Here is a 144179-nt window from a genome sequence, read left to right on the forward strand (position 1 = left end):
CACAAAAGTCAACAGATGGAAGAGTTGAGGAAATGTGGGTGTTCAAACATGGGCAAAATGGTGAATGTTACACAGTGTTTAAAGTGGCGACTTAAACCAGCCAATGACAGATCATAAGCCCTGTAAATGCCTAGACTTCCATATTCTGTTCTTAATAATGTTTTCTCTCTCTGTTGCAATAGGTTAAAATATGAAACTTCATTTTTTCATATTTACTTTATTTTTGAAAATTGACATATTATAAACAAACAAAAAACTCTGTTAAAAAAGGGTTCAAACATTTTTCTGCCTGTCAAATGACAGAAATGTAGAAGTTTAAACAAAGGCAGAATAGTAAATGTTACAATGTGTATAATGTGGTTACTTAAACTAACCGATAGCAGGTCATAAGCCGTGATGTAGACTTACATAATATCACCTTCGTAAAAATAATTTACCTCTGTTACACTGAATAAAATGAGGTGTAACAAAGATCGGCAACGTCTATCTTACAACGAAAAGACGCTTGCTTCACACACAAGGGTTCCAGGTTCGAATCCCGGTTAGGTCGCAATATTCTGCAACATTCACCGTAGTAATTGAGCCTCATGCCCTGTTGTGGTACAGACAATATAAATTACACTAAAAAAATTGAACAAAATTACAATTACAAATTAACACATTTTTGTATTTTTAAGTATTTTTTTATGCAATTTAATTAACAAAATTCAAAATAATATAAAATCAATGCATAGTAAAGATATGTTTTCTAGACCCCAAAATGAAAAAAGGTATTTTCGTAATTTGGGAATAATTGATTGGATAATAATTAAAAAATAAATATGCTAAATATTTAGAGCGGATTTTTACAATTCTGATGATAAAATATGAATGTATAAAAAAAATTTCATTACTAATTTTCGGGTTTGAAAACGAGCAAAAAAAAATTTGATGTCATATCACTTTGACGTCACATGTCACGCCAACATTGTACAAAAGTATGATGAGATGACGTAATACATGCCGTTTGTCACATAGAGCGCGAAAGGTCATGCTTGCAGGTAATTCCAAATACGCATGTTTTAAACCTTCAGAGATTTTTTTTTTTTTTTTATGGTCTTACAAGACGAAGCTGCCTCCAGAAATTGATTGGATTTTTTTGGGTTACTATGCAGTGTTTCTAATTACTTTTTTTACTAAGTTTCGTATGACATTGTAGTGCAAATCATCAGGGTAGTATTAATTTTTATCTCAGTAAAAAAACTGCACTATAAACCCGATGTGGATTTGAGTATAATGTTAAATTATTTATTTTTTTAAATTTATTTCAACAGAGAGGGAATAAGTTTTCGAGAAGAAATTTGGAAGTCTAGGCATTTACAGGGCTTATTGATTTGGTTCAGCCGGATGAATCTCACCCACGTGATAAAGGTTTCAGCTCTTTCACTTCACAAAAGTCAACAGATGGAAGAGTTGAGGAAATGTGGATGTTCAAACATGGGCAGAATGGTGAATGTTACACAGTGTGTAAAGTGGCCACTTAAACCAGCCAATGACAGGTCATAAGCCCTGTAAATGCCTAGACTTCCAAATTTCTTCTCGAAAACTTATTCCCTCTCTGTTAAAATAAATTTAAATATGAACAACTCCCTAGGGAGGAAATCCAGCCAGTCTGCAAGCATTTGGACATAATCAAACATTGTTATTTATTTTTTATTTAGAATACAACTCATAAAAACTTAACCAGTTTCTGAAAGACCATAAAATTTACTCATTAAATCTATTTTCAGAAAAAATAAAGGTTTTAATTAAATAAGAATGTCTTATAATAGTGGATCTTGTTGATCCAAACATTTATAACCTCGATATAAATTTTATTTGTCGTTAACTTTATATATAATATGAAAAGAATTTATTTACAATTATGATAGTGCTCTCTAAGAAAAAAATCGTGTAGTATGAATTCACATCGATTAAAAAATATTTGAGTTTATATTTATTTATTTAAATTCTTAACTATTTATGATATTGTATTGAGATTTAATATGTACAAAATCTTCTTAGGGCTAAAAGTGAGGTTAGAACATTCACGCCGAGAAGGTGAACTGAAGAAGAAGATGTTTTTGCAGAACCTGTGGACAAAGAAAAAAAATACATTAATAATTTATATTAATGCAACAGATCATTAAACATATTAACTCTCTATTCCCGGTGATATGTACATAACACACATTGCATCTAATAAATTTAATATTTCTGTAAATATAATAACAACTGGTTTAACAATTTTCTTAAAAAATAATTAATACTTATTAGGAACAGAAAAAGCAATTTAATAGAAACCACCGATAAATCACTAAAACAATATAAAGTTTATCCTTATAATTAGAAATCAAACACTGATTTGAGTCTACTGAATACTTTATTTTATTTTTACAAATATAAACATATAAAAATAAAACTTCGTGACAATTGTTTCGCCTTATTAGGGCATTTTCAAACGAATGTGAAGATTATTTGGATTGAATGTCCTTATATAGTTATATAATTCAAGGTACTTAAGTAGAAAATAAAAATAATCTTACGAACTATAGCATGTACATTAATCATAATTGAGGGAAAAACCGATGGTTAAGGGTGAGGATAAGTGTTTAATAGGTAATGGGGAATTTAGGTATTTATATTTGAATTTCGGGGAAAATATAAAAAAGTAAGTATTTATTGACATACAAGTATGTATTGTGAGATAATTAATGAAGCCTTATAGTTTTGTATTAATTATCTCACAATACATACTTGTATGTCAATAAATACTTACTTTGTTGTATTTTCCCCGAAATTCAAATATAAATACCTAAATTCCCCATTACCTATTAAACACTTATCCTCACCCTTAACCATCGGTTTTTCCCTCAATTATGATTAATGTACATGCTAAAGTTCGTAAGATTATTTTTATTTTCTACTTAAGTACCTTGAATTATATAACTAAATAAGGACATTCAATCAATTTTTTTTTTTTCTGTAGATATGAATTGAAATTCTAGATTTACTTTACCTTGTTTAATTTATTTTTTTATCTTGTTTTGATTACATTTATGAGCACACACTATTTATATATGTGTCTATTATTTTATTTTTTTTCTTATATTTAAAATATATTTAAGTGAATTACTATTCTTTAATTTTAATTGTATTATTTTACTCTATTTTCTTACTTAAAAAAAAAAAAAAAAAATCTTTAAACTATTTTTATGTTTATTATTTTATACGTATACAGTATTATGTCTGTACTCTTCTTATTTGATTATTAATTAAAACTAATGTCTGAGCACCCGATGACAAACTATTATTGAATAGTTTATCGGGACAAAATATATCTTAATACTTTGTTTTCTTTATAATGTATTATAATGTAATAATATGTATATTTTATTGAATAAAGACTCTAAAAAAAAAAAAAAAAAAAAAAAAAAAAATTAAAAAAAAAAAAAAAAATTAAAAATTTAAATCCAAATAATCTTCACATTAGTTTGAAAATGCCCTAATAAGGCAAAACAATTGTCACGAAGTTTTATTTTTATATGTTTATATTTGTAAAAATAAAATAAAGTATTCAGTAGACTCAAATCAGTGTTTGATTTCTAATTATAAGTTTAAATATGGAGTTCTACACAATAAACACCAAATCAATCAATAAAGTTTATCTATGTGTCGCATGTCGCGGCGTATGACGTATAAGATATATATATACAATATATATGGTCACCTTATATGGTCACATTATATGGTCACCATATTTTTAAGTACATATAAATAATATTGAAAGAGTTCAACATAAATTTTTACGTTTCGTTAATTTTAAATTAGGTATTTCAGTTGAAGATATTAATTACTCATACTTAAATAAATATTTAAATGTACAAACATTAGAAAATAGAAGAAAACTGAATGATTTGTTGTTTTTATTTAAAATAATAAATTCAATATTTGATTGTTCCGAACTGTTACAACTGATTAACTTGCGAGTTCCGGGCCGGGTTACCCGATTTAATAAACTATTCTATGTAAATGTATCTACAACAAACTACAGTGCACACTCGTAAGGAGGAAGTTTGGATACATTTGCAAATGAATACGCAAATGACGTAGATATATTTAATAAAACACTTTTGAATTTTAAAAGGCGGTGTATCAATTTACTATCTTCAAATTGTAATACCTAAATAATACTATTTATATATGTATTCTAAATAAGTATTTTTCTAACTTCTTCTAATTTTAAGATTATTTTAATACAACTTATATGCAAAAATGTACTCCTGTTCTCCACTGCAACATATGTATTTATTATTATGTATCCTCATATATTTTCAACTAATATGTAATGATTTTTTTTTTTTTTTTTTATTAATTTTTATTTTTCTTTCTCTTCTTAATTCATTTTTATTTTTGCTCCTTTCTTTGTGTAAAATGCATTTCTGTCTTTATATTTAAAAATGCACTTCTGTTCTTTCCACTTTTATACTAATATGTAAAGATGATATTTTTGATATTTTTCTTTTTCTTCTAAAAATCATTTATATATTTTTTGCTACTTCTTTGTAAAATACATGTCTGTCTTTATTTGTATATATGTATGCAAAACATGTAAAAGCCTAAAAGGCGTTTAAATAAATAAAAAAATAAAAATAAAAATAAAATAAAATTATCTTCCACACTATTTACGTCTCACTCTTGATACTATATATATATATTTGGGAGCGAAAGGGACAGTTTCACGCGTCTCACACGCGAACAGCAAAGCTGCCAGTACTTATGCTAGACGCTAATCAGTAGTTCTCCGAATTTCACCAGGGTGGTTCTTTCATCCACGTTGCGAGCATGAGTTTAATGTTTTTTTTCTTATTTTAACCATTTGGTTAAAAATATTATTACTTTTGACTTTGACTTTAAATAATTTAAGCAATCGCCTATGAATATAACAGTTTCTGCATATTTATTTTTTGCATGTGTAATGAATGACTACACATGAATGTAACGCGTAGATGTTTCTGGGCAAATTAAAGGAAAACGCTAGATTAACAACAGGTTGCTTTGGTATTGAAATGTTTGCAAGTTTAAAGAGCCTTTCTGTACAACCGTTTAAAAATCAAGGTGATTTTGACTGTTTTCTTCGATTATCATGATGTTGTGCACTAAAAATTCCTCCCAACAAGCCTGGTGGTCAAAAAAAAATACTACTTAGGCATATCAAAGCATTTAAAGAAGAATATTTGTTAAAAACGTCCAGATTTATGGAAAGATAACTCTTGGATTTTGCATCACTATAATGCGCCGTCTCACACATATATCCTTGTTCGCAATTGTTTAGTCAAAAACAACGTAAAAGTCGTTCTTCATAGATCTTATTTTTCTGATCGGGCTCCGTGTGACTTTTACCTATTTCTTAAACTCAAAAGATCACTCGGCGGAAAATATTTTGACGCGATTGAGATGAGGAAAGAAAATTCGCAGGGGGATCTGAAAAAGCTGTTTCGAAATCGGCCTACGAAAAATGCTATGGAGATTGAAAAAAATGTTGGCAAATATGTATTGCCTCTATTGGAGATTTCTTTGAAGGGGATGAAATAAATACTGATGAATAATTCAGCTGAAGTTGTATTTTTTAAACAAATTCCAGGTCATATTTTAACATGAGGTATATATGCGTATTCAACATTTAAATGTTATTTGTGTGTGTTTCACATATTGTAACCAACTTTATAAAAAAATGGGAAAAGTGAAGCTAGGTAGAAGTACAATAGATTGTCTCATTTGCCCAAACCAATATTAAATAAACTGCTCCACAAATGTATAGTTTATGTTATGTTTTTGCGAATAATAATAATATATATAAACTTAAATACATAGTGTGTATTTTTTTAAGTTTTAAGTTAATTATCTCTATATATTATTGTTTATTCTCACATCTAAAAATATTTAAAAAAAAGTATATTGTTAAAAGTCCTCGGAACGGGTAACTCCAGTGAGGTCACATTATTTGTATTATTAATCTTCATTTATAATGGAAAAAATAAATAATAAAATAGACATTCATAATATTAACTTCTTAAAAACTTTTATCTTTTTAAAAAATATTCGTCAACATTCCGATTTTTTTCACCAAGAGGCTTACCAATATCTTGACAAATATCGTGAATATTTTTTTTTAAATATCGATCTTTCAGTTCATTAATAAGACATTTCTAAATAGAAACATTTAAATAATATGGCAATTACGAGAACCTATGGAATTAATAATTATACTCTGAATTGAGGGATTTTATTCAAAAAGTTATGGATTTGGACAGATTTGGCGTTCTGTTTGCGTTCATAATCTGGTGGTTTCTTTAAAAAAATCAGCAAAGATAATATTAAAACTTAAATTATAATTTTTCATTTGATTGTTATTTTTAAATCATTATTAGTTCGACTGCCCAGGGTGGGGCTTAGCTGGATCTAGACGTCTGCTCTATTCTCGTCTGCATTCTGCCTTTGTCCTCCAGTCTGTTATGTGGGTGTATCAGCGCTGACAGAATACGGCATGCATTGCATTTTAGGCCTTCCTGATCTTCAACGTTCCTGTGGCGTATTTAACGTAAGACGTTTTATTGGATTGTCGTCCATTCTGATTACGTAACCAGCCCATCATTTAAATATTAAATTACGTTTCAATGTGTTTTTCAGAGTAGTTGGTCATAAAACAGCATACGTATTTAACCTAAACCTTATTTTTAGACATGTTTTACTAATTAACAGCATCTCATTTGCGTAGCTAACAGAAGCGGTTTTGAGTTTTGAACCAAGCGCGTAGTAGGGTTTTAAACCACCCCTGATAAATTCTGACGTAATGTTATAAGACAGTTTCCTGTATGCCGGAGAAAGGCCACCACGTGTTCCTATTAGCTGTAATCCAATATCATCATAATTGGGAGGGATGTAATGAATTCTTAGTTCTACGTACAATACATAATATCGTCGCTGTTCTAGAAAAAGTCTCTGACACTAAAAATGAAAATTTTGTATAAAATGTACCATTCGAAACGTAAAATTATGTTTTTTAAAAGGCAAACGTCACCAAGGTAATAAAGTTAGGAAAAAGTTGCGAAAATCCAAATGATCGATTTTTTACTATGTGAATACTATCTCTACCCACAGAATTAAGAATAGTCCAGAAACCGCATACGCACATCAAACAGAAGGCGACTCAACTACTCATAAATGAGTAGATTTACGTTTTGACCCATTAGTTTCTTGTAGACGTCGCTCAGTACGCAACTCCTGATTCGAATTTAACCATGCCGTGTTGTGTCTTTTTTAAGTGTAGATATACTGCTAGGATCTTAAAGAAACAGGATGCAATCACATATCATGTGTAATCAAGTGAACATGGAATTGTATTTTGATAAAGAGTGTGAATAAATAAATAAATAAATAAATTAATAAAATAAAAATTATGTTGTACACGTAGTCACCAAGACATGAAATTCAGATTTTTCTTTCGTCTCTAATCTTTCAAATTGCGATTTCTCAAAATGATGTTTTTTGGGTTACTGACTTTTGATTGAACAGCGACGATGTGGTGTAATTAGCCAACAGGTAATTAGGATTCTATTAATTACCGACCTCCTAATCTTGTTTCCTTTATTTTACAGGAGTAAGGTAGTTTGATTTTAGGAATAATCGACATAACCCTGGACGAGACTCGCTAGCTACTTTCATGAAAAAATCATATTTATTTAATGTAAAATATAATATATTATCACTCAGTTCAGATACCACTGATTTTCTCAAATTGAACGATTTAGGTTGGTAGGAAAAAGTCTTAAAACAATGTGTCCACCCTTATGCATACATATTATGTACTCGTGTGTAAACGGTTGAGGTATATTCAGTGTTTAAATAATTAAATAAAAATAAACTGTCTATTTTAGGTGCTTAGTGCTGCATTTATAACCATGCATTTTTATAAATTCGATATCGCACGAGTCTGGATAAATCTGATTTTGGGAAATAATTAAAAGATTTGAAGTTTGAATGAGTTTATTATAATTTTAAGCATGCTTCTATGACGCGCATTATGCTACTTTTTTACGGTTGGAAAAATAATTTTATATTCTCTATTATGACTAGTATCACACCTTTATTTACCGAATTTGTGAACCACTCAAACAATATATTGCTTAACTTTATAGTGCCACGCAACCGTGTGAATATTCTTGACAACTTTTGTTAGGTGTGTGGAGAAGAACTTTAAAAAAAATCTATTTAATAAAATACTCATGTTTTTACAATATTAATACATTATAAATAGAAAGAGTATTAAAACATTTTTTTCCCTATAAACTGTTCAATAATAGTTTGTAATCGGATGCTCAGATATTAGTTTTAATTGAGATTCAAATAAGAACACAGACATAATTATTGTACATATATAAAATAATAGAAATATATTTATTTTGTTTTTGATCAACAATATTTTGAGTTTGTCCAAATTTTTGTGGGTTAGTCCAAATGCAATCCAGCCCTTGTCTACAAAAATTTGGACAAACTCAAAATATTGTTGATAAATTACCTGGTCCATGAAGAAGTATAGAAATCGAAAAAATAATATTTTCAGGCGTTGCCTAGTATGTAGGTGAAATAATTCAAATAGATGAATCTCACCCGCAAAAATAAAGGTTTCAGCTCTTTAACTTCACAAACATCAACAGATGAAAGAATTTAAGGAATATAGATGTTCAAATATGGGCAGAATGGTGAATGTTACACAGTGTGTTAAGTGGCCACTTAAACCAGCCATTGACAGGTCATAAGCCCTGTAGATGCCTAGACTTCTATATTACCTTCTCTTAAATGTTCTTCATCTCTGTTGTAATTTGTTTTTGATGTTTGAAAACATAAAAAAAAGAATTAAAACAAAAATTAAACAAAACCAGATAAAACGGTCAAAATATTTTTTTAGTAAAAAATGGAGAAAAACAATAATACTATGAAATGAAAGCATAATCATTTACATTAATATTTTTGAAACTTAAAATAAAATAAAAAATATGATAATAGTATATGCTCATAAATGCAACCGAAACAAAAAAAACAATTTTTAAAAACCAAATAAAACAAAAATTTTATTTTATACCCACAAAACAAAAATTTTCAAATTTAAATCTAAAATACGTAAATAAAATAAGAAAGAAAAAAAAGAAAATATGTAAAAAAACAATAAAAATGGATTTAATGAGAGATAAAAATACTGAGATACCTAAATGAAAACATTAGTCTAAAAAAAAAAAGTTACTAACTGTACTTCAGACGTAAATTAGGAGATAAGGGTAAGGTTTAGGCTCTATGTATATGCTGTTTATTATATTATGTTGTAAGATTTCGTCAAGATATTAGCCATATTAAAAAACCCCTTAAAGGGAAAATGTAAGGAAAACTTGCTTGCGAATTACTACTGGGACGTTAAAAGAGACAAACTTGCAATGAAATACGGGAAAAATCAAATGAAATTTTGTTTCGTCAATAATTCATGGTATGACGCGCCTATTTTATTTGTTACTTTAAAAAAATACTTTCTGGTATCTCAGGCGCTTTACTCTAAAACCCTACGTGCTAGAAGAAAACTCGGAATTAACAGGAAATATTCTACAATGATCACCTTCTTCGTTTAGGTAATATTCAAAAATAGAATTTTTTTAATAATGGTTATTTTCAACGTTATTTTAACTGAAGTTTATTGACTCTTAAACGGCTGTGCTAAATAATTCATATGGAAACGGCGCTGAAATGGCGTGTTACATTAAGCAGAAAGACGGAATATTCTGAAGTGCAGACATTTGAAAAAGAAAAACTCAGAGACATACTTTTTAACAATTCCTTTTACAAAATTCATAATAATAATTATAAAATTTACGTCTTGTTAAGATTTTTCTTTAATAGTTCCTAATTTAATTTTAATATTGATTTTTGTGAGTGCCACGCCAGATTATCGTTGTATTGAGGGGCACTCATTGCATAGTATATAAAGAAGCACAAGGGCTATAATCTTTGTCTATTTTATTTTTTCTCGAAATCTTCGGTCATCACGGAGCGCACTGTGCTTTAAAATAAATATTTTGTAGAGTCCACTATTATAACGATCTATTATTTAGTAGAGATCGACAGCTATATTAATTGAATTGGCTACAATATCAGCACACATTTTTCACGCCTGTTAAAGCAAAACAAATAAAAAATCATAATTACGTCCGGATATTTAACTAGTGTACGCTCCCGCACACTGCCAATAAACGACTGATTTGAACGAATGAGAAAAACACACACGACAGACGCTTTCCTTATCTTATTCATTGTACACGTATATATCTTACTAGCTGGATGCTATTGTCTCTTTCATCTTTCACAAAAATACCGGCCACAGAACAGCGTCTCTGTCTTCCTTGTTATAAATTCTATTCTCGTGCTCTTTCTTATACAGTTCAACAGATTTATTGTTGTATAGGCATCACTTTCATTCAACTAACTATTCTTCACATAATAAGAATATTTTTTTTTTAATGAAGTCCTGCACATTGATTCAAATTTTACTTTCCGAATCCGCGGATTGATACGAATTTTTTTTTCAAAAAAATGTCAATTTAAAGATTTCGAAAAATACAATTTTATCATTTACCAAAATAAGAGAGATATATCACGTTTTGTATCGTATGTAGACTTACGTTACATCATAGTCACGCAAGAATTAAAATAACGTTTAATTAAAAATGGACAGCTACTTTTATCGTGTTTTGTTTGATTCGAAATTATTATTTAAAGATATAATTATTAAAATATCTAACCAAGCTTAAAACTCATTAGGATTTGTACTTAGAACCAGAAAAGATTTTAATAATATAAATACATTACACATCTCTAGTTAGGAGCCAACTGGATTATAATTCTCCAATATGGTCACCTAATCAAATCACTTTCTCAGATTCTATTGAGAGAATTCAGAGTAAGTCTCTTAGATATATTAATTTTAAGATGGGTTTTTCTAGTAATCAATCAAATTATAACAATGTTCTAGACTCTCTAAAATTAACTAAATTGCAAGAACGAAGAACTTCGACCGATCTTACGACTTTATATAAAATAATAAAACCAATGTTTGATACCCCCGATCTACTGAAGTTGATTTCATTCTATGTGGCACTTAGGTTAAGCAGAACATCTACAATATTTTATTGTCAAAATTTTCGAACGGTAGCTCAACAAAATTCACCAATTTTTAGATCCCAGAATACCGGGAATGAATATGCATCATATTTTGATATATTTAGTTTATCTCTGCCTAACTTAAAAAATAAAGTGACCAACATATTATTATCAAAAAGAGCAAATCAACTTCAGGAGATCGGGTTAAAATAGTTATAATTTGATTGATTAATGTATTTTGTTATTGTGTAATTACTGATTTATTTTTTATCTCGTTTTGATTACATTTATGAGCACAAACGAATATATTCAAGAAAATTGCTTTTCTTTTATTTTAATTGTATTATTTTACTCTATTTTTTACTTTTAAAAATAAAATGTTTCTTTAAACTATTTTTTATGTTTATTATTTTATATGTATTCTAACATATTACAACAGAGATGAAGATTTTTTTTTTTCATTTAAGAGAAGGTAATATCTACAGGGCTTATGACCTGTCAATGGCTGGTTTAAGTGGCCACTTTACACTAACATTCACCATTCTGTTCATATTCGAACATATATATTCCTTCAATTCTTTCATCTGTTGATGTTTGTGAAGTTAAAGAGCTGAAACCTTTATTTATAAACAGTTCCTCACGGAGTTGAATCCAGTCCTTGTCTACAAAAATTTGGACAAACTCAAAATATTGTTGTTATATGTATTCAGTATTATGTCTGTACTCTTTTTATATGATTATTAATTAAAACTAATGTCTGAGCACTCGATGACAAATTGTTATTGAATAGTTTATTGGGGCAAAATATATTTTAATACTTTTTTTACTTTATAATGTATTTATATTGTAATAATGTGTATATTTTATTGAATAAAGACTGTGAAAAAAAAAAAAAAAAACTTTAAAATATGTATGCATTTCAAGTAATTTAAAATGTGTATAGTACGAGTATATTAATATTTCATATTCGTTTTTTTTATTTTTTTATTTTCAAGCACTCTTTAAACCACATATATGTAAATGACAGAAATGCCGTATATGAATAAATAAAAACATAAATAGTGAAATATTTCAACTCATATACAAAGTAAAAACTAAAAATATAGCCAAAAGTTACTACTTGCAAACTTATGATCCCTCGTTTGTTTTAATTGAGGCCCACATGTCTAAATTTTGGGAGTGGAATTTACATCATGTATATACTGAACATTATGGTAAATATGCGAGTTCCCGTCTAATGTTTTGAGTTGAGTAAACGTTCTCATCAAAAAGTAGAAAGTTTTTAGGAGGTTCGCTGAATTTAAATGTAAAAGTGCCTTACTTATTAGATTTTCTTATACCAGGTTCATATTTAGAAATAACTATACCCAATTTAACTATTTTTAACTGATAGATTTTATACCGAGAAAGGAAAAAGTTATAATGTACGAAGCCTATGTCAAATCATCCTTGAAACGATTAAATAGAGTTGATTTATATAAGCTATACTTTAAGTGAAAAATATCAGCAACGTCGGAATAGTTATTGCCGAGAACATGGAGTTGATTCAGAATAGCATTATTCGTGTATACGGTACGTGAATTGTTGCAAACGGAGGTACTTGACGAGTCATTCGTCCAGGTACCTTGAAGTTAATGAGTATATCAAGTCTCGTATATTATGTAGACTAGTGTGAAACCACAGCCACAGTAGAGTTAATAACTGAGAAATTTGAATACAAAACTTTTCATAACTCCAGAAATTACGAACACGCGCGGTTAAAATTTCAACTGACAAAAAATCATAGATAAAAGCTAGACTTTATTTTTCTTTTCTCTTAAATCCATAGATGAATTTTCTAAACTATTACCACAATTTATTTTTCTAAATGATTATACCTTAGTACGAGTATATGGAATAGGGGAAATTTCCATAACGATGCATTTAAGGGTTAATTATTCAAAACTATCAAGAAATTCACAACTCCTTTTTATTCTTCCATTCTTTCCTCTAGTAAGAATATAATATTTTCATCAATAAATTACAACAGAGATGAAGAACATTTCAGAAAAGATTATTTATTTTATTTTATTCAGGAAACATCCAGTACAGTTACAAAGTATTATTAGTTATTATATAAAACTGTGTAACATTCACCATTCTGCCCATATTTGAACATCTATATTCCTTCAATTCTTTTATCTGTTGATGTTTGTAAAGTTAAAGAACTGAAACCTTTATTTATGCGGGTGAGATTCGTGTAATTAAATTATTTCACTCACATACTAGGCAACGCCTAAAACTTTTATTTTTTCAATTTCTATACTTCTTCATGGACCAGGTGAATTTATCAACAATATTTCCACCAGATCTTTTTATATTTTATTTTTAAAAACGGTTGAGAACCCCTGAGTTCTTATTAGGTGACAGTTAGTATTATTCCGAGGGCATTCAATATACATTGCAACAATACCAACAAATCAATGATTTATGATTTTTGCTATTTCGAATATACCGCGTTATCTTTATTTTTATTATTTTTCCACCTAAGTATGTTAAGTATTAAAATTCCAAAGTTATTATATAGAACATTTATAAAACAACTGTATAATATGTATAGATATATTGATATTATATTATTTCATAATTTTGTAATAGAACACTGTATGTTAATTGTATTTATGATTATGTTTATAAAAGGCATTTGTGCCGTGTATACACTAATAAATAAAGTAAATAAAATAAGCTCTGTAGATGCCTAGACTTCTATATTACCTTTTCTGTTGTATATGTTAATGTTATCAGCTCCCCGAGGAGTTGAATCCAGTCCTTGTTAACAAAAATTTGGACAAACTCAATATTTTTTTAAACAATTTTACGTCTTGAATATATAAATTTAGTTGTAGCGAACTAAGATGTAGATGCGTTGTTTTAAAATCGATAAGAACTGTCTACGACTGAACAATTAGATTCGGATTGAGATAAAATTCTCTCAGACAAGAAACATGTTTAATTAAAATCGCAATACTCTCCAAACTTAAGGAAACGATAAATCACTCAACTTGTTTACAATGTGTGCACGAATCTCTTTCTTGCTTCAACCCTGTAATTGTATACATGGAATAACAATTGTCCAGAAACCGCGTACGCACGTCAAACTTAAGCTGACAAAACTAATCATAAATGCGTAGTTTTTACGTTTTGGCTATTAATTGAACGTAGTTATGCAGAAAGCAGCCAGTCCAGAATTTTGAAAAAATTAAATATTATTGTTATCGGGTGCAGTGAGGTCAATTCTATGTTCTGCTCAAAACAGCCAAACCATATTCATCCAAAAAAACTGTATTAATCACATTAAAATATTACAATAGAGATGAAGAACGTTTAAGAGAAAGTAATATAAAAGTCTAGGCACCTACAGGGCTTATGACCTCACCAGCATAAATAAAGGTTTCAGCTCTTGAACTTGAACATCAACAGATGAAAGAATTGAAGGAATTCAGATGTTCAAATATGAGCAGAATGGTGAATGTTACACAGTGTGTAAAGTGGCCACCTAAACCAGCCATTGACAGGTCATAAGCCCTGTAGATGCCTAGACCTATATTACCTTCTCTTAAATGTTCCTCATCTCTATTGTAATACATTAATATAAACAGCTCCCCAGGGAGTTGAATCCAGTCCTTGTCTACGAACATTTTGACATACTCAAAGTATTGTTAAATAATATTCCAACCAACCATGAAGAAAATTAAATAAAAAAAACATATTGCACACTTAAGTTCTTTTTAACACTTACTTCCAGGCCAAGCCAGCTTGTCCAGAAAAGCTGGGGGCTGTTGCTCCACGATCCTGATAGTTTGCCGCTTGTACGGGCCCCCGGGAAGGCCCGCCGCGGGGGGCGCAGAGGCCGTGCAGCGCAGGTGCAGCTCTCCGTCCCGGAAGGTCCCTTTCTCCACCGGGAGGCGGAGCCCTAGCGTAGTCCTGCTCAGCCCTCGACCGGCCGAGGAGTACCAGGGACCCTCGATGTTGAGGAATGACGCCTGGAAAAAATGAACAATTTGGGTCATTAATAACACATGGTTTTGTGAAAACTGTTCCGTTAAGGTTTAGTCACGGTTTCTTCACGCTTCTGTCATGGTTCAGTCTCGATTCTGTCACGGTTTCGTCACGCTTCTGTCATGGTTCTGTCTCGATTCTGTCCCGGTTTCGTTACGCTTCTGTCATGGTTTGGTTATGATTCTGTCATGGTTCTGTTACGGTTTCGTCTCGGTTTACATGGTCGTAAAGCACACATGGTCGCGGTGCAGCAAGAAAACTTTTATATGAATAAACATATTTATTAGATTAAGGAATATTTTTAAAATCAATCATTTAAAAATACCTTATTACTCAATTGTACAATCTTTGTTACAATATGGTATTGTGGGATGGGGTGGTGCATATGCCAATATATTAAACCCTCTTAAAATAGTACAAAGATTAATCATTGAAGTAATTTTAAAGAAACTCTCAACATTCAATACGGAAAGTCTGTATAAAATATTTAAGGTTCATACAGTAGACACTCTTTATAAAATAAATTCTATTTTACAAATGTATAAAAAAGAAAAAATAAAAGAATTTGAGATGATAAGTCACTCAGATACCAACATAATATTAAAATTCCTAAATTCCATACAAATCATGGTCAAAAAAGCGTCTTCAAAGGTGTAAAAAATTATAATAATCTTCCTAATGAACTAAAAACTATTTAAAATAACATATCAATAAATAAATTTAAAGTTAATCTAAATAAATTTTTTGAACTCGTGTAGAAACAACATTAAATTTTGATTAGTATGAATGTATAATTGTTTTTTCTTTATATATCCTATGTTTTTATTTTTCTTTTCATGTACTCGTATTAAAAGTTATATAAACTCGTATAAATAAACAACTAAAACAGTGTAAGTCACTCTCCAAGCACAAGAGTTAAGTCTCTTTTTTTGGAGAGTTACAGTTATAATATATACTAGATGTGTAAAAGTAGAAATGTTTAGAATTTTACAAAAACATATACTTTTTATGAAATTTATGAAAAAAAAAATTTAAAAAAATTTGCACTATCCCATACATTAGTAAGCCGTGACGGAATCAATATGTATCTTTTTTGGGTGATCCCGTGTTTCAGCTACCATTGCAGAAGCCATCTTCAGGGTAAACTGTATGTTCTACAGAAATATAAAGTGTTCATTTATTAGTAATTTGTACCGTGTCGCAGTCGGCAGCAGGCATATTTCGCGTCATTTTTGTAGTGTGTCCGTCGTCGTTGTTTATGTTATTTGGTTGTTTGAAAAAAAGATTTCCTGTATCTATAAAATATTCCGCTATTGCAAATTTTTTAGGGTGCCCAAGTTTACACGATCTTTTGTGTTCGTCAATTCTTCTGTTTGTCTAACATACACTTTATCACATCTTTGGCAGCTCAGTTTATAACTGCTTAAGTTTTCAGAATGTACCCGCTGCTGACTGCGACACGGGACAAACTACTAGTAAATAACCACATTTTTTTCTACAAAACACACAGTTTATCTTGAAAATGGTTCCTGCAACGGTAGTCGAAACGCCACCTTAAAAGATACATATTAATGACAGTGACTGTGAAAACCTTAGTAATGGAATAGTTTATTTGAAAACTGTATGTGTAAAAAACTTAAGTGTCGCGAAAAACTGATTCGTAGAACGAATTCTAAAAGAAATGTTTTACGACTTGTCATAAGCCGGTTTAATCTGGTTCTATCCTTTTCAAGCTAATTTTATCCTTTTAATACTGTGTTATTTTCACTTTTTTCGAATTTTTTCATCTTTACACATTTTAAAATTTTAAAAAAATTCTTAAATTTTTTCGTTGTTTAACAATATTTAGAATCATATTTTTCTGATTTCTAAGAAATTGGAACGACTCTTTATTAGGGTAAAAACTGGTATGGTCAATAATTGAACGTAGTTATTCAGAAAGCAGCCAGTCCACAATTTCGGAAAATGATATATTGATGTTATCGGGTGCAGTAAGGTCGATTTTATGTTCTGCTAAAAACAGCCAGACCGCTTTAATATAAAAAACTGTATTAATCACCTCCGGTAAAAGGTGTCGATCACAAAAACGGCATTTCTCAATTTGCAGAAAACACCCACAAAACTAGAAAAATCTTATGGTACTTTAAAAATATTTTAAACTGGTCAAATACAAAATAAGATTCTTGTTTGTAATATGTAAAAAAACTTATGTATTCATTGTTTATCGTTTGTTAAAGTCAAAAACATTCAAACTATTGTGTAGATTTTGTAATTCACTCTTTACACAAAATGGCTATTATCTGAGTTTCACTTTTCTATGGCTGGATGCTTTATGTATAACTACGTTCAATTAACATCAACACAACTAATAAATTATTGACTAACCTTCAATGTAAGTATTTTTTTTATTCAACAGTTAACCAATCGTGTAGCGCTCAACCACATAGCCCCCCTCCCCTTTATTACCCCTTTCTCAACACATTCTGCGGTATGCGAAATATTATTAACCTAATTTTAGTGCATGTTCGGACATGATGGTGTTTGCATCCCCTTTAACTCTGCATGTATTTTTTTGTAAAAAACGGTAAAGGTGAAAGTATATTTGAGTATTTGCATGTGGGTGTAGTGAGTGTCCTGACGAATTCTAAATAATATGCTTAATTCGCCGTACCTTTTACAAAATATTGGTATCCGTTATCATCTTTGCTGTACCAGATTAAATTCCCCGTTTAACATACCAACTTGTAAAAACAATTTTACCTCGATTTCATTTATTAGACGTGCCTGTAGAAATTATAATGGACTGGACTGGACAGAAAATTTCTTTATGGAGTTGATTATTTGGGATAGTTGCTGAATGTACATCTTGAGTGTTTTATGCTATGTATTTGTACCGCACGTAATGTATATGTTTGTGTTTGTTTTATATGTGCGTTCATGTGTGTGTGCATAGATAGCTCGGAGTGTGCATTCGGTATTTTTATTTATTGCTAACGATAAACTAAATATAACAAACTAAACAATAATGTACTAATGAGAAAGCACAAGATTAAAGATCTTGGAATTGTTTTAGACTCAAAACTACTTTTTGAATCGCATACCTCCAAAGCATTGAGCATGTTATTTTTATAATTTGAATGAGTAAACACTTTGATAATCCAAAGGCCCTAATTTCATTATATTATACGTTTGTCAGAAGCCATTTAGAATACGCATCTCAGATATGGAATCCCCAGTATGCCATATATATAACAAGTATAGAAAATATTCAAAACAAATTTAAAAAGTACCTCAAATACAAAACCGGTATTTCTTATGAATCAACTCTCACTGCCTCCACCTACCTTGGAATCACTTCTCTGCAATACCGCAGAGTGTGTGCGGACCAACTACTGCTTTACAAAATTATGACAGGAATAGTTGACTGTACAGAACTACTTAGTTTAATAACAATACAAGTGCCAGCCAGGATTTGTAGACGGTACCACCTGTTTCATGTACCAATAAGTAAAACATCGTATATTAAAAATGCTTTTTTTCGTAGAACTTTTTCAGTGTACAATACAAAATTTAAAGATATAGATTACACAAACATCACTGTTAGATTTAAAATTTACACTAAAAATGCATTATGTAACTAATTAGACATTATAATAATAAATATGTACGTCTCCCTTTCCCTCCTTATCCTCTCTTCAAGCATTCTTGTCCTAATCCCGCCCAATTTACAATAACTTACTGTTCTTAAAAAAGTATTTTGAAAAAATCTTTGAGTATTGAAAAATATTTACGTGTACATGAAAATAACATTTTATATGTATAATTTGTATTTATTTAATATGAAGTATATTTTCTTTACTAACTTTGTATACTTTGTGGTAATTTGTTATTATCTGTATATATCTGTTTGTTTACTATAAATATGTATGTAGAACTGTTGATTTTCCAAATAAAATAAAATAAAATAAAATAAAATAAAATAAAATAAAATAAAATAAAATAAAATAAAATAAAATAAAATAAAATAAAATAAAATAAAATAAAATAAAATAAAATAAAATAAAATAAAATAAAATAAAATAAAATAAAATAAAATAAAATAAAATAAAATAAAATAAAATAAAATTAAATAAAATTAAATAAAATTAAATAAAATAAAATAAAATAAAATAAAATAAAATAAAATAATATAAAATAAAATAAAATAAAATAAAATAAATTAAAGTAAAATAAAATAAAATAATGTAAAATAAAATATAATAAAATAAAATAAAATAAAATGAAATAAAATAACCTCTATGGAAAACGCAAATGTTAACAATTATTCATTTCTCACAGGAATTACTTATTTATTTTTTGTCACATTTAATCTTTTGCATAATTTTTGAAAACTAAATCTTCGTCTTTTTATGTTAATAAATTGTTGTTTTGAATACGTATTAAGAATGACTGTATGTTTTCTGAATAAAAAAAAACAAAATAAAAATATTAAAAAAATCTTTTCGTCAGTTAGAAATCAGAATTAATACAGACCTCCACATCATTCACGAACCACACCAAGTCCCAGGGTGGCAAGGCTGGATCGGAAGTGCAGTTGACCCGAACCTCTTCCCCGTAAGAGTATCGCATGTTGAGGCCTTCAACTTGAGGGTCTTTTCTTGATAATGCTGAAAAAGAAAACGAGTTACTACTAAGGTAATGCTTTATGCTCGTGTAACTTTTTAGGTTTTTACTAAGATTTTAACTAAGAAGCCCCCTATTCACATTCGTAATTGACTTAGTGCTTGACCATAGGTGCAGTGCGGGCGCGGTGGATTCAAACACATAGTAAACAAGTGTAGTGACCATAGTGAGTGCGCGGGCGCAGCAAGGCAATGCATACTGCGCCCGTGCCGCGCCGCAAACGCCCGCCACTATGGCCATTCACTTAAATGTAATTTTCTTCAAGACTGTAAATATTCACCTCTATGATTGGGTTTTCTGACCTGTTGTGGTTCTATTAAAAAGGAGAAAATCCCTAAATTGATATAACTGCCTCCAAAAATATGTAGTATGTACGCCAAAAAACTAATCACCGAAAAATATTTTAATTCTTGAACAACGTTTCTTAATGTTTTTTTCCTAAATAGAATTAGGTGGTTTTATTTACAGTCAGATTGTTAATAATATTAAATTTTAAGAAATCTTTAATAACACGGGTTTATAGTATTAAATCCTCTCTTATAGATTCAAAAACTACTCTTACTCAAATGAAAGACATAACCCCCACAATACATCACATACAAATAATATAATCACCAGATCCTCAACACATAGACGAAAAATAGAAAGTCAACAGATGGAAGAGTTGAGGAAATGTGGATGTTCAAACATGGGCAGAATGGTGAATGTCACACAGTGTGTAAAGTGGCCACTTGAACCAGCCAATGACAGGTCATAATCCCTGTAAATGCCCAGACTTCCATATTCTTCCCTCAAAAATGTTTTCCCTCTCTGTTGAAATAAATATTTTTTTTAATTCTCTAAAATGATTAAAAATCTTTTTAAAAGCCATAAAATTTATTTCGGAAGCCAATGACACATCATGAGCGTTGCAAATACCTATTCCGTTCTCATTTGAAAATGTCGTTCTCTGTTGTAATAGTTAAGATGTAACCTGCCAATTGGTACAAATTTATTTCTTGAATAACTTTGAACTACCATCCAGAAATTTGACTAATTTGCATGGTTGAGTAGTTTGCTCGGAAAATTACATTTCGCACTGCGGACTCGAAAAACACCCACTGGTGTGACCCGGTATCCTTTCCATTTGTTCTTTCATCCATTGCGTATAATTAAATCGAAAGTATGTTGGCTTAGTCCCGATCGAGTAACCCGACCATTTCCAGAATCTTCCGAGATTATGGATGGTTTACTACAGTTAAGGGATTGTTATTCCTTTCTGGGAGAAAGTTCCGCAGATGGCAATAAGTAAAAGAGTGAGAATAGAGCCTTCATTATCTCCCCACCCAAAGTTAAACCGAAACTATTACCCTGAATTGGTTTATCTCTAAGATCCACACATTTATTTACGCAAACTGTGATTTTGTATGGAAACGAATATTAAGGCAGGATTTTCAATCCGAGTTAATTATTACTTCTTATTATTTCATTTTTTTACTCATATTACTAAACAATACGTACAGAATAATAAAAAATAACACGGGTAACTTTGTTTTTTATGCTCCAATGTCCAGAATGTGTAGATTAGTCAATTCATCACACGACTTGGAATTTTTTGGGATAGATCTTCCGGCTTTTCGTAGATCTCTTCGCGACTAAACAGTGTGGAATGAAGTCGGATTGGCATGGTTTAGCTCAAAGTTTTTGGTCTTTCGTTTTTTTAATATATTGTATACTATTATTGTTTTGCCCTTGTTTGTCTTTGCTAAATAGTTTTATGTTCTTTTTGTTCAGTTTCTTGCATTTATGTTTCTTCGTGTAACTGTTGTAATTGGCTAAGGTCGTATATATATATAATAAATAAATAGAGAGAAAGGAAGCGAAATGGTAAAACAGGGAAGTAAGAGAAATAGGAAAAGTAAAAATTATAAGTAAATAATGTTTTGAGTATGTCTAAATTAAAGAAGAAATTCAGCGTGTCTGCAAACGTTCGAACATACTCAAAACATAGTTGAATCAACTAACTGGTAAAAGAAGAAGTTTAAACACTAATATGTCTTTAACAACGAGTGTATTTCCTGATATTTGGAAAATTTCTATAATAAGACCGATATTCAAATCTGGTGATAAATCTAACGTAACTAACTATAGACCCATTTCAATGATATCTCCTGTACCTAAACTATTCGAATCAATTATTACAAAAAAAATAACACCTATATTTAAAAATGTGCTGATTGAGGAGCAGCATGGATTTAGGACAGCCAAATCAACGACGACCAATTTGCTTTCTTTTACTGATACTATTTTTACAGCGTTCGAGAATAATCTTCAAGCTGATGTACTGTATACAGACTTCTCCAAGGCCTTTGACAAAGTTGATCACAACATTTTATGTGCTAAACTTCGTGCTGTAGGCATTAGAGATCCCTTTTTATCGTTTTTAAAATCCTACCTCTCACATAGAAAACAAAGTGTAAAAATCAATAACTTCATATCAAATAGCTTCCTAGTAACTTCTGGTGTACCACAGGGTGCCCACTTGGCCCCTCTTCTATTTAATCTGTTTGTTAATGATGCTGCTAATGTTTTTTCTTTTACAAAATTCTGGCTTTTTGCTGACGATAACAAGATACTTAAGCTAATTAAAAATATTGATGACTGTGTCAGACTCCAAGAAGACATAAATGCATTTCATACTTGGTGCAAAACTAATAACATGGAACTTAACATCGATAAATGCAAAATTATTTCATACCATAAATGTAAACATCCTTTTATTTTTGATTATAAACTTAATGGCCAAGTTCTTTCGATTGTCACCTCAATAAGAGATCTTGGAGTGATCCTAGATAATAAACTAACTTTTCTGGAACACTTTGATAATATAGTAAACAGATCCTTAAAAATTTTAGGCTTTATTAATAGAACTACGTCTGATTTCCAAAGTATGCTTACACTTAAAACACTTTATTGCTCTTTAGTTCGCCCTATTCTTGAATATGCATCTGTAATCTGGTCCCCTCATTATGCTGTTCATATCAAGCGCCTTGAATCAGTTCAACATCGTTTTATAAGAAAAATTGCATGGAAGATGGGATTGGAAAGAGGAGACTATTCATATTCTGATATGGAGAGGTTTTTAAGCATATCAAGTCTTGAAAAACGCAGATGCATTGCAGATATAATCTGCATGTATAAAATTATGAACTGTCTCATTGATGCCCCTGAAATTTTGCAAAAGATTCTTTTTAACGTTCCCACCCGTAGACTAAGAAATAATGAAATGCTTTTCCTCGGTCACTACAGGACCAATTATGGTGCACAGTCGCCTTTGCCCAGAATGATCAGGCGGGTGAACGATCATCAAGATCTTGATTATTATGGTGTAAGGATGTCTTTCTTTACAAATCAGCTAAAGAATCTGTATAGTTAGCCTATGCTTTTTACTTAATCTAAAAAATCTATCATCTGTCTTTGCTGCTTATTTCTGTTCCTTATATTTTTTTATTCCTTTGTAAAAATTTCTTTTAATTGTAATGTTTATAATGGACTTTGTCCGTAAATAAATAAATAAATAAATAAAAAAATGTTTTCAGGCGTTGCCTAGTAGGTGATTTGGTTCAGCCGGATGAATCACACCCACACGATAAAGATTTCAGCTATTTGACTTTACGAAAGTCGACTGATGAAAAAGTTGAGGAAATGGGGATGTTTAAACATGAGCATAATAGTGAATGTTATTCAATGTGTAAAGTGGTTTCTGAAACGAGCCAATGATAGGACATAAGCCATGTATATACCCTGACTTTCATATCCCCTTCTCAAAAATGTCTTTTCTCGCTGTTGCAACAAATTTAAATCATAATAAGTTAATATAAAACAATGCAAAAACACATAAAAACATAATATTAATTCACACTCCAGTCTGTTCTCAGCACGACAAATTGACTCATCAAATTTTAGCCCCGTAGCCTTCTCTAGTTGGTCAGTCCATTTATTTGGGATTCTTCTCCGGTTTCTCTTACCTCAAACATCATTGCCTTTTTTTAGATTGTCTGGCTCACGTCTAGCAATATGTACAAAGAAAAACAGGATCTTCCTCAAATATATCTTCTTCGTTTACACATCCACTCCTAAGTGGAGCATTTGGACATCACCAGTTGCCTCCAGGAAGCCCTATCGCCAGCCAAAACTTACCTTCCTCCCACGCCAATCTAGCGTCCCTTAGTACCACTGAATGAAGTCGAAAGATTGTCATCGACGGCCTTCTAGAACGGCATGAGCCCGCAGGTTTAAAGAAGAGGCAACTTGGGTTAAGGTTTTCTCGATGAATGTGTTGCACGTGTCGAAGACAGGTGCACCGCCGCATCCTCGAGACGTTCTTTATAGAAGGCTGATGCTTCCGTTCTAGGTTTTCAATGTGACTTATAAAATTTTGGGTGCGAATCTTGGCACCTTAGTAAAGCTCAGGACACCAAGCTTCCGAGTAACTGCTTCAGAAGAATATTAGGCATAAGGTGGTTGGATTTTATAACTAACATAACAATTTAAAAAACATAAACATATATACATACATGAGCTTACATATATATAATAAATAATAAAAGAAAGAAAACTAATAAATAAAATAAAAAATGTAAATTAAAAATTTTGCTCTCGTCCATCACAATTTTGACATGTTTTTTTAAATAATATTTTATTCGGTTAAAAATATCTATTTTGCTAATGTTTTTATTGTATGACAAGGACTAATATTTTAATTTCAAAAATTACATTTTAAAGTATTATAATCGAATATTTTGTTCATAAATCTACGTAAAATCACTGTGAATGGAGTTATACTAAAACATGTAGAGGAATTTGTGTATCTGGGAAGTGTGTTTACTAGGGGTGGAATGACTGAGAAAGACTTTGAAAGGAGGGTGAGTGCCGGAAACAGAGTGATCGGTGCACATCGACTCACGGATCAAAAGCACAAGGGTCGAACCTCACTCTACCCCAACTTGATTTTTATTTTCTAATAGAGAGTTATTTACAACCTTGTTTTTGACAAAAAAGTTGAAATTGGCAAAAAAAAAAATAAAACAACTTTGTTTTTAACCACAAATTTATTATTATTATTTTAAAAAAATCCACCTACTGGTTTCAAAGCAAACAAGCTTCTTCATCAAGGTTGAAAAAAAAAATTACATTTATTTTTTATTCTTAATGTTATTTTAACTAATATTCACAGTCATCATTATGGAATGAGTTTAATAACCCGTAAAGTAATGCTGGCTACAATGACTATTTTATTATTCTAATGCTGACTATAGGAGAAAGTCTACTAAAGACTACACAGCCCTACAGGAAATTGGATATAAAAAGGTTTTCTTACGCGCAGTAAAAATAGGTGCATTAAATTTTTCTGCAAAGTTAATAATCATATGCTACAACCAATGATAAGAGACGGAACTAAGGGGCGCTAGATTGACGTGGGAAGAGGCGAAAATGCTGGCTGGCTATAGGGTCTCCTGGAGGCAAATAGTGATGTCTACATGTTCTACAAGAGAGGATGTGGAAAAGAAGAAGAAGAAGATAAATACCCCACGGGCGCTTTGCAAAGTGGTTTTATAAATATATTTTATAATTTATTTGAAAATGAAAAATATTTTAATTTGTCATCGCAAACAACTATAAACCAAACAAATTAATACCTTTAATAGTTTTTGAAATAATAATAATAATATTTTTCTAATTTCTATAGCGCCATTTTTGTGAAAAATCACCTCAATGGCGCTTTACAATTGTATACTAGAACTTACATTCTAACTAAGCAAAATTGACAAATTGTATTTTTTTATTTAAAATTGAGGGTATGATAATCTAAAGAAGTGAGATTTTAGTTGGGATCTGAACTGACTGGGACTGTTGATGATTTGTTAGTTTGAAGGCAATCGGTTCCAGATAGAGGGGCCCGCAACGGCAAAAAGATGATCTCCAAACCCGTGTTAGGGAAGCGCCGGATTTCGACAAGATTTCCTCTGCCTGAATCGAATGCTGATCTAAGAGTAGATTTTCTTTGACATGTGTTTTCCCTAATTCAAAGGTCTGATAGGTATCTTGAAGCCATTTCATGAAAAGATTTGAATACGGTCCAGCAAAGCTTGTATTTTATTATCTCTGGGCTTTTTGACCAGTGCAAATCTCGAAGATGTTGTGAAATGTGAGGATATATTTTTTACTCTCGTAATAAGCCTTGCTGCTGCATTGAAAACAGATGGAAGTCTTTTTAGTCTAAATGGCACACGGAATGGAAGTCTTTTAAGTAGATAAAGGATAATAATTTTATCATTTATTAATTCGTATAAAAATAACTGGTCTAACATTATTCTTCGATTTTTAAAAGAATTATTTCAAGTACGGCATATTTTTAGCGTGGTTATAGAATTTAAGGTTGAACTGGTAGTCAACCTGTTTAAATATTTTTTGTTGGATCCTTTCTTGTCTATTAATACGAACATTATATGACCAAATAGGAGTACAGTATTTTGGGGATGAACAAATGTTTTATAATTTTTTTCATATGTCTCTGCATATTCAAATGGTTTCGATACCCGCACGATAAGTCCAACTATTTGATATGTTTTTTCAGGACTGATTCAATATGAATATTAAACATTAGTTTCGTATCAATAATAACACCTATGTCACGAATTTGACTATCTGTTATAGAGATAAGGGTGTTATTGAGAGAGTAAGAAGAGCTGATCGTCGTTTGTTTGCGCGAAAAAGTCTGTGTAGATCTTCTTGCATTTTTGCTCAGTCAGTGTGAGGTTTTATGCAGGCGTAAATTTCATGTCATCAGCAAAAAATATGAATTTCCAATATTTAAAACATTTTACTATGTCATAAATATATGCATTAGACAGTAAAGTATCGGTAAGAGTATTACTGCAATGATGAGCTATTTACGCTGCACTTGAACTACATGCTAGAACTGATTTTCTGTACGACTGGGTTGACTTGTTTGGGCTGACTTTTTGAGCTGACTAGGCGTTACTACGTCCGGTGGTCTCTCTATAGGCCACGTACCTTTGATCTTCATGTCTTCATGGTAAGACCAATGTGAATGAACCGAAAGACGTTACTCTTACCCGTCTAGACAGGGATTTTATGTGATATATTGTTTGTCTTGCAGAATATAACGCATTGTATACAATATCAAATGATGAATTTCTTCATCAGTCGTTGCTCTTTTCTTTGTGAAATTATTGCGCGTCTGTGTGTCATCGATAAATGAACTATGAACACCACAAAATAATGCGAAGCTTTGTTACGATCCAGTTTAAATACATGCTAATTTTGAAATTAAAACTTGGAAGATTTATATGATTTTATCAGTTGATAAATCTCGAAATGTGTCAATTAATTGCAATTTTAACTAGTTTTCTCAAAGGTTGCCATTTGGAAGGTTTTATCAGTAATTCAACGATATTATTAGATCACTGATATGAAGCAGAATGTAAATTTTTTGGTGCGTTTTGAAAAACGTTTCCTTCCGTAGTTAATTCGTAAGCTAATTCGGAGGAACACTTAGACTTTATCAGCAAACATTGGGGAATCTTAACTACTCTCCTTGTACTCCTTAAGTGATGCGATCCTGGGAAAGTAACGCTAAACGGGACTCAGCTGTGTAATATTCCGGATCTGTTCTCCACCGCAAATAATATAAGGACAAGTTAATTAATTAGAGGATTAATTAAGCTAAACATTAATCAGATTTAGATAACGATTTATCTTATCTTAATATGATAAATACGGCGCAATACACATGGTGATACAAAAGAATACTGGATCAACAATGTTTAGTGTATGTCCAAATGATTGCAGAAAAAGTGTCAAAATGCAGAAAAATCACTCGCAAACAAGTGGAGGCGTATAAAAAAGCCACCCTATGATTCGCCACACACTCGACGAGTGGCATTGGAAGTAGCGAGGAAAGGAGACAGAGACGTAGTGTGGCGACATTACTCATCATGCCACACGTCATGCTCTTCGTCGTGCCCACCGTTTTTGAGTCTAAGGGACGGTCTAAGGTCCGAGTCTAAGGACCGGCAATATGAGCACGAGTAGCTGGCCACATAATCACGCGGTCGCAGTTAGCATCGAGCGCTCACACAGGACGCACGCGTCATTTTTGAATGATGTATATTTCTTTGTATGACATTGATATAATTAGCTATACTAAAAATGCATAGCGCGCACGCTGTCCCAAATTAATTGCGCGATTAGAGCAGTGTGTGGGCGGAGAGGACAACAACGGGCGAGAGGGCGGCAGCGCGAGGAGCAAAGTGAGGAGCAGCGCAAGGAGCATAGTGTGGCGGGGCTGTTAGAGGATAACGGGTGGCTGAAAATGTTGATCAAGTATTTGAACATTGTATTCCTACTAATCTCTTGTATATGCCACTCCGATATAGGGAAAAAAATACGTCGGACGTATTACGTCTAAATAAAACCGACAAAACAGACGATTTGAAAACTGAACCAATTTGACATATTATAAAAGAGAAGAAGAATATTTTAGAGAAAAAAATACAGAAGTGTGGGTGAAATAATTCAATCAGTTGAATCTCATCCACATCAATAAAGGTTTCAGCTTTTTAACTTCACAAACATCATTAGATGGAAGACTCAAATATAGGCAGAATGCTGAATGTTACACAGTGTGTAAAATTGATACTTAAACCAGCAAATGACCGGTCATAAGCCCTGCAGATGCCTAGACTTCTGTATATCTTTGTCTTAAATGTTCTCCTTGTCTGTTGTAATATATTAATATTACCAGCTCCCTAGAGGATTGAATCCAGTTCTAGTCTAAAAAAATTTGGACAAACTCAAAACATTTGTTTGAAAATTATATGGGTATGCATTGTTCAAGTATTGTCACAACTTCTACATCTTTTGTACCCACAACCAATGTTCACTTCCCACCATAGTATTCTTTGATCATCCGCCACAATAAGACCTCGTGTCGTAAATTGCGCGTTGATTTTATTGAACGTGTACCAAATAATAGACTTTGTTTCCACTAACCACCAGGGTATAGCTCCAGATCGGGGGCCTATCCTTGTGCTGGTGCCATTCACAAGTAACCTATCGGACCACAGCAATTCTATCAAGGAGAAACCAGGTTTGTGGCTTCCATTGCTAATCCATCTTATTTGTTGGGGTCGTAACCAATTGACACTGCATACCGCATATCGAGGATATTCACTGATTTCGTTAAAAATAAAATACAGCCCACTTCGTTTAATAATATCGTAAAAGCCCTAAGGCTTCGCCCCTTGTATTTTCTCGCCCGCACTCGTTTTCCCACCAGTATTAATGCAAATAATAATTTAAAAAACTCAAAAAAATCAGATAAAATGGTTAAAACATTTTTTAAAACGTAAAAAATGTAGAAAAACAAAACTACAATGAAATTAATGAATAAACATACACATTAATATATTTGAAATTATAGAAAAAGAAAATTGAGGGTGCTCATAAATGCACTCAAAAAATTTTTTGACAAATTTACCTGGTCCCAGAAGAAGTATAAAATGTAAAATATGTTTTCAAGAGAAATAATTCAATCAGACGAATTTTACCCACATCAATAAAGGTTTCAGCTCTTTAACTTCAAAACATCAACATATGAAAGAATTGAGGAAATACAGATGTCCGAATATAGGTAGAATGATAAATGCTACACAGTGTGTAAAGTGGCCACTTAAACCAGCCAATGACACGTCATAAGCCCTGTAGATGCCTAGACTTCTACATTACCTTCCCTTAAATGTTCTCCAACTCTGTTATAATATTTTAATATTAGCCGCTCTTTAGGGGGTTGAATCCAGCTCTTGTCTACAAAAATTTGGACAAGCTCAAAACATTGTTCATGAACCAATTTGGTTGTTTTATTTAAAAAAGTGTATAAAAATTAAAGTCTTTTTAATAGTACTCATGAAAAAAAACAATACAAAAAAAACAATACAAAAAAAACAAAATAATAGTGACACGCCAACGGTCAATATCTGTAGTAAAAAAAGCATTTCTCTGGTGCTATAATCTAAAGAGAAAATACGAGAATATGTTTGTATAAAGAAAAGTGAGCCCGCGTCTCCTCTCGGCTCTCCAGAGACATACACAGCATGTTTTCAAGCAGAGCTATTTTTTTTTACTTAGATTATTAAAATATTTTTAATTTGTCTGAAGTTTTGTAGACAAAATATGGATGCAGGAAAACAGGGTTGGAAACAATTTTAAAGAAGGGAATATGGTAGTCTAGGCATTTACTGGGGTTTGACCTGTCATCGGCTGGTTTGAGTGGCCACTTAACACGCTGTGTTACATTCACCATTTTGCCCACGTTTAAACAATCATATATCTTGAATTCTTCCATCTACGTTCATAAACGTCAAATTGACATTTATAAAAAAAAAATTTTTTAGGAGCGTTGAGTCTGTACTGACTACTGATCCTTCATTGTTATTTACAAAACATATCAAAATTACGTCGTTTCTTCATACATTACAGAAGTGACATTATTATTAATCATAAATAAAGTAATCAAATTCGCAAGATGCCAGCTAAGGATTTCCGTATGTCCGCACTGAATTTGTTTTACAAAATGGAGTCGGCTGTTTTCAATTTGGATTTGACAACCCTCCTCTGCTCCGCTCCCACTCCGCTGTCACTCAAACCACAAAATTACGCCGAAAGCTACGCTTTCCATTAAATTTAATAACCTTAAGAAGTTCCACTTAACATTTCCACAAAGCCTATACAGCTTCGCATTGAGAAGTGTATTCGCTTTTGTCTAGAAAAATGTACATATTGGAATTTTCCGGAAACAATACACGGTCCGCCAGAACACAAATAAAACAGTTAATTGCAATGAGGAATTCCACTGTTTTCTAATTTATTTTTTTCAATTAGCGTTCTATTTAACTAAGCACAAATACATTTATATATATATTTTTTTGTGCGTTATTTACAAAGATATGATTTTTTAAAGTTACATTTATCAAATACCGTGCCAAATGACTGTAATCAGTGTGTCACTTTTCAGTTGTGACGTCATGAAACGGTTGGCGTTCTTACTTTCACTGACCGCGGTAAGTTGTATTTCTCCAGCCAATAACAAAACTGACAAGAATCCATAAAATATTGCTTTTATTACTTCATTTAGTTGATCTTAATTTGCTCATTTCTATGTTATGGTTGTTTTTACGAAAATTTCGATTTAGAAAAACCTAGAAAGTTGACATAATCTCTGGTTGAAGAAAGAGTATAATGAGAATTATACTATTTTTTTCTATGGTCAAAACGTTTCTTACAAGGTGCGGGGGCTTTAAGGCGGAAACCGGAAATACTACACGTAGATATAAGGAGTGACGTCATTATATACGATTTTAAAATGAATACTAATTTTAACATTTTTTATTTATTTTGCTCAGCCTTACATAATGTACGGATCTCAACATTTGTGCATTTATCATACATAGTTCTACCACACATTTACCGAGAGATCGCATTTTGACAGAATTCAGCCTACTTTCATCCTTGTTTTACCAAGTCCATACTTCGCTCCCATACATCAAGGTCGGGACCAGGACTCCATTGTGAAATATTAAATGAACTATAATAAATGATGTTAGTAAAACAACCACGTACCGACTTTTTATATACATCAGTTTCTCTTCGTCAGGACACTCACTACACCAAAATAGAAATAATAAAATACACTTTCACATTTATCACCTTATTTATGAAAATATGCACAATTTACTTAATTAGTTAAAGGGTATGTAAATACTACCGCGTCCGGACATACACAAGAAATCAGGTTCATAATATTTAGTGATATGTTGGGGTATTGGTAGGAGGTTGGGAAAGGGAAGGGGTAGGAGATTGAAATTTATCCCGCTTAACTGTAATGAAATTAGCATGATGTAAATAAAGAGATAAAAAAATACAAAACGGAAAAAAAAATCCATATTAGCTTAAATATAACGCTACGTATATATTTGGAGCAGGAATGAAAGGAAAAATTCACTTTAACGTGAACGTTTTTTTTAGTTTTTTTTTTAGTAAACAACATAAGCGTTACATTTTGTACCTTAGAGGATGAAACACGGGAGACCACTTTTTGCCATTTTTAAGTTAAAAATGTAGAAATTATCGCAATAAGCTATTTTATACGTGAATGTAATTTCAAAGTCCACTTTTAGTGGAAAAATGCCTTTTTAAGTTGAAATAAACAAATTAAGTTCACTTTATATTAATGCCAAAAAGATCAGTAGTCCCAGATACGCTATTTGAAAATGCTCTTTATTTATTTAAAAAAAAGATTACTTTATTTTGAAAGTTCTTAATAGGTTGAAATTATATCATTCGGTTCAAAAGCTATCAAGTTTTAGATAACGCACAATCATGATATTTTGTTTCTTGAACATGTTGTTTATTGCGACTCCGTGGTTTATCCTCTAAGGTACAGAAATTACCTTTGATTAAGAAACAATATTAAAAAAGTATTTGTTTTAGGAGTTTAGTGGTATCTAATACACTACGAAAATGTACAAAATGCTTTGAACAAAATCTGCTGAAAAATTCAAGCTTTTGTTCCTGAAAATTCAAGGACAAAAAAAAGAACAGTAAATTGTTTTCATTTAAAATTCGTAATACGATTATTCTAAGACATTCAACATAAGCACTTTGTCCCCTAAAAATAAACACATTTTTATCCCTCATTTGTCTGACTTTAAAAAAAATAAATACACTTGAATTTTTCATGTTTGTTGCTTTCTATTTATATTTTAAATTTTACAATATGCCCAAAGGGCATTTACAAAAATAATGAAGGTAAGCACAGACATAGTAATAATAAAAAAAAACTTTTTTAAAGATATTTGGAAGCTTCAAAAATTTGCTGCAATGAAAAATTAAAAGTAAAACTCAGTGAAATCAAAAAAAACAATGGAGAGACAGTATAACAATAATATTGAACAATTTTACAGTTATAAGGTTTAAAAAAAATCAATTTAAAATATGCAGTAGGTGTATAAAATATAATAAAAAATGTTGGAAATACGAGCAAACAGTGAACAATTAAAAAATATATAAACAGTTGGTTTTGATAATTTATTATTCAAAATAAATTACGGTATATTACATACATGGATAATTTTTCATTAGAAGTAAGACGAAGTCAAAAAACAGTAAAAATGTAATCATAAGTAGTAAAAAAATCAAAAAACTAATCTCGTAGTATTCATGTTCTCATTACATTAATCAATTTACATATTTTTTGTAAACTAATCATGTAGGTATCTCGTTCATGGATTTCCACTATAAAAATACCAATATTAATATTTTTTTGTTTCTATTTGGTACATTTTTATTAAATAATACAAAACTTAAATCAAGAAAACAAAAAATCCCACATTGGCATAGCCTGAGCGTGGGTATACTAATTCTAGAATACATTATGAAATTTATAGTGTAGACGCATATAAATAAATATACTAAATAAATAGACGTTGCCTCTTTTTTGATGTGGTATTTCGTTTTGTTTTTTGTTTCTGTATATTTGCTTTATTATGTATTTCTTTTTGTTAACATGTAACTTTATATTTTATTGAATAAAAAAAAAATTTTTTTCAGAGAACCGATGAAAATGCAATTCATTGCATTACCATGACTTCCTTATAATAAGGTTCCTTTATTGAATGCCTTCACTTCCGAGAAAAAGGAGGGATAAATTTTCATAAATTTACTGCATTTATGGTTTCGAACGGTTTGAACAAGGCGTGGGAATTAAATAAAATTCAAAAATGTTTTTTTTTTGTTTGTATTTTTTCATATGAGGGAACCATTTTGCATAGAGTGAATAACACTCGTCCAGGGTTCTTATGCTATTTCACTCATAGAGCTGTATTCCTCAACCGCCTGGACACAGATTAATTTTATAAATAATTTTACAATAATATATTTCTTCAATGCCACCGAATGGCCAGAATAAACATTTATTTTTGTCTAAAAACTTACTTTAAAAATTAAATAATTAAAATTGAAATATTATTCTAATCAACATTTTTTTTAATAACTCATTTGTTTTTCCCCCTTTCTTTAAGCATAAAATTAAAGAAAAATACCACTAGATTTGTGTGACTTAAAATGCGTGTATCTCTTTCCAAAAACAGAAATTTAAGAATTTGATTTAATCACATTTTTATTAAAACTTTTATACAGCATTAAATTAAATTAATGAATTCTGCACAATGCTGGTAAAAAAGCAAGTAATTAATAAAGCAAGGTAAGAGTGAAGAATAATTAAAAAAGTTTTATCCAATGTTCAACTGAACTTTTTCAAATGTTATTCGAACTGTTAAAAACGACAAAAAACGGCAAAAACATTTTTTACAGTTCTGCGAAGTTTGCACGACCCTGGAATTTGAAATGTCTGTTTTTAGATCGATACTAGATAGTGTAAGGTTAAGTGTGAAAGACGAGGTTAGGAAACGTTAGGTTTGACTCGAACTGTAAAGCATTTTTGTAAAAAAATTATAAAAAGCATATAAATAATGCTGCCTGTGTCCAGGCGGATGGAAAATACAGTTTTGTGAGTGAGAAAAATCCAGCATTCGAGACAAGTGTTTCATGTAAAAATCCTGAAAAAGAAAATTGAATGGGGATAAGTGGGCTTCGTATTATAGTGGTCAAAAGGTCCCGGGTTTAATTCCTGGCAGGTTTGAATTGAAATTTATGTTAAAAATTGTTGAACACTAACACTTATGTAATTAATACTGTAACTAATACTTATGCACTACACTGTTTCCTTTATCATTCTTATTCAAATAATATAATTTTTTTTCATCTATTGATATATTTAACATGTCTCTTAATTTATTTCAAAACAAATAACGACTTATTGATTGATTGATTGATTGAGATATATTTATTGATAGATATATTGCTATGGTTCATGTTATTATAATTTTTATTCTTTACAAGGTTAAGTACCTTGAATTATATAACTATATAAGGACATTCAATCCATTTAATCTTCCCATTCGATTGAAAATGCCCTAGCAAGGCGAAACAATTTTCACGAAATTTTTGTTTTTATATTTGTAAAAATAAAATAAATTGTTTAGTACTCTCAAATCAATGTTTGATTTCTTATATTATAAGTTTAAATACCGACTTAATCTGTCTGGCTGCGCTTCACACCCACTCGCTTTTTAATGATGCACACGCTTACACACATCTGAACACTCTCTTACATACATATATAAAAATATATTTATACAAATACACGCACGCTAACGTACGCTTACGCCAATGCACGCTAACGTTTAAAAATGAGCATTGACATCCATATTTCATTTTCTAATTATAAATGATATATTTTCTAATTTATATTTATGCATCTTTTTTTATTGGTATCGGTATTATTTGATATAATTGTTATAACTTTTTTTAAGCATCATTTAATGAAAAAAAAACACATTTAATAAATAATGTCCCGCCTAAACACAGGAATTTCCTTGCTAGTCGGAACCAGAAACAAAGAATCTATGTTCTTTCGAAAACTGTGAAATAAATAAATTCAGATATTCAAAACTTGATTCTAGCATCTTATTTGTCGAAAACAACACTACCGCAACGTAACCTGCAAATTTTAGTCACTTATTTACGAAATAAGTCGTATTGTGATTCGGTTCGGCCATGACAGACATTCGAACACCCCGCGCGGGCATCTAGAGCGGGCCACTCCGATCCCCTTGACTGATTGGCTCGACAGGTCCGCTCTGAATACAAATTGCTATAATGTGGATCATTTTTCAGAACAGTCTTCTACCCCAGTTTTGTGTGTCATTTTTCGCCGCCCAGGGTCGAATAAATAGTTTAGAGTATCTAAATGGATTAGCCCCTTTCCCAAAAGAATAAATCTATTTCATTTCCATTCTTGTATAATATAAATATGGAGAATAACCGAGTTATCTAGTTTTTTTTCACTCTGTAACTCTCAAATTATGAAGCTGTATAAATAGATTTTGATATTGATGTGTTTAGTGATGGTCTACGCAAATATAAAAATTACTTGACTAAAAAAATAAAATCATGCCTGTAACATTATTTTCGGTGCAAAGGCACAACAAAGGTTTTGAATTTTTCATGACCCATATTAATTTAAATAATTTATTTTTACTTCATTAACTGTTATTAATATAATTGTTTTACATAAAAAAAGCTTCTTATTATTCGAGACTTATGATTTTTGATTAATCTTAATTTCGTCAAATTTCATTAATTATATCTTTATATATTTAAATATAAACACACTTTTACAAGTTGTTTTATTCTATTACCGTGTACGCAAGCAGCCCATTTTGTGTGTGAAATTGTTTCCGAGTTAGTTTTTGTTTTGTTTTTAAGAAAAATAAAAAGGTATGATTATCCACAATATTTTGAGTAAGTCCAAATTTTTGTAGATAATGACTGGATTTAACTCCCTAGGGAGCTGTTTATATTAACAAATTACAACAGAGATGAAGAACATTTAAAAGAAGGTAATATAGAAGTCTAGGCATCTACAAGGCTTATGACCTACCAATGGCTGGTTTAAGTGGCCACTTTACATACTGTGTAACATTCACCATTCTGCCCATATTTATTTATTTTTAACTTCACATATATCAACAGATGAAATAATGGAAGGAATATAGGTATGATTATATTTTTTATTTTATGGTTTTTAAAATTAAAATAATATTAAAAAGATTTGTAGTTTATGCTATGATTCTGCAAAAAAGAAAACAAATACAAATGAAATTGGATGCTTTTTTCAAAAAAGTGTGAGAATTTGATTTAGTACCGACGAACTGGTGGGTTAGTATTTATTTGAAAAAATTCATTATTTATATCAAGAGATAATTATTTATTTTGTAATCGAATTTAAACTGTATTTATTGAATACATTTATAATTTATTTGGAATATATATAGGATATGTATTAAATAAACATGTTAGATTGTTCTTAGAATTTAGACACGGAACCTAACCTTATATCTTCCAATCAATTTGTGTTCATTTTACGCCGATTTTTTTTTACGCCGCTGTCTCTCGGGACAGAACCCTGGCGTAAAATGACGTTTACCTGTACATTGGATTTAGCCTGACTTTCTAATAATAAAGGTTCTATTATTGAATACCCCACTTCTGATAATGGGGGGAGATTTATTTTCATCAATTCCTTGCATTTATGAATTCAAAAGGTTTTTTTAAATTTTATTTTATGAGGGAAATCAACAGTTCTACATACATATTTTTAGTAAACAAACAGATATAGTGTATAAACTCAGAAATAATAACAGATTTCCGCATAGTAAACAAAGTTAAGGAAGAAAATATATTACATATCAAATAAATACATACAATTTTTCGTTAAAAACGTTATTTTCGTGTGCTCAATAATCAAAGATTTTTTAAATATTAATTTTAAGAACATAAGGTTACTGTAAATTGGGCGGGATAAAGACAAAAATGCTTGAAGAGAGGATAAGGAGGGGAGGGGAGATGTACATATTTACTATTATAATGTCTACTAAGTTACATAATACATTTTTAGTGTAAATTTTAAATCTGACAGAGTGATGTTTGTGTAATCTATATTTTAAAATTTTGTATTGTACATTGAAAAAGTTCTACGTGTCCTAATCAAAGTGTTATGAATTAAATAAAACGCTAAAAATTAAAGTGCCTTTTTGTATTTTTTTCATATAGGGGAACCACTGTGTATCAGGACAAAAACATTCGTTCAGAATTTAGGTTCAATTTTTCATGCAGAACTGAATCCTTAATCCGACCAAAAACGGTTGTTAAGACATTGATGTATAATACCCCTTAGTTTGCATTGCTTAAAAATGTATTTCCGAATAAAGAAAAGAGAAGACACCCCGAAGAAAAATGTAAATGAATTAATCACTAAACCCTATTTTCAAAATACAATTTAGTTAGACAATACTCGTACATTGAATTGGCTTTTATTCATATTTACCTTCTTACTTCCTCACAGTACAGTATAGAGATTTAAACTTTGTATCAGAAATAAGAATGGTCCAGAGACCGCATACGCACATCAAACAGAAGGCGACTCAACTACTCATAAATGAGTAGGTTTACGTTTTGATTACTCGGATTAAAGATTTCTGTGCAATTGCAACCAGTTCAAGGGTGGGTTTTGTGCAAGCTCCCCAACCAATTAGACCAAAAGTCTCCAAAGAATTTGCCAGTGCATGATATAGGTGTAATAATCTCCATCTAAGAACACGCTGTGCCATGTTAGATGGAGACTATCATAAACAGAGAACACTCTGTTTTCATTATACATTAATTGGTTTTATATAGATTCCCTGTTATTAAGAATGCATCTTATTTTTTTGCAATAAATTTATAAATAAAATAAATAAAGCCTACTTTCACAGCGGTCAGTTATTTTGTTGATCTGAGGTCGCCAAATATGACCACCTTACCAAAATACGTTACTCGAAAGCTTTTTAATAATTATTTTCTTCAGAGAACTTCCTCAAAATGAGCTTATTGATGGGTATACTCGCTTGCATAGCCTAATGCGTCGATCAATAAACAGAAATGAACATAGAATTAAGAATGGTCCAGAAACCGCATACGCACATCAAACAGAAGGCGACTCAAATACTCATAAATGAGTAGGTTTACGTTTTGAGTAATTCATTTGAAGATTTTTTATTTGTAAAGTTTATATTTGAAGCACTCACTTTGTGGTTATTAATTATATCAAAATAAATAAAACAACTTTGTTTTTAACCACTAGTTGTTTTCTTTTTTTTTCCACCGACCGGTTTCAAAGCAAACAAGCTTCTTCATCAAGGTTTATTATATAACTTAAAAAAGAAATTTTTCAAAAAAATTGTCACTAGAAAAATGCGACATGTTTGGTATTGATAATTGTGACGTCAAAATTCGTGACGATGTTTAATAAAAAATTGAACGGTTAGGAACAAAGTTATAAATTATTATGAATTGTGAAAATGACAGTTTTTGCGGGAATTAAAAATTACAAATTTTAAAATATTTTCATGCTACTAATAAGTAGCATAAAAACAGTATTTCCTAGGAGAGATTTAAAAATGTAAAAAAAAAAACCGTGACATTTTCCTATTGTTTCCATAAATCTTTCCGTCTTTGTGTAGACATCAATCTTTGAATAAAACAACACGACGATCAAATATACAACTTTTCTGCTAAGATTTATGCATACTCAAAATATAGCTGAATAAATTAAATTCATTCGTTGCTCGGTGCGAGGCGTCGGCGTCGTGACGCCTGGTGTGACAATAAAAAAATAAGACATATTCGAGCTTAATGGAAACCGCAGTCGCTATGAGTTGATATATAGCCAAACCGCGCATACAAAATGTACACCAGCATTTATCATGTCATTAAATCAGACACCAAAGCAGAGCTGGGTAAACACTTTTTGTAAGTTAACAAATTATAACAGAGATGGAGAAAATTTTGGAGAAGGTAATAATTAAGTCTAGGCATTTATATGGCTATGACTTGTCATCGGCTGGATAAAGTAGCCACTTTACTCACTGTGTAACATGCCTATTTTCGAATATCCATATTTCTTAAATTCATCTATCTGTTTTTTTCAAAATATATATTTTCACTCCGGATTTGAAAAATACAACTTGTATGACAAATATTTAATTTTGAGGGCCATTTTCAACGAGTTGTAAATAACTCGCTATTAGAAAATGGGAATCAAGTTGGGGTAGAGTGGGATTCAAACCACAGACCTTTGGTACGTGAGTCCGAGCCATTAGCCACAAGACCACAACCCGATCTCATCATCACAACAAATATTTTTTTTAACTTAGCTACGCGAAGAATGAATTTTCGCCAATACAGCAATAAACCTGTATAAGAGGAAGACTGAGACGCTGTTCTGTGGCCGGTGTTTACGTGGAACAGGTTCAGCTAGTTATTTATAATGATAGGGAACGCAAGCATGTAAAATAAGCGGCGTATTTATGATTTTAAAATTATTTTGCTATAACTGGGCTAACATATATGTTAATTTTTATAAATTATGGAAAAAGAATTACTTAACAGTATTTCTATCATACGCGGTTTGTTCATAGAATGCATGGAACCATTGATTCTCCTCCTAAATTAAGCCAAATTATATTTATAAAATAGCATGTTTAATAAATTATTAATAGTCAAAATAAATAACATTTAGATTACTTAAACAAATAATACAATAATAACTTGATTAATAATCGCGATGAATTGCGGAGAAATTTTACTATCTACTACTAGAAACCCCCAAACACATCCATTTATCAGAGCAGTCATGCGCGTACTGATCGGCGCGTACTTGCAACTGGCTGGTTCGAGCAAAGAACGATCGCGATTGCAAAGCGATCCAGCGCCGTGCTGAACGCGCGATCCGCGCGCAGGCGCATACTCAAATTTTTACTAGGCTATAGAAGCAATCGAAACATACCAATATATTATTTTTCATTTATGCAGTTTCGACGCAATGCGAACGCAACGCCGCGCAGCATAGTTGCGATTTTGGTATTTTGGCACTATACATAATATTGTAATTATTTTTTTGGAAGAATACGAAATAAAATGAAGAATTTAATTCAAACATTACATCAATATAATGTTGATTTGATAAAAGTAAAAAAAAATAAAAAATTCCACTACATATATTGATTTTTTGGGTTCAAGTAATGACCAATTCTTTTTCGTTAAAAAGTCATGTTCTTAAACAAGGCTATATCTTTTTTGGATTTACTGCATTTTAGTCAAATAAAATATAACGCCACAAAATCCTTCGCAGTTATTTATTATAGAATATAAAGTGAAGTGGATTTATTTGTTATTAGAATTTATAACTAGGTTTGTCAAATAATTGTTCTTATTTCTAATTATGGAACTTGTAAAAATATATTACGCAATAACTCATTCAGTTTTGATACATGGAATAATTGGATGGGGATGTGCAAATGACACACTGATCAAGCAAATAATAATTGCACAAAAAGCTTTAATAAAAATTATCCATAGAGTCCCAATCAGAACTAGCTCCCTCGGTATATTTGAAAATCTTAATGTCAAATTTATAAAACAACTTTATGTAATAGCTCTGTTACTATGCGCACGTAAACATTATTCTCTACCTTCCGTTACAAATACAAGAGTTACTACATACTCCACCCTGAAGCTGCAAAACAATAAATACAACATTCGGTCAAAGAGAATTGGCCTACTACTCGGTTAAAGTTCCATTATCCATAAGGACAATTAGTAAGTACTCACAATATAAAATTGCTCTTAAAAAATGGATAGTGGAGGTGGTTTGCACACGGATCGATGAGTGGATCAAGCTAAAATGTGTGTACTGTTTATGAAATTTGGTCTATTAATCTATATAAATTGGTTATGTTTTTTATGATTATTTTTAGTTTATATTGTTTATTTTGTTAATGATAATTAGGTTAATTGAATAAATTACGTTTTTTTTTTAAATAATTATTATGTTGACTTTGTTAAATAACTAATTTAAGGCATGTTTCACATTTTGTAAAATGTTTCCCTCGACACGGGACACCCCAGTGAGGGAACATTATTATGTATATAAAAAGGAGACAAACAATGTAAAAGTATAAATTAATATGTATAAAGTATTTAGTTTGCCTTTAATTTCTTAACGGCAGTGTATATTGTTATGAACCATTACTTATATATTAATTGTTTCCCTAATCAAAAATTCCACCGCACGCCCCTGGTCACTTGCTTTTTTGTGTCCGAACTTTAGAATATTCTGTCTTTTGCTTATGGTACCACAATGTTACATAACCGCGCGCAAAATAATTATTTACTGCAGTCTATTTAGAATTAAGAATAACAGTTCAAAATATTACGTTGAATACATAGTATAAAGAATTGTCAAGAAACCGCATACGTAAATCAAACAGAAGGCAACTAAACTACTCTTGAAGGAGTGGTTTTACGTTTTGACCTAACTTTTTTTATATGAATTCAACTATGCCGTGCTGTGTCGTTATAAAGTGTATAAATACTGCTAGAATCTTAAAAAGACAGGATGGAATCACATTTCATGTGTAAGTAGCAAATTGATGGGTAAATAGCAAATGCATTACTTTAAAATGTATTATTTTTCCACCTGTCAAATTGTCAAAGAAAACAAAATGGACATTTCACCTTAATTTTTTACGCTACTTTGCTCATCTAAAAAGAAAACTAATGAAAGTTGGACCACTCGGATTAAACATTATCTTTAAAACATCAAATATTATGTAACATAAGCATATCTGTTTGATGCAAAATTACAGTTGTTTAAAATTCATTAATTAAATTACTCTAATAAAATGACGCCTTACTTCTTATCTGTTGTGTTAATCAATGTTTCCGCATGTACAATAAAATTTTAGAGAATATGCAAATTGCTAATTTAAAAAAATATTTAAAAAAAAATAATCTGGAGATAATGATATGATTATGTTTTTTGCGATCTGGCAACATAACGCGGCGACTACACGCATGCGCACGGCGATAGTGGAGCAAAGTCAGGGTATTTTGGACACGGTCCAATGTGTGCAAATATGATACTTTAAATCACTGGTACAGTTTAAAGTGGGTTTTAGGTCTTGGATTAGCACGGAAGGAACAGATACACCTTAAAAAAAAAAATGCATACTGAAAATAAATCCTGTTTTCATAATATAAGCATGTGTTATTTTTGTTTTTGTTTTCTTTTTATTTTCTTTTCTTTTCATGGTCATGTCATACCATGTTTATATGCTATAATTAAAAAAGCAATAGCCCACGCTCAGACGCGGAATTCTTTGTGGGCATTTTTTCCAATTTATGTTTTAGCTTAATTTTAAGATGTCTTGTTTGAAAGTGTATTTTTGGAATTAAAATTCTATGTAAATATATGTATGGATTTTTTTTTAAATAAAATGATTCTACGCTCCTAATGCGGAAAATAGAATGCAAAGATAAAATCGATAAATAAGCGATACGAAACGTCTCTACAATTGGACTGGAAAAAGTATTGTGATAAATATGTATAGCGACTCATTATCGATATTTATTTTGGGTAAGTGTTGCTTCAACAGAGAATGTTTCTAGAATATTCCATTTCCTTAGATGCTTCGATGAATGAGTTTGTCCCAATTTAGTAATTTGATATTCGAAAGTCGATACTTGACACGAAACTAAAGCCAATAGCATTCAGGTAATGGCTTTGAGTAAATAATTTATGTATCGGAAATATTACGAAAAAGCAAAATCTTCAATAAAGGTAATTCAATAAGTTTTGTAGGGGCCTTTGTTGACGTTGTCTATAGTTTATTTTTCGTAATATGGCAATGGCGTAGAATTAACCTTCTATTATAAAAGAGATAGCTTATGGTTCTGTGGTAATTTTGTAAACTCTAAACGTTAAAACTCTATTTTATGACAATTTTTTCATAATTTTCTAAAACGGTTTCTATTTTTTTATATTTGAATCTTAAAGTAGGAAACACATAAATATATTCTTATGCGTGTCTTTATAATAACATTGCATGCAACGAAAAGCAAAGACAAACACAGGACAGTCAATAATACTTCATAATGGACTTAAACACTACAACGACCTACCTTACTACTTGAAAACTTTTACTGGAGACAAATTTAAAATCAATCTGAAAAAGCACATGATGACTGAACTAACTAGACTAGACGAGAAATAAAATGACTAGACAATATTAAATTTCTAATGTAACCCTAACGGGTTTCTTAAAATTGTAAATAAAAAAAAAACGTATTGTATTCACAAATTGTTTAACGTGATTTTAAACGAAAATATGAAATAAATTATTTATAGATGCGGTTTTATCACTTTTTATTAAAAAAATGTTAGGTTATTTTTTGTTTTTAATTTAATTTAATTTTTATTTTATTTAATTTTACAATACGCCCAAGGGGCATTTACAAAAAATATACAGGTAAGTACAAACATAGTAAGTAATAATTAAAAAAATAAACAACGCTTTTTTGTATACATGTAGAAACAATAAAAAGCATACTGCCATGCAAAATAAAAAGTGAAACTTTACATAGTAAAAAATAACAAAATATGGATTTAAGAAAAGTTGATGAATTAAAAAACAAATTGTAAATAACTTGTAAAGAATTTACAAAATAATAATATATTTACAGATATTTACATATTTTAAAAAAAATAGCATTAACAAATCGATGTTAAAAACAAATAATAAAAATGAGTTTACAGTAAGTTTATTTAAAATAATAATAGAATATCTAGTACACAATAATATTTGGTACACTCATTTCAGAAAAAGATAGGACAATAATAATACACATCAAAAACCGACAAAAAATTTTACGAAAAAGAAAGTTTCATTACGACATTAATAATTATGCAAAATAAAAAAAAATGTACACCATTTTGTGAAAAAGACCTAAATTATATTGTTGTGGTTATTTGTTATAATCAATATAGTGAAATGTTTTTGCAAACCAAGTTTTGTAAAATTTCCATTGAAAACAAACGTAAAAATTGCATTTATCAATAAAAAATTATAAAAGTGCCATCTATGAATAATTATTTTAAAATTAACGTTGAGAATCACCTTAATACGTTGCCTCTGTACAAGATTCTTTGCTAATTTATTCACACAAAAATACGTATATATTACAATAAAAAAATCAACGTCTTATTCCGAAAAACTCCATTTTACAGGAAACTACTTTTAAACATTATAAAATATATAAAACCCGAACGAATGTGTTTTTTTGTATCATAGATCTTAATTGAAGATAAGGGAATTGATTGAAGATCCATAGTAAAAATCATTCTTTAAGGTTTTGTACTTTTTTTAATGTTAAAAAGTAGCTTTCTATAAAATTGCATATATGATGCCGTAATGAACAGCGCGGTTCGTTACAAGCAACAGTTTAATTAATATTTGACAACACAGTTTTACAATGCGGTTCTATTTGTAAAACGGTAACTGTAATTAACCAAAACGAATGTAACCGAGTAAAATGCAATATGATATGTATTTTTTTCATTTGTTACCTGCTATCGTCATGTTGGCGCTTCTCTGGACTATCCTGAAGGTAGGAGCTTCCGTGGACACCTCGCAGCGGTACTGCCCGGCAGACTGGGAGATCAGATCCACCAGTTCCAAGTCGCACGCTACTGGGGAGCAGCGAGGCACCTTGTCCAGCTGGACCCCCGGGATGGGGAAATGCAAGCTTGCTGGCTGAAAGCAGTAAAAAAATATTAATAACAAATGGCAAGTACAGCAAGTTGGAAAATACACTTATGTTTAATAGCTATAAACTATTATCACAAATGAAATTTAGAATACTTAGATTCAATTTTGGATTAATTCATGTTTTTCACTATCTCTTCAACAATCGAATCTGTGTAAAAAAAAAAAAATCAATTAAGTGTGCTCGTCAAACAATAAAACCTTTACCACGACGGATCTTTACAACAAAGCAAATGTTAAGATATTACAACAGAGATGAAGAACATTTAAGAGAAGGTAATATAGAAGTCTAGGCATCTACAAGGCTTATGACCTGTCAATGGCTGGTTTAAGCGGCCACTTTACACACTGTGTAACATTCATCATTCTGCCTATATTTGAACATCTTTATTCCTTCAATTCTTTCACCTGTAGATGTTTGTGAAGTTAAAAAGCTGAAATTTTTATTTAAGCGGGTGAGATTCATCTAATTGAATTATTTCACCTACATACTTAGCAACGCCCAAAAATGTTATTTTTTCAACTTCTATACTTTTTCATGAACCAGGTGGATTGACCACCAAGTGAAATAAATCCACTTGGTCTGTAGAAACAAATTTTGTTTAAAAACATCTTAAAATTGTGATGGAGACGATAGACGATGGATCGTGGAGCTAGGTAGAAGTAAAATGGATTGTCTTATTTGCCCAAACCAATATTAAATCAACTGCTCCACATGTCATAGCTAATGTTGTGTTTTTGTTCTTTCATTGTGCGTTTCGTAATATAAATAATATAGAAGAACACACATTAATTATAAACATAAATACGTTGTGTTTAAAACTGTCTGAACATTTTGACAATTATCTCTGTTTATTAAGTCTTCTTTGTTTACTCTAAAATGCAAAAATATTTAAAAAAAAGTTTATTGTTAAGTATCCTCGGCACGGGTAACCCAGTGAGGTCACATTATTATTAATCATAGTTTATGAGCAAAATTTTAAATTCTATTTTTTATTTTAATTACTAATTTTCTATCTTTTTTTATTAATTATACATATATATTTATGCATGGGTTTGTATGTAGGTATGTGTATTTATGCATGCGTATGTATGTAGGTATGTGTATTTGTGTATGTATGTATGTTCATGTGTGCATATGTATGTATATAAATACATATATATAGCCACTTTTAAGAAATGCCTGAAACGTCATTATTTATGTTTAGAATCCTGACTTCTCTGCTTTTAACTGTTAAAAAAATAAATAAATGTTTATTTAAATCGCTTTTCTTTCGTTGGTTCCTCTTTCTCTCTGCTTCCAAACGCATTACCTGATTCCACGTTCCTCATCTGTGTATAACAAAATGTACTTTTATTTAAATTAATATGTGCAAGCCTTTTCTCCCAATCAAAAAACAGCTGCTATTTTTAATTAATTACGTTTTTTCAATGTCTTTTGATGTGGATTTTTCTTTTTTAGTAAACGTTTTTGAATAACTCTTATTTTGTCTCGTGGTTAGTGTAGCAGACCAACGGATCAGAGGTCCGAGGTTTTAATCTCATTTCTACCCTCACTTCATTTCTATTTTCTAATAATAAGTTCATAACGTTGAAAACGAAATAAAGTAAAAATATTCGGGCGAGTTATAAAAACGCATTTTTATAAAAAAAACAAAAATACAGAATTTATCTTTGAAGCATAAACTTTAGTTACTTTGTAGTTACTGAGATAAAAACAACAAAATTAAAACGCTTTAGTAAAATTTTAAAATTTTAAAATAACCTTGTTTTTAATCACTTATTTCTTATATTTTCTACCGACCGGTTTCATAGCTACATAAGTTTCTTTATCGAGGTATACTTAACTAATAAATTCTATCTTTTTTTTTACGGTGACTAAATATTACATTGATGCATATGGAGCTAATAAATAAAGTCTTTTTGTCTAATGACAAGAAGTGTGAAGTGAGATGGATACGATCTTTATAACTAAACAAGAGTAGACTATATTGGTTAAAAAAAGTGGTCAAAAACAAGTTCGTTTTATATTTATTTTAATGTAATGAATGAACACAAAGTTAGTGCTTTAAATATAAAAACACCTTTCTTCAAGCCACTGCGTACTCGCATGTATTTTTTATGTTCAAAGCACTTACTTTGTAGTCAAACATTAGTTTGTATTAATATATAACCACTTACAGCCTTTTTATGTCTTCCAGTTTCAAGACGTGCCCCTTCGTCAGGACACTTACAACACCAACATGCAAAACTAAAATGAACTTTCAGCTTCACCATAGTATACAAAGCATTAACGAAAAAATACATGAATTACATGCAAAGTTATAGGGGGATGAAATCACCACCGCGTCCAAACGTGGTCTAAAAATTAGGCAAAGATTATTCAATGGTGTGTTGGAGAATAGGGGGGGTTTGAAAGGGGATGAGCTAGGGATTAAAGTTATTATATGTTACCGTATAACTCTAAACTACTACTAAAAATAACATTGGGAAATTAGTAAGAAATTATAAAGATAAAAATGATATATTGAACAGCTGAGGGGTGTTCAAGGGATATTGGGAGAACGTCACATAGCTTTAATATTTGCATTACAAAACACAAGAGATGTTTAAATAATAATATTTTTTCAGAATCCGATAGTCATCTCATAAATTCAAATAACGATTTTAATAAGAACAGTTATTAATGTTTTACATTCGAATAATAAAAAAGGACTTAAATCAAACAAAATTTAGGGAGGTATTTCACATTAAAAAAACATCAAAAAAGAATATTCCTCTAGTAAACAATCAAACATATTTTCAATGAAGCCCACTTTTTTATTAAAAATTAACCAATCGTGTAACGTTCAACCCCTTAACTCTCCTCTTTCATAATCCCCCCCACCACACATTCTGCAACATATCGCTGAATATTATTCTGCATTCCATTTTTTGACATGTATAAATTTTTATTATTTACATTTTTCAATTATTATTTTGTCGGGACATAAAAAAATATAATTGTGCTCTATGATAAAAGTGTGTATTTTGTGCATAAAATAAATAAATAAATTATGAATCTAATTTAAGTGCATGTTCGGACATGGTGGTGTTTGCATCCTCTATAATGCAGCATGTAATTGATATATGTTGTCGGAAATACTTAAGTGAGTGTCCTGACGAAGAGACAGGTACGTCTCGAAACCAGTATAAAAGTCGGTAAGTGGTTGTATACTAATAGTTCCTAGCATGAGTTTAATACATATTTATTTACCGACCGGTTTCGTGGCTGCACATGCTTTCTTATTAAGTTTTAATTTAGTAGTGAAAATCTTATTTTGTAATGTGATGAATATCATCTTAATAATAAATATAGTCTATGTTAAAATTATAAAATAAGATAATACCCTGATAAAAAACTTTGTGTATCTTCGAAATGGGTCGGTAAATAAATATGCATTATGTGGTAAGAATCGATATCTATTTATTTTGAGTATAAAGATATTACTTAGTAAATTGGATTGGAATAAAAAACTCTTTGTGTTACTAATAAAGGGGTGAGGTTTGAAAATACTAATTTTGACCAGTGAAAGAGATACTTAGTCGGACAAATTGCAGTAGTTTTTTTAGGGGTTGAACAAATAAGCTGGGGAAGGTAAGATTTTCCCTGATTTTGTTGGAAAAGGAAATAAGGTCGGAAAAGCCCCGGGCGGCTTGTTTTTAAGGTCTCGGATCCGCAAAAAGCAACATGGCTCACTGGAGATTTAATTGAACTAAACAAGATGTTTCAATTAGTTAAGCCAGTAATAAATCAAGACATTATTATAATTGGATGATTCAAGAAATGAATTAGGGATTTTCATTTTATATTTCAATTTATTTTGATAAATGTTGTACTCATATACTACATCTATATTTATTTTATTTATTTATACGCCCTACGGGTTTTTACATTAATAAGCAATACATTTAAGTGCAGCTGTGTAATATAAGTATTTAAATGAAGTTTAAGGTTTGAATAACATAATACTATAAGAAAAAATAATAAGTTAAAATAAAATAATAATAAATGTACCCACAAAGGTGTATTGGTATACAGAAAGATATTTACATATACCGACAACACATGTATATGCATACATAGATATAAATATATATATACATATATATATATATATATATATATATATATATATATATATATATATATACATAGATATAAATATATATATACATATATATATATATATGTGTATATATATATATATATACACACACATACAAGTGAATATGTATATTTAATTACAACAGATAGAGATTACTTAAAAGAAGGCAATATACATATCTATGTATTTTTAGTGCTTATGACCGACAGGTGCCAACCGGCTGATTTAAGCGATTCTTCATCATTCTGTCTTTGTTTAAATATCCACATTTCTTCAACTCCTTCAATTGTTAATTTTAGAAAAGTAAAAGAGATGAAATTTTTATTGATGCAGGTGAGATTAACCTGGATGAATTATTTAACCTACTTACCAAAACACTTTTCAATTTTAATACTTTTTACCAGTAAGTTAAATCAAACCATGTTTGATAATAAATGATTATTGTTATTAACAGTGTTTTGATTAATTATACCTACACACAAAAGATAACTGAATAAATTTCACACATCTTCTCTAAGATTTATATTAAAATTTCTATAAATCTAGACAAAACAAAGAGCATGGTAGCTTCAAAACAGCCAGTACGATACAAACTTGAAATAGACAATAAAATAATAGAGCAAGTAATAATATTTCAGTATTTGGGTGTTGAGATAACCAGCAGCAACAATCTCTATGAAGAAGTAAAAGAACAAACAAATAATGCCGCTATTGTGACTGGATGCTTCAAAAATGCTGTATGGGAAAACAAACATAAATATGCTGAAGGAGAGCACAGTACGAGTTCATAAAACCGTCATTTTCACAGACCTATCATGACATACGGTATTTAAATAAGGGTTGACACTACAAGAACGAAAAACCTCCTAAGAACGGGTGAAATTAAACATTTCTGACCCATCGCGGGAACTACAACCAGAGATAGAGTAAGAAACCCCGAAATTAGAAAATAAGAAGGACGTCGAAGATGTTGTGCAATGGAAAAGATCAGGAAGATGATTCTGGCGAGAGCACACTGAGAGAGCAGATCCGGAAAGAGTGGTGAATATAGTGTCAGATGCGATTCCAGTTTACCGAAAAGATGGCAGGACAGTTATGAGCTCCGAGATATGATCCGAACAGGATGCAGTCCTAGAGAAAGAAAAAAAAGAAGAAAAAGAGCATTGTTCTTTGTTTACCCAAATGTTTGTTGACTTATCTGGATTCCACTCTCTATGGTCAAGATTGGAGTTTATTGTAGTCTGAGTAAAAAAAATCAGAAGGAAATAAGGAAGTCTAGGCACTTGCGCGGCTTATGATCTGTGATAAGCTGGTTTAAGTAGCCAATTTTAATAGTGTGTAAACATTCACTGGCCTCCATCGCCATAAAATTTTACTTTTGACGGTAAGTCGCAGCGACGTGACATTTGAAATCAACATTTATAATTTCATTTGTAAATCAACCATGCTGTTTTCAAGCTTTGGATTCAAATCAAAATCATTATGAGTAAGTCGCAACGCAGCGTCGTAAAATAAAGAATTAACATACAAAATTACTTTGCGAGACCAACCCTTGCTGATTTCAGGCGAACTTTTCCCCGGACTTCCTAGGAATAAAATACAACCTCTTAACTGTAAGTCAACGAAGAATTTAGAATCAACGTATAAATTGCATTTTTTATATTAACCATGCTCTTTTGAAGGAAAAAAATATGGCCTTCTTCAGTATTAAATCGGAATTTTCATTGGTAAGTCGTAGCAAAGTGAACTTTAGAATAAATATTTAAATGCCTTTGCTTGATCAACGTTGCTTTTTTCAAGCAAACATTTTGAACGGGCTTTAAAGGTATAATATTGACATGTTAAACACCTTTGACGACATACTAGCCGTAGCGACGTGAAATTTAGAATCAAAATTGCAAATGCAGGTTCAGGATCAACCTGTTTATTTTTAAGCCAATTTTTTTTCGAACTTTGAACTTTTAAACGGTAAGTTGTAACAAAGTGAAATTCTGACTAAATACATAAAATTATTATGCTAAATCAACCGTGATGATTACAGGCAAACTTTTTCTCTGACATCTTTGATATAAAATTGAACTTTTCTTCGGTAAGGCGCAGTGACATGAAACTTATCATTTAAATGTGAATTGAATTTTCTAGATCAACCATGCTGTTTCTTTAAGTTTAAAATTTTCACAGACTTCTTCTGCATCGAATTGACATATACAAAAGTAAGTTGTAGCAAAGTAGATTTAGAATTAACATTTAAAATACCTTAGCTACTTTAACCGTGCTGTTTTTAAGCAAAAAATATAACTTTTTCTGTATAAAATTGATACGTCGAAGGTTAGATAAAGGGGCGTTAGATTTAAAAATAGACCACTTTCTGAGGATAAAACTACTAAAAGAGAGATGCAATATGAAAATAACAGGAAAATGTTTATTTAAAACAAAAAAAGGATTTCAACGCCGCGGCCGGGAAAAAATTCTAATCTATCTATGAAGTGATGATGTTTGTACCTGTTGTCCCGGCATGTATCTGAAGACTTCCTGATCGTCTTTGAACCACTTGGCGGAGTAGAGAAGGTCGCTGCCCATCCGGTATCGGCAGCTCAAGGTCGCGTTCTCCCGAGGGTCTGCTAGGACTGGAACAACCAGGTCCACGATCTCGTGACCGCCACTGGCACCTACAAGATCAAAATAGCATTAATATTTTGATTAAATAGATCACAAAAAATCAAGTATATAGGTCATTAAATACACCAGGTATTTTTTTTTTTACAAAAGAATGCATTTTTGCGGTAATCCATAGATATTTTTTTTTTTTATTAAAAATCATTATTCTCAGCTTTGTTTTAAGTTAATTCATTTTTATATCATATGTGTTACATCAGAGATTGTTCGGACCAACTCTCGACGGCATTTTTTTAAAGTAAAAAAATAAATTATTATCATCATTCCCTAACCGCACCTAATGGTGCACAGGGCACTGGATTGGTACACCAATTGCAGAATATCTCGATCAATTTTGTAAAATGAAGGTAAGGTGATCGGTCGTACGCTTCAGGTACCAGTCCAGGGACTATGAAATATTCAAGTGTGAAAACACCCTTTTAAATAAATATTTCATATCAACCATGTCAGAAATCAAACCCGAGACCTCTTGCATAGTAGACAAGCGCGCTGACCACGAGGCCGACATAAAAAAAATATTAGCGTTATTATAATTTACCCAAATATTTCAATTTTGGTAGCCATTTACAATGAGTTGATGATTCACAATTAGAAAATGGAAAAAAAAATCGGGTTGAGTGGTGTTCGAACCTCGGACCTCGGATCCGCGAGTCCATAACCTTGACTAGTGTCGCGGACTCACGGACCAGACGTCTGAGGTTCGCATTCTGCTCTATCACAACTTGATTCTTGTATTAGGTACTTATTGAAAATGACAATAAATATTTATGATTTAAAGTGAAAAAAGCTAGCGTGACGTGTTTACTGTAAACAATAATTCCAATGATCCAGACATTTTAACTTTCAAACAAGTCGTTATACAATATTTGGCGAAAATCCAAATATTATTGGATTTTTTCGATTCGTATTTCTTGCCGAAATTTTGTCCAAAAACAGGCTTTTCCATGTCATAGGGGTGTTATTCACCCGAAAAAGGTGCTAAACTTTTCGTCGTTCAAACTTTTCCTTCCTCAAACTTTCACCACCCATTTCAGTATATCGCCTTAAGAGAGGAATCGAACTTCACATGTATTTAATATCCTTTGGAGTTTTTAGTTTCGTCGATAAAGATCGTTACGCGCAAATCCAGGTATCTATTTTTCCTTTAATAATGTTTAAGGGTTTGGAACACTTAAGAAAAACTTTTCAGGGAAGTTTTTTTAAGGCAGTATTACTTACTGGTGGGAAAAAAAGATAAAAAGTACCGAAGTAAGTTTAGTACACACTGTTTGAAGTTTAAAAAAAGTTTATTAAAAAGAGAGGCTGAATAGAAACAAACGGTTTAAATTCGTTCAATTTAGTCTATTTATTGATCATTCTTGGTGTAATTCTATTGTTATTAGAAAACAAATTGATTTTATTACACGAATAAAAGACAAGTGATCCCTTAAATACACAAATTTGAGATAACCAGTGATCGGTTTAATCGCTTTTGCGAACTGTGTCTTTATTATACAATTGAGAGTATTTATATTTAAACAGAAAAGAAAGAGAATTTAAAATCATTGAAATAGTAATTGAGTTTGTATATTTTTTATGAAATACCCTTTTACAAAGCGTTACGGGGTAAATTAAAGAGTTTGTGAAGTGATAATTCTATAATACCTTAAAAAAAAGAACTTCGACAAAGATATTTCATTTTAATTGTTGTTACGAGAATTTTTACTATAATAATAAAACAGGTAAATATTTATTTTGAAAATAAAAATTAAATAAACCTTAGCTTTCGGCTACCAAAGAGGCAAGAAATAAGATTAGACATTTCAAAAAGCAAAGAAGGAAACAAAAGAATTTTGTTTACGATCTAAACTACCTGTCAGAATATCAGAATTATGTTTAGAAACAGAAATAAACATTCTAAGGAATTTTACAGGCTTTATTACCATTACCAAAGCATACAATGTAAACCTTCTTTTATAATTCCATCGTTTCACTTTAATAAAAAAAGTAACAGGAAATTAAATGTTAAATTTAAGGAAAAATATTATTTTATAAATAGTGCTGCAATCGAACTGGTTTTAACATCGATTACTCAATCCTATTATCCATTATAATTTCCTTCTCACGTACCCTGTGAAGTATGCAAATCTGGTGGCTTATAAAAATGATTTTCTTTTTTGTCTTGGACATCACCGGACGCCTCTAGGGGACCCTCCCGCTAGTCAGTCCTCTTGCTTCCTCCCACGTCAATCTCGCGTCACCGAATAAAGCCAAAAGATTGCCATCGACGATTGCCTTAAAAGATGGCGTGAGCCCGTAGGTGTAAGGGAGAGACAACTCTGGTAAAGGCTCTCCTGAGGCATTTGCTGCACTCGTCCGAGCCAAGCCCACCGCCGCACCCTTTAAAGGTTTTGTTTGATAAACGGATTTTGTGGCTCTCAATAAGAATTTCGTGGCGTTTAAAAAGTTTTACAATCATTTCAGCGAAAAGAATAATATTACATACTACGAATACCAATAAAAATACATGAAATAAATTATAAATAATTAATTTTATTTTCAAAATCAATATGGATACTGTGGAAAAATGTTTTCATACATAAATGTAAAACATAAACTCGAAAAATATAAATACTTTCGTCAAAAAATGCGACGTGTTTGGCCTTGGTTGTTGTAACGTCAAGATTTGTGAAATTGTTTTAGACAAATTTCAATGTCAGGAACAAATAACTATGAATTGTGACGTAATAGGGGCGTAGCCAATGGAATCACCGTTTTTGCGGGAAATCGAAATTACAAATTGAAAAGTATTTTATATGGTACAAATAGTTATCAAACGAAAACTGTTAAAAAAAAGTGAAATTTCCCTATTAGTCAAGTCCAATCAATTTAATTCCAGTCAGCAAAGAATTCAATTTCCCACTTTCTTCAATCTGAAAAACATATTATGTGCTTCTGGATTACCTTCTTTCAGCACATACTAAGGAAACTAGACTACAGAGAACCTCATCAGGTAGCTTTTCTCGTTCGGCAACGGGCAATTTTCCTTGTATGCCACCGCCAAGGATACTTAAGTCCTCAGATGTGGTGTGCGACATATGGAGGGAAAGCTTTTGTTGAAATATGGTTGGGTTTTAGGCACATGTGAACAATCCCTGGCCTCTCCTCATTTATAAGCACAAAACCTCTTAAGTGTGTGATTTAAAAATTATGATTTAAATAATTTGAATCCATTGTCAGTATGCGTCCAAAGTTCGCAACCATGTGAAGCGCTAAATCCAAATTTTGAGGAAATTATGAAATGCGCTCGGAACATTAGAACAATTTCAATACGGGATGCGTCAGTATATGCAATGTTGAACAGTATTTTTCTAGACTGGGACTGCAGTAGTTATTTACCAAGAAAACAATTTCAATCCAGAGTGCATCATATGTAATTTAATTTTGATTATTATTAATATTTAAAGCATTAACTTTGTGGTCCAACATTTTAATATTATGTTAATAAAATTTGTATAAAACCACTCACCGACTTATCTGTCTACTGGTTTCGAGACGTTACCCGTCTCTTCGTCAGGACAACAACACTACACTAACATGCAAATACCACTACACACCTTCACCGTAGTAGATTTGCAAAAGGTTGTAATGAAATATCGTATCGTATATTTTACATAAAGAAGGCTTTGAAAAATAATGTCCCATTAATTAATAATCAAGTAACTTTCCAATATAGTCTATTATTCGATATTTCATTGTAATGGTCACCCTACCCTCCCCCTCCCTTTCTCTTCCTTTTCCGATTGTAAATCCTTTTGAATATTAGCTTCATAAGTCATTAACTTCGGTGGTGGCGTAGTGAAGCATGTGTCTAACCTGCATGTCGATTTTATATTTTTGCAAATCTACTATGGTGAAGGTGTGTAGTGGTATTTGCATGTTGGTGTAGTGTTGTTGTCCTGACGAAGAGACGGGTTACGTCTCAAAACCGGTAGACAGATAAGTCGGTGAGTGGTTTTATACAAATTTTATTAACATAATATTAATTTTGATTAAATTATTGTGTTTTAAAAGGTGTTCGTTGATTACAAGAACTTATGTATACATGTTTTGTATGCAAAGATGGATTCTGTGATATTGCTACCCGCAAATCGGGGCAAATTGGCAAACTGGCCCAGCCAAGAAAAAGGTTGTCTATGCTTGATTTAAGAGAACCTAGTTAAATGAGATTCGATTTAGTTTGGAATCGAATAATTCATCGAATACTTGAAAAGCTGAAACAGAATTTCCCATCACTATATGAAAACATAAAATGATGTTCTAAAAACATTGATTACGCTATCCATTATAAATCATCTTTTATAAGTGTATTTTGAAAGGAATCGAGTGATTATGCAGTATTTTTAAGGTGTTTTTTGGAGCCTTATTATTTAATAAAAATTTACCTACCCGACGCAAAGGATATGGCAAACGATTAACCGAATTATTGATTTATTAAATAATAAACTTTAGATATGAGTTTGTTATTGAAAACAGTACAAAAATACTTCAATTCAACCGTAGCGCATTGATACACCAATTGTAGCTAATCTTGTTTTTTTTAAGGTTAAGATGATCAGTCTTACGCTCCACGTCAAATCCAGGGACTAAAAAATATTCTTGGGTAAAAATAGCTTCTCGAATAAAAATTTCATGTCAACCAAATCGGGAATCAAATCCGAAACCTCACGCATTGTAGGCAAACGCACTGGCCACTACACTACGAGGCCGATTGTAATAAAATAAATAAATATAAATTCACATTGGTATTATTGAAATAAAAAAAAACCTTTAATGAAATGTTTTATTATTATGCTAAAAATAAACAATTAATTAAAGTGGTTGATAGATTAGTAGGAAGAAATGCAGTCTGATTTTTCTGCGTACAAACGTATTCCCGTATTTTCTCCCTGGATTAAAGCAGTGATTTTTTCACGCACTACAGATATTTTCCATTGACGTGTCCTTACCGTATCGTTTTTTTTTTTAAATTGTTTATTGGATGAAACTGGATTATCTAAAAATCCTCAAAAGTGCCCAGTTTGTCTATCGTCTTCGGACAAACGGTAAACAAATATGACAACTGTATATTTGACGTGAAATATTAATTTAAAAATGTGTTTTTACAATAAAAAATTTCATAGTCCCTGGACATTTTACAATCTTGTCAAGAGAAAAATCAAGATATGCTGCAATTGGTGTACCAGTGCAGTGCCCAAGCACCATTAGGTGTTAAAAAGGAATGACGATGATGTGTTTTTTTTTTTAATATACTATTTTATATTTATTTCTTAAAGAAAACAACAGCCATTGCAACAAAAAAAATACGATATTTATAAATAAACCAAAATTATAGGCCAATGAGGAACTTCAGCCCTAGGGGAAATTGGATACAAAAAATGATTTTTTACGCGCGGTAAAAATTAGAGCATTGTTTTGTATGTCAAAGTTTCTTAAAAATGTACGAAAAATGTAATAAAAAATGTTTCAATAAAAACGCACTACTTTGATCGACGTGACTGGTTCGTATGAACCAACCAATGATATGAGAGCTGTGAAATATATCCGGTTGGCTTACCGTTAACAAACCAATCGGAAGAACTTACAGAGAAAAACACGCGGAGTTATTTGAAAAATACAAAACTTTAAAAAATCATAGTGCTGATAATACGATTTTTTTTTTGGCATAGTTTAATTATTAGTCTATTAACAAATAATAATTTAAAAAAAGACACTGAAATTCCTCGTTAAAGTTTTCCATAAAATATAATAAAAAAGGTTCTATTTTATTCAACACATTTGTATTTTTATACATATCAAATGAAGTGTGACCTTTTCCTAAATGAAAAGGAAATTGAAAAGTCATGATTTTGACATGTGACTTTAGGATAAGAAAATAATGCCCTTTTGTTCATAATGGTTTTGGATTCACGTGGGTCAAGGGGACGTAATATTATTTAATAGAGTTTATTTGTAAAACACTAGAAATATTCTTATGAATTTATTTATGGTTAAATATTTACGTATTTATTACAGTAATTTACATTTTGTTATATATACAATAGCTTTGATGAGTAGTAAACGTATACATACATATTTTTTGGTATTTATTGGTGATACATCTGAGGCCTTATGCTGTAACTTATTCGTTTCGTAAATTTATTCGTATCGTATGAGAAGAAACGAGAGTGAAAGATGGTTTTGATTGCATTAAAATGAGGTGGATAGATGACAAACGAACGAACTAACGAAACAAAATCGCGACAATAAGACTGCTGAGCCTTACTAAGTATTTATTTCCTGTTTTAAGGCAGGGTACTTATGATAAAATTTCGATGACAGAATTTGGTTCGATTCGGTAGGATTTTTTGTATGCGGACCCAAACGAAACCGAAACTTCGCTCATTTGCAAAGTATGGATGTCGTCATGGACGTCGTTTTCGCCTTCAAAACGAATCGTCTTTACTCCATACATGTTCCTTAAAATGCATATTACGCACGACCATTTTCGTATCGCTTTCGTACCAAAAGAAGGTTATTTTACACGAATGCTATTTACCTGTCGTTTGGCAAAGTTGGCGGTTTTTGTTTACTAAGTTTTGATTAAAGAAACAGTGTTAAATAGTGAAATATTTATTAATATTCAAAGGAGAATATTAATATCAATATCGAGTGTAAAACCTAAAGACTGCCGTGTTTTAAATTAGGTAAGTACTGTCCTAAAACCAGAGGCGGTTCCTAAGTATGTGCATGAGTGCAGTGCGCTGCCAAGTAAAAATTTGTGTAAATAAATTATTAATTTTATTGATAGTAAAACTATGTTTTAGGTACAAAGAAATCGGGATTCGTTGCAATATTATACTCGTAAATATAATAATATTCAATACTAGCGCCAAAAGATCTAGAGAAATTGACTCTAGCGGACGAATTTCTCATCTTGTCTACGCATGCGCAATCATCCCAGTGCATTTTCTGTTTTGTACAATTCTTTACCCTGAATTTATATGAAATATACCATATCTCGCGAAATTGTCGTTTGAGCGAGACCGACAACGCTTCATACCGATGAATTGTGCGTTAGAGGGAGAAGATAATATACATATTCCGGGAATTGCCAACGCACGCGCAGTTTCGAATTTTGAATGTCACTTTGAACATGCGTAATGACATGATATTAGTACGAATTTAGTTACCTATAACGTGCGTATTATGTTGGGCACATTTAGCGTTTCTGGTTCCGATTCGCGGGCCATCATGCTATTGCTCGTTTATCGCGTCAGACTTTTCATATAATTATAATATTATAAAACTAAATATATATGTTTAAAAAATGTAAAGAAATGCACTGCCAATTTTTTCGGTTAGGAGCCGCTAGTGCCTAAAACATTGTTATATTTCACCGTAACATTTCACTGGTTGCTTTGCCAAAATGTCATTTTCAAAGTCGTTATGCCGTTATTATTTACATGTTGGTGAAGTGAGTGTCCTGGCGACGAGACGTATACGTCTCGAAACCAGGAGACATAAAAAGTCGGTAAGTGGTTGAATATTTATATTTACCAACATTAATTATAATTAATTTTAATGGATTATGATGTGTGCAATGCGAATTAATCACGTTCAATTAATTTAGTAGCCAGTGTGGAATTCACTTCTCTATTTTCTGTTATTTTTTAATAAAAAAAATAGTTGAAGATAAACTTTGGAGTTGCACGGACCTCGCGAATCTTGAGAGATACTGTTGATACATTGACCCACGAAAAACGTTTTATAAGGCAATATATAAAATACCTAACTCATGTGTTAGCCTGTCTATCTTTAATTTAAATATAAATAAATACTGAAGTTCTTATTATTCATAAATTATTCAAAATTACACAAATTATTCACAAATTACAACAGGGATGAAGAAAATTTCGGAGAAAGTGATATGGAAGTCCAAGCATTAGTAGGGCTTATGACCTATCATTGGCTGGTTTGAGTATCCACCTTAAACATTGTGTAACAATTATCATTTTGCCTATGTTTGAACATCCAAATTTCTTCAATTCTTCCATCAGTTGATTTTGTCAAGTTAAAGAGCTGAAACTTTTATAGTTGTGAAGAGATTCATCTTTCAGATTGTATTACAGCATTTTGAGTTTGCCCAAATGCTTATAGACAAAGTACTGGATTTCACCCTCTAGGGTGTTATTAAGATTAACAAATTACAACATGGGTGGAAAACATTTTAGAGAAGGGGATATGGAAGTTTAGGCACCTACAAGGCTTATGACCTGTCATTGGCTGATTTAAATGGCCACTTTACATACTGTGTAACCATCTTGCCTATGTTTAGACATTCACATTTTTTCGATTCTTCCATCTGTTGATTTTAGTTGAGTTAAAGAGCTGAAAGTTTTAAGTTTTTATGATGAACACAGATATTAAAATTTTCAGGTCAGTTTACATATTATATTATTATTTAGTAATTTAACTTTTTTATTTTTGTTTTATTGCTCAAAAAATTTTTTAAGTACTAATGTTGTATTCATTTTTTAATTATTATTATCTAGTTATTCTCAACTTTACTGTGTTATATTTATATTAAGTACGTAAGATTTTCTCATGGTTATTGCTATCTTTATTTAGAAATGTTATGTTTCTTTTTAACTTTTTGTATCATATGTTTACTTAATTGTTTGATTTGGATTATTCGATTAGTTCATACTATGTACTACATGATTATTGTGCACTGCTGTGATTATTTCTGTAAATTATTATTTTTTTGTAAAAGGTTTTTTGAACCGTTGATGTATAAATAAATAAATAAGTCTTAAATAAATAAACGTAATGCATATTCTGCATTCAGGCGGACAAAAATAACATTTATGTTTTGTGTGTGAAATAATACGAAAGTCCGGGACGAGTGTTTTCGACTCGATGGCTACTCCCAGGTGAAAACATTTTTTTCGGAGCACCGTTTATAATCCGGATCTTTAGAAAGTGGCCTGGAAAATTAAGAAACTGAGGTGATTCAAATCGAGCACGCAAATATAAACATAATGTGTAAGACGTTGTGTACCGGGTAAGACTCCTTTGTAAATAAGTATAACACTTTATGGGCCCGGCCATAAACCGCGAGTAACGGCCCTATAAACCGTAAAAAGTACAGGGAAAGAAGAATAAAGAAATTGTAACGAGCCCAGAGTCACTGCTGAGCCGCCTGATACGCGCCGTGTGACGTCAGAGTGATGACGTCACGGAGAGCCGTGACGAACGGATGAGAAATTATTTGAATTATTTATTATAGCGTGTTTTTTATCACGACTGGCGCGTTATACTTACCGGTACAGGGTGATCCAAAATAATAAGGCAGAATTTTTTTTTAGAATCTCGACAAAGACAAAGGAAATATGAGCTGTGTTCAGAAAATTACGAGAATTTTCGTTCTTAATGTTTTATTTTATTTATTTGTCTAAATTTATATTGTCGCCTTCAAAACACTCCCCATAAGATATTTTGCACTTGTGCCAGCATTTCTTCCAATCCTCGAAACACTTCTTAAACTCGGTCTTCGGGATAGCCTATGGCTCTTTCAATGAAGCGCTTTTATTTATTTATTTATACATCAACGGTTCAAAGAACCTTTTACAAAAATAATAATTACAGAAATAATCACAGCAGTGCACAATAAACATGTAGTAAATAATATGAAATAATAGAACAATTAAAACTTAAAATAATAGTGAAGATGTAGTACAAAAAACAAAAAGTAAAAAATATATATTAACATATACAAATAAAATATAACAAAAACCCTGAGAAAATCTTATGTTCTAAATATAAATATAACACAGTAAAATTAAGAATAACTAGATAATAATAATTAAAAAAATAATACAACATAAGTATATAAAAAAATATATATGTTTTTTGAACAATAAAATAAAAAAATATATTTTTTTTAAATTAAATTTACTAAATAATACCTTTATTTAGTGAAATCATCATCATCAGTTGGTTGAAAGAAGTTGCCATTTGGCAATAAATCCACCAATGTACAATTTAAATTATGTCTAACATGTTAAATAAAGAAATAAAAATCACGTATTCCAGGAAAAAAAGTTAAATTAATATTATATTTAAAAATGAATCCATTATTTTTCTAATAAATAATGAGTGAGAATTCGTTTCAATTCGTGAACAGAATTTGTATTAAAATTATCGAATATTTGTTCTAATTCATTTTCATACCCATGTATCCTGGGTACTGGGTATAGGTAAGTGCGTTTCCAAGTTGGTCCTTGAATTGTTCCAACAAAATAATTCCTTACTTCTGGTGCACCTACGAGGCATTCGAATTTGAATTAGTTCAAGCAGAGCAGGGCTGTCAGTTATCGATTTCATAATTTTAAATAAGAATAATAAATCAGCTATAACTCTACGATCAGATAATTTAGGTAATCTCATTTCATTACCAAGGAAATCATCATTTAAGAATTCTACGGGTATTTTCAATTTATAATTTATAAAACGCGAGATTTTATTTTGTACCCTTTCGTGTGTGAATGAATTTCATAGTAGGGAGACCAAACCGTAGAGTTGTATTCAAGTCTACTCCTTAATAATGAGCAGTACAATTGTTTTACAGTAAATACATTTTTGAAGTTTACTGTAAAACAATTTTAATGTCATCTATGCTTGTAAAACGACGCCCCTTTAAGTTTCTCTAAGAAAAAAGTCACACAAAGCCATGTCTGGCAAGTAAAGAGGTTGGAGCATCGTGAAAGTATTGTTTTTGGCCAAAAATTCACAAACTAGCAATAAAGTGTGAGCCGGTGCATTATCGTGGTGCAAAAGCAATGAATTATTTTGCCACATATCCGGGCGTTTGTTTTCCGATTCGAAACGGCGGTTTCGGATTCGAAGTTCCGAAAAGTTTATTCTAACAAGGTGCTTTTTCAATCTGCCGTGTCCTGGGCAGGCTCTAGTGAGTGATTTTGGCTGAGCTTTATTAGGTCAAAAGCAAAACTTTAAAAGTTCCCTTTTATCAGTTCCTTCGCATGATGCTGACCAGATACTTTTAACCAGAGCATTACGCTCTGTTTCCTGGCCCATGACCTAAGCTCATTACGAGGAGCACATTAAGGAGACTCACAGTAGGGTTCAGGGACTATTGAGGCTGTCTCAGCTCCCAGCCTTGCCTTATTTTCATATAACAGATGATTGAAATGCACTGCATTTAGTCTTCCAGGCTGTGCGCAAATAATGGTGAAACGAATATTTAGCTATCTTTTTGATATTTTTTTTACTAGTAATACTACTACTACTACCATCACGCTATTTCTCTGTAGGGGTTGTATTAGCAATTAGTGCGCCGTTCATTTTGTTGCCCGCATTCCTTTCAAAATATTTTTCTACTTTTTCATCTCTTGAAAATATTGTTCCCAGATACACAAATTCTTCTACTTGTTCGATTTTTTTTGTTTTTATTTACTATGCAGTCAGTAACCACACTTCCCCTTTCAAATACTATCACTTTTGACTTACTTTCGTTCATCACCAATTCGCTCTCCAGGCATAGTATCATACATTCTAGAGACTATTTGTTGCAAATCATCCTTGTTGCTTGCTAACAGAACTGCATCATCAGCATACAACAAAAAGCTTACTAAATATTTGAAAAAAGTAACAACGATTATTAAAAAAAAGTTATATAAATAAAATTCAAATGGAAAACGAAGAAAAGAAAATGTAATACAAAAAAAATACAGAAAAAGGAGATTTTCTCTGTGAAAATTGCGATACGAAGCAATGCCAAGTACTTTCGTAGTTATAATATTATTCCTGGAATTCGGTGGAAATATTCCTGGCCCTTTTTCATCTAAGAATTAAATGAGCTGAACTTGTCAATGTCTTCTAGGAGAAGTCGCTACGTAGAAATGAGAAACTCAGGGGTTGAAAACCCGGGGTGCACATTATTATTTTTTATTTGTTAAAAAAATTATCGACAAAAAAAGTGTAAAATTACAAATAATATGAACATACGTAATTAGTTATAACTTTTCTAACTCTCTAATAGAGTGAAAACATTTTTAAAAGTAAATGATTGAGCATTTCAATAAATAACATTTCAATAAATAATTAAATAACATTTTCGTAATGTTTTGAGTGTGTCCAAATGCTTGCATACTGGCTGGATTTTCTCCCTAGGGAGTTGTTCATATTTAAATTTGTTGCAACATAGAGGGAAAACATTTTTAAGAAAGGAATATGGGAGTCTAGGCATTTACTATAAAAAGTCAACAGATGGAAGAGTTGAGAAAATGTGGATGTTCAAACATAGGCAGAATACTTACTTTTATTATATCCATATAAAATTATTTTTTTCTTTTTACTATGTAAAGTTTCACTTTTTATTTTGCATGGCAGTATGCTTCTTATTGTTTCTAAATGTATTGTTTATCTTTTAAATTTTTACGCACTATGTTTGTACTTAACTGTATATTTTTTGTAAATGCCCCTTGGGCGTATTGTAAAATTAAATAAAATAAATAAATAAATAAAATAGTAAATGTTACACAGTGTGTAAAGTGGCCACTTTGACCAGCCAATGACAGGTCATAAGCCCTGTAAATGCCTAGACTCCCATATTCCCTTCTTGAAAATGTTTTCCCTCTCTGTTGCAACAAATAAAAAAAAATCGTAGATGAAGTTATTAACTACATCCATTTAATCCTCATTATCATCATTCCATTTCCGCTCCCTAGTTGGAACATATAGTATCCACAAAGAGCCTCTTTGCATCTCTATCGGCTGCCAACTCTTTTGCGTCCTCCCAAGTCAGGTTCTCGTCCCAAAAATCTGACATAAACTGCCGACGGACAGTCAGCAATGGATGTCCAGGACGTCGAAAACCTGAAGCCTTGTAAAGTAGGCAAGCGTGGTAAAGGCTCTCAGGAGGCATCCGCAGTAAATGGCCTAGCCTACCGAATCGCCCCCGTTTGACAAAATTTGTCACCAGAGTTTGCTGCGTCCGTTCTCTTATTACTTCATTCCGCACAACGTCAAACCACCGCTCACCCGAGATTCTTTTGTGAAACCTATTCTTAAAACTCAGAATTTTGCTGTTTTATGCCCTAGTGAGGTGCCACGATTTGCATCTGTAGAGGAGAATAGATATTATGCAGGCGTTATATAGGCGAAATTAAGTTTTTACTGAGTATTCAGTGAGTTAAGATTCCTGACATGGTTGATATGAAATATTATTTAAAAATAGTGTTTTTACGCTAGAATATTTCATAGTCCCTGGACTGGGACCTGATACGTAAGACTGATCACCTTACCTTCATGTAACAAAAAATGATCAAGATACGCTGCGATTGGAGTATTGATGCAGTGCCCTATGCACCATTAGGTGCGGAAAGGGAATGATGATGATTTAATTCACAGTTTTAAAACGTACAGAGGTTAATTATTTCAGGTCCCGACTAGCTTGGAAATTCCTGTGTTTAGGTGGGGCCTTCTTTTTTATGTATATTCTTTTTATTTATTTATTAACAGACATTATCCATTTCTATAATTCATAAGGTATTATTACAATACAAGAATAATTAAAAACTTTAAAATAAAGAAAGAATTGACAAACATAAGGTACACCAAGACAAGATCTGGTGCTAAAGTTGCTTTGTTTCTTTGTTGTTCTCAATATGTGTTATTTTTTCAATGTTAATATTATTAATATCCCGAATTAAGTTGTTGTAACTTCTGGGAATGTAATTCAACGTATTATACTTGTAAAATACTTTGTCTTATATGATTTATAGATAAAAAAATATATAAAATATATTTATTGATTTCATTAAATTATATTTTGAAAATTGAAATAGTAGTATCAAAAAATTAGAAAACATACTGATTATAATAAAAATTAAAGAAAAATATAAATTAGGTAATGTTTAAAAAAGCTTTTCAAAAAGTAAACTCCTTTATAATTGAAATGTAAAACATTAATGATATAACTAATAATAATAATAATTTATTAAGTAGTATCAATAAAAAAAGTATATGTTGTATAAAGTCCTTGAGGCATTCGGCTAAAACTAATATTAAAATGATCTAGGGTCTACAGTACTCTGTAGTATAGCGAATCGTACCAGCAGAGATTTACAGACCAAAACGTGATGATTTTCTCTTGTGCAAAACACTTTAAACTCTGTCTGTTTAAGAATTACTGCGGCTTTGCATCATTTTAGAACAATGTAATAGTAATACTTTCAAAATTCTTCTTAAACATAACCATAATAAACTTATAGTTTAAGAAATCAAAAACTGATTTGAGTCTACTGAACCCTTTATTTTATGTTTACAAATATAAAAAAATAATTTCGTGACAATTCTATAATATCAAATATAAAACAATTCCATTACATGTTGAAAGCAAAAGACGTAAACTTAATATAATTGGAATCGGAAATTAATAAATATCTAATCAACCCTATTAAAAAATAATAAATGAACAAACCAACCAAATATCTTCAGCACTATTAAACATATTAAAAAATACTGTTATTCTTCACTTTGACCCTTTATGTACACGCTTGCATGATGCGTAATTAATAGATAAACCTTTTTTCAATTGCGTAATTCTTAAAAATATAATTATAGTATGAAGATTTAAAATTTATACTAAAAATGTAATATGTAACTTAGTAGACATTATAATAATAAATATGTACATCTCTCCTCCCCTCCTAATCCTCTCTTCAAGCATTTTTGTCCTTATCCCGCCCAATTTACAGTAACTTAATGTTCTTAAAATTAATATTTAAAAAATCTTTGATTATTGAGTACATGAAAATAACATTTTTATATGTATAAATTGTATGTATTTATTTGATATGTAATATATTTTCTTTACTAACTTTGTATACTATGTGAAAATCTGTTATTAGTTCTGAGTTTATACACTATACCTGTTTGTTTACTAAAAATATGTATGTAGAACTGTTGATTTCCCTAAAAAAATAAAAAAAATAAAAAAATATTACATTTGTGTTTTTATACATTTTTCCATAATATTTCAATCATGTATAAAAATTTTAAAAAAACACCAACCTATACTAATATTATTGACATAATTTACATAACAATTATCTTAAGATATAAAATTACAAAACTTAATTAATTATCTCACAAAACATACATGTATGTCAATAAATACTTACTTTGTTATAATTTTTCCGAAATTCAAATATAAATAACTAAATTCCCTATTACCTTTTAATCACTGAGTCTTGCCCTTAACTATTGGTTTTTCCCTCAATTATGTTTAATGTACCTGCTATAAGTTCATGAGATTATTTTTATTTCTTACTTAAGTACCTTGAATTATATAACTATATAAGGACATTTAATCCATCTAATATTCACATTCGATTGAAAATGCAATAAAAAGGCGAAACAATTGTCACGAAATTTTTGTTTTTATATTTGTACGAATAAAATAAAGTGTTGAGTAGATCCAAATCAGTGTTTGATTTTTATATTATGAGTTCAAATATGAAGTTCTACAAAATAAACACCAGAGCAATCAATAACCATAATACCAAAAGTATGTAATAAGTATGGAAATTGAACTCTCAAATATTTAGTACCTAGCCTTTTTAATGTATTGCTGAAAGAACTTAAATTTAACACACAATGTAACAAGAGCAAAATAAAAGAGTGGCTACTCGATCAGAAGTTTATATTAGAATAGTAACTTATGTGTGAATATTTAAATTATTCATATATTTTCTTGTATTAAATTTTTTTTTTTATTTATTTATTATTTGTACATACATGTATTTGTATATTCTGGTCTTTCCGGCTTTTAATAATACCTGTTAATTAATTGTTTTCATAAATGTAGATAATATAACATAAGTTAATATAAATATAAACCTCCACAAACAAGCTACAGAAAAGCCAGTTTTAGGAAAAATAAGAAAATTGAAATGTTAAAACTGTAAAAATGATAAAGTACATCAATTTTAAATTACAAAACAAAAACTGAAAAAAATATTTTGTCATAGAAAAAATTTGCGTATGTTTAGAAATTTTTTTTCCAAACACAATTTCAGATAACACTCAATTTGCTTGTCTTGAACCCCTGGAACGGGCACAGAGCCAATTTCATCACATATTTTCAATACCCTTTATGGAAGTACTTTTATATTTGGTTAGTCCTAAGAGATCTCGCGGAGGAGGGGTGTTGGAAAATTCATTTTTTTTAATAAGACTTTTCAGAAAATGGCTTCTAGAAAAACTACCTACTTGAGCAATTCAGCACTTATTTGCCTTGAAATTCAAGGACAACTTGTTGTTGCCATTTGGAAAAACCTAATGTAGGTGTTTTAAACTTTGAATATTTTTTTTGCGTCCAGGCGGATGAAAGATACAATTTTGTGCTTGAAATAGAACCAACACCCCGAAGGAGTGTCTTTGACTCGATGGATTATCTAAGGTAAATATTCTAAATAAGAAAATTGAATGGAGATAAGTCAGCTTAGTTGTGTAAGCACGCTCATTTTTTATTCTTTAGGTCCTGGGTTTGATTCCTGAGTGAACGTAAAATACTGAGTTTTCAGCCTTTAGTGTCCTGTTGGTATTTTTAAGTACCACACGTTTGTGAATTTATTATAAGTAAATGAGGACATGTTTTGGTTGTTTATTTATAGGCATTCAAAGCTATTTAAATGCAATAATCGCGTATTTTTATACACAAATAGCCTTATCTTTTATTATGAAAATTCATTTTGTTTATGATACAGTTAACACAGATCGTCCGCTTCAAATAATCCCACGTAAGAACGTATTTTACTCGGTACAAACAATCAATTCTTGAAATTGTTTGATTATTATACGAGTATGTAAATTTTTTCTGTGTCTTTTTCTTTTTTTTTCATAAATGTTTATATTTTTAAATTTAAATTTAAATTTGTTAAGTTTTCTTATTATTATAACGGTAACTGTACGGCCTCGTGGTGTAATGGTCAGCGCGTTTGCCTTCCGTGCAAGAGGTCCCGGGTTCGATTTCCGACACAATTAATATGAAATATTTATTTAATAGGGTGTTTTTACACTGAAATATTTCATATTCCCTGGACTGGTACCTGAATCGTAAGACTGATCTACATTTCTACTTTGTTCATCTTACCCTTATTTTTTTTTTTTTATTTAGATGCGCTGCGATTGGTGTACCAATTCAGTGCCCTATACACCATTAGGTGTGGAAAGGGATTGATGATGATGATTATTATTAGTATTAACACTTATGTTTAATTCATTCAATATTCAAATTTATTTCAACAGAGAGGGAAAAAGTTTTCGAGAAGAAATTTGGAAGTCTAGGCATTTACAGGGCTTATGACCTGTCATTGGCTGGTTTAAGTGGCCACTTTACACACTGTGTAACATTCACCATTCTGCCCATGTTTGAACATCCACATTTCTTCAACTCTTCCATCTGTTGACTTTTGTGAAGTGAAAGAGCTGAAACCTTTATCACGTGGGTGAGATTCATCCGGCTGAACCAACGCTTTTGAAAATCAAATCCGTGACCTCGTGCACCTATAAATGGCGTAATTATACAATTTATATAAAACCTCGATATAAATTGGACTTAGAAAGTACAGTAGAAAATTTAAAGACATACAACAAAAGCATTACTCAGTCAGATTTAAAATTTATATTAAAAATGCACGATGTAACTTAAAAGACATTATAAAAATATACATGTACATCTCCCTTTCCCTCCTTATCCTCTTTTCATGCATATTTATTTTCATTATTTAAATATGCATATTTATTTTCATCCTTTTTTTCAAATAAGCCTAAAAAAAACTATAAATATTTTGCGGTCTTTGTAAAAATTCACATACGATATTATACTTTGGAAAAGACGACCAGTAAAATATTATATAAATGACATAAGTACGACATTTTACTGTTACATTATTTGAAAAAAAAAATGTATGTGTAACATAAGATAATAATTATTCGATACTTTTAAAAAACGTTTATAATTTTTTAGAACGACAATATACGTTGTTATTCTGTATATTACAACAATCATAAAAATATTAGCGTTGAAATAAAAGAAATGCAATAAATCTGGTTTGGTTAAGCAAGCATTTTGCGGCATTTTGTGCAAATACGGTCTTTGGTATGATATGATAAATCTGTTGTTGGAGTTTTCATTATGCGTAGTGTCGATTGTGTTTTTTAGTCTAAATCGCCAAATCATATTTTTGTGCTTTATTAATTTTCATCCTTTAATTTTCGCATAAGTGGGATTTATTTTGAAAAAAATAATATGAAAAATTACATTCAAAAATAAAAAAAAACACTACACGCAGCGGACGTCCGTCTAGTCCGGAGAAAAAAATCGTAACTGATTCTTTCGCCGCTTCCAGTAATTTCTTTCATTCCGCAAAATTATTGCAAGTATATTTTCAAAAAAATAGGAGATACAACAATACGAGGTGTGTTCAGATAACAACCTGAATTTTTAAATTTCACGGGTTCGGAGAGTACGCTTGTATTTTTTTTATTTATAATTATATTGGTATACATACCCCTGAAGTATGCTAAAATTTTCAGCTATATTCATTGTTCACTTTGTCTGTGGCCGCCGCTAAGGTTAAAAGTATTTTTTGGAGCTCGGCGATTTTCGTTTGTTAAAGAAAATGGATCAAAGAATAAGGATCAAATTATGTATAATAAATTAAAAAAAATGTTGCAAAGTGTGTGAAATGTTTATAAAGGCATATTGTGAGTCTGTTATGAGTAAAATAAGAGTTTATGAGTGGTATAAGCGTTTCCAAGATGGCCGTGAAGACGTTGAAGATGACGATCGGCCCGGACGCCCCAGCACATAAACAACCGATGAAATCATGGAAAAATTGAATGAAATAGTTATGAACGATCGCCGAATTACAATCAAAAAAACTCTTTATGATATTGGCATATCAATTTGCTCTCATGCCATGAAATTTTTTCCAATATTTTAGGTATGAAAGGCGTGGCAGATAATTTGCTCCAAAATGTTTGAATTTCGAACAAAAATAGCAGCGAATGGAAGTTGCTCAGGTATCACTAGATTAAGTCATCGGCGATGCAGAATTTTTAAAACGTGATGTCACAGGTGACAAAAAATGGGTTTCCGGATATGACTTCGAAACTAAGGCTCAATCGTCCCAGTGTAGGCATTCTGGATCGCCAAGACGAAAATCGCCGAGCACGCCGAACACGTCTAACCTTGGCGGCTGCCACAGACAAAGTAAATAACGAATACAGCTGCAAATGTAAGCATTCTTCAGAAGCATGTAAACCAACATAAAGAAAAAAAAATGACAGTCGGACTCTCTGAACTCGCGAAATTAGAAAATTCCTTTTATTTATTAAACACACCCAGTGTGCGTCCTAAAAAATCGTAACCAATCGCCAAAATACATTGAAAACTCATAATTGGTAAATTGTTGGTTACGATATTATACGCAGGAGAGGTCGATAAGTAAAAAATAGTGTCTTATATTTTCGTTGGATAATCGATAAATTATAACGTGAATCTGTCCCCTACTTTTTGGTGATGAGTTTGCACAAAAATGAAAAGGATCCAGGAAAATTATATTGGCAGTGGAGAAAATAATATTAAGTTGATATCAAAACGTGATATTTAGCACTTTTAGGCGTATTATGATCCTCGATTCTAGTTATTAAGCAATAATTCATATTCTATGGTCGATCAAATCAGATTTTTATAACCCCCGAATTTGAGTGCTCGATTGAAAAAGGATTTTCTGTAATGTAATCTTCGGGAATATTTTTATAAAAGGACATAAAATTTATAATATCAGTGAATTTATCTGTTTAATTTTAACTAAAGACCTATTATTATATATTTCTGAATATAAATATTGTCTCCTTCAAAGTAATCACCTTGCGATCGGATATAATACAATGAGGATATTCCGCGACGTTAAAAAATAAAATTAGTATATTAACAAAACTTCAACAGAGATGAAGAACATTTTAGAGAAGGTAATATAGAAACCTACGCATCGACAGGGCTTATGACCTGTCATTGGCTGGTTTAAGTGGCCACTTTACACACTATGTAACATTCACCATTCTGCCCATATTTAAACATCTATATTTCTTAAATTCATTCATCTTTTGAGTTAAATATGGGCAGAATTGTGAATGTTACACAGCGTGTAAAGTGGCCACTTAAACCAGCCAATGACAGAACATAAGCCCCGTAGATGCCTAGACTTCTATATTACCTTCTCTAAAATGTTCTTCATCTCTGTTGTAATATGTTAATATAAACAGCTCCCCAGAATCCAGTCCTTGTGTTCAAAAATTTGGACGGATTAAAAATATTGTTGAAATCATTATATTGCAACAGTGATGAAGAACATTTTATATACGGGAATATAGAGGCTAAGCATTTACAGGGTTCATGCCTGTGTAAAACTTGCCATTCTGCCAACGTTTAAACATCAAATAAAATATTTTCAAAAAAATTATTTGTTTTTAGATTATCGAACTATCGTAATGATGATTTCAGCTATGATTTTTTAACGTTTTGTAATTTTTAAATTACTCCGCCCGTGACATAACGAGTTCATGTTCGTGAATTTTCACGACATTTAAAATGAGAACCTCGTACCTGTCAAAATACGCTAAACGTTGAAAAACATGGCTAACTGGAAACCGGTTATCTATCACAAACAACACATAGCAGCGCTATTATTGATTGGTAATTGTTAACCTGAACCTGTGACGTTTCAAAGTAGATTTTTAATATGTCGTCACGAATCTTGAAATCACAATAAGGAAATATCACCTACGAGTACCGATAAACATACATGAAACGGATAAGGAATAATTTATTGTATTTTCAAAATCAATACAGATATTGTGGAGATATGTTTTCATACATAACTTTAAAAAAGAAATTTAAAAAAAATATGTCTCAAAGAAAACTCAACATGTTTGGAATTCATAATTGTGACGTCAAGATTCGTGAAGATGTTATATACAAATTAAACGGTTAGAAACAACGTCAAAAACTTACATGAATCGTGACGTATGAGGGGCGTGGCTAATACAATGAAAATTTTGCGGGAATTCAAAATTTCAATTAAAAAAATATTTTTTGCTACTAATAAGTAGAATTTTTTTTCAATGTTGTTGTTTAACTCATAACGACATATAAGAAATAAGATAATTAATAAAAAACAGATAAAACTGCTAAAGTGGCAAAATGTACAGAAAAACAGATCCATATTATCCGCAGAAGCCGTTTTCAGCAAGCAAATCGTCCTATTAATGGGTGAATTCTGATTTGCATTCTTACGACTTCTGGGCGCTGTAAAACAGTGCATGAGATCTCGCTCTAGTATAAATATTGGAAACATACAAACTGATCTCTTATGGAAATGTTTCCCAAGAAAAATTTGACGACAAGATTTGAATGTTGTAATCCAGCATCGTAGAGTTACCCTCATAAATAATACCAAATTTTAAAATTTAATACACATTTGCATAATAAGTGGACAAAATACATTCATTGTTTGCCATTTTATTCAGTTTGATAAAAATACATAGCAACTGATTTTAGTGACAACAGTCTTTAGGCGTTCTTTCAGTTTGAGTAGTATCTAAATGTTGGTATGATGCTTGATTTCAGACAGCAGTATTTACTGAAGGCAGTGGTGGCCACTCACACTAACAGAGGCACACACCCATCACCCATCACCCATCAGTTTTCCATCGTTATAAGACCTTTTGACAGTTTTAGTATACATGTGATTTCCCGACAAATGGTTAGAACTTTTTAAGCACAGAGCTAATACTCCTTCCTACATAGGACAAAAGCTACACAGTACTATGCTAGAACCATGGAAATGTATTATTATTATTATTATTATGGATAACTTATATAGCGCCATTTTCGTAATAAAACACCTCAAGGGCGCTTTGCATAGTGATTCTATTGTTAAATGAATTGAATTGAAGTTTTTAAATTTGTAATTTAATTAAAACAATTTATTTTGTTGTCACATGCTACGGATTTATTCAAATGATTTACCATGTCGGGAATTGGACCCCAGACCTCTTGCATGGTAGGCAAACGCGCTGACCATTACACCACGAGGCTGACTTGTTTATTTTAAACGATTTAATTTATTTTATGAAACTGTTTTAGGTGTTTCGGAAGGGTAACAGTTTAAAACAGCGCTTACATTTTTTTTGCTATCTCTAGTTTATGGTGGCTGGTAGATGGCCAACAAATGTTCTTATTTGAATTGAAGTGACTTTTTTAAAATTACATTTTGGAGATCCTCATTACTTTTAACTCTGTTTTTTCGTTTATTTTTTTGCTTTGTTTTTTGGTACATACATACATATTTTTATCATGACATTTACTATGCTTTTTGTTTTTACTGCATATTTTACTATATTTGTTAAATATGTTTTTCCTATACTTATATTTTTTACTACATCTTTTACTACGTTTTTTGTTTTTACTACTTCTTTAAAATGTTTTTAAATGCATTTTTTGCTTTGTCTTTGACTTCATTTTTTACTTTGTATTTTACTTATTTTTTAACAATATTTTCGCTATGTGTACAATTTATTTATTTTTCCCATGTATTGATTAGGTACTGTTTTTATATACTGCCTAGGAAGAAAGTTATAGCAACTTTGTATAAATGTATAATTTTATGTATGTGACATGTAATAATAAATAAACAATTAAAAATAAAAAAAAACAAATTAATCATTTTTTTTGCATTACAACTGGCCAGGAGGCCCAATTACAGTGGTGAATTACAACACAGAACACAGGATTGAGAAAACTCACATTAAATTTATGTGATCTCACTGGCAATCGAACCCGGAACCTTCCGTGCTTGAGTCAAGCGTCTTGACCACAACACCACGGTGGCCACTAAAAATGCATAAAGAGACGAGTATGAAGTTGTTTTGGCTATTTTCGAAGTAAGTTTAATGGGGGTGCATGGTTTGGCCGAAAGTTTATAATTATTTTTTTTGTCTCAGTATTTGAAGATAGGTTTTTAGATGCGAACCAATTCACTTACTGACTGACAATTTTCACTTTCATCTATGGAAACATCATTTGATCTTCCAGTTTTATGCAAAATAACTATTTTTGATGCAAATTAACCCAAATCGGTCGTGCGATATTTGAATTCAGAGTAATTTAATGCTCAATAATTTCTGGGTGATATATTCATTGCATTGCATCGCATTGCAATAATACGCAGTGGTTAGAATAATGATATTACTATATTATGTTAAGCCTTTTGCAAAGCCATTTGGAAAAGCCTTTGATCAAAATGGACGCACGGCCAAAGTGTTAAATTGCCGAATAATTAGATTTGGACATTTTTCGGCATTCAATTGAATCGCTATTCATTTTGTCTGTCCGCACATCATAAAACCGTAAGTAATTAATAGAGGGTGACCTAATTGAATCATTGCGTTTGATTGGTCCATTAAATACGATATAAAATGGACGTCTGTTAATATTCCAGTATCTAATTTATGTAAATTATAATCACGAGCTTTTTGTGCAGTAAATAATCACATAACCGTAAATTCATAATCTTACCATCAAGTTTTATAACTCTAACCACCAATTAAACAATACAATATTTATTCTTGCTTATTTATAAATTTGTATATACCACTTTACTTTTGAGTTAAACATTGACCAGTTTCGAGGTTACTTCCTCATTATAAGGGTTTGAAACAACCTCGAGGAAGTACCTCTGACGTTCTAAACAGCTATTTGGTTTTTCTATTAAGTTTTTCTATTTAGTTTTTCTACCAGGTTTTTCGTATTTTCTTTTTCTCTATCCTTACCTCTGTTGTCTACACCATGATTTGGTTTGACACAAGTTTTGTATATCCGAATTATGTTTCCAATAATCATGTGTTCATTGTACTATACGACATTTCTTAGGAATGCAGATGTTCACTGACTGAGATGGATATGTTCTCATCATCACTATGGCAGCATCATCTGCATGGCATGGGATGTTAATGACCTTATCTCCCTTAGTAGATTCACTCCTTTTTTATTCTTAAAAGCGTTTTTTTTTATATGTTTATTCTGCTTGTGTAAGAAAAGGTTTTTGGCGTATATATTGTTGGGCTATATTTAGTTATAAAGGTGCTAAACTTGCTTTGTTTCTTTGTTGTTCTCAATATGTGTTATTTTCTAAATGTTAATATTATTTATGTCCCGAATTGAGTTGTTGTAACTCCTGGGAATGTAAACGTTTTATACTTGTAAATTAATTTGTGTTATATGATTTATAAATAAATAAAATATATATATATATAAAAATGCCTAGACTTTCCCTCTCCTTTGCAATACTGATGAACGTTTTAAAAAAATAAAACTTATACTTATAATGGAGTTTTAACAATTAAAACATGTAACTCAGGACAAGATAATATATTTAGTGATCGACGCTAGATAAAGCTATCGTACAGCCGTACGTAGTGTCAGCCAAAGTGCAGCTTTTGGTAGATAAGGACTTATGCAAACAATTGAAGCATGGCCGGATGCCCGCTGAGCGATTGAATCCTAATCGTCACATACGTTGGAAAAAGCGGAAATAGGTTGCATTTTGCATTGCAGAGTATCTAAAACCACATGTCACTGTTTCAAAAAAAACGCCAGTATGTAAAATAAGTTTGTTTTTATTTTATATAAATAGAATAGCCATATTTTATTTAAATGAAATAGTCATATTATTCCTCTTCAATGTGTTTGATTTAAAACAACTTTTAGGATTTTGTAGCGTTAAGGGTTAGTTGCCATTTCTTACAGTCTTAAAAAATTTTTGGAATTCATATTTGGAGTCTCAGTCAATTAATATAAATTTCAAAACTAAATTACTGAAAGAAATTACACTTGAAAAAAAATGTTTTTAAATATTAATATAATATTCATTTGGTATTCAATAAATTAGATTACCGATGAAACCAATGTTGATTTTACTGGCTTAAAAACAAAAAATGATTTAAAAATCATAAACGGTGGAATGAAAAATAAGTTTTGTATTTTTTTACTGCTTCTTGTAAAATTAATTTGAATTAATATACAGAGATAAAAAAAATTTTAGAACATATTTTACAGGTCATTTAAATATTTTTCTTCCATCATCCTGGTAGCTGGTAAAAAAAAAGAACCAAAGTCCTGTGTTGAGTTGGGACGAATACATGAACAACGCTTTAACAATCAATATCAAGAACAAAAACATTATTAAAATAAAAATATAAAAGCGTTCTTTGTGAAACGAAACCGATGTCAAATTAACATGAAACATTTTAGTGTAAAACGTAAATTTGCGAATAAGTATTTCATGTCAACCGTGGCGGGAATCGAGCCCGAGAACTCTTAAGTGGTTGGAAAATGCGCTGAACATTTGACTACGAGGTGGACGATTAAATATTAAAATTTGTTTTTCAAATTACGTTCTTATGATTTACTCAAACATTTAAATTTTGTGACCATTTTTTTAGTGGCAAAAAACCGTGTTAGAAAATGGGAAACAGGTTGTGGTAAAGCTGGATTTGTACCTCGGATCCCCTGCTCCGGACTCTGCAACACTACCCGCGGGACCACAACTCGCCTTAATATTATAACGTATTATAGAAGTACGTATACTTCTTTCTTCTTTGTCGTTCGTCAGTTCCGAAGATCAGTTCTTTCCCCCAGCCATTTTATTGACAATGCGTCTCCACCCTTCAGGGCTCTGTGCGCTCTCCACAGCTTCATGTCACACCTGACTTTGTTTTCACCTGGTCGATCCATCAAACCGAGGGCTCTGCCTCTGCCTCTGCTATTTCGTCTTGTCACACTGGCCGTGAGTACAGTGCCGTGTGTCCGAAGAACTGCAGAATACGTTGCCGGCATACGGCCGCTAGACGAACATTCACGTCCAGTTTCTACAGTATGGGGACGTTTGATTTGGCTATCCATGGGACCCTTAACAATCATCGCCAATATAATATTTTAAAGGAATCTATTCTCTCATGCTCACGTGGTTTAACTGTCCACCTTTCTCTACTAGAATATTGGAAACACAAGTGCATGTACTATACGCATTTTTGTTTTCTTTGAGATGCCCCAAATTTTATAAATTTTAGTCAGTCGAGTCATGGCGTTTTTTAAAATTTGGATGCGTCTTTTAATTTCTGTGGTGTTTGCATTGCCTGCAGAGAGGAATGAGCCAAAATAAAAATAATTTGCACTTTTTCAAGGTCTTCGGGTCTATACGATGGTTGAAGCATATTGGCTCTGTCAACGATCATTAAGTCCATTTAAGTTCTGTTAATTAGAAAAAATGGTCACGCCGTTTCCCCGTAAAGGTAGGCAGAAAGGATAAACGCCATAACTTTCTTTCTTAGCATACAGATCTTGCTTCCTCTGCATTCCGTACATCTTCTCATGCACGCACGCCCATTATTCTGACTTTTGACGGGTACAACTCCAATTATTTGTTTAATTTAGTCATGCCATGTCCTTTGCGGTCTTCCTCGTTTTCTATATTCATCAACACGCGCATCGAGAATCTTTTTAGCCCTTCTTTTGCTGTCCATTCGCTCTACATTAGAGAGGGACGATGATGTATGAAGTTTTTTTATTTTTTTACTGACACCAAAGTAAAAGGGGTATAAAAAGTTGCATTTTGAATCACATTGAACGTAAAAATAATTTAAAAAAATATTCCATACTACTTTTGGTTTTCAACCGAGGTTTGAAGTTTATAACTGTCTGAATATTTTGTTCATTATCTTTATTGATAAAATATTTTTTTTCTAAGTAAAGACATAACTTAATCATACAACAAATTCGAAGACATTTTAGAACTATCGAAACACAAAAAGTTAACACTCCGTGGAACTGATTCCGTTGAGCGCCTGGCAAAAACAAGGGCTCATAAAAACAATGCTACCCATTCATTACAAAACGAAGTGCAATTCACGCCCTTAGACGCTTATTTAATAAAGTTTAATGCACATTAAAAAAATAATTAGACAGATTTTCTTACTTAAATACGAAATGGCAGCCGGTTTAGCGCAAAAAATGACGAAAACTTGAAACTCTGGTTGAGGGTCAAAAGTAGTATCAAATATTTTTTTGAGATTTTTTGCATTCCGAGTAATCCAAAAGGCAACTTTTAAGACCCCTTTTATTTCAAAATTGGAAAAAAAATATATCGGCCAACTCTACTCTACATGCAAACACCAACGCCGAACTGTTTTTTTGACTTTGTCGATAATTCTTATCTTAGCCTTACATAATGCATGGATCTCGACATTAGTGCATCGTACCTATCGTACTACCACATTCACCCGTTTGTTTCCAACCCAAACATGCGACTCTCCACTAATACGTTCATATTTGTAAATATAATTTTATCACAAAAACACCCATAAAAGTTTTTTACGTTATTGTTTTATTTAACTTACTCGTATATTTTTACTGTTCCCATAACTCGCAAGAAACTGGGATAAAAAATGTTTCATATACGTTATAAAGACTTTTCGTCATTTCTCTCATAACGCTTTTTATTTTAAAAAAACTTTTATGATTTGTGTTGAGTTTTATTGCCGACGGAAAATACAAGTTTGATTCTTTTCGTTTTATTTGATTTCCAACATAAATATTCCTTACTTCGCAAAATTTAACACAAATGTTTGTGATTGGACAGGCCTTAACTAAATATACTTTTTCGCTCATATAAATAATTTTATTCAAAGCTTCCCTCTTACTTCGACGCAAAATAAAACGATAGGCACCTAATTTCTAAATTATTAACCGTTTTGAAATGTAACTATTTTAAAGACATACTTCCTACCGACAATGTTTTGAGTATGTTTAAATGTTTGTAGACAGGTTGGATTTCTTCCCTGGGGAGTTTTTAGAATTAAAATTTGTTGCATTAGAGGAAAAACATTTATGAGGAAAGGATATGGAAGTCTAGGCATTTACAGGGCTTAAGTGACCTCCTAAACTATTCAATGACTGGTCACAATGACGTTCTGAGCAGTTATTTGGTTATTATAATTAGTTTTTCTATTTAGTTTTTCTATTTGGTTTTTCGTATTTTTTATTTTCTCTCAATCTATCCTCGCCTCTGTTGTATACACCATGATTTGGTCTGACACACGTTTTGCAATTCCCAATTTGTTTCCAGTAATCATGTGTTCATTGTACTATACGACATTTCTTAGGGATCCAGATGTTTACTAACTGAGATGGATATGTTCTCATCATCACTCTATAGTGATCATCACTCCACTGCCATCAGCATCATCATGTGATGTTAATGACCTTATCTCCCTTAGTAGATTCACTACTTTTTTTTAATTCTTAAAACTGTTTTTTTAAATATATTTATTCTGCTTGTGTAAGAAAAGGTTTTTGGCGTATTTATTATTGTGCTATATTTAGTTCTAAAAGTGCTAAACTTGCTTTGTTTCTTTGTTGTTCTCAATATGTATTATTTTCTAAATGTTAATATTATTTATGTCCCGAATTGAGTTGTTGTAACTCCTGGGAATGTAATTCAACGTATTATACTTGTAAAATACTTTGTGTCATATGATTTATAAATAAAAAAATAAGACCTTTAAATGCTCATATTTGAATATTCCCTTCAATAAAATGTTTTTCATCTCTGTTGTAATAGCTTGCTCTCAACATACCGCACACCGCATCTGAGGACATAAGTCTCCTTAGCGGAGCCCACATACACGGAATGGTTGCTAGTTGCCGAACGAGAAACACTGCCTGAAGGAGCTCTTTGTAATCTGCTAGCCTTCGCATCTTTGTGCTAAAAGAAGGTTATCCAGGGGTAAATAATATGCACTTTGTTAGATTGAGAAAAGATGGACAGGAATTCTTCACTGGCTGGGATTAAACCGATTGGACATGATCAATTCGCCGAAATGATTACAAAACTTTTTAAAAGTCTTGAAATTATTTTTGGAAGCCAACAGCCATTTTAAAAAAAATGTTATATATAATTGCGCGCCTCCACATTAGAAAATAATACTTATGTTTTATCATCGCTTAATTAAAACGTTTGTATTTGATTGACGTCGTTTGAGTTGAGAACGAATTATTAAAAATTAAAATAAACTTTTGAAGAGGCAGATGCGACTAATTTGGTGAATTCGTTCAATTAATCCGACCAATCCCCTTCTCGGGCAGAATCTCTTAATAAGAAGTCGTAACAATTGAGATAATAAAGTAGACAGAACCGCTGGGAAATACATATAACAAGTAACCCTCTGACTTTCGCAAAATAATAACATTTATTTTAAGGAGGCGTTAGAAAAAACGAGGGGCTGAATTTTTATGTATACCTTTTGATTATACTGTACACATAGACTTAAGAATAGTTCAGAAACCGCATACGCGCATCAAACAGAAGGTGACTAAACTACTCTTAAATGAGTAGTTTTACGTTTTGACCCATTAGTTTCTTTGTAGACGTCGCTCAGTACGCAACTACAGATTTGAATTCAACTATGCCGTGTTGGGTCGTTGATGGGATCACAATTCATGTGTAATTAGCAAATGCACTACTTAAAAATTGAGTTATTTTTCCATCTGTCAGATTGTCGAAAAAACAAAATGGATATATCGTTAGTGTTGCCAAGGTAGTCAATTTTTTACCATACTTCGCTCATCTAGTAAAAAACTAATGAAAATTAGACCTCGGATTCAACAACGCCGTGGTGGACATTTGAACGGTTATTAGCTTTAAAACATCAAATATTATTGAAAATGATATAAAAATATCTGTTTATGTAAAATATATTTTTTTAAATATTTTAAGTTCAAAGTTATTTCATTCAATTACTCTTATTAAAGACCTTTTACTTATCTACTATGTTGTGTGGATCAATATTTCCGCGTGCACAATAAAAATTTAAAGAAATTAACGGATTGCTTTTTTTTTAGCCTTGCATTTGTGTTATGGTTATATTTTTTCCCATCGTGCAACATTACGCGGCGACATCACGAATGCACGCAGCGAAAGTGGGGTATAGTTTGTGGATTTTTGGACACAGTACGATATATTTAAATATGATATATTTATTAAACACTTTATATACTGTACAATATATATATACATGTTAGGGCGGGGCATATTGCCTTAAGGCAATTTCTTCCTATCTACCCAAACCGTTCAGTTTGAGAAATTACAAATACATGGACATGTTGAATCTTACAATTTTATACAAAAATTAAAAACAAAGATTAACAAAATAAAAATATATAAAAAAAATAACACTATACTATGAAGAGCGGAGAGGGGATGGGAAGGAAAGAAGAAGAAAAAAGGAACAATTTAAATATTAAGATAGTGACATTTCAATCTTGACTTAAATGTAAGTAAAAGTAAGTAAGGGCGTCTCTAACATTAGTGGTTAGATTATTCCTCAATCGAGCGGCTACTACTGTGAAAGAAGAGGCAAGAAAATGATTCTACGCGCCTTCTGGACTATTTTTAATACTATGATTGTACATATATGCATTGTGGACAGAAACAGTTTATAGTGACTCATGTCTGTGAACTCGCTAGAAAATCCGTGTTGAGTAGGGGCACTTGCAATACATTCATGAACATACATACATACACACAAATATATTCACACATACATATATTAAAACAATTAGTAACGAGAAAATGTTCAAAAAGGCTATATAATAAAAAATGGATATTGGAGCTAGGTAGAAGCAAAATGGATTGTCTCATTCGCCTAAACCAATATTGAATCAACTGCTCCACAAGTGTATAGCTTATGTTAGGTTTTTGTTCTTTCATTGTGCGTTTTGTAATATAAATAATAAAGATGAACATAAATTAATTGTAAACATAAATACGCAGTATTTAAAACGGTCTGAATATTTTGTTAATTTGTTTATTAAGTAAGTGTTCTCGGCACGGGTAACCCCAGTGAGGTCATATGATTTTAATTATTAATTATATTTTGTGAGAGAAAAAATATGAATAAATAAATATATTATAATTTTATTTATTTATCGGCCTCGTGGTGAAGTCACCGCGTTTGCCTGCCATACAAGAGGTCTCGGGTTCGATTCGCGACATGGTTGACATGAAATGTTTATTTGATAAGGTGTTTTTACACTTATTTCATAATCCCTGAAGCGTAAGACTGAGCATCTTACCTTCAAGCAAGAAAAATGATTAGGATACACTGCGATTGGGTGTACTAATGCAGTGTTCTATGCACCAATAGGGGGGCAAAGAAAATAAAGACGAATTTATTTGATTTATTCTAACTATCCAACAAAATAAATTTAAATATTTACAAGGTTTACAAAAAAAATAAAAACATTTTGTAAATATTTATTAAAAACATAAAAGATACATGCATTAGTTGATTACAAAGACGCTGTCTATAATGACCAACCAGGAACGACTCTTGCCTGTGAACCTGCCTCGACCCGCTAGAAAATCCGTTTTTAGTCGGGGCACTTGCAATGCATTCATAAACATGCATGCACATACATACACACACATACCTATATATTCACAAACACATATGTTAATTTCATAATTTATTTTTAAATTTTGTATTATACTACATCTATATATATTTTTTTTTCAATTGTGGATTTAGTCATTCCACATTGGCATTTTCTGGAGTGTCAGTGAATTATTTATTTTATACAAAGATGAATTTTACATTAATTATAGTTATAATCATCATTCCGTTTCCGCGCCTTATGGTGCATAAGGCATTGCAATGGTACACCTATCGCAGCGTATCTTGACCATTTTGTTACACAAAGGTAAAATGATCAGTCTTACGCTTCAGATATCAGTCCAGGGACAATGAAAAGCTATGGTTTAATATTAAAAAAATAAAAGAGATCAAAAAAAATATATGCACATTAAATGAACGTAGTTATGCAAAAAGCACCCAGTACACAATTTTGAGAAAATGAAATATTGGTGTTATCAAATTCAAGAATTTAAATTTAATGTTTTGTTTTTAAACAGCCAGGCCGCTGTCATACAGAAAACTGTAATATCATCTTTTGAAAATTTCATGATGTCAAAATGTTACGAAAATGTATATCATCGAATACGTTCAGAGTTTGTATGAAGTTTCATTCAACATTAGATCTGCCTGTCATTAAAATCATTAAATCTGGTCAAATATACACTTTAAATATTTTTTTATTATAAATAAATATATAGTACTTTTGACATAAGACCATAATAACTTTTATGCGTCATAGTGCAGGACATATAGCACTCCATGCGGCTGTTTTTAGCACTGGTAATTACTAGAACAATGCTGCCAGTTGACATTTCAATTGAATACCTAATATCGACTGAATTCATAGAGGTATTTTTAATTTATTTTATAATGAATTATGTATTAAAGTAATGGATAATATATGTATATAATATAATATGTCACGAAGTGACATCGTTTGAGTTGATTTCATGGATGAGAGTTGTTGTATCACACAGAACCACAGAAAAATATCAATTTAGAGTATATATTACTTACATTATATTATGTACCTCCTATATAGATAAAAATATATTTTAGATTTTTTAAAGCTTACCTGTAAATAAAATCACCATTTGCCACTGCTAGATTATGGTTCTATTTTAAACAGAAAACTGTATTCTTCACCCCCTTAGACACGGATAAAATTGATACTGATGAATTCTTGATAATTTCTCCGTAAAGTATGCACGTATCAAATATTGATTTATTTCCCGAATTGATGTAAATTCTTCCGTTTTGCTTTTTTTATTTATTTTTTATTTTTTATTTTCTTTTATTCAGGAAACATACAGTACAGTTACAAAGTTTAATATTTTACACAATTGGACTTAATTCTAATGGACCAGTGAAGTTTCCATATTAAAAAGCAATTAAATCTAATGTTAATTATGAAAGTATAAAAAAGAGAAGGAAAAAGAAAACATAAATGAAAGTTGTTTAAAAATTTAAATTTAAGTGAAAAAAATATATTTTAAGGTTTGTAGTGAGTATTTACAAATGGAAATAATATTAAAAATGAAGAAAACTTGTAAGAGTAATTAAGAATTAAGAATGGAAATAAAGAATGAAAAACATGCTCAGATGTAAAAATAAAATAAAATAGTAATAACATTTTTTTTAAAAAAGGAAAAACATAAACACATATTTATTTTAAGGGATTTGATCGTATCTAAGGATATTTATCTTCAAAGCAGGTGAATAAAAAAATAATGTAAGCTGCTTACACCTGGCGTATCGAGGGAATATGGTTTATTTGATGATTGATCACACTTTTATGATCGATACTTTTTTAATAGAATTTTTTTTTTTCAAACTTTTATTTGTAAAGTCACTTATGGGAAAGCGATTATTTTTCATTTTATCAAAAAAAAAAGACTAACTACGCATTTGTTTTCAATGGGATTCCATCAATAACATTCATATATGATGCATTTTATTATTGGTGTTTTATTTTAATTAAGGTGTGTCCGTTTTTTTATGTGGATAATAATAATCATAGTTTATTAACAATTTTTATTTTATTGAGTACTACATATACACTTATGATAGATTTTTCTGGATTATGTCTAGTCTGCCGAACTAAATATAACAAAGGTAGACATTTTTATGCAAAAATAAACGAAAACATGACTACTGACTAGTTAATTTATTAGAGTAATACAATATTTAAATTTACTATTTATTTTAATATATTACAACAGAGATGAAGAACATTTAAGAAAAGGTAATATGGAAGTCTAGGCATCTACAGAGCTTATGACCTGTCAATGGCTGGTTTAAGTGGTCACTTTACACACTGTGTAACATTCACCATTCTGCCTATATTTGAACATCCATATTCCTTCGATTCTTTCATCTGTTGATGTTTGTGTGTTGATAAATTACCTGGTCCATGAAGAAGTATAGAAATTGAAAAAATAACATTTTCAGGCGTTGCCTAGTATGTAGGTGAAATAATTCAATTAGATGAATCTCACCCGCATAAATAAAGGTTTCAGCTCTTTAACTTCACAAACATCAACAGATGAAAGAATTGAAGGAATATGGATGTTCAAATATAGGCAGAATGGTGAATGTTACACAGTGTGTAAAATGGCCACTTAAACCAGCCATTGACAGGTCATAAGCCCTGTAGATGCCTAGACTTCCATATTACCTACTCTTAAATGTTCTTCATCTCTGTTGTAATATATTAATATAAACAGCTCCCCAGGGAGTTGAATCCAGTCCTTGTCTACAAAAATTTGGACAAACTCAAAATATTGTTTAATCATTTATTGTTTTATAATTTTTTTGATAAGGTTTTCCGATTTTTCTCTACCTTAATCCAGTAATTATTTTATACAAATTTATTTAATTGAATTTGGGTCATAGTTTTGTAATGTTTGGGTAACATATCGAATATTTTGGGGCCCATAAACCTGAAAATTTTTTTCCCCGAATTCAAAGGTGTGCTAGACCCCAAATTAATGAACTGCAAATTAACATCTTACGGTTTGTTTTCGGTATCATGTCAGGTGAAAATTGATGTCTAGGCATATACAGAGCTTATGACCTGTCATTGGCTAAGATTCACCATTTTACATATGTTTAAACATTTACATTTCCTCAACCCTTCAATCGAGTTTTTGTATTTTTGTCTACAAACATTTGCTACTTAAAGCATTTTTGATTTAATAAACTGGTATAAAAAGAAGTATAAACATTGAAATTTATTTTCAGGGGTTGCCTAGTAGGTGAAATAATTCAGCCATATGAATCTCATCCACATCGATAATAGTATCAGTTTTTTTACTTCACAAAAGTCAACAGACTGAAATTGGAATATTTAGCGTCCGTCTTGTAGTGTAGTGGTCAGCGCGTTTGCCAACCATACAAGCGGTCTCGGTTTTGATTCCCGATATGGTCGATATGGAATACTGATTCAAACATGTGTTTTTACAGAACAATATTTCATTGTCTCTGGACTGGCACTTGAGGCGTAAAACTGATCATCTAACCTTCATGTAACGATTGCTGTACCAATGCAGTACCCTACGCACCATTAACTGCGGAAAGGGGAATGCTGATGCTGAACATTTATCATAGGAGCATTTGTTGTTGGCGATCAGTAGGGTCACGCCGGCCCTACTGGTCGGCAACAAAAATGCTACTATGTAAACATAGGGAAAATTAAGCAAGCCATGAGTCATTTTATTTGCTAACGATAGTCAGGGCCTCAATTATGAACGCTATCTTCATCTGTAAATATCGAGACGGTATACTTGACTTCTGTACTATCTGTATCTTACCTCGGTATGTTCTACCTACTTGTCATATCGACATCATATGATCGAAACGAACCAATGAATGACCGCAAAAATTAGTCCGCGTTCCTTACTTCATTAATATTTAAAATTATTCTCATTTATGTTTTAAATAGGCTTCTGTGATATAAAATGCCAACTTTGAAGCCATTATAAACTCAAATAAATCTTAATTCAAGCAAAAAATTCTCGCTTGAACATGATTTTTAAAAGACTTTTGACACTTGTTAAGATGATATGCTTAACGATCGTCTGTATTTATCTACCGAGCGACTACAAAGCCATCTCCTTTAACGTTTCGATACGTAAACTCCGGATAATATTAAAACAGACGGAAAAAATAAAATAAATAATTGTTTTTTTACAGTGGCAACTTCTTACACCTAGATACTCTTCTAGTTAATAGGATAGAATCTAGAGACATTATTTTTTGCATCTCGCTACTCTTTTCGAAAACTGACAGTTATGTCAGAAACGAATTCGACTTATTTCTCTCTTATATTTTGAAAAGTACCAACCTCAAAACGATTAAAAATTTTAGTAAATCGTTATTAAAGGACACTTCCAAGACAAAATCTCAGCTAAGAAGTTCCAAGATGCGAATTCTCCGATCCATAACTGTAAACGCTATGAGACCGCATGAGAAACATCGACGTACGCGCGATACAGAAGCTATAGTAAGATGGAGAAGACAATGAAGACAGTACTATGAACGGCAAAATGGCAAAGGACAGACTTCCACGTATCGTGCTTCAAGGGGACCCCGGAAGAAGAAGTCTCCCGACAGAATCTCGAAGAGGTAGCGCGATAGTTGGCAGTCGGCGTCCCGAGAGGAAACTGCGGCACAAACCAGTCCACAAAATTTATTAAAATGATTGAAAAGAAGAGCAATATAGATGTCTGGGCATTTATAAGGCTTCTGACCTGTCAGTGGTTGGTTCAGTTACACAGACGCCTAGGTGGGTAAAATATGGTGGGACAGGCAACTGTTTCTGTGGGATACTGATACAGTTAAGAATGTGCTTCCTTAAGACCGGAACGCACATGTTCTCTTGTTTTGTCTTCCCTTACGGGGGTGCCATTCGGATCCTTTGCCTTTGATCACCCAGGGATTTTTTCTTTATTCAAGACCATTCCTTTATTGTTAATATCTGCGTTTTTAATTATGTTTGTTGTGTTAGTTATTTTTGCTACGTTACTATAGTTTTAAGTCATTATTTTTGTAAATTTGGATGGGTTTATCTGTGTTAATAGTTTGGAGAAATGAATATATTTGAATAAAAAACCACAGGCATTGAAGAAATCCTGAAGTGTAGAGATGACGTATTGGCTTTGGTTCATAAATCCTCCTCACATTTCCTTAATCTACAAAGATTGTGTATTTCTTGGGGATATTTGTAATAATTTACCGCTATGCGCAGCTGACAGAGAGTCCCCTAAGACTCTATAACCGTTGCGTGTGTATGCATGGCGGGCTTAAGAACCCCCCTCGAGATATCAGTGGCTAGTTAAGTGATCACTTATCACACAATGCAACATTTGCCTAAATTAAAATGCCTAAATTATCGAGACGCAGAAAAAAATCTGACCAAAATACGCTAAAAACATGCTTAAAAAGTCTTATTTTTATTTTGATCCCCAATTTAATTAATTGATTAAAACTTATAATATTAGAAATCAAACACTGATTTGAGTTTGAAAATGCCCTTACAAGGCGAAACAATTGTCACGTAATTTTTGTTTTTATATTTGTAAAAATAAAACAAATTGTTCAGTAGACTCAAATCAGTATTTGCTTTCTAATATTATAAGTTAAAATATGGAGTTCTACAAAATAAACACCAAATCAATCAATCAATGAATAATAAATATTAGGTGATAATAAAATTTAAAAGAAAATCATAATCTTTATATTAACTATAAAATATATTACCTTCAGGTTTAGTTGCAAGGTGTATTTTTTAAAACAATGATTTTTCACGCGATTTAACGCAACGAAAAGCGATTTGAAGCTCTCTCCTGAAAAATTACGTTTCACGCGAATGTCGAGTTTTTAAAAACTGATCCTAAATTACAAAATATAAAAAGACAATGATTTTTCTTTTAGTTTTTGCGACGTTGACGGGTTAAATATGTTTTGTAAGCTTTAGTAATTCCCTTGTGTCACGAGTCACGATGTCTCCTTAGCACTATATATACATATTGGGTATGCACGTGTAGTGGGACGAGCGATGCCGGCATCTCGAGGCAATCATTTTTAACAGAGGTCAATTGAAATGCTACCAGCCAAGCGAGGAGCGCGATGGACTTATTAGAGCAATGAACTAGCTTCGTCAATTGGAGGAATAAATGTTTAAATGAATATTAAATACACAGCTTCAATTAGCGTACGGACGGCGCGTCGCCAATTTAACTCGGGTAAGAGATGCGTATGGACAGGACCGTATCTCTTTTTCTTCGTCTTTAGCCTGTAGCCTTCCACTCACAAACGTGTGCCTCTTTCATCCTTCTCTATGCCAAACGGTCTTGGGATATTTGCATCTAAGTTGTTTCCGAATGGTTCATAATATCGTCCAGAAAAGCTGGGGTCGTCCGGGATTTCTGGTAGTTAGTTCGAAGGCGCCAGCACAGGAGAGGTTTCGTCCATTTATCGTCTGAGCTTCGAGCGACATGATTTTTTTTTCTATCTTTCTTTAGTCCAGCTATGAAATATTCTTGTGCATAAAAGCAATTAAAATAATATGTATGTCAGAAATTGAACTGAAGACAATGGAGGGAAAACGCAAAGCACAACTACATGAAAAGAAAAATTATGATATCCGCTTTACGTTTCATTTCCATCTGAAAGTAGTTATGCAGAAAGCAGCCAGTCATGGAAAAGTGAAACTGAAATAATAGCACTTTTGTGAAAAGAGTGAATAATTAAATCTCCACAACAGTTAGAATGTTTTTGACTGAGACAAATGATAAACAATGAATAAATTAGTTTTTTTTAATGTTTGAAGCACTTACTTACTTGTGGAACATTATTATTTTACATATTTATTTATTGATTTATTATGTATATACGGCCTAAGCCAATAACAACAGTTACATGAAGAAACATAAATGCAGGAAACTGAACAAAAAGAACATAAAACTATTTAGCAAAGACAAACAAGGGCAAAACAATAATTGTATACAATATATTTAAAAAAACGAAAGACAAAAAACATTGAGCTAAACCATGCCAATCCAACTTCATTCCACACTGTTTAGTCGCGAAGAGATCTACGAAAAGCCGGAAGATCTATCTCGAAAAATTCCAAGTCGTGCGATGAATTGACTAATTTACACATTCTGGACATTGGGGCATAAAAACCAAAGTTGCTCTTCGAAGATTTTATAAATAGCATATTTTGACTTTTGGTGACACGGTTGGGAACATGAAAAGAAATTGATTGCAACAGAGATGGGATATCACTTAAAGCATTAAGTATTTTGGAAATGCATATAAGGTCCATCTCAGTTTCTGCGTCTCTCCAATAAAGACAGATTAAGAGATTGCTCTATTTCAAAATAAGAATAATTACCCCTTTATAATCCGAGCAACCATGCCACTTTTCTTAGAAAACGGTGTTGGACAGACTCGATATGGTCAATATGAGTCCTGTGAATGGAGACCAAATAGGAGAAGCGTATTCTAGATGGGGTCGAACTAGTGAGCAATAAAGAGTTTTGATGGTATTAATATTTTTGAAGTCCGCCTTCACTCTATTGATAAAACCGAGAAGTTGGAGAGATTTGTTTACAATATTATCAATGTGTTCACAATAGGAGAGTTTACTATCTAACGTAATGCCAAGATCCTTTATTGACGAAACCATTGAAATAGAAGTATTTTTTAGTTTGTAATTGAATTGTATAGGTTTTTTTCGTCGTGAGAAAGATATTATTTTACATATTAAAATAAAATAAAATCACTTCATGTTAATTTGTAATTAACCCTGAAGAAGGCATAGTGTTGCTGAAATTAGTTGGTTGTCTAATTATAAAAATATAAGTGGTACATAAAACAAAGTGATTTTATTTTATTTTCAAATATTAAATAAATAAGTTTTTTTAATAGTACAAAAAATAATCTAATTATGTATTTGACTAGCTTTGACTAGATTTCTAAAGTAACGTAAGATTTTTCTGGTGCTGTGGGTGTTGTTGAATGCCGTTTTTGTGACCTTGAAACTATTATATTATATGAAAGCGGTCCAGCTGTTTTTAGCAGAACATAGAATCGACCTTGAACACTGAGAAAACCAAGGCCTTCAACAGTCTCTTTTTGGTGTGAATGGTTATACTGCTATTCTTCCATATCGTCACCAGCCGACTCATAACACTTTTGGCAATACGAACACATCGCCGTATTTCACCTTCACACCTAACACCATCGCTGATATATCAACCTAAATAAATGAAATTGTTGACTCTTATGCAACAAGGGTAATGAACACTGAGAAAATCTGAAAAGAAAAAATCTTATCTTTCGAAATATGGTGTTATCGGCGAATGCTGCGGATTTCGTAGACGGCTAGACGCAAGAACGCATATTTTCTCCAGAAACTGGACATAGAAGAAAAAATTAATATCCATGTGTGAGAAAAGAATCCTGCAGTTCTTTAGACGTATTTCTAGGCGGAACTCTGATAGTTTGGAGAAGACTATTCTCCAGAGAAGTGTCGGAAGGACAAGATCGCAAGCATGGACGTCAACAGACGATGATGGAGATAGATGGAGCGGCCAAGTCACTCAATAATCAGATTTCAGTTTATTTTTTTTAAAGAAAAAATAAATATTTGCTTTCTTATGATTTACTCAAAATTTTTGTTTTTGAGTGCCATTTTCAACGAGTTGTAACTAACCCATTTGGAAAATGGAATCGAGTTGGGGTTGAGTGGGATTCGAACCGCGGACCTTTGGTTTGTGAGTTCGAGACACTAGCCACAGGATCACAACCCGATTCATATCACTGACGAATGCCTATAGAAGAGCACAAGACCGTTCCAGACGGAGGAAGACTGTTCACAGACTAGCCATGCCTAGAGTGAGGCGTAATCACCATCCTCAGACACGAGGCACAGATTGAAGAGATTCAGAAAGCATCCCCACCCAAAGAAAAGTATAACTGAGATAATAGCACTTTTTTTTGTCAAAAATTGGAAGGTTTTTTTAAAATTACAAACAAGATTTTGTCCTTACTGCGCTCGATAACACCAATACCGTTTTGTTTTTAAATGGGCATTGGCTGTTTTCTGCATAACTACATTCATTTGTTCCTCCGCCGCTTCTCTGGTCAAAAAGAAACGATTTATTATCCATGGTAGGCTTAAACGTTTTGTGTGAGTGAATTTCAGAACGACAGCCGGAATGCCAGAAGCAGAAGGCGTAAGAAGTCAAGATAAAAAAAGAGTTAAGGGTTTAAGATAAAGGAGAAAGAAAATTGTTTATTAGTCTCCTCTTGGCTAAAGAATACACAATTTCGCGCAAAGAGGGTAAGGCCCATTTCAGAAGATCGTAAAAATCTACACAGCACGATGAAATTACATAGGGTAAATTGATTTTTATTATGATTTTTTTTCTGTTATTTTAAGGTGCCTAAATATTAATATTTTTTCCAAATTCGCAAACCGTCTGATATAAAATAATTCTTTTTTGGGTGATGCTGTGTGTGTTGGATTTGTTTCCACGTTCCGGCTATCGTTGCAGGAGCCATCTTCAGAGAAAACATAATGTTTTTTAGAAAAAAAGTACTAGTAATTTGTACCGACGGTCGATGGGCTTAAATTAAACTCAACATGGTTACCAGCACTACATACTACAAAAACGAATAGAAATGTGCCTACTGCCGACTGCGACATGGTACAAATTACTGGTACTTAAATACACACTTTTTTTTACATCACACTATTTATTATTTGACACTTTGTATACATATACAATATATATATACATATAAGGGCGGGCATATTGCCTTAAGGCAATTTCTTCCTACCTACCCAAACCGTTCAGTTTGAAAAAATTATATATACATGGACACATTGAATCTTACTATTTTATACAAAAATTAAAAACAAAGATTAACAAAATAAAAGTATAAAAAAAAAAAATACACCATACTAAGAAGAAAGAAGAAGGGATGGGAAGGAAAGAAGAAGGATAAAGGAACAATTTAAATACTTAGATAGTGACATTTTAATCTTGACTTAAATGTAAATAAAGAAGGGGCGTCTGTCACATAAGTGGGTAGATTATTCCACAATCGAGCGGCTTCTACTGTGAAAGAGGAGGCAAGAAAATTAGAGCGATGACAGGGTATTAAAAGGGTTCTCTCGTTACTAGAACGAAGTGATAGTCCGTGTTGTGAAAGAGGTTGGATGAACTCTCTCAGATAAGCAGGCGAAGTGGGATTATTAAAAATATTGTGAAGAAGTGATAGAATGTGAATGTTTCTTCTATGCCCGATACTGAGCTAGTGTAGTTGCGTGCGATACTCGGTTATTCGGTCAAATTCGCGAAGATCAAAGATATAACAAATACATATATTCTGCAATCGTTCTAACTTATCAAGTAATTCATAGTTAGTATCTGGATAACATACGTGCGCATAGTCAAGGAGTGGAAGAAGTTCACACTCAGTTTATCCTGAAGTTGGCTCCTGTAATGGTAGCCGAAGCAAATTAAACAAACACTGTATCACCTAAAAGAAACATATTGATAACAGTAACCGTAAAACCCTTCGCACCTATTCATCTGAAAATAATCATAATTTCAAAAAAGACACTTGATTAAAAGTACTTCATGTTGAAAATAAAATAATAAAATAAGACAAATTGGAAATCTTAGATAAAAAAAAAAACGATTCACAATAAGAAAAGTATAATTAATTACCAAATAAACAATATTTCTTTTAGTCCTCTCCGGTCTAGTTTCGAAAGGGTTCATCTCAAATTACCTCCCTTTTAGGCAAAAAAAGACTTGATTTATAAGCTCCACGTGTACTATTTAGTAAACATGGATAAAACCAGCTCGTTTGCTTTGAAATCGGTCAGTGAAAAAAAAAATATTGGTTAAAGTTGTTTTATTTATGATTTTTATTAAATTACAAACATTTTATTTTGTGACGTAAAATATTGATCAAAGAGGGACTGTTACTAAATTCATATTATCAAAAAGTTCCTTAAGTTAATTATGTAGGAAAAATTCTAATAACTTAAGCATAATTAAGTAATAAATAAATTACACGATAAATTAAATAGGGTACCCCTTGTAATACATAGCTTTTTTTGTGGGAGAACCAGGTTTTTTAAAATCATTTAAAAAGTAATATAAGTCTATTAAATACTGTCCAGTAAAAAAATTACACACTGAGTAATATTCACCATTTTGCCTATGTTTAAATACCCACTTTTCCTCAACTCTTCCATCTGTTGATTTTTGTAAAGTAAAAGAGCTGAAACCTTTATCATGCGGATGATATTCATTCGGCTAAACCAATTCACCTGCTAGGCAACGCCAGAAAACGATTTTCCATTTCGTATACTATTACCTGTTAGTTGGTTCAACAATATTTTGAGTATGTCCAAATGTTTGCAGACATGCTGGATTTCCTCCCTAGGGAGTTATTTAGATCTAAATTCGTTGCAACAGAAAGGAAAAACATCTTATTACTGGCTCCGAAGTGGTAAAGCGATAGAATAGCCCCGCGGTACGGAATGTTTTTCATAAGTATCTTTTTTCGTATAACGGGTATATTTATTCGATAGTTAAAGCTTGGTATAAGAAAATCAAATAAAATAAGCCGCGTTTGGTTTGAATTTTTTACAATAACAATTTAAATATCTCGGCAGTATTATTACAAAGTTTGTAGGCCCAGATGTGGAGGTGAAATGCAGGCTCGAAAAAGCCCGTAGCATATTTTAAAAAATGTGAACGATATTCTGCAGTCATAAGTTGATTTTAAAACTTACGCAGATAATGGTGAAGTGTTATGTTCGGTCTCTTTTGTTGTATGGTATAGTGCAGAAACTGGACTTTGAAAGTACACACTATGAACCGGTCGAAGGCATTCGAGATGTGGCTTCACAAAATAATGCTTTGTATACCGTGGACAGATTTGGTCAGGACTGTAGAAGTCCTGAGGGCTAATTACAACAGACAGTTGTTAAAATGTATAAGGGTCCATAAGATCTCCCGTCTGGGTCACATCCTGCGTAAGAAAAACTATAAAATTTTACATATTGTACTAATAGGCAAGATTGAAGGATAACGTGGACCTGGCATAAGGCTAACGTCTTGGCTGCGCAACATGAGATCTGGACCGGAATGAGATATATTGAAGAGTTGTTTCTTGTTGTTGTTGTCGTTGAAGACATAGAGGCCTTTCAAACGTTAGGGACATCTGATACAGCACAAGAAAAAGAAAAAGAAGAATGTGTTTTTTATGACGATGACGGCAGTGTACTGTCGTGGTCGGAAGCGTTAAGAAATGTTACTGAAATTCGACACAACCACCCAGAAAACCGCTTCCAGTAGGTAAGTATCCAAAAAGCAGTGAAAATCGACGTTTATATACAATTTGATTAAGATACGATCGTTTTTGGGGAGGGTCTTTCTCAAAACTCTAGAGAGCTTTTAATTATAATTTTGACATCAGAATGTTACAAATTGAGTACGATGCTATAGTCCCGTAATCCAATACACGACAGTTGTAATATTTCGTATCGTATGGCCGAAAAGGCGAGCAAATAAAACACCCCGTATGAAATGTTGGCAAACCGTGGGCCAAATATTCTCTGGCTATATGATTTATGTAAAAATCATTTTCCCGGAGGGCGGGTGTAGGTGTGGGGGTGTGGGAGTACCCGGCGCTATTTTCATAGCGAAAATGTTTCCGACATATGCCAACGTAGACGGAGATTTTTTACGCCAGATTCGCGAAAGAGATAACAAAAAATAACGAAGGTACCTGGGTATGAGATGTTTGGAAAAATTGTTGTTTTCCATCACCAGACAGCCAAAGAAAACACGATTTCATTACTCTTATGAAGTAAATTTTCTTACATAATTTTACAACTGTGTTTATGCATATTTTTCTCTGAATAAATAAATCATCCAATCAGCTTTGACTCTAATGTAATTTGGGCATTTATTACGGCTATATTTAGTATTGTATGATAGGTGTACAAATGTCGAGATCCGTGTAAAGCTGAGACAAGCATTATCAATAGGATCAAGAAAGGAGTGCTGCGTTGGACATGGAGAGCGAATGGGTAGCAAAATAACGGCTTAAAAGATCTACGACGCGAATGTTGATGGATGCAAAAAACGAAGAAGATCGAGAAAGACATGCCACTTTCAAGTCCATCAAATACTTGAAGATAGACATGTCAGCAGTAGGAGTGAAAGGCGTGCGTGTGTGAGAAGATGTATGAATGAAGAGGAAACGAGGCCTGTACGCAAAGACAGAGTGATGAGGCGTCATTCTATCTTCTATCTATTCTTTACCTATCTTTTCGAGAAAACGGAGTGATGGTTTATTTTGTTATTTTTGTTATTTGTGTATATTTTGCATTGAAAATAATATTCTCATTGTCCATCCATGTAATTTTTCCAATAGAATAGTCATCTATACACAAATTTTATATTTGATGCACTGATTTTGTGGTTATTTATTGGGACAACCGTCTTTGCCATTGTTTGCTGACATATTTATGTATGCACTGGAGAATGAAATATCTCGAGATGGCGATTCAATCTACAGTGAAAACTAAAAAAAACTTTAGTATTAGAGTAAAAGAACACTTAAGGTGCCTAAATAATATTTTTTCTGAATTTGCAAACCAATAATCAGATATTGAAAGGAGGGTGAGTGCCGGGAACAGGGTGAACGGTGCACTAAAATCTACTTTGGCAAACAAATGTTTATCGCAGAAGGCTAAACTAGCAGTTTACAACGGAGTTCTAGTTCTAACTCTAATGTATGGGAGCGAAGTATGGAATTGGAAAAATAATGATGAAAGTAGGTTGAATGCTGTCGAAATGCGATCCCTCAGGCGAATGTGTGGTAAAACGATGTATGATAGGTGCACAAATGTCGAGATCCGTGAAGTGTGTAAGGCTGAGACATGCATTATTGACCGAATCAAGAAAGGGGTGCTGCGTTCTACGATAAAAGGATCTACGATGCAAATGTTGATGGATGCAGAAAACGAGGAAGACCGAGAAAGACATGGCACGATCAAGTCCATCAAATACTTGAAGATGGACATGTCAAAAGTAGGAATAATCGGCGTGCGTGCATAAGAAGATGTATGAATGTAGAGGAAGCGAGGTCTGTATGCCAAGATAGAGTGTTATAGCGTTCTATCCTCTCTGCCTACCCCTACGGGGAAACGGCGCGATGGTTTGTTGTTGTTGTTGTTATAATCATAATTTCAATAAATACGCTGGATGTACTTCATGTTGAAAATAAAATATAAAAAACTGGACAATTTAGGAAACTTAGAAATTAAAAAAGCGATTTATAATATGAAAAAATATTTAATAACCAAATAAAGAATATTTCTTTTAGTCCACTGATGTCTAGCTTCGAAAATATTGATCTCAAATTACCACCCTTTTAGGAATAAAAGGATTTGGTTTGTTGCCTCCACGTGTAGTATTTAGTGAACATGATAGAAATAAAATAAAAGGAATCAATTCATTAGTTACGTAAACCTTGACGAAGAAGCTTGTTGGCTTTGAAACCGGTCGGTGAAAAAAAAATAATTAGCGGTTATAAACAAAGTTGTTTTATTTATTTTATAATAAAGAATAGTCATTTTTCATCTGATCCACTATATCCTCCCTCCTCTTCTACTAAAATGATTGAATCTTATAAACTTTTTTCAGCTCTAGATTATTCGTCAAGATTTTATCTTCTTATTAGGTATGCAAAAAAGCAAAATTTTGTTTTCCCCGATCACAGTCATCACAGTCCAATATAATGTCTTTATCAGAATCTTTTGCTAACCAATAATACATTTTGCTAATTTCTGGCTCTTCTCTAGTTGACTATGTTAGAAGTTCTCCATTTAGAGAGTGCGGTGAAGAAGTGACACTCGTTGACGCTAGATGTCGCTAGAAGGCTAGCCATATGACGTGGGAGTGGGCGAAGCCACCTGTAACGTAGCGATCGGCAGGTAGGCTGAAGGTAAATTTTCCGGGAACTCAGATTTAGACCTTTCTAGATAAAAGACGTATTCTTTACAATAAACTAGCATCTCTTTTTGATTTTCGTTTTTTATTTTTTTTATTTTATTTATTTAATATAATTAAAAAGTTAGAACATGTTAACACAATGAAATACATAAAAAGTAAAAGTACAGAAACAAAAGACGAAACGAAATACCACACCAAAAAAAAGCAACCTCTTGTGCTTGCTGTGGGATTACAATATTAATAATTTAAGTACAAAATACACATATATTTCAAAAAATAAAAGAAGGTATATACATTATTTTAAAATAAATAAGTTCATATACGTATGCATGCAAATGCGCATGCGTGCGCACGCATGTATAAATATCCACACATACACGTACACGCAAACTCACTCACACGCAAATACACACTCACCCACATACATACTATAACATGTGAAGAAAATTTTAAAATAAGGTTTTCAAGTTACTTAACAAAATAAATTCAAGTACTGTACAAAAAAATATTAAAAAAAAAAAAAAACATATTTCCTTAACTTTAAAATAAAAAACTTAAACATGATTTAAATGTTAAAAACCAACATTTAATTAAGGAGGTTGATGAACAAATATTTTTATCTTTGGTTTGAATTTTGTAAAGACATCGATAATTTTTATTTCGTCAGGCAAATTGTTATGGGAATTGTCCTTTCTCTTCTGACCATCAAGTGACTACAGAAAGTAATAAGCACTGAGGAATACATTCATACTGAAAAGGCTCTTTTGCTTAAAAAAATTTTTTTTACAAACCTTTTTTTTATTTTTTAAATGCCGAATTTTTTTTACATACTTTGTTCGTCGCGGAATGAGTAAAATGCCGAATGTTCGATCTACCTACGACTAACGCTTCACAGCACTGACGTGCAAGTACTGACAATGAGCACCAACTTGTATGATAAAGGAAGAATACTTGTAAAGGTACCTAAGCGTATGAGCCCAAGGAGTTTGGATTGACTCTAAATTATCTTTTTAAAAAAATGCAGACTATATGAGTAAGAAAATCGCAAAGAAGGTATCCCTGTTAGGAAGGATAAGGAATAAATTAGACATTGAAACCTCTCTGCTGATATTTAAAAGTATTATCGTTCCCCACATTGATTATTGATCCAGTATTTTATATTTTAGTAATGAAGGGGATCTAAAGAGACTCCAAATAATACAAAACAAAGCAATGAGGATAATATTAAGATGTGGAAGACGAACAAATGTTAAGAAAATGATTCAACTTCTAGATATCATGACAACTGATCAAAGAATCAAATTCAATGTTGCCAATGAAATAAACAAAATTATTGAAGGAATAGTTCCGAGATATTTTCAAAATAAACTAAAAACTAATGAGTTCTTTCATAACTATGCAACAAGAGGATCTAAAAATATAAGACTGGAAAAGAAATCAAAAGCAATGTCCCAGAACTGCCTTATGTACAAGGGAATACAACTATTTGAAGAAATGCCAGAAAGCATAAAAAATGAAATTAATGTAAAAAGTACATATGTGAAAAATATTAGGTAGTATATAGTGTTAATAGTGAATATAATTAATGAAAATGTACATATGAAACAGTTAATATTATAAATTAGGATATTAAGTGTATAATAGTGATAAATAATGTTAGAATAAGTATAGATGTAAATATTGTGTTGTAAATATATATTAGACTATGTTACATAGAACTAAATAAATATATAAATAAAAATAAATAAAAAATATTGTCAAATACTGGAAAAAAATCTAAATTTAAATAAACGCGAAAAAAATTTAATGAATGAAAATGTAAAAATAAAGCAAAATCTCGTTTGATTGTGTAAGCTTTCCATTTATCAAAGAAAATTATCTTTTCAGATCCATCATCCCTCTTTTTTATTCCAAATTTATACCTAGCAATCCTATACATGTCATGTACTTAGAGCTAACAAATACGGGCTATTGCATCTGATCGTCAGGGGCCAAATATAGGGTCGACGTGGTGTGGGCCGGAGACAGGTGCCCTGGCTCCGCAATATTAACGGGAATAGGAAGCGTGGAGCAGCTATTTCGCTCTGCCCAGGACAGAGATGCATACTCCAGAGTCAACGTTGGGGTGACCTAACAAGACACAGGAAGATTAAGCGATCAGTCTTACGCTTCAAGTGACAGCGAATTGCAGTTTCAAACCTCCTCAAAACCCAATGTTTTACATCCCCCATGCCAGGAATCGAACTTATGCTTGGTAAGCGTAACATATTTTATTTGGGAAATCAACAGTTCTACATACATATTTATAGTAAACAAACAGATATATTTTATAAACTCATAACTAATACCAGATTTCCACAAAGTATGCAAAGTTAGTAAAGAAAATATTTTACATATGAAATAAATACATATAAGTTTATACATATAATAATGTTATTTTCACGTACTCGTAAATATTTATCAATAATAAAAGATTTTTTAATATTTTTAAAAAACATCAAGTTATTGTAAATTGGGCGGAATTAGGACAAGAATGCTTGAAGAGAGGATAAGGAGGGGAAGGGAGATGTACATATTTATTATTATAATGTCTATTAAGTTACATAATGCATTTTTAGTATAAATTTTAAATCTGACAGAGTGATGTTTGTGTAATCTATATCTCTAAATTTTGTATTGTACACTGAAAAAGTCCTACAAGTCCCCATATTGAAATGATTAAGCCTCAATTCTTTTTTTTAACCTTAATATAAATAAATTCAAGTTATACAGAACAGGACTTAATAAAAAAGTATTATTTATTAATTTTATAGAAACATAGTCAGAAAAGATTAAATTTCATAATTAAGATAAAATTGAGAACCAACAAAGTACGAGTATCTAAATAATCAGAAGAGATATTTTCGATCAGATCCTGCTTTACAAAATTGTAATTAATAAATTTGATTCCCCAGAAGTAATTATTTTACTTGTAAAACATGTCCCCTCCAGATCAACAAGACTGTCTGATATTTTCTTTATTTCTAACATTAAAACTAATTATCGGAAATATTCTACAATCTCTTGTATATGTGAACCATTTATCAAGAATTGTAAAAGTCTAGATATATTTAACACCCCATATAACTTATTTATACGCCCTACGGGCTTTTAAATTGACGTTACATTAGTAAAACATTCAAGTGCAGCAGTGTAACGTAAGTATATATATAAACGATTGAAAGTAAGAATAACCTAAGAAAAACTAAAAAAAACAATAAGAAGATAATATAAGGAGATGTACTCATATAGGCATAGAAGTATAAAGAAAGATAATTTACATACACAAATAAACACACATACAAACACACCCTTATGCATCCATGTGCACCCTTACACACACACATATACATACATGTGTAAACACATGTATACATTTTTAAATTTTTTTTTTGAGATTCACAAAAAATAAAGGATCATATTGTAAAATTTAGTAAATAAAGAACAATATTGAGAAATTGTGTACAGATTAATTTGAAACCTTTAGAATACTTAACCTATAATGAGGAACTTTAGCCCCGTGGGAAATTGGATACAAAAATGTTTTCTTGCGCCGGATAAAAATTAGAGCGTTAAATTGTATGGCAAAGTTTCTTAAAAATGTTCGAAAAAAAAATATATTTTGATAAAAACGCACTACTTTGAATGACGTCACTGGTTCGTGTGAATCAACCTATGATCTGAGAGCTATGGAAGATTTCCGGTCTGCTTGTCGCTTCTGGACCAATGGGAAGAACTGAATGATAATAAGCGGAAATGAACCTCTGACGTTACACGTGGAGTTATTTCAGAATTACAATACGATATATAAAAATTAAAAAAAAAATTTTTTGACCAAGTTTAATAGTTTATTAACAAATAAAAAAACACACTGAATTTCCTCATTATATAAAAACAAACGAAATATATCAACTTCACCATACTCGTTACCCAGCCGGTGTAGTCTAGGTATTGGTGAATTGTTATAATAATTATGACTGCAAGGAGATTTAAAAAAATAACGTTAACTGCCAAATATTTCAAACAGGTACTTGAATGCTGATAATACTAGTTGATTCCAGGACTCATAATTAAAGGAAACATTGCTCGGTGGAATTTTTTTTTTGTCACTTTTTATGCGTAGATAAACGTATCGAGGGGTTCTAGACCCGTCGGTATAAACCGATGTGCTTACATCAAAACTTGATGGTAGGGGTATCGGTAGTTTACCTTTGTAGTCGGTCGGGAGACTTTTATCTTCAACTATAACGTCATACTGGAGCTATGTCATTTTAGAGCGTAGATATGTGTACCGCGACGTACGCTTCCCCAAGCGGGGGCACATATCTTCGGGGTTATTTGGGTTGTTTCATATCGATGTACCTGCCCAAAACTTGGAGGTGGGAGTTCGGTTGTATATCTTTGTAATTGTTAGAGGAAGTTTATCTTCAACCATAACGTCAAGATGAAGTTATGACGTCTTTATCTTCCCATCAAAATCGAGGCCCTGATAGCTTTATTTGACAGAAGAAATAAAATAATTTAACTTTTTAAATGATAAGTTTTTGAGTAATATTACTCCTCCTCCTGATAATCCTCAAATACTCGTAAATGCGATCAGCGTAAGTGCCTTAAGATTTGATTCCCGTAAAAATTGTCATTAAGCCATTAATTTACATCGAATCAAAGGAAAAGATTATTCCGACCACTGAACTGAATTACAGTCAAAGTACCCCGAGAACCTGACAAAAATACTCGAAAAAGTTATACCATACCGTTTCAATTAACCGGGGCTAATGAAATATTGAGTACATTTTCTTGTCAAAGACATTTTTTTCGGTTTTCCTTTGTCTCAGCGATTCGGCCATTTTCTTTTATTTTATTTGAAAAAGGAATTCTACCCCTCCTCAAAAATGAACGCTCTAAGTAGGTTTTAATACAATCGAAACGCAAGATTTTTTCAATGCTTTTGTTAGATTCCAAAAAGTAATTAATGCTAATAAAGGTATTTCGTCAAGCCTCGAAATTGCAAATAATGATTATAAAGGCAGCCTCCGTGGCGTAATGGCTTAGATGTTTGACTCATGCATGGAAAGCTACGGGTTCGATTAATTACCGGGGAGAAAGAAAAAAAAAGAGATTTTTCTTAAGCCTGGATGTTCTGAGCCGTGATTTCCCACTGACCTTCTGACCTGTTGTTGAGTAAAAAATAAACAATAATTTAAGTCATAACTTCTGTTTTTTATTATTTATTTGCTTGTATCCGGGCGGACACAGAATATAGTTTTGAGTGTGAAATAGGAACAGAATTCCAGACGAGTGTTTTCGATTCGATTGCTTCTCGAAGGTAAAAATACTGAAAAAGACAATCTAGTGAAGAAAAGTCCGACTCGTAGTGTAGCGGTTGGTGGGTTCGCCTGACATGCTTGAGATCCCGGAATCGATTGTACACTGATCCGGCGTACATGCGGCTAAGACAGATAAGGACAAAGAAATAATGGTTCACGTTACACTAAAAAAAACATGATCTATATGGACTTTGAGCTAAGCCATGTCAATCTTTCTTCATCCTACATTGTATTGTGTAAAAATTGATCTCACGGAGAGTCATCGTAGAATAAGAAAGTTCAGTGCAACGGAAAATTGGATATAAAAACGCTCTCATGCACGCGGTAAAAATTCGAGCATTTAATTGTACGGCAAATTTCTCGAAAACCTTCCGTTAAATATTAATTAAAATACGTTTTAATAAATATGAACTACTTTCGAACGTCACAGGTTCAGGTGAACACGTATTTAGAACCGCCAATTAATTATGTCTTGTGATTGATTTCCGGTTTCTGGGTAGACATGTTTATCGTGTTTTAGCGGGTATGGGGTTCTTTTTTAAAATGTTACGTCGGGGGCAGTGTAAATTAAAAATTCCAGAACTTAAAGACGATGATTATGCAATTTATATTGAATTTTTGTTTCGTTAGTTTGATGTGTAGTGAGATAAAATGAGAGTGTAAATCTGAGTCAAGTATAATTAGTAAGATTAAGAAAGGGTCTCTGAGATAGCTTTGTCATGTAGAACGAATAACGACAAAAGAATGGTAAAACAAATTTATATGGCGAAAATGAACGTCAGCGTGAGACGAGGACGACCAAGAAAGACGTGGCATGATCAGATAAATTAAAATCTTAAGTCTGCTCATGTCAAAAGCAGACATAACAGAAGGTCTGCCTACTTCTACGAGGAAATGACGTGATGGTAGTAGTAGTTTGATAGCCTATTAAAAAATTATAAAACTTTTAAAAAAATGCTGATTTTCCTCATTGATTAACCTACATATACTGGATATTGGGGCATAAAACAAAATTTACTTTAAATCCATTTCAACAGAGAGGGAAAACATTTCTGAGAAGGAAATATGGAAGTCTAGGCAATTACAGAGCTTATGATCTGTCATTGGCTGGTTTAAGTGGCTATTTTACACACTGTGTAACATTCACCATTTTGCCCATGTTTGAACATCCACATTTCCTCAACTCTTCTATCTGTTGGCTTTCGTGAAGTAAAAGAGCTGAAACCATCGCGTGGGTGGATTTGGTTCAGCCGGATGAATCTCACCCACGTGATTTCAGGTTTCAGCTCTTTTACTTCACAAAAGTCAACAGATAGAAGAGTTGGGGAAATGTGAATGTTCAAACATGGGCAAAACGGTGAATGTTACACAGTGTGTAAACTGGCCACTTAAACCAGTCAATGACAGGTCGTAAGTCCTGTAAATGCCTGGACTTCCATATTCCCTTTTCAAAAATGTTTTTCCTCTCTGTTGAAATCGATTTAAATATGAATGACTCCATAGGGAGGAAATCCAGCGAGTCTGCAAGCATTTGGACATACTCAAACATTGTTGACAAAATTTACCATTCAAATAATTTATCTTTTGACACTTTTTATTTATTTGTTATTTACATACAATATTATATTTTTACTATCTTAAAAAATATTTATAAATGATTTTTTTACTGGACTTACCAAGCCAATTAATATGGCTTGTCGGTAAAGATCCTTTACATAAAAACATATTTTATTTATTTATTATATTGAAAACATATTATACATAATTATATACAATATTCCCAAGGAGTTTTTTAAAAAAAAACTCATTTAGGGACACACAGATAATATTTTTTTTAGAGACGTTTTTAAATTTTAAACTATAATATTATTTAACAAAAGCAGAAAAATTAAAATTATGATATACTACAAATTAAAAAGGGTATGAAAAATACTTGAAAATAACAGAATAAACAGAATACTAGGCATGGAAATAAATTCAAAATAATGTTTACATTATGCAATCTGGGAAAGAAAATTGAAAAAGTTTAAAAATTACATGGATGTATATATACATACTGAACTAGTACAAAATAAAATCATTTTTTTTAATTAACAAAATATGCGCACACCCAATACAGGTTAATTTTTTTAATCAAAAACGTTGAAAAAATTGAAATTATGTATACAAGCCAAAAAAAGTATATAAAAAGAAAAAAACACAAATAACATTTAAATAGTATTAAAAATTACATATACAGGCAAAAACGGTGAAATATTAAAAGGTATATGTTCAAGATGCGCATTCTCTATAAACTAACATCATTTATTCATTATTTATTATATGATAACACTACATAGTTGTATAATAATAATTACTACTAACTTAAATATAAGGAGCGAAAAAAAAACTTTTAATTTATGTTTATCTTCTTTGTTGAGATGTGTTTTCATCAATTTTATACGGGTTTTATATTACTTTACGGTTGTTATAGTCAATAAGTGTACGTAATGTTATCTTCCGTATAATTATTTACGACGCCCCTCTTTTTATTTAATGGTGTACATTATTATACTTGTCGGTTCCCGGGTGGAAGTTAATGTTATTCAGAATGTAATATCTTCCTTGAATGTTGGTGCTTAATTATTCAATTTATGGCAGTTTGATGGATTAGCTTGGCACCGCATCCCGCAAGAAAGCTCCGAGATAATGTAACGAATACTTTTATCTGGTGCAGGGGTGTATTCCAAACGCTCTCGCGGCCGTATTATCTCGCGTATTCACATACAAAATACGCGAAAAAAACTGGTTTCTCGTGCCGCGAGAGCCGTTCAAAATAGCCCCAGAAGGACAAAAAAAAATGATTTTAAATAAAAAATCGTTGACTCACCTACAGGCTGTATTGAATGCCGCAGCGAGGCATATTTTTGGAATATCTAAATTCAGTCATATCACTCCACTACTTCGGTAATTGCACTGGCTACGTTTTCCACAGAGGGTGGAATACAGACTCTGTTGGCTTATGTATAAGTCACTGCACAACTCTGCTCCCGAATAGCTAAGGGAACTCTGCATTCCAGATGAACTGGCTTACAGACGTCTAACGCTTAGATCAGCTACATCTACGTCGAAAGTTTCGAAAGAACAATTCGAATAAAACCACGAGTTAAACATTGCTAAATATTCCTTTTTACGATAAAATAAATAGAATACCTTCCCAGAGAATAAGGGATGGAGAATTAAGATATTCTCTAAAACTGTTGTGATTCGTTAACCTTAATAAATCACGAGGGGGTGAAATCCAGTCTTTTGTCTAAAAACATTTGGACAAGCTCAAATATTGTAATAAAACCAACTGGTTAAATAATTCAGACAGCTGAATCTCTCCAAAACTTTTGCTCTTTTTCTTCCCTAAAATCAACAGATAGAAGAATTTAAGTAATATGGATGTTTTAACATGGCAAAATGGTCAATGTTACAAATGTGCGAAGTGGCCACTTAAACCAGCCAATGACAGGTCATATTCCCTTTTTTAAGGTATTCTCCATCCCTGTTGTAATTTGTTAAAAACAACACTGTTTTTAAGATTTTATTTTTTATTTGTTGAACCGACCGGCTTCAAAGCTTACAAGCTTCTTAATGAGGGTATACTTAACTATTAATTGCTGAAAAAAAAAATTGGTCGAAAACGAAGTTATTTTTAATAAAATAAAATAAATAAAACAACTTTGTTTTTCACCACTATTTTTTATTTTTCACCGACCGGTTTCAAAGCAAACAAGCTTCTTTGTCAAGGTTTACGTAACTAATGAATTGATTCCTTTTTATTTTATTTCTATCATGTTCACTAAATACTACACGTGGACCCAATAAACCGAGTCTTTTTTTTCTTACAGGGGTGGTAAATTGATATCAATATTTTCGAAGATAGACAGGAGACTTGACTTGAGGCTTGACTTGTGTTTAACAATAAAAAAATAAAAAAATGATTTCGGTATATACCGTAAAACAAAATATACAGATACAATTATTCATAATTCTTCAAATCATTCAATTGCCCGTAAACATTCCCCATTCCATTCAATGATACATAGGTGAATTAACGTTCTACTAGAAGATACTTACTTTAAAAAATAACTTAATAGAATGTAACAGAGTGCTAATAATAACGTATATAATGAGAATTTAATTGATAAAATATTAAATCAAAAACAAAAACGCAAACTCATAAATAAATATTTATATTCTACTCCCACAGTACATAAAGCAAACCCACATAAACAAAAGAGGCGGATTCATTTAATAAATGTCATTTTTTCCAAGCAATTATCTCATTCTCTACCATCAAACATTAAACCTGCTTTCTACACCACTAATATTATAGGAACATTGTTTAAAAATCACAAAGACAAAGTCCATTAATATAATAAATCTGGGATATACCAATTAAATTATAATGATTGCGATTCAATCTACACTGGAAAAACTAAAAGAAACTTTAATATAAGAGTAAACAAGGTGCTTAAATAATAATAATTTTTCTGAATTCGTAAATTATCTGATAGAAAATAATCATAATTTCAATAAAGACACTGGATAAAAAGAACTTCATGTTGAAAATAAAATATTAAAATTAGACGACTTTGAAATCTTAGAAATAAAAAAGCTATTCAAAATAAGAAAAAAATAATTATTACAAAATAAACAATAATTCTTTTAGTCCTCTTCTGTCTAGCTTCGCAAATATTGATATCGAATTACTACCCTTGTAAAAAAAAAAGCATTGATTTATTGGGTCCACGTGTAGTATTTAGTTAACATGATAAAAATAAAATAGGAATGAATTAATTAGTTACGTTAACCTTGACGAAGAAGCTTGTTTGATTTGAAACCGGTCGGTGGAAAAAAATAAATAATGAAAAATTAGTGGTTAAAAACAAAATAGTTTTTTTAAACATTGTTTGAGTATGTCCAAATGCTTGCAGATTGGCCGGATTTCCTCCCTAGGGAGTTATTCCTATTTATATGAATAATAATATATAAATATAAATAACTCCCTAGGGAGGAAATCCAGCCAGTCTGCAAACATTTGGACACACTCAAACAATGTTGAATTAACAACCTGGTAAAAGAAGAAGTATAAAAATTGGAAAATTGTTTTCAGGCGTTGCCTAGTAGGTGATTTGGTACAGCCGGATGTATCTCACCCACGTGAGGTTTAAGCTCCTTTACTTCACAAAAGTCAACTGATGGAAGAGTTGAGAAAATGTGGATGTTCAAACATGGACAGAATTGTGGATGTTACACAGTGTGAAAGTGGCCACTTAAACCAGCCGATGACAGGTCATAAGCCCTGTAAATGCCTAGACTTACATATTCCCTTCTCAAAAATGTTTTTCTTCTGTGTTGAAATAAATTTAGATTACAAAATTGTTTTATTTATTTTATTATAATGAATAACCACAAAGTTAGTACTCCAAATATTAAATTTATAAAATGTATTATTTATTATATTAAGGGGATAACTAAAAGGGACTGATGATGACAATGACACTAAACACAAAAACTGTTAAAGTGACTAGACATTCCACCCTTACGTTTCAAAAACAATCGAAAATAAACACAACTTTCGGCCAAAGAGGTTTTGTCTTCATCTCCATTAAAGTGTACAATCTACTTCGATTGTCTGTGAGGCAAATAAGTAAAACTGTCATTATAAAATCGCTATTAAGAAATGGATGATGGAGGCGGGATGAGGTTTTCACACTCTCTTGTACTATTCAGAACTTAGCTCTAATGGACCGGTGGAGTTTCCATATCACATTACATGCTAAGGTTATCAACTGACTATTTTTATTTTTCAAGTACAATAATATTGAAAGGGAAAAAAACATAACTAAAAGTTGTTTGCGCTGCATTTTGTGGTTACCTACCGTGTTTTATGTGACTCGTTGCATATTATTCATTCATTATTATTAAAATATCTAACAGAGCTTTAAAATTATTAGGATTTTTACTTAGAACTAGAAAAGATGTTGATAATACAAATAAATTAAAATATATTTACACATCTCTAGTTAGGAGCCAATTGGATTGAAATTTTCTGGTCACATTATCAAATCACTTTCTCAGATTTTATTGAGAGAATTCAGAATAAGTCTCTTAGATATATTAATTTTTAGATGGGTTTTCTAGTAATCAATTAAATTATAACAAAATTCTAGACTCTCTAAAATTGACTAAATTGCAAGAAGGAAGAACTTCGACCGATCTTACGACTTTATATAAATTAATAAAACCAATGTTAGATACCCCTGATCTACTGACGTTGATTTCATTCTATGTACCACCTAGTTAAAGCAGAAAATTTACAATATTTTATTGTCGAAATTCTCAAACGGTAGTTCAATATAACTCACCAATATTTAGATTACAGAATATCGGGAATGAATATGCATCATATTTTGATATATTTGGTTTATATATGCCTAACTTAAAAAAGGAAGTGACCAACATATTTTTATCAAAGAGAGCAAATCAACTTTAGGAGATTAGGTTCGAAGAGTTATAATTTGATTAATTAATGTATTTTGTTATTGTGAACGTTTGTATTCATGTGTGTATATGTGAATGTGCGTATATGTGAATGTGTGTATGCGTGAATAAATGAGGGAGAGGGTACATGTGCGTGTGGGAATAAACGAGGGAGAGGGTGGGTGTCTGTGGGTGCGTAAGTATAAAAAATATATAAAATAATTTAAAACTTGTAATCATATTGAAAGGGGTACAGGAAAAAGCTTGGTAAGAAGTTTGATTATTAAAAAAAATGTTCATACCTACTTTCAAAACCTTTTTGGTTAAATTTAAGTCAAGAAATGATATAAATTGTATTTTTAAAAGTATTGTAAATTTCAAAACCTTTTTCAGAAAAAAGGCATTTTATTTTAAAATTTAATTGATACACACTAAATAAGTTATGTGCAACGAGTCCCATACGATACGTTAGGTAAGTACAAAATGCAGTAAATACGATAAAACAAGGGAAATATGACGATACCCGTACGTTGATTCAAAACGAATATACAAAAACCTACATAATTTATGAATAAAAATAACATATACGTTTGATAGAAATGATTCGAATGATAAAAATAAATTTAATCATAATTATAATTAATCAGTTATAATATAATAAAAAGTACAAAATAATTATATGTAGTATTCTAGCATATGCATAATACGTCAAAATACAAAAACAGTAAAATGAGGAGTGAATATTCATAAGCTTTACAAATACTATTTGATCAAATAGGTGCTCCCTTGTGGCCGTTTCCAACAGAAGGCTTTGTTATCTTTGCGGATATAGATTAGTTAGATAGCAAGAAATAATGTATTTTTAATTCATTAGGGTAGTTGCGATGTTTTCAGCAGCATCGTTCTTTTTAATTTGATATTCACAAAAAACGAGTAAGGTCTGCTGATGGATAAGGGATTAGGGGATGAAACGGCTAAGCCAAGCCTTGAGAAGCAAAAGAGAAACTAGAATAAAAACTGAAAGATCGTTAGGATATGGTATTGAAATATGGTCGGTTTGGAAATTAATTTAAGTACTGAAATATTTTTTCTTTTGTTTTCTGTTTGAGTTTATTTTTAGGATTTCATTTAAGGCGGATCTAAGTTTGCCAAATAATATCAAACCTACTTTTTATACAGATAACAATATTGGTAAATTATTGCTTAATAATAAAGAAAAAAATAGTTTATTAGATAATTCAGGTGTTCACCAATTAAAATGCAATTCTCGTCCTTCAGTTTACGTTGGAAGAACATCAAGAAATTTTAATATTCGTGTTAAAGAACATATAAAGTGTCTTCACAATAATAACTGATGGATGATAAGCTTTTATTTAGAGATCACATAAATACAATAGTAGATAAGGCGTACAGACTTCTAGGGTTTATCTTACGAATCTCCAAGCCATTCTCATCACCAAATACATTAAAACTTCTTTACTATACTTATGTGCGAAGTCAACTCGAATTCGCTTCATTAGTATGGTCCCCTCAATATAATGTATATATTAATCAAATTGAAAACATTCAAAAGAAATTTATTAGGAGCCTGGAATATCGTTTTGGTAACATTGAAAATGATTACGGCGCATCTTTGATCAATTTTAATATAGAATCACTACAAAAAAGGCGCCTTAGATATGATTTAATTTTTCTTTTCAAAATTCTCAATAACATAGTTGATTCGCCGTATCTTTTACAAAATATTGGTTTCTGTTGTCCTCTTCGCTATACTAGATTAAATTCCCTTTTTTATGTACCAACTTGTACAAACAATTATACCTCGAATTCATTCATTAGACGTACCTGTAGAAATTATAACGGACTCAGTATTGATGTAGACATTTTTAACTGCACGTTGCATTTGTACAGAAAATTTCTTCATGGGGTCGATTATTTGGGATAGTTTCTGAATGTACATCTTGAGTGGTTTATGCTATGTATATGTGCCACATGTAATGTATATGTTTGTGTATGTTTTATATGTGCGTTCATGTGTGTGCGTGGATGGCTCGGAGTGTACATTCGGTATTTTTATTTATTTTAATTTATTACTAGTCAGAATAATCGACGTGCGTGCATGAGAAGATGTATGAATGTGAAGGAAGCAAAGGAAGTGTGCCAGGACAGAGTGATGTGGCGTTCTATCCTCTCTGCCTACCCCTCCGGGGAAATGGCGTGATGGTTAGTTAGTTAGTTAGTTAGTTAATTTATTACCTCCATGGAAAACGCAAATGTCAACAATTATCCTTTTTTCACTTAATATTCTTATTTATTTTTTATTTTTTGTCACATTTAATGTTTATATCTTTTTAATTTATGAAAACTTAATTGGTCTTTTTATGTTAAAAATTGTTGTTTTTAGTACTTATTTTGTATGACTGTATGTTTTCTAAATAAAATAAAATAAAAATAAAAAATAATTTCTCCGAATTCGCAAATTCCCTAATAAATTTAAATTATGACTTTAATAAAAACACAGGAGTTAAATCTCTTACATGCAAATAAAACAGGGATAAAAGTAAATAATGTGGAAATATTTCAAATTAGAAAAGCTTTAAAAAATAATTTCTAAGTTTCTTTAGTCAATAATCAAACAACCAATATAGTCCTTTATACGATGTTTCACTGTAATGGTCACCCTAAACATATATATATAGTGGGATAATTTATAAAGCGCCATTTTTGTGAAAATCACCTCAAGGGCGCTGTACAATTAATAAATATCCAAGTACGTCTTCCAGCTACAGAGCGCATGGACGTTTGGGATTCTAGACCCCATTTATAAAATTTAGGTATTTTTAAGTTGGTATATGAAAGCCAGATAACCAATCATCGTGCAGCTATAAAGCGCATGGACGAGTGGAATTCTAGCAAAGTTAGAATGATATCAATAAATTTATAAAAAATAGAGCATAGTAGTAAGTTTGTCAAGTGTTCATGCCAAGAACTAAGCAATAAAAAACTAAATAAATAAAGCACTGTATCAACTCCATGGTTAACAAAGGGAGATAGATGTCCAAAGGGAGATAGATGTCCGAAGAGAATCTTTTGTAGACAGTAAGTAGATATCGTCACCATGTGGTCCACTAGGCTGCTGGAGAATTTCTGGAAACGCACGTGTGTAGACTGGGGGATTATGCCTATTCTTCTACCTATTAAGTTCACCCTCTCCCTCCATCCCCTCTACATTTTTTCAACTACTTCTCAAACACCGTGTAATATTTTCATAATCTAATCAGTGCATGTATATCCTAATCAGCGCATGAGCTTATTAAAATGCATGTCGTGTCGGTTTTATATTTTTGTGCAAGAACTATAGTGAAAGTTTATAATGAGTTTTGCATGTTGGTTTAATTGGTGTCCTGACGAAACCGGTAGACATAGAAAAGTCGATAAGTGTTTTTATACAAATATTTTTATACACAAAAAAAACAATTTTTTAATCAAGTGAGAGATTTATTGGAAGGGAACATGGATGTCAAATATAGGAAAAATAGTGAAAATAAACGAGAGCAAAACTTAAGTGATGACTGTCGCACGTAATAAGCAGCAAATGTAGTAATGTTAAGAGCAACTTGGGAAAATGCAAAGGAGTTAGTGTATTTTGGAAGCAGGATCACCTGCCATGGTAGAACAAAAAGAGAAATCGACTGCCGTATACAGGCACGGGCATTCTTTTTAAAATATGAGGAATGACAGCATGCGTCCCAAAAAAACTCATGATACGTAAAATATTTTTTTTTCATGTTGGACCTAAATATGTAATATAATATATGAACGAAATGCACAATCAACTCAAAATCTACCATTTATGGGTCATGATATTATATGTAGAAGGGGTCGAAATGTTGACGTTCGATTTAAAGGACGCTGTCCAATAAACATCTCAACACGTCTTGCAGCTGCAGAGCGCATGGACGGTTAGATTCTAGTTATTCGTTTGCAATTATGATATTATACATATTTTAATAACAGATAGAAGGTCTACCAAGTAGAATTATATTAAAAACTTATGTATAAATACAAGTTATTACATCCATTAGATAGAAGCTGGATTACGGCACGATTTGTAAATCTAAAACACATAGACATCAATAAATATATCTCCTATTTACATTATTTTTAAATTGAATATAACGTGTTTTAAAAAAACCGTTTTCAAATATAAGCTAAATTTCAAGTCTTGCAGGTAAAAAATGCAGTAGGAATTCTAGAATCTATTTACGTAATTAAAGCATAAAATGATGATGAACGATGAACCAAAAAACGAAAAGTCATGTAGTGAATCTAAAAGTGTAGCAATTAAACAATATTACTTGAATCTTTTTTTATAGTAATAGTTTTTGATATAATTTCTATAATTAGTGTAAAGCACTGTTTAATGTTTCCGATATTATGTTTTCTTACTTCTTATTGGATTTTATTAACTGATATTATATGTTGTCACAAAAATGTTTTCTTTTTATGTAGTATCCAAATTACTTTTTCTTATTTGGATACTCCTGGGAGTATAATATCTTGTTTATGTATTATATGATATATTTTATCAATGGCAAAAAAGACAATTATTATTACTTTTACTTGAAAAAGCAAGATTTAGAAACGTCTTGTAGACACAAGACGTATTAACGAATGGGATTCTAGCGACTTAAAAATTAATTCAATACATTAACAAAACTGGTATTATATACATTGGAAAAAAGTAAACGATATAAAAATAAATAAATTGCGTGTTTCAAAAATCAAATTCTTACTTTTCAACAGTTTCGAAAAAAATATTATGTACATATAATTGCATTTTAAAAAGTGACAACATACGCAAATACAGTGTTGTTTGCCTTTTAAACGTTCAAATGTCCTTTTAAAATAATTTCGTAACGGAGACGTGTTGATATAATAAATTCTTCAAATAATTGTATCATAATTAAAATTAAAAATAATTAATTTGCATATTTACCCATTTTTAATAAAACAGCCATCCCTAAAATCCAAAATCGTAAAAATAATGGTCTCATTTTGAATGAAATTGTTTAAACTATTATTTTGTGATAACGTTTTTAATCAAAGCACATCGTCAATAATATTAAACTTGATATCAATTGATTTGTTTAAAAGTATATTCTTTAAATCTAGTCCGAAAATAATATTTTATACAAAAGAAAACACCATAACACATTTAATATTAAAATTCATGCATTCCACTTTTAAACACAAAAATAAACTTTTTTAATTTCCTCAAAACACACTTTGGGTTAAAAATAATATTTTCACATTGTTTCTTAAGGAAAGAAAACTTATTTTTGTTTTTATGCGTTGTTTTTCACTTTTGTACAAAAAACACTGTTTTTTGTTGGAGGGTTGATTAGGATAATTTTCGCAAGAGGGCGTACCCGACTGTTTTAAAAACGCTCCACGATTCGACGTCCACTCGCTTCAGCTAGTGGGGAGCGACTGATCCTGAATTACAAAATGCTATGAACGGGACATAACGAGCTTTAAGCTTGCACTAACCGGAAAATGCTCCGGTAAAACAATTCAACGGCGTAGAAAAGTGAAGGGTGAAACAGATTATAAATTTTACGCACTTAATTTCTGTTAGATTTTTTTACTCTTTGGCGTGTTCAGATTGGTAGTACTGGATAGTTGGTATTCATGTAAAGCGTATGAAATTATGGGATGAAATGTTTATTTTTTTTGCTATTTATGGTAATCAGTGTGATGGAGTATTCTTTTATACTAAGCATCCTTCATCCCTTTGAAATTTCAAAATAGGAGATTAACTGCATATAATGAAAATATTAACATGTTTATGAGACACATAGGAATATGTTTATGTGTGCTCTACTTTATGATTCTAATAATTAAATAAAAAAATTTAAAAAATAAATTTTTTTAAAAATGTCGAAACCGAAAAAAGAAGAGAAAAAGTGTTAATTTTTATAATATTTTGAGTTTGTCCAAATTTTTGTTGAAAACAACTGGATTCATCCGCTTTGGGAGTTATTAATGTATATTCATATTATATTTATACATCAACAGAGATGAAAAATATTTTATAGAAAGGAATATAGAAGTTTAGATATTTACAGTGCTCATGACCCGTCATTGGTTGGATTAAGTGGCCGCTTTACACACTGCGTAACAATTCCCTTTTGCAACAAATTTAGAACAATGTTTGAGTACATATATGTCCAAATGCTTGCAGACTGGCTGAATTTCCTCCCCAGAGAGTTTTTCATATTTAAATTTATTGCAACAGAGAGAGAAAACATGATTGAGCAGGGAATATGGAAGTCTAGACATTTACAGAACTTATGACTTGTCATTGGCTGGTTTAAGTGGCCACTTTACCCGTATGATAAAGATTTCAGCTGCTTTACTTCACAAACGTCAACAGATGGAAGAGTTGAGGAAATGTGGATGTTTAAACCTGGGCAAAATGGTTAATGTTACACAGTGTGCAAAGTGGCCACTTCAACCAGCCGATGACAGGCCATAAGCTCTGTAAATGCCTAGACTTCCACATTCCCTTCTCAATAATGTTTTCCCTCTTTGTTGCAATAAATTTAAATTTAGAACTAAAAAACTTCCTAAATAGAAAATCCAGCCCATTTACAAGCATTTGGACATACTCAAAACATTGCTGTTTTTAAAAGCTAATATAAAAAGTATTAAAATGAACAATTGTTTTCAGGAGTTGCCGAGTTGGTGAAGTGGTTCAGCCGGATGAATCGCACCCACATGATAAAGGTTTCAGCTCTTTTACTTCTGAAAAATCAACAGGTAAAAGAGTTGAGGAATTATGGATGTTTTAAAATAGCCAGAATGACAAATTTTATACAGTATATAATCCCTGTAATGGCTAGACATATTAATATTCCCTTCTAAAACTAACTAGGGAGACATAAACAAGTTTAAAATACTCTAAAATAGAGCAATGAGAATTATACTGAAAAAAAGCAAATATAATAGTGTTGAAAAAATGAGAAAACAATTGAACTGGATAGGAATAAAGAAAAGACTATTGTATAATGTATTTGTATTTATATATAAAGTGTTTAATAATCTCATGCCAAAGTATTTTATAAGTGAAATTATATTAAATAGAAATGTACATAAATATAGGACAAGAAATAGAAATAGGATAAGACTACTACTTAAGAAAAAAACAAAATCACAAAATAGCTTAATGTATAAAGGGTTAAAACTGTATGATGAGATGCCTGAAAGTATGAAGAATGAAAGAAAACTTACGGATTTAAAAAAAAAAATGTTATGTTTATTGTAATAATGTAGTTATGTAAGAAATATTTAATAAGTATTTGTTATAATTGTAAATATATTAGTAAATATACAATGTAATATTAACTAACTTAAGTAAATAATAATAATAATAATAATAAAAAAATGTTGTCAAATGTTGAAACGGAGAACCTTTGCAACAAATCAAAATTAAATATCGTCTATAAGTAATATGGAATTTTTAAAATTAAAAACGTAAACATTGTTCATGTATATAATGAACATAATCTGCTCGTTTATATATTTCTTCTAACCGAAAAAAACATTTTTAATTAATTTCTTATATAAAGGGCAAATTGTTTAATTAGTTAAACCCTTCGTTATTTGAAACTGGGTTATTTTATTCATGGCTCAATAACCCCTCCGGGCGTGATAGGGTTACGGTTTCTTGCTACGTTAGCGAAACCGAAAGCATCCAAAACCGATAAGCAATATATTACATAAAAGCTACCCCCATTCAAAGATGGAAGATAAGGGAGGATTGTAGGGGTCACCCAGACCCCAGGTCATTATAATTGAGGAATTAAAAAAAAAAACTTATTATGATGACGATATTTTTATACCAATTTCCATTGATGTATATCAAATTGACGCATTATTCTGATGATAACTTCACCTCAGATTTACCAATATTGTGTAGTACTCAACAATTTGAAAAAAAAAGCAAATTACGATACATATGCGAAAAAAATATATTCATATTAATTAAGTTCATATGACTGTGAAATTCGTTACCATGGTAACACTGGCCGTTTGTGTTAATTTTTATGTGTTTAAAAATCTTTTTAAATATACTAAAACAAATAGATAACAAATAATAATATATATATATATATATATATATATATATAATATATATATATAATAATACTTAACTTCAATATCAATACATAGATGGCCCTCCAACTCGCTTGTGGATGGTTTCTCAAATTCATAACATAAATACAAAAATCAAAAATGTTACCGGTGTGGATATTCGCTAATAAGCGGAATGGGGAATGTTGTAGTACTTAAAAGTGGCCACTTAACCCAGCCAATGACAGGTCATAAGCCCTGTAAACGCTCGAATATCCATAATCCTGAATTTGAAAAAAAATCTACCTCATCTCTGTAGGGATATAAATAAAAATAATAATATATTTAAATTTATTGGAACAGAGAGGGAAAACATTTTTGAGAGGGGAATTCAATTCAATTCAATTAATTCATTTTAATATAACAAATACATTACAAACATACATTTAATACGCACATATTATAAAAAAGAAAAAAAATACATGAAAAGACTCATGTCAAAGTAGCAGGAGAATCCTGCTCTAGAAAACCACTTCGAATACATATATATATATATATATAGTTGGATAATTTATATAGCGCCATTTTTGTGAAAATCACCTCAAGGGCGCTGTACAATTAATAAATATCCCAGTACGTCTTGCAGCTACAGAGCGCATGGACGGTTGGGATTCTAGTTCCTCGTTTTCAATTAAGATCAATAAAAAATTATAACAGATAGGAGCTAGATTACAAGACGTCTTGCAGCTACAGAGCGCATAGACAGTTAGAAATTTAGCTCCCATTTACACATTTTAAAAATTGACAAATAAATTTAGTTTATTAATGATACTAAAAAAAATTCAAATAATATGAATAATAAAAAGAAGTAAGATTACAACACGTCTTGCAGCTACTAAGCGCATAGACGATTGGAATTCTAGACCCCATTTTTAAAATTTAGGTATTTTTAAGTTGGTATATGAAAGCTAGATAACCAATCATCGTGCAGCTACAAAGCGCATGGACGAGTGGAATTCCAGCAAAGTTAGAATGATATCAATAAATTTATAAAAAATAGAGCATAGTAGTAAGTTTGTCATGTTTTCATGCCAAGAACTAAGCAATAAAAAACTAAATAAATAAAGCACTGTATCAACTCCATGGTTAACAAAGGGAGATAGATGTCCGAAGAGAATCTTTTGTAGACAGTAGGTAGATATCGTCACCATGTGGTCCTCTAGGCTGCTGGAGAATTTCTGGAAACGCACGTGTGTAGACTGGGGGATTATGCCCATTTTAGTCCGTATTATTTCATTTTATGAGACGCAACATTCCTGTTCAATTCACATTTTTAAATAGAACAGATCAACATCCAGAGCAATGCTGTTCAGCATAGCGGTAGCCCTTCCAACAGGCATAACCATCGACAAGTTGGTCCTGTATATCGGAATATGAAACAATCTATGTTGACGCTGCCTTAGGTAATTATCAGGAACATACAAACTAATGCTCATCATAATCTCAGAAATATCGATCATACCGCGCAACAATCGATAAAAATGCGTAGTCAAATACACATTATTTCTAGTCTCAAAATTAAATAAACACATAAACACAATTAAAAATAAATATACATTGATTATAAAAAAAAAACTTTTTTATTTATTTAAATATATTATTGACATAAGATTTATTTAGTCACTAATTTATAAACGAGACTAAATTATAATTATGTAATACAATTCAACAATAAGTGAACTAAAATCAACAGTTTAATAAACTCGAATCAACAAAACGATAAAATAAAATCACGATGAATCAGATGAACCAATAAGTTTAAAAATAGTAAAATTGATTTCAAGCGTTGCCTAGTATGTGAAATAATTCAATTCAATAATTCTCTTCACAACAATAAGGGTTTCAGCTCTTTAGATTAGATTTGATGAGATTGATTTATTTATGACAAAATACATCGTTTTTAACTTTACATATTATATAACATTACATATTTTATTTGTATGAAATATAAGCAAATATATAGCAAAAGTGCTGGTATGAGGGGATATAATAAATTATGACACAAGTAGTTTTAATAAAAGTCGATAAAATAACATTACATATCACTCGTCACACGGGCTGTAAGAACTGTTGTATTTAGGTATTTTTTTAAGTACGTATATATTTTCTATATTTTCTAGGTCATTGGAAAGTAAATTGAAAAAAATTATTGCTGTAAACACAAAACTGTTTCTTTTTTATTAGTCCTAAGTTGTTCGCTAGCTAAACTATTTGACGCTCTTTTATTTATTTTATGTATATTGCAGTGAAACTTTAATTTAATATATGTCTTTATTTTATTCTTTTTCATCTTAAATATCATCTTTACCTTTTCTGTGTAAATTAATTAATCTAAATTGAGAATTTTAGTTATTCTATATAAATCTGTGATTCTAGTATATTTATTAAAATTAAATGTTACTTTAAATGCTTTATTCATTGTTCTTTGTATTGATTCTTGCATTTGTTAACTACGTTGCGACCATAATATTAATCTTAATACAAAGTGTGGAAGTGTAAAAGCACTGTACATCATTAATTTTGTACATCATTGTATTATATCATTAACTTGAAATTCACTAAAATTAACAAATGGAAGACTTGAAGAAATATGGATGTTCAAACATAGGAATAATTGTGAATGTTACACTGTGTTTAAAGCAGCCACTAAAACTAGTCAATGATAAGTCATAAGCACTAAAAATGCCAAGACTTCCATATTCCTTTTTCTAAAATGTTCTCCATCTCTGTTGTAATTTGATGAACAATTAAAATCAGTAATCACGAATCTATTGCCAAGCAGTCACTCTTTTATAGTAGCTCTTTCTAAACAGCCATTGCTTGACAAATAAAAAATAGGATTCTTCAGCTTTTTAACCATCAAATGTGAAAAAATTCGTCCTTTTAATATTACGAATATTTTTAAAACACCTAGATTATAAAAACAATAAAACGCTTAGTACTTTCAGCCAATCTGCAAAACAAAATGGATTTTATACCCTTGAAAATAGACGCACTATATCTGAATTATGCTATTTACATAAATTATTAAATAATGAAGTAGACTCTTTTAACCTACTCTTCAAAATTAATCACAATATACCCTTTCACGGGACAAGAAATAAGTATTTGTTCCATCTGCCAGTCTGTAGCACTAACTATGCACAACACTCTTTCCTCTATCATTCTTGCTCTAACTATCATGCTTTTTTTTATCTATAGATATATTTTACAAGCCCCTTAATTTATTTAAAAATAAATTAACACTCCTTATTTCTGGCTGCGATACGATCCCACTTACTATTTTATGATGCTCACACTTACATACACCTGAACACTTACTCCTACACTAATACACACAACCACACATCTACACTTATTCTCATACAAATACACACAAACACACCCCGTTGTTGTAACACAATTTAATAATATGTGTAATTCTTCATTCAGTGTGTATCAGTTAAATAAAATGCTTTTTTTCAGAATACGGTTTTGAAATTTATCATATTTAAAAAAATAAAATTAATAACATTTTTTTATTTGAATTTTAACAAAAAGGTTTTGAAGTTTTTACCAAATTCTTTCTTGTACCATTTTTAATATAATTACAAGTTTTAAACAATTATTTTTTATACTTACGCACCCACACACACGCACCCTCTCCCTCATTCATTCACGCATACACACATTAACATACACATGATTACAAACGTCACACACATACAATTACGAAAATTATTTTCTTATATATTATGTTTCATTAAATTTACAGTGTATTTTTTTAATTGGCTCTAGTTTTGTTAATATTTTTCTATTTATTTTGTTTATGTACTAGATGTAAAAATCCCAAATAAAATAAAATAAATAAATTATTTGGAAATTTTGCTGGTCTGCCTTTAAACTGCATTTTTTAAAATGTTACTATATCATTGTTGACTGTTTGTTTCTTTAAAATAAATCAATAAATAACAAGGGTTAATAGAATTGATACATTTACGCGACATAAAATTTCAATATTTTATCAATACGCTTTTGATTCAAAAGCCATAAAAGCACAAATGAAATACATATCTTTAGAAAATTTGATACCGGAAACACCACTGTCGCAGTAAGTTTTCCTTTGTGGAGATTCCAATCAGGGCGATATTATGTAAGTGAAGGGTAGGAAAATAGAAAACACATTTTCACCCTTTCTCCTCCGTTTACGAGTTTGTTTTCTGACAAAATCTACTTTTGTCAATTCTGTCCAATCATTTCCTAGGAAAATCGGACTGATTCAGAAGGTGAAAATAATACCAAACATATCATCAAAATAAAAAACATTTCAACAATATTTTGAGTTTGTCCAAATTTTTGTAGACAAGGACTGGATTCAACTCCCTGGGGAGCGGTTTATATTAACATACTACAACAGAGATGAAGAACCTTTAAGAGAAGGTAATATAGAAGCCTAGGCATCTACAGGGCTTATGACCTGTCAATGGCTGGTTTAAGTGGCCACTTTACACACTGTGTAACATTCACCATTCTGCCTACATTTGAACATCTATATTCCTTCAATTCTTTCATCTGTTGATGTTTGTGAAGTTAAAGAGCCGAGAGCTGAAGAGCTTTAGCATAAGCCCTGTAGATGCCTAGACTTCTATATTACCTTTTCTTAAATGTTCTTCATCTCCGTTGTAGTATGTTAATAAAAAAACATTAATTTTTTTTTTTTTTTTAACTACGCTGTATCCTTTTTTTCCAAATTAAAAAAATAAGTATTACCAAAATTAAAACGAAAGATGTTACGTCATTCAAAATCGAAAATTGTGCTCTTCAAGATGTTTTGTTTGCTTTTGCATTGTATATATTATTTCATTTGAATACATGCCTTAAAAATGGAATGTCAAGAAGACGAAAGTGAGCATTATCGACACTTCATTTTGTTCGTGTTCAATTGAAAGAATCGGAGGGCGCTTAGTACGTATAAAGACGAGTAATAAAATAAATAAAAATGAATCAAAAACAGTTCCGAAAATCTTTTTCTCAAATTCAAAATTCATGACTGAAATTTTTTTTTTTTTTTGTCTAAAAATAGAGTTATTTGTTTATATTCCGGATCAAGCCTGTGATTTCTTTTTGTTCCCTAGACTCAAAAGAGACACGAGAGAAAAGCGTTTTTCCACTGTGGAGGGTGTAAAACCAAAATTGCTGGAAGGCCTAAAGTACATCCCGATAAGTGAATTAAAAAAATGTTTTTGAATAATAAAAGGATCGTTTGCAGAGATGCGTTGTGGTCAAAGGAAAATACTTTAAAGGTGATCAAATTTGGTGTAAGAATATAAAAATTAACAATTTATTTTAAAAAATCCCGTTTTTTTTTATCCCCCTCATATGTATATAAGAATAAAATTAATTAAATATCTACTTCTCTCAACATTTCCATGACTTTTGACTTAAATTTATATACATTGTCATAAAAAATATCAGTCTTGGAAAATCTATAGTTGTATTGCTCGCATATTCTAGAAATAGTGAATGTTACACAGTGTGTAAAACGGTCACTTAAACCAGCCAATGACAGGTCATAAGCCCTGTAGATGCCTAGATTTCTAAATAACCTTCTCTGTATGGTTCTTTATCTCTGTTGTAATATGTTGATATTAACAGCTCCCAAGGGAGTTGAATCCAGTCCTTGTCTGCAAAAATTTGGACAAACTCAAAATATTGTTGATAAATTCAAGTATAATAAAGAATTTTCACGTTTTTTGTTTATCCACAGATAACAACTGACAGTGCCAAATTCGTGATTTTGATAGTAAAAAAAAGCTATAAATGTCACAAAACACGGAAGTAAAACAATATTTAAGGATTGTAGAAAATCGGAGATCGATTCGATAAATAGTGATGTGTCTCAAATGGGAACGTTGGTATTAAATGGGTGAAACATTGAACATAACTAATTTAATGGCTTGCCTTGAGACTTTGCACTTTGATTCCGAGCTCGATACTGCTAATAAAAACAGGGTGATAAAGGCTTCTTTGGTGGAAATCGGCAGTCCCATAAAAAGAAGTGCGTGCTAGGTGATGTGATATTCGGCAGCACGGAACCTGACAATCGGAAACTATAAAAACAGTACTAACGCGTGCTAAATTACTTCTTCCGAACTCGAATTCGTACGACAATAGAAGAACAGTGTAGATCATGTATGGGCAACCACCGGCCCGCCGGGCTTTTTTGTCCGACCTCAATCATCTCGGCGAAGAAATCATCTTCTTCTTCGTCGTTTTCTTCTTCTTCTTTTCTACATCCGCTCCTAAATGGAGCATGTGGACATCACCAGTTGCCTTCAGGAGACCCTATCGCCAGCGCCCCTTAATTCCGCTAAATAAAGTAGAAAGATCGTCATCGACGGCCTTTCAGGACGGCGTGAGCCCGCAAGTTTAAAAAAGAGGCAGCTTGGGTTTATGTTCTCCCGAGGCATGCGCAACACGGGTTTGAGCCAGTTCCACTGCCACATCTTCACTCATCATCCGCATCCGTTCTCGGACTTCAATGATAGTTATAAAATCGAACCACCTTACCTAATATTCTTCTCAAGCACTTACTCTCAAAACTCAGAAGTTTGGTGTTTTAAGCTTTGGTAAGGTGTTAAGATTTGTACCCATATTGTCATTTATATTAGAGTTGAATAATCGGCATTTCATTTTGACCGAGTAAAGACTAGAGTTCTAGACGACACGCATCGGCGAAGTAATAGAGAAAAAAAAACATAGTTCCAGGGAGCAATTTAATAATGAAGATGACACGGGAGCTTGCAGTGGCTCAACTCTACTAGTTTGTGGTAAGCAAAAAATTTCCAAGCATTTTAAGTGGTGAAAAAGTATTTAATAATTTGTCATGGAAAGAAAAAAAATCACTTCGAGACAATATGTTTGTCGAGACGTACTGTTGTCCGACGTATAGAAATGATGGCTGATGATCTAAAAAAAGGTTTGGAAGATAAGATTACTAGATTCAAAGCAGTTTCAATTTCTTTGGATGACAGCATAGATTTCTTTTATACTGCACAATCAGCTATATTTATCAGAGGAGTTGACATGGACTTCTTAACCACAGAAGAATTTTTTTTTACAACAAACATAAGTAGTAAAACAGAGTATTAAAAAAATAAAGCATAATTACATAGCAATGAAATAAATATTAATAGTAAAAATAGTAAACGAAAAAATCCCACAAAGGCATGGCCTGTTCGTGGGTATACAAGAAAATGTTAATGACTTTTTGCTAATAATGGACAGTTATATTTATGTGTAACATAAAAAAGAAAAAAGAAAATATCATGTATTAGATTATGTTATTTTTCATGGTTATTAAAAAAAGAATATAAAAAATATTTTTAAAAAAACACAAAAATATTCCTTATTATCAAAGGGCTACAAAATATATCATAGGAAAAAAGAATTCATATCTTTAGTTTGAATCCAGGATAGTGCATGTTTTTTAAAAGAAGGAACATTTTGAAAGTTTGGAAATAATGAAATATTATCAGTAAAAAAAGAATTAAACATTTTTGGGCCTATAAAATATACACGTCTCTGTGCGAGCCTAGTTTTACAATGTGGTATTTCTAACACACGATTTCTTCTTTGACTTGATCTATTTGAATTACTTGTAAATAAATTTTGGTTCTTAAATATATATTTTAAACATTGAAAACAATATATTTGTCTTAGGTCTAAAAGTTTAGCTTCTTGGAACAATTGAAAAGAAGAAAGAGTGCGATTTTTGTGAAGCATTATTTTTAATATAAATTTTTTGAACAGTTTCCGATGGTTAAATATGATTGTTGTAAGTTCCCCCCCCATCCAATTATTACATAGGAAAGCGATGACTGTATAAGTGCATAATATACCATTTTAATCGTATTTAGCTGGGCGCAAATACTTAGTCGTTTGAACACATAGGTTAAATATCTTAGTTTATTAACAATTACTTTAAGATGATTATTCCATTTAAGTTGACAGTCAATGATTACTCCCAGATATTTTATGCACCTTTTAGACTTCATGTTTTCGCAGTTATAACATATGTCAAGACTACAATATTTATTATGAAACATTAACTTAAGGGAAGAAGAAGGGGAAGATGATTTAATTTATTTTGATTTAATTATTAGCAGACGGAATGATAATTTGGCCCCAGACCCAGGAAAGGTTGCCCATGCCTGGTGTAGATATACGTACAAGACAGTCCCAAGTTAAAGATTTCTTGATAGGTAAAAATGAATTACAACAGCGATGAAGAACATTTACAGTAGGAAATATGGAAGTCTTGACATTCATAGAGCTTACGACCTGTCATTGGCTGGTTTTTTTATTTTTTTATTTTTATAAATAACAAATGAAAATACAATAATACAACTAAATCCAACTTTTTACATTAATCAAACACATATATTTACATTAACGTTTCCCATTACGTAAAATAAATAAACAATTCGTGTGTACATAATGGGGAGTGACGTCTTACAATAGATTATTTTATTTAAATCAATAATATTTTTAGAATAGTATAAATTAATTACAACAAAGATATAAACGATGTTTTCAATCAGTGTTACATAAAGAAGAATTATAGGTTTAAGCATATAATTAGAGGTTTAAGCGGCTTCTTTACACACTTTGTAACATTCACCATTCTGCCCATGTTTAAACATCAACATCTCCTCAACTCTTCCATCTGTTGATTTTAGTTAAGTTAAAAAGCTGAAACATTTATTGTTGTGAAAAGATTTATCGGATTAAATTTTTTCACATACTAGGCAACGCCTGGAATCAATTTTCCAATTTCGAAACTTCTTCTTAGACCAGATAGTTTTATTACAATATTTTGAGTTTGTCCAAATGTTTGTAGACGAAAAATTGATTTCACCCCCTAGGGAGTCATTAAAAAATTAAAACAGGGATGGAGACCATTTTAGAAAAGGGAATATGGAAGTCAAGGTGTTAACAAGGCTTATGACCTGTCATGACAGTCTTATAACCTGTCATGATAGTATTATGACCTTTCATGACAGTATTGAGTCGTGAGAATCATCTAATTATATTTAGGTGAAATAATTTAATAAGATAATTTTCACCTGCATAAGTAAAAGTTTTTATCTCTTTAATTTCACAAACATCAACATATGAAAGAATTGAAGGAATATAGATGATCAAATATGGGCAGAATGGTGGAAGTTACACAGGGTGTAAAGTGGCCACTTAAACTAGCCAATGACAAGTCATAAGCCCTGTAGAAGTCTAGACTTATATATTATCTTCTATTGAATGTTTTTCATACCTGTTGTTAATGTTAATATTAACATGTTCATGTACTTATTAAAATGCATGTCGTGTTGGTTTTATATTTTTGTGCAACAACTATGGTGAAGGTGTATGGTGGGTTTTGCATGTTGTTTTAATTGGGGTCCTGACGAAGAGACGGGTACGTCTCAAAACCGGTAGACATAGAAAAGTCAGTAAGTAGTTATATACAAATATTTTATAACATTTATTAAAATCAACAATATTTTGAGTTTGTCCAAATTTTTGTAGACAAGGACTGGATTCAACTCCCAGGGGAGCTGTTTATATTAACATATTACAACAGAGATGAAGAACATTTAAGAGAAGGTAATATAGAAGTCTAGGCATCTACAGGGTTTATGACTTGTCATTGGCTGGTTTAAGTTGCCACTTTACACAATGTGTAACATTCACCATTCTGCCCATATTTGAACATCTATATTCCTTCAGTTATTTCATCTGTTGATCTTGAATGCTAATAAGCGACGTGATAACAAATTCTCACCATAGTTGTTTATCGTATTGACGATCACAATGGAACATCTGTTAGCAACCTATATTAAATTTCAAAATATTTACGTTTCGCGACTTATAATACTGCTGCGCAATCACATACTTGAATTTCCCAAGTGTAAATATGGAAAATATTCCAAAACTGCTATTTTTATTTATTTACTTATTATTTATTATTTGTCATGCTATTTATTGCATTTAGCCAGCGGTTGGCAAGCTAAATGTCAAGAAAAGCAGTCGCCATAGTAATTGTAATTTAATTTTCACATTTTTATAAAAGATACTCCTTACTATTTTGCAAATGCAATAAATTGTACTATTTTTTATTGTAAACGCTGATTTTTCGCCAATGAACTGTATTTATTTACGAGGAAAACCAATAACAAACAGACACGAGCGTTGACTTAGAGATTACACACGCGTTTTATTAACATATTACAATATAGGCAGAATGGTGAATGTTACACAGTGTGTAAAGTGGCCACTTAAACCAGCCATTGACAGGTCATAAGCCCCGTAGATGCCTAGACTTCTACATTATCTTATCTTAAATGTTCTTCATCTCTGTTGTATTTATTAAAATGTTTGACCACAAAGTTAAGGCTTTAAATATTAAAATATGTTTGAGACGGTAATACAGCGGAAGGCAGTAAAGCAAAAAAAATGATGAAAAAATACATAGTCATTAAGCTGAAATTCTTTTTTATAACATATCACTCAATGGATTCAATTTTTACTCTGTGCTTTTCAACACTAATGGCAAAACGCGCTTCGAAAATTCAATATTCCGTCACAAAATTATCTTGAATAAAGAAGGTTGCGCTATTGTATGGCTCGGCTTGATTCATTTTCAAATATATCAATTTGAAAAAATATTCGAAGCCATAGTTAGTATCACATAATACATAAATATATGAGGGTACAATTTGCAGCCCCGGCAAAATCCATCTTTCTTTTTTTTTAGCAAATCACAAAAAACTGATACAATACTTGACTTCGACTTTTTTAAACTTAAATTTTTTATTACAATCAGTAAATATTTTATACTTAAGCAGTGCTGACAAAAGCATGATAATGTCAAAAAAACAGTAGTGAAAGAATAAATTTAATTTAAAACATTCAAACTTTACAGTACTCAAGTAGACGTTGCCACGTTTGCAACAAACCCGAAAATTTAAAAGTTGATACAAATTAAGACTTTTTTTTTAACTGACAATGTTATAATTATTGTTTAAAAAAATGTATTTATTTAGATTTTGGATTTTGCCGGGTTTGCAAGTAGTACCCTCCATATATATTTTTCATGCTCCATAAAATTAAATAAATAGGTTTTGTGCTTACCTAAATTTATTAACTAAAGCTCAAAGACTTTCACCTTTTTAAAAATATGTTTTTGTCTTATACATAGTTAGACTTACAGTATATTGTAAAAAAAGAGGATAAAATGAAAATAAAAATATCTACGTAGGCATGGCCTGTGCGTGAGTTATTGATTAAATCTGTTTTACGTGACTGTACGATTTTATACGAACAAATTTACACACACATTCACATAAACATACGCATGTATGCACATACATACACAAATACACGTGCACACATATATGCACGAAGGTACACACATTTTTGAATTTTATTTTATTTAACATATGTTGTTACACACTATGTAAAGTAGCCATTCTGACTAGCTAACGACAGGTCATAAGCCCTAAGAATGCATAGACTTCCATATTCCCTGCTCATAAATGTTATCCGTCTCTGTCACAATAAAATTAGTTTATTCTATTTTATGTAATTTTGAATTATTTTCTGTGGTTCCTGCTTTTGCGTAAACACAGCGAATTTTAAAATAAGATACCAGTCTCGAAGATGTCACGAAAGCGACGAAACCAGTCACTGGCTATTCTTAATTCGTGAATTTAAGTATCACTTGTCTTTTATTTCTATCAAAAATGTTTTGAGTTTGTCAAAATTATTGTAGACAAGGACTGAATTCAACCCCTTAGGGAGCCGTCAATATTAACATATTACAACAGACACGAATAACATTTTACAGAAGGCTTATGGCCTGTCATTGGCTAACAATGGATGAATCTCACCCGCAACAATAAATGTTTCAGCTCTTTTACTTTAAAAACGACCACAGATGGAAGAGTCGAAAGAAATACAAATGTTCAAATATAGGCAGAGTATTAAATGTGACACAGTGTGTAAAAAAGTCACTCAAACCAGCCGATGGCAAGTCGTAAGCCCCGTGGATGCCAAGACTTCTATATTCTGTGCTGTAAAATGTTCTTCATATCTGTTGTAATATGTTTTTTATTTCTGTTATAAATAAATATTAAGGTTATTCAAAACGAAAATATGAAATTAATTATTCAGAGATGGCGCCTTATATTTTTTTTATCTATAAATGCCATTTTTACGTTTATTTTCAACGGAAATTTTACAAAACTTGTTTTGTGAAAAATTTACACTATAATGAATGTTACAAATACCATAACAATATAATTTATGTCTTTTTCACAAAACAATATGTGTTATTTTTTGTTAAGTACACCATTTTGTGAAAAGGACATTAATTACATTGTTGTGGAATTTATAACAATCAATGCACTATCCTGGATTCAAACTAAAGATATGAACTCTTTTTTTCTATGATTTATTTTGTTGCCCTTTAATAATAAGGAATATTGTTGTGTTTTTTTTAAATATTTTTAATTTCCTTTTTTAATTGCTATTAAAAAAATACCATTTAATCTTTTACAGAATATTTTACATTTTCTTTCTTATGTTACATAAAAATTATATCTGTCCATTATTTATTATAGGAGCGAAAATTCATTAACATTTTCTTGTATACCCACGAACAGGCCGTGCCTTTGTGGGATTTTTTTGTTTACTATTTTTACTATTAATATGTATTTTATTGCTATGTAATTATGTTTTCTTTTTTGAATACTCTGTTTTATCACTTATGTTTATTGTAAAAAAAATAATAATAATAAAAAAATATATATATATATGTATATATATGGTGTAGAGTGTAGAGTTTTCGCAAACATAGTTTTGTAAAATTTCTATTAAAAATAAACGTAAAATTGGCATATTTATATATATATTGGCATATTTCAAATTGGCATATTTATATATATATATATAAAAATGACAAAAGTGCCATCTCTGAATAATTAGTTTCATTTAAGAATCACCTTAATGTGATTAATGCTGCTTTTAATTTAAAAAGAAGTGTAAACACAATTTTATCACATGCGTATGTTGGTAGAATAATTTCAAACATCATTAAGTTTAAGTAGCAGAAATGACGTAAGATTATTCTCAATGGCCCAAAACGTTTCACGATTTTAACAAAAACCTACATCAAAACTGTCCCATTTCAAAAAGGGTCCTGTCATTTTAAAAAAAAACGTATTGCAGAGATACCTGTCTATGAGACTTTTCATTTCATTGGTGTCGGAACTGGAGCATGATTTGGCTTAAAGGATTTTGAGCTTAATATGAGACTTACAGGATTTGAACATTTTCCGATTTTCGCTTATAGAATGGAAGATTCTGGAGAACGCGCAATGTTAGATTTTGTGTTTTAATGTATGTAGGAGCAGTGTTTTTCAACCATTTTGAATTCGCGACTCCTTAACGAGTCAAAAATCTGGCAACCCCCGAGATGCTCAGTCATAGATGTTTATCACGACAGTTAAAAGTTCTAACCAACCAACGCTTATTTAAAGGAAAATGTTATCGCGTCAACTGCGGGCATTATGATTGAGCTGCAGGACCTCACTTTGATTGGGCGGAAAATTTTATTATCTTTTTATTGAGATCAAAACAAATTAGCCATCGCGCCGTTTCCCTGTGGAGGTAAGCAGAAAGAATAAAACGTTATTATTATTTTTATTTTTTTTTTATAAACATAAACGGCTAATCTGCCTTTTACAAACATTTATAATATTAACATATTTGGCTTTATATTTTTTTCCTTCTTTTTCAAAAACATGAATTTTAAAAACAAGATTTATAAAAATAAAAAAATCAAACCAAAAATTATGCAAAATTTTTATATTTACAAATATGGATTCCTATGTACAATATGCAGATATCACGCATTGAAAATATTTTTTAAAAAAATCGTAAAGTTCATGTTTTTCCGGTTGAAACGTGAGTTCAAATCTGACCAGTATATTCATATATGTAAAAAATATCACCTACTGCCTCTGCAAAAACGTCGTGAAATAGCGGATATAATTTATTTACTTAAAATTGCCTCTGGTTCAATTGACTATCCTGAACTACTTTGCAAACTTTCTATCAATGTTCCTTCCAAAGTTTTAAGAAATAACCCTCTTCTTCACATACCTCTTGTTTCATCTAATTATAGGCAAAATTCATATTTATAGCGAACTTTTAATAATTTTAATGTAATAAATAAATCATTTAACATAGATTTATTTGCAAATAATCTTAATGACGTACGGCGTTTGCTTTCGAAATAACTCGTAGTATTTTTTCTTTTCTTTTAAATTTACATTTAATTACTATTCATTTTATGTTCGAGAATCTTTTTTAACTTACTGTGATGCTACTTGTGAAAACCTGTAATTGGCTTATTTGTTATTTGTTTTGTTATAAAAATATGAGATGATTATAGCTGTTGGTTATCCAAATAAATAAAATAAAATAAAATAAGAATAAATTAAAAATAACCTAAAAATTATACAGCATATTCAGTAGAAAGTTAAATAATAAAACATACTTTGTCTGCATATATACCTCGTTTCCTCTACATATTTACAGTTATCGTTTTCCTATGGAATAATTGGATAGGAGGGAGCTTTTAACAACCATATTATACCATTAGAAACTATTAAAAAAAAAATTAAAAAAATGCTTCTAAAAATCGCACTTTTCTCGCTCGAAATTTGTAGAAATAATAAATACTTGGTGTTGCCAGTACTCATAGACCCTAAATTTTTACTTTTGTCTTGCTTGTGACTGACCCTCCAAGCAAGATTTTACAACCTACATGTTGAAAAACACTGCGTTAGAGTATTGTTCGTGATTTGAAGGCGTTTTGTTTTATCTCTGTTTTACGCGCAATGTATGGATACACCAATACAGGCCTAGTAACACTAAGATGTTTCTGTTTAAATGGCTAATTTAAACATAAGTTTTTTAAACTTTTGTTCGAAGCCCCGAAAAAAAGTTCATTGAAAAAAACGACAGTTTTTAATTTAAATCCTGATATCAAATTTTGAATTGTTATGTTGTTGACTTAATGACTAAGGTACCCTAAAAAACATCAGAAGTGCTTATATTCATTTAATTATACGGGAAGCATTAATTAAAAAAATCAACTTTACACAGATGCAATACAACTGCATTTGTAAATAATTTTTACATGTTGGAATTTTTTTATATAATCTTCCAGAAATCTTAAAATCAAAACCAAATATCAAAACATTTCACAAAAAAAAACAAATGAGACCCACCATAGCTTTAACTCCATACGGTGAAAAATTGTGTATATTTTAAAATGTAATATCTAATTTTAAGGAATCTGTTTTAGTAAAAGTAAAACCTTAACAAAATATAAATTATTTTTGTGTAGATTTTTGTATAGATAATATAAATGTAAAACGAACTCCCTCTCTAAACCCGAGTTTTCACTCTATTAGAGAGGTAGAAACGTTATTATTAATTATGTGAGTACCAACCATTTTGTAATTTTATATTTATTTTGTCAAGGTTTTTTCAATAAACATAAAAAAAAAATATTTTGAAAAAATTGAAAAGTAATCAATAAAACAACATCAAACCGTGCGACTTACATTGGTAATCTATATTCAAGTGAACCATTATACCAATAACGATTTTATTTTAATAAATTTTTACCACGAAATTGCAGTTATTTTTCTGGGATCCAAATTGTTTACTAGAAAAACTAAGACCATTGTTTACAAAACTCTCCCCAAACCGGCCATTGCATATGTTGCCGAATGCTGGGTTATGACCAAAAGAGATGAAAACGTGGTATTAGTCAGTTAAAAAAATACAAAAATTAATTTTAAAAGTTATTTTGAAAAAACCGTCAACTTTTCCTACTGTTCAATTATTTAAAAAATTTAAGGTAATTGCTTGCTTCAAATACATAGACTAGAACAGGTGGTAATATCTTAATTCCTAAATTAAAAACAACTACTGCACAACATCATTATACTTACAGAGGAATATTTTTCTTCAACGAAATGAAGAAAGATAATAAAAAGTACAATATATTTAAGAAAGAAGTGAAAAGTTACATCTATAATTCTTCTTTAAGACGTCACTCGCCATTATGTACACAAGAATTGTGTACTTTTTTTACGTAATGCGAAACGTTAATGTAAATATATGTATTTGACTAATGTAAAAAATTGTATTTGGTTGTAATATTGTATTTTTATTTGTTATTAATAAAAATAAAAGTATTTGAAAGAAAATATTAGGGAAGATGTTTGATGCTGTTAACCAAAACGAAGTGTAGAGGAGACGGTTAAATCATGAACAAGAGGCACTGTATAGCGAACCCAACATTGCACAATTCATCAAAATAAGAAGATTACAATGGTTGGGCCATGTGCACAAAATGAATGATAATTGTACCCCAAAGAGGATTTTTATACCACTCCGGAAGGCAGACGAAGCAGAGGCAGGCCAAAACTAGGATGGCTGGATAATGTAGAAAGTGACATAAGAGCAATTGGCCTGACGAACTGGAGTAAAACCGCAAGGTGGAGGAAGGAATGGAGACAGATTTCGGCCAGGGTCCACAACGGGCTGAAGAAATTAAGAAGAAAAATACTTATCCATCTAATTATAATAAAAATATTAATATTTTTTATAAATTCTATATTTCCACACGTATTTTGCACCCGTCGTATTTTGTAGTCAAACTTTGAAAACGTATTCATATGGGTGCAAATTTAGTTCCTGATATACGTACAAACGCTTCGCTGGTCTGTCCTTAAACCGTATTTTTTATACGTTATTATATCATTGTCGACTGTTTGTTCCTGTAAAATAAATAAATAAAATTAAATTAAACACATTTCGTTTTTACTAAAACGTAAAACAGATTAAAACAATTAAAACTTTTAAAATTAAAAAAAAAGATGAGCTAGAAATAATTTTTGACAATCCTCGTCAAGGAAGTGGTGATTCCAACGATGGGAATACTGCAAGGAGGTTTTTTATAATTTCACATGTTGTACAAATACAATTCTAGCTCAATTACAAATAACTATTGATGTGCTTAAAAACATGCTAAGCATTTAACGATCACAATGAACATGCTTAAGTTATCGCAGTCATAAGTAAACGCGTGTGTAATCTCTAAGTCAACGCTCGTGTCAGTTTGTTTTTGGTTTTCCTCGTAAATAAATACAGTTCATTGGCGAAAAATCGGCGTTTACAATAAAAAATAGTACAATTTATTGCATTTGCAAAATAGTAAGGAGTATCTTTTATAAAAATGTGAAAATTAAATTACAATTACTATGGCGACTGCTTTTCTTGACATTTAGCTTGCTAATCGCTGGCTAAATGCAATAAATAGCATGACAAATAATAAATAATAAGTAAATAAATAAAAATTGTAGTTTTGGAATATTTTCCATATTTACACTTGGGAAATTCGCGAAACGTAAATATTTTGAAATTTAATATAGGGTGCTAACAGATGTTCCATTGTGATCGTCAATACGATAAACAACTATGGTGAGAATTTGTTATCACGTCGCTTATTAGCATTCAAGATTAACAGACGAAAGAATTAAAGGAAGATAGATGTTCAAATATGGGCAGAATAGTGAATGTTACACATTGTGTAAAGTGGCAACTTAAACCAGCCAATGACAAGTCGTAAGCTTTGTAGATGCCTAGACTTCTATATTACCTTCTCTTAAATGTTCTTCATCTCTGTTGTAATATGTTAACATAAACAGCTACCCAATGAGTTGAATCCAGTCCTTGTCTACAAAAATTTGGACAAACTCAAAATACTGTTGAGAATTTTTTTTGTATAAAAAAAAATTTAGCTACTTTTTAAAACAATTTACTGTCACTTCTCATTTTTTACTATTACAGCCCCCTTCTGATGGCAAAACGGTGCTTCCTTTTGTCACATTATGGCTCAAATCTCAGACAATTCTCTAAGATCAACTACGCGGTTCAGTTAATTATTTTTTATACGGCTTCCTAGCTAATTGGCAACTTGGTGTTACTGTAGGAAAATTCTGATTTCAATGCCATAAAACATTTTAGCGGCGATTATCTGTTGTAATATGTTAATATTAACAGCTTCCCATGTAGTTGAAACCAATCCTTGTCGACAAAATTTTTGACAAATTACAAATATTGTTGATTTAAATACTGTCCAGCAAAGTTTGTATTTTATCGTCTATGGGCTGTCAAACCAGCGCAAATCTCGAAAATGTTGTGAGATGTGAGAATATTTTTTTACTTCCGTAATAATAAGTCTTGCTATTGAAAATATTAAGTAATAATAATTTAAACTCCCAGCAAAAATTAAAAAAATATTTTAAACTATCTAAATTAATAAACGTCTTAATTAAAATCACAAAAAACGCATTTCTAGGTCAATGTCGGAATCTTCTGAACAGTAAGAGTACAGTAAAGGTCAGAAGTTTAGAAGCTATTAGCAATTTGCAGATTGGGACTGAGAGCTTTATTACTAGTTCGTAATATGCTATCATTAATTCCAGGCAATTAACATGTACCAAAGAAAGAACATTTATATTCATTTAGTGCTAAAGAAAATTATAATTTTCTCCCGGCTACACCGAATTTTCAAAACCTGTTTTTTTTTCTGTGTCCAGGCGGATGATGAATAGTGTTTTGCAGGTAAAATAGAACCAAAACCCTACACGGATGTTTTTGACTCGATGGTAAAAATCCTGAATAAGGGACTCGAGTGGAGATAAGTACGCCTCATTGTGTAGTGGGTGACGCGTTCACCAAGCATTCTTGAGGTTCCGGGTTCGATACGAATGCAGTACAATATGCCTCACTGGTTGTGTAAAGGGGTATGATGATAACGATATTTAAATTCCTGTCGATTGAAAAAAAAATTTAAAAGCCAAGAATTCAATTGAAATTTTTACTCAAAACATATCTCAAAATCGATACTTATATTATAAATACGAAAGTGTTTGTTTATTTGTTTGTGTTCTCTTCACGTTTCTACGGTGCAACCGTTTGACATATTTTAGCAAAGCGGTGGTCGGAGAGGTGAGAAGTGAAATAGGATAGTTATTTTTCATCCCGAGTTTTAAAAAAGTGAAAAAAAGATGTTATATGTCAATAATGTTTGCAACAGTGTTTAAAAATGAGTAGGCGGTAAGGTGGGATTTCAAAAATTATCAAATTAAAATTGATTGCTTAATTTTTTTTTAATGACTTGATTTATCTATGGTTAGTTTGATTTTCTTTTCGTCTTGGTTTTGTTGTAAGATTTTGGAATTCTGGAATGAAAATGATTCGTCTGTTGAGCAGCCTACCGAGAGAGGTGGATCTTTTCCATGCTGGGATTGGGTTGTATTTACGAATTATATAATGGGCATTAATAACCTTTGTGGTTTTTAAAAAAAATGTTTTTGTAATTACCTAATAATATAATTAATGTATACAGTAATTGGTAGTAGTGCTGTATTGCATAATACAGTACATAAATAAATATTTTTGTTTCTCTGTAGTGTTCTCCATCTCAATTGCAATTTGTTTATCTAAACAGCTTCCTAGGATATGAAATTAAGTATTATGTCAACAAACATTTCGACAAACTAAAAATATTGTTACAATGTATTCCTCACTCGGAAAACCCGTGCCAATGGAGACATTTTACATTGCGTAACATCTAATTAATAATTTATTCAACTTTTGGTGCACAACGTAAATTTTACATTTTATATTATCAAATAGCAATATTATCCAACCAACCAATGAAATAAAAGTTTTATGTATATAATTTAAGTCACCAAACATACCCAATAGAAAATAAAAATAAAAATAAGCATATTATATTTTTTCATTACTTTTAAAATTTTTAATTGTTTAGTATTAATATATGTACCATGACGTAAGCTTTTTGACTTTCCTTAAAGCACTTTTTTTCTCTTTTTTTCTCTTCCTTTTTTTTATACTGCTATTTTCTTTAATTTACCTTTCTTTTATGAAGGTAAATATTTTCATTTGTAACATACGTAATATTTATTTTATTTATTTTATTTTATTTTTATTTTATTAGGGAAATCAACAGTTCTACATACATACATACATATTTTTAGTAAACAAACAGATATAGTGTATAAACTCAGAACTAATAACAGATTTCCACATAGTATACAAAGTTAGTAAAGAATATATATATTACATATCAAATAAATACATACAATTTATACGTATAAAAATGTTATTTTCAAGTACTCAATAATCAAAGATTTTTTAAATATTAATTTTAAGAACATTAAGTTACTGTAAATTGGGCGGGATAAGGACGAAAATGCTTGAAGAGAGGATAAGGAGGGGGGGGGGGGGAGATGTACATATTTATTATTATAATGTCTACTAAGTTACAAAATACATTTTTAGTGTAAATTTTAAATCTGACAGAGTGATGTTTGTATAATCTATATTTTTAAATTTTGTATTGTACATTGAAAAAGTCCTACGAAAAAAAGCATTTTTAACATACGATGTTTTACTTATTGGTACATGAAACAGGTGGTACCGTCTACAAATTCTGGCTGGCACATGTATTGTTATTAAACCAAGCAGCTCTGTACAGTCAACCATTCCTGTCACAATTTTGTAAAGCAGTAGTTGGTCCGCACACACTCTGCGGTATTGTAGAGAAATGATTCCATGGAAGGTGGAGTAATTTGTATTTATTTTTTTAATAAATACAAATTACCACCGGATACCTTTTTCGAGGTTTTTTTTCTTTTTTAATATCATGTTTTTTTGTTGTAGATTAAGATGATCAGTCTTACGATTCAGGCACCAGCCCAGCCCAGCGACCATGAAATATTCTGATTGGAAATCACCCTTTCAAATTAATTTCATATTGACCGTCAGGAATCGAACTCGAGACCTCTCGCATGGTAGGCAAACGCGCTATCCATTACACCACGAGGACGGCTTGGTGTTGACTTGCCGAATTGTATATAAATCACCGGAATTCAATACTATTACTCAATGGGGAAAAGGAATATAGATCAAAAGGGAAAAGAGAAGAGACTAGGTAAGAGAAAGAATGTGTTTCTTCAGACGTGATATAGAGATACCGCAGTAACACCCATGATAGTGGTTGGGAGATGATTCCACAGTCGAGCCGCATGACCTCTTTTTATCGCATAATTTTATCCGCATCTACCGATTTGCCAATGTTTTAATAACTATATTTCTTCAATGTGCATGTCTGCAATTTATAAATTATGTTCATGTCATGTAAAACATTGTTGTATATTATTATACGTATTTGTGCGAATGTCGAAGGACCGGCAGCTGGCCGGTGTAGAGGAGCTAAATATTTCGCTACGGTGGCATGCTTCTCGGCTTAATATCTGCACCGTACCTACGTAAAGTGCTTATATTTATTTATTTGTATGTATGTATGTGTATGTAAGGATGTTTAAATGTACATATGTATTTATGAATATTTATGTGGGTATGTGTATATGTACATATATGCATGTATATGTGTGTATGTGCGTGTATGTATGTGTGTATGTGGATGAATGTTTATTTGGATGCACACGTGTGTATGTATGTATTTATTTATTTTACGGACTTATGCAGTCCATTCTAACGATGGTAAATACAATTTCTTATAATAGATACAGGCACTAATAAAATAAAATACAATTTAATCAAATTAAAGCTATGACAAAAAAAATGTATATGGAACTATATAAATAAACATATATGTTAGCCTGCCTTAGCACGGATCTTTTTCTACTAGGCATTACTTTATAATATACATATAACAACAACAACAACAAAAAACCATCACGCCGTTTCCCCGTAGGGGTAGGCAGAGAGGATAGAACGCCATAACACTCTATCTTGGCATACAGACCTCGCTTCCTCTACATTCATACATCTTCTTATGCACGCACGCCGATTATTCCTACTTTTGACATGTCCATCTTCAAGTATTTGATGGACTTGATCGTGCCATGTCTTTCTCGGTCTTCCTCGTTTTCTGCATCCATCAACATTTGCATCGTAGATCCTTTTAGTCGTTCTTTCGCTGTCCATTCGCTCTACATGTCCAAACCAACGCAGCACCCCTTTCTTGATTCTGTCAATAATGCATGTCTCAGCCTTACACACTTCACGGATCTCGACATTTGTGCACCTATCATACATCGTTTTACCACACATTCGCCTGAGGGATCGCATTTCGACAGCATTCAACCTACTTTCATCATTATTTTTCCAATTCCATACTTCGCTCCCATACATTAGAGTTGGAACTGGAACTCCGTTGTGAACTGCTAGTTTAGCCTCCTGCGATAAACATTTGTTCGCCAAAGTAGATTTCAGTGCACCGTTCACCCTGTTCCCGGCACTCACCCTCCTTTCAATATTTTTATCGGCCTTTCCGTCCCTAGTAAACATACTTCCCAGGTACACAAATTCTTCTACCTGATTCAGAATATCTCCGTTCACGCTGATCTCACATTTAGTTATATTTTCATCCCTTTCAAAAACCATCACTTTTGATTTATCAACATTCATAAGCAAATCGCTTTTCTTGCATACCTCGTAGACTTTTGTTACCAAGAATTGAAGGCATATATATAAATATTAATATATCTAATTTAAACGCCCAAGCGGGCTTTTACACTATTAAAAATACACACATGTGGTAATTAAAAACCATAAACTACATAGTGATAGCGAGTATAAAAGAAATCAATAAATTCAAAGGAAAGAAACAAAAAAAAACAACCCATAAAAACAATAGGGACTCTAACGCAAAATCGCCAAATGATCCAATAAATTATTCTGTCAATAATAAAAGTCATTCCTTAAATTTGGATATTGAAATTCATTTCATTATTCCATGTCCGCTCCCTAGTTGAAGCATATGGTGTCCACGAAGATCCTCGAAGCATTTCTGTCGGCTGCCAGCTCCTGTGTATCCTTCCAAGTCAGGCTCGCGTCCCGTAGTTCTAAAACAAACTATATTTATATTTATTATATTATAATTCCGGCTTTAAAATGTTACCCATATCTGTAGTAATATGTCAACGTTCGCACGTTTCTCTCTAGGGGATAAAGTTCAATCCTTGCCAACAAAGATTTGAATAAACACAAAACATTGTTGAGAACACACTTCATGAATGAGGAAGTTCAGCCCTACGGGAAATTGGATATAAAAAGTGTATTCTTAAGCGCGGTAAAAATAAGAGCATTAAATTGTTCGGCGAAGTTTCTTGAAAATATATGAAAAAAAAGAGATTTTAATAAAACCAAACTGCACATTTTTGCATGACGTCACTAGTAAGTTCTTCTGGATAAACCTTTTTTTTTATTTGCGTTTTTGTAATTTACCAAAATATTTCTGTTTTGGGGGCATTTTCAATGCCCCCAAAACAGAATTCAACAAAATTCAACTCACTAATAGAAAATGGAAACCAGGTTGAGGTAGAGCGGGGTGTGAACCTTAGACCTCTGATCCGTGAGTCCGCAACACTAGCTACGGGACCACAGCCCGGTTCTATTAATGATAAGAGAGCTGCAACAGATTCCCAGTTGGCGGTAAGTCAGCTGACGAATCAGCTGAACTCATCGAGAAGAAGGGAAAAGAGCGTGACACATCACACGCGAAGTAATTTCTAAAATACAAAATTTTGATAGCCCCGCCACACTATGCTCTTTGCGCTGCTCATCAGTATGCTCCTCGCGCTGCCACCTTCTCGCTCAATTTTGCCCTTTTCGCTCACACACTGCTCTACTCGCGCAATTAATCGCCACGCTCCACACTTGTCATTTATCTTACTACACAATGGACGATGAAACTGTGGCAGCGTGCGCGCTATGCATTTTTAGTAGAGCTTATTAAATCAATGTCGTACAAAGAAATATACATCATTAAAAAATGACGCGTGCGTCTTGTGTGAGCGCTCGATGCGTACTGCGACCGCGTGATTTTGTGGCCCTCCACTTGCGCTCATATTGCCGGTCCTTTGACTCGCGCTAAAAAAACTGACAAAATAGGGAGCGGTGGGCACGACGAGGAGCATGACGTGCGGAATGACGAATAACGTTGCCACACTACGTCTCTGCCTCCTTTCCTCGTTACTTCCCATGCCACTCGTCGAGGGTGTGGCAGGCCCATAAAAAATCATAACACATATATGATACAGAAAAATAAAAATAATAAAAATGGGTTATTCTATTAGTCCATTAACAAATATTGCCAAAAAAACCATTGAACTTTCTTATTCTTATTATTTTTCAGACACGAAACCGATACATTTGTTTATTTGTTTTCAACGAATAAATTATCAACAATGTTTTGATTATGTCCAAATGTTTGCGAACTGGCTGGATCCGGTTTCGGCCGTAACCAGAACAGAAGCCATTTTCGGCTGGAAGTCTTGTTTCGGTCGGAAACCATTGCCTAGAATGTGCGTGAAATAATTCAATCAAATACATTTTACTTTGAACTTAACGAACATAGACAGATGAAAGAATTGAAGGAATACAAAAATAGGCAGAATAGTAAATTTTACACAGTGCGTAAAGTTGCCACGGAAACTAGGCAATGCCAGGTCATAAGCCCTGTAGATGCCTAGACCTATATTTTTATTTATTCATATTTTTTGTTTACAAACTATAATTAATAATAAAAATAATGTGACCTCACTGGGGTTTCCCGTGCCGAGGACACTTAACAATTTACTTTTTTTGAATTACATTTGAGAATAAACAAAGAACACTAACTTAAAAAATCAAAGATAATTAACAAATATTCAGACAGTTTTAAAAACAAGGTATTTATTTACATCTACATAACTTATATTACAAAACACACAATGAAAATAACAAAAACCTAACATAAGCTAAACACTTGTGGAGCAGTTGATTCAATATTGGTTTTGGCGAATGAGACAATCCATTTTACTTCTACCTAGCTCCACTATCCATTTTTTTATAGCCTTTTTCAACATTTTCTCGTTACTAATTGTTTTAATAGATAGTGTAAGTAGGTTATAGATTTTAATTGAAAAGTACTCAAAATCCCTTTTTCCGAAGGTGGTTTTAGTTTGTATTTGTTTAAGTTGTCTATGTGTTGAGGATCTAGTGATTATATTAATTGTATGT

The 144179-nt window shown here is 31.4% G+C and overlaps 1 protein-coding gene across 1 annotated transcript; it reads right to left on the reverse strand.

Annotated features, from left to right (window-relative positions):
• Nucleotides 1-1684: 1684 nt before the first annotated feature.
• LOC148279928 (uncharacterized) lies at nt 1685-116238 on the reverse strand. The gene is made up of 6 exons (XM_088229196.1): nt 115738-116238; nt 51980-52146; nt 45131-45317; nt 19792-19925; nt 14999-15242; nt 1685-2111 (listed from the first exon to the last, which is right to left on the reverse strand). Exons 1-6 carry the CDS (start codon nt 115793-115795, stop codon nt 2020-2022), a joined length of 882 nt encoding a protein of 293 aa, XP_088085322.1. The 5' UTR covers nt 115796-116238; the 3' UTR covers nt 1685-2019.
• Between the last annotated feature and the right edge of the window lie 27941 nt (nt 116239-144179).

This window comes from Micrasema longulum, unplaced genomic scaffold (assembly GCF_059751315.1).
Source record: "Micrasema longulum isolate JH-2025_06_02 unplaced genomic scaffold, ASM5975131v1 h1tg000643l, whole genome shotgun sequence".
Lineage (NCBI taxonomy): Eukaryota > Metazoa > Arthropoda > Insecta > Trichoptera > Brachycentridae > Micrasema > Micrasema longulum.

Bases quoted from the DNA above. Each gene is read 5' to 3' on its own strand.
- LOC148279928 (XM_088229196.1), bottom strand. From the start codon at position 115,795: ATGAGACCATTATTTTTACGATTTTGGATTTTAGGGATGGCTGTTTTA. The intron at 19,926-45,130 runs GTAACAAATGAA...TTTCTTTTTCAG, and splicing joins CGCCAACATGACGATAGCAG to CATTATCAAGAAAAGACCCT. The intron at 15,243-19,791 runs GTCTGTATTAAT...CATTTTTTCCAG, and splicing joins GGTTCGTGAATGATGTGGAG to GCGTCATTCCTCAACATCGA.